The 144,179-nt window shown below is 38.8% G+C and overlaps 1 long non-coding RNA gene across 1 annotated transcript in view; it reads left to right on the forward strand.

Moving 5' to 3' along the window:
* The window catches only part of Gm34029, a 6,625-nt gene extending 1,486 nt beyond the window's left edge, over positions 1–5,139 (forward strand). Inside the window, exon 2 of the long non-coding RNA XR_389368.1 lies at positions 3,914–5,139. This is a non-coding gene — a long non-coding RNA (predicted gene, 34029). The remainder of the gene's footprint in view (positions 1–3,913) is intronic.
* Positions 5,140–144,179: the final 139,040 nt, after the last annotated feature.

The raw sequence follows: 144,179 nt of genomic DNA on the forward strand, positions 1-144,179 counted from the left end.
ATACGAAAAGCTTCCCCAAAAGACCTATGGTTTGAAGGCATGGTACTTGGTGTAATGGAGATGAGACTTTGGAAAGCTTTTGTATCATAAGAGTATGACCTAATCAATGAACTGATGTACAGATTGATTCATAACTAAATGGACTATTTGGAGGTAGGGAAACTTGACTGTAGAAAGTGGGTTGTTGGGGACCTGCCTTGATGGTGTGTCTTTTATAAACTTGTGTATGTGGAGGTTAGAGGCAAACATGAGGCATCTTCCTCAGTAGCTCTCCACCTTATTTTTTGAAGCAGTCTGTCCTAGAACCTGGAGCTCACAAACTTTGCTAAGCTGACTGGCCAGAATGCTCTGGGTGATCTGTCTGTCCTCTGTCTGTCTGTCTTCATCCTCTACAACACTGGAGTTATAGACGCATGATGATGCTTTGTTTTTGGGTTTTGGTTTTGCTTTTGTTATTTATATGGATATTGACATCCCAAAGTTCAAGTCCTCATGTTTGTAAGATGGCCACTTCACCCAGAGAGTTTTCTCCTCAACCCCTATCTTTCATTTGTCAATTCCTTCTAGTTCCTAAATTATTTTGTCTTACGTATCCTAAAATTAACTATTATATGTATAGCATAAAATTTGGAGGAATACACAGTCAAGACATAAAACATTTGTAATGTTCCATCTAAATTCCCTTTCACAGTCAAATTCTCTCACCCTCAACCCTAATAATCACTGATTATATTTTCTAAAAATTGGTGATAGAATGTCCGAAGGATGCTAAATAAACAGGATCATAGAGATTGCATCAAATTCGCACATACACCTTTCACTTAGCATAGAAGTTTTAAGAATCATCCATGTAACCGTAAAGGGGATGAATGCCATCATCATATGGCTGCATTATGGTTTTTCATTTCATGAAATATGGCTAAATATTTTCCCATTTTCTTTTTTTTCCTTTTTCTTTTTTTAGGTCTTTTAAAATTATTATTAGATATTTTCTTTATATACATTTCAAATGCAATCCCGAAAGCTCCCTATACCCTCCTCACCCTGCTCCCCTGCCCACCCCTCCCACTTCTTGGCCCTGGCAGTCCCCTGTACTTAGGCATATAAAGTTTGCAATACCAAGGGGCCTCTCTTCCCACTGATGGCCGACTAGGCCATCATCCGCTACATATTTTCCCATTTTCAATCCGTGTTAGTTTTCTTATGGTGAAACTTAGAATTCTTTTTCATGGTCTCAGCACAGACCCTGTGTGGAATGGTTCGCAGCTTTTACCTCAACATAGGCCCTTGTTTGAAAACAAAGATTATAATTTTGTTGAGTTTGTGTTTATCATCTCTGTCTCACATTTGCAGTTTATTAAGTGGGCATTCCCCTCATCTACAAATATATATATTTTTAACAGTTGAAGCCTTTGAAGAAAGGCATTTTTGACTCTCAGTTTTTATTTTATATGGAGTACCTTTTGACATTAACAAACACTCCACTCACTGAGAAAACATAGAAGATAATAAAACTAATATATAAATTTAGAATACATTTTCTGACTATCTCAGATGTTCAGCATATTAATGCAGCAGGCAAACAAAAGCAGCTCTTGCTTTCACTTTAGACTTGCATTCAACTGCACAATTCTTCAAAGCCATTTGATCTATTTTCTGAACACTCAAAGGTCTTCCAAGAACTTTCATTTTACAGATGTGATATAAAGTCAAAAATTGTTTATTGCAAGTCTCCATAAATAAAATCTGGAAAACAAACATCAGTTTTGCAGATATTATTATGCATTATTTTATAATGTAACCATTTTGAGTAATTGAATATCTATATTTGGATAGGAGCAAAGCATCCAGGGAAATAGACACAATGTACATGGTTAGTGTTTTGAGATCCAATCAGGAGCACAGACCTTCTCCATCACTGGCCTTGGCACCACCTCAGGCTTTGCAAAGTCAGTCCGCATCTGATCTGAAGACAGGATCCTCAAAACTTCCAATTCCTTAAGTGGCTTAAAGGAAAACTTTGAGTAAGAGGCTTTTCTCACCTCTTATAAAAATGCATGGTGACTCTCTCTAGAAGAAAAGTGAATGATTTCTGAGGCTTCTGGACTAATAGAAGGAGTTATGAGGATGATTTTCTCATAAGTACAGCACATGGGAAAGCAGGAAAAAAGTATCCAGCCATTTTTTTTTTTTTTTTTTTTTTGTAAATTACAGTCCTCATGTCCACTTCTTAGGGTAAAATGCCATGCTCATTTGAATAAGAAACTCCTCCTACTTTTGGTGGTTTTTTTGCATTTATTCTCTCTCTCTCTCTTTCTCTCTCTCTCTCTCTCTCTCTCTCTCTCTCTCTCTCTCTCTCTCTCTCTGTGTGTGTGTGTGTGTGTGTACACCTTGGTGAAAGTGTAGAGGCCAGAGATAGTAGACAATTTTTCCTTCCACTGTGTGAGTTTCAGGGATCAAATTCATGAGGCCAGCTTGTACACAGAAGTCAGGATGGGCAGGTCTTTGAAGGTGAACTGGTTCCTGCTTCCTGCTTCCTGCTATCTGCTTCTTGGTCTGCTGTGATGGGTACAACGTCTGCTTATGCTTCGGCAGACATAAATGGAGCCCGTCTCTCACTATGCATTGAAATCCTCTGAACCCCCAAGCCAGCCAACACGAATCTTCTTTCCTTTCCAGTTCTGTTGGTCACTTTTATCACAGCCATGCAGAAGTAACTAGCACAGAAGTGAAACTTTTAACACTCAGCACACTACTTCCTGACGGGATGCAATGAGATGGATACATAAATATGACATCAACTGATGTCCAGAACAAAAGTATAGGATCATATCATGATATTATTACTCTGCTTACCAAACATTAAAAGACACGTAAACAATGGAAAGAATATTTACTAGGGTTTGGGGATGTAAAGATCCATAATCCTTTAGAAACAAAGTGAGGCTACTTGTAAGTACGTCTACCAACAATCAAAAAAATTGTCTCCAATGTCTTCTAAGGAAGTATTATGAGAATGGTACTTTCATTCACAATATTATATTTTTTAAGTGCTTTTGTTTTAAGGTAGTGTTCAGTGATCCCTGATTGACAAATAGGGGAACTAAGTGCTGTAGATGGGAAAGTTTTTCCGGCAGGTCAGTTACAGAGCCAGGATTCCATCTAGGTCAGCTGAAGTCAAAATCCACGACATTACCTCTGCTGTGCATTTTGTTTTAAATCTTGTGTTTAACAATCTGCTGCCCACCTTCAATGTTTGGATCTCACCTTGAATGAACAACCTGAAGCATACTTTTCCTTTCTTACACTTGGCATGTTGTCCCTCCTCTCCAGGTTGGAATCTGATGAAATCTCCCAGCTTCACTTTAATTGGCATTGGCAACATGTGGTCTCTGATAAAAAGCATATTTTTTCCCGAGATTGCAGTCATCAGTTGGGCTCATTTTTCTTGGCCCCTCCATCGAACTGAACTTCTCTGGAAAAAGAAACAGCAGCTTGTGGGTTATGAAGTGCCAGAGAGCTGAACTTGAGGGGAGGGGATTTAAAAATACACTTTAAAAGCCTTGCGAGTGCATGTGTATGCATGCGTACACTGGCATGCATCGCCCAATCCACCTATGATGCATAGGCAGAACTAGTCAGTGTATGCAAAACTCTTAAAGGCCATGATTTTGATCCATAGCCTATTTATTCCAAACATAGCTAAACGGGGAGGCCAAATATAGAAAGTGATGCTCCAGGGGCCCTACGGCCTATATAGAATTTAAACTCAAATGATTTGCAAAATCACTCCTAAGACAGCTTGCTCATACTGTCAGCGCGCCAACACCAGAAGCTTGCCGTGTATTTTTGTCTTGGCAGATGCACATTCTGTTATAAAGGTCTGTTCATCTGATGCCTTCCTTGCTTTCAGGTAATGCTCAGCATCTTCTTGCAGAGGAAGGAGCGTCGCGTCGTGAGCCCACCCGAGGGTCTCCAAGCCACTGCTAGGAGCAGTGTGCACTCCGACCCTGATCGTGGGCCGGTGTCCTGGCTTATCTCCCTTAAGAATTCATCTGTCCTCCAGAAACTACAAGTCATGGGTGTTCTCATTCCTTCCATTTCTATAATTTGCAGGACCTTCCAGGCCGAGAGAAAATAAAGCCAATTCTAGATAATGCTGGAATGATTATATTGCTTCAAAAATCACCATAGGTTTAAGAAAGTTTTGTATTTTGTTTTATTTTTTATTATTTTTTTAGATTAAAATGATCATGGTTTTCTAAACTGATTAGCATAGTTTTTAAGCCACTCTGAAGTGTTTGTTAGGCTTCGCATGCTGGTCTCCATATGCCTCTTTTCAATTACATGTGCTGCCGCAAGGATGGCTGAACGAATGCTTCTTTAAAAACAGAAAGCAAACTGTTAGGCTTTGTACAGTGTAACTAGTTAGCGTGCGACGTCTCAAACTGCCCTGATTTCATCACCAAACTGCTAGCTGTTCTGTTTGCAGAAATAGCCACTAAAAAGTGCCTGAAAATGAGATGCTCCACGCGAGTTAAAGGACACGGAAGGGAACCGAGAAAGACTTAAAATAACGCGAGATCGGGCCATGTTTGGAGCTGCTGCCAAGGGCTCTCACTTTTGAAGGGAGCAAACATAATACCCCGTGACTCTAATGTTTAGCGAATATTATTTATGTTTGGCTGATTCAGAAAATTTCAAGTTATTTGAAAATATACCTAATTGCTCATTACAGCGATTTGTAAAGCAAGTACTGCCGTTTCACATCTTAGAACCCTCCAGCAGAAAGACACAGTGTTTTATTTTCGTGAGGGCAAGGAGAGAGGTGGTGTTTAAAACAAGGCAGTGTGGTTCCAGGACTGCGTTCTGTATTGCGGTTGCTTGGAGAAAGGGGTCAAGATGATATTAGGAGGCTCTTGGTTCATCTGTGCTTAACTTGCTGAACATGAGGTTGTATTGCCAGCCTGTAAATTCTCTCCAACCCCACCTATGTGAATGCCTATCGTGGAGCCAATTCTAAGGAAATGATTACGGAATGAATGAATGGATGAAATCTTATTTTCTTGGAAGTACCAGAAGTAAACTAACTAGCATCCAAGACATCAGTTGGACAAAATAAAAACAGTGTGTGAAGCAGCTAGTAGATGTCTCTTTTCTCCTCCTCCTCTTCCTCCTCCTCCTCCTCCTCCTCCTCCTCCTCCTCCTCCTCCTCCTCCTCCCCTTCTTCCCCATTCCCTCCTCCTCCTACCACAAGGTGTTTCATCCTCCACGGCTGAGATGCTAACCTGACTCATGCTGAGCTTTGGGTTAAGATCCACTTACTCACCAGCCGCTTGGTTTTATTTGGTTTCTCAGTCTGTGATTCAGTTTTCTGTATATTAAATAAATTGTTAGAAATTATTACTTAGAAAGCAGTTTCTCTTGAGTCAGATGCCATAGTATTTTCAAAGAATTGAAATTATACCCTAACTTTTAAAAAGTAATATCTGGAATATTTCTCATTTGTATCCTTTTTTAAAAAATAATTCTTCATGAGCATGGAAAATGCTTCTGTCAGTGTTCTTAAAAGTACATGACATTGCTGTGAATGAAAATTCCTTGAAAGAAGAAACAATTGGTTTGCCAAGACTGACTGACTGCTAGAGAGTCAGGGATGTAGGGAGGTTAGGATGTTGCAGGTCCAGAGGCTAACTACAGTTTATCTTGGCCTAGCATTAGCAACTGGAATAGCAATTCCCTGCCCATCTCCGTTTCTGAACTAACATCCTGTGACTAGTTTATAAAAACCTTTTGGAACCTATTAACTTAGTAGAGCCCTAGCTTTTACCAGCCTCAGAGGTAAAAATGTCAGCAAATAGCATTTGAGGCCTATGCAAAAACTTTCCCACCTCTCTGTAACCATGTCTCAGATATATCCACCAGTGTGCTTAAACTGGTCATTATTTATGACTTTCTTTGTTCTGTTACAGTATAAAACTTTATGAAACTGCTTCTACATTGAAACATGGAATTTTGGATAACCTAAACCTGTTTTCCTGGACCATGGTCCTTTAAAGAAAAATACATATGATATACAAAGGAAAGGGATGTTTTTCAAGTAACAGCAGAGGAGCTACCTAGAGAATAATGTTAATAGGTGTTGGCTTCAGTCACTTTAGGACATACATTCTGGAGGGGCATTAGGAACAAATACACAGATACTAACTTTCTGCAACAAAATGGAATGCTTTAAAATCATTGCCTAGCAAATTGATCTTCCCTTTTTAAAGTGGTTGTGTTTCAGGAGGTGTGAATGTTTAAGTAATGATAAAACATTTTCAATAAGGTGAGGAAGAATGTTGGTTACTTGGTGAATGTAAACAGAACTGAATGAGGAAGCTCTGGATAAATACATTTCCAATAACGATTTATTTACATGAATTTCTATTCAGGAAGCAAAGTTTAAATCCCGAATCATATAAACTATTCCCTATATTCAGAAAATATAGGAAGCAACTTGAAGCTCATTTTATTCATTTCTTGAAAAAGGATTTTTGAAATACAGGTATACCTGGCCACAGGAAATCCAGACACATGCAAAATCAGATTTACACATAGGATAAATTATTTTAAGGGTTCTCTGAACACCAATGGCTTCATCCATCAACTTGAAGCTGCTTCTGCAAATGTGCACACACTTCCTGAAAAGATTTATAATCCAGCCAATACGGTACATTTTGAATGTGTTACAGAAAGGACAGATTTACAGGAGACAATCTGCCTTCATGACGATTGCATATTGTGGCATTTCTAGTCCATATGGATCAGTAAGAGTTGGATAGCAGGCATTTGACCTTCAAAATCATGCAAATGTGAAACCAGACTTCTCCTCTTACAGCTGCAAGCGTCAGTAGGACTTCTTCAGCTTCTTCTGGGGGAACTGATTAAAACACAGTTTGACTACAGAGGCGTCCTGAGGTTTGACTACTCCTGTGCTTCTCCTCAGAGAGAAAGGTCTCCCTCTTTGCTCCCTTCCCACACATCCCCTCTGGCTAACCTTCGCTCATTAGCACCCAAATCTCAGCTACTGATCATTTAAGAGAGAACTTGCTAACTCCTAGCCACAGGCTAGCTCTGAACAAGACATCAACCCTTTTTGTTCCCGTCACAGTTAATCTCCAGGAATAAGTTCTGATAGCCTTTGAAAAGGTCTGAACGTAGTTTTCTGTCACAGGCCCTTGGAAGCTATGCTTTCTCACTTCCAAACCTTGATAGTGCCAGAGAGAATCAGACTGTTTATCTAGCAATGATAATTTTCTGGGTTTATAGTGTAACAATTCGCCAAGATTATTGGAACAGAATCACAAGAAGTTATATTTGTTAATCGGCCAACTTTTTTTTTTCCATTTAAAAATTCATTGCAAAATGGTATCGCTTTTCTAGAATGCTGACGAACAGGGCTTGAATAAATGCATTTTTCCAAAGCAAAGAGAAGTTTTGCTTTTTTTTAAAAAAAAAATACTAAGATTGAGAGAGATGATTTCAAGTTCCCTTCTTCAGAATTTGGAGATTTGAGAACCCTACAGAGAGAGGCAGGCTGAAGGAAGTCACAGCCTAATGACCACATCTTGCCAAGCTGAGGACAATAAGAAAACCTAACGAGTAAAAAAAGAAGTCTGGGCAGACTTTGTTTCCATAGAGATCATGAGTACTGGGGATTTTCCTTTCGTCATGGCACCTACAGCATCCTTGGACACTCTTATTCTATGAAGGGATGCCTTACAAGAACAGGCATTGACCTTTTGGCTACGTATTGTAAAGAATTTGTTTGTTTGTTATTTTTCATAGTCTTTCTTCAAGGTTATATTTCTAGCAATCTGTTTTTAACTTATTGTTAACTCTCTTGATGATAAAGAATGTGTTTCTTATGTCACACAGTTTTTGTAAAATAATTGCTTTATCGGTTTCTTTTTTTTTTCTTCAGACGTGGAAAATTTCTTGCCTGTCTAGCTTTAATAAAATAAAAAATGTTTGACAAGTGTAAAGTTTAGTGTGTTCTAATTGCTCATGATTAAAATAAAGTTTCTGGTTTCTTTTATGGATATGGAAGTACTTGAAATTCTTAGACTCTATAAGTCTGAATTTGTTAATAATATGTTAGGAGCCACTGTGACCTGCCCATACACTTCTTGTTATTCAGTCTTCATATTCAGTCTTCATGATAAAGTGCTTGCCCCTGCTTTCATTGTTATTAAACGAGGCTTATTGAAGTTTGACAACTCTGTCTATGCACTATGTTAGGATCATAGGATCAGGGGTGAGGAGGACATAGCACCTGTTCCAACACCACCAGGAGTAACTGGGACCAGCAGGATCCAGGGATGCAGGAACCCTGCTTGACCAGTGGCTTGGGTTCCTTCATGTCTGCCCTGATTTATCCTGGGAGCAAACTCAACAGCCAGTCCCACAGTCCCCAGAGGAGTTGCCACACCCAGGCACTGTAGTACATCCAGGATCCCAGGATCCCAGGAGCTTGGTCACACCAGGATCTCAGGTCTCAGAGGCAGCTTTACTCCCAGGAGCTCAGACACACCCAGAATCTCAGGATCACAGGATCCTGGAATCATAGGATCACAGAGACAGCTGGACTCTGAGGATTTCTGATTCAGCCAGCATTATAGGCAGAACAGGCTCCAATCAGATTTATCGAGGGAAGGTAGCACTGGAGATAATCAGATGTGGGAGGCAAGCATAAGAACATAAGCAACAGAAACCAAGGTTACTTGGCATCATCAGAACTCAATTCTCCCACCATAGCAAGTCCTAGATACACCATCACATGGGAAAAGCAAGACTCAGATCTAAAGTCACTTCTCATGATGATGATGGAGGACTCTAAGAAGGACATAAATAAATCCCTTAAAGAAATACAGAAGAACACAGGTAAACAGATAGACACCCTTAAAGAGGAAACACAAAAAATCCCTTAAAGAATTACAGGAAAACACAATCAAAGAGGTGAAGGAAATGAACAAAACTATCCAAAATCTAAAAATGGAAATAGAAACAATAAAGAAATCACAAAGAGTGACAACCCTGGAGTTAGAAAACCTAGGAAAGAGATCAGGAGTCATAGAGGAATAGATGGCAGGAAATAGTCAAACTCAGGGTTTAAATCAACCAAAAAGAAACTAAAAGAACTATACAAAAAAAAAAAAATCAACAAAACCAGGAGCTGGTTCTTTGAGAAAATCAACAAGATAGATAAACCCTTAGCCAGACTAACCAGAGGGCACAGAGACAGTATACAAATTAATAAAATCAGAAATGAAAAGGGAGACATAACAGTGGGAACCATGGAAATTAAAAAAAAAATCAGATCCTACTACAAACATTTATACTCAAATAAATTGGAATGAAATGATAATTGGATGATTGGATGAAATGGACAATTTTCCACATACATACAAGGTGACAAAGTTAAAACAGGATCAGATAAATCATCTAAATAGTCCCATAACCCCTAAAGAAATAAAAATAGTCATTAATAGTCTCCCAACCAAAAAAAAAAAAAAAAAAAAAAAAAGCCCAGGACCAGATGAGTTTAGTGGAGAATTATATCTGACTTTTAAAGAAGACCTAATACCAATACTCTTCAAACTAATCCACAAAATAGAAATGGAAAGTGCACTATCCAATTCATTCTATGAAGCCACAATTATGCTTATACCTAAACCACACAAAGACCAAACAAAGACAGAGAACTTCAGACCAATCTCCCTTATGAACATTGATGCAAAAGTACTCAATAAAATTCTTGCCAACTGAATCCAAGAACACATCACAATGATCATCCATCATGATCAAGTAGACTTCATTCCAGGGATGCAGGGATGGTTCAATATTCTGAATTCATTGTTTTAATAGCTGAGATCAGTTTGGTGGTTCCTCAGAAAATTGGACATAGTATTACCTGAGAACCCAGCTATCCCACTCCTGGGCACATACCCAGAAGATGCTCAACCATGTAATAAGAACATATGCTCCACTATGTTCATAGCAGCCTTATTTATAATAGCCAGGAGCTAGAAAGAACCCAGATGTCCTTCAACAGAAGAACAGATACAGAAAATGTGATACATTTACACAGTGGACTACTACTCAGCTATTAAAAAGATGAATTCATGAAATTCTTAGGGAAATGAATAGAACTAGAAAATATCATCCTGAGTGACGACACACATGGTATGCACTTACTGATAAGTGGCTATTAGCTCAAAATCTCTAAATAACTGGGATACAATTCACAGACCACATGAAGCTCTATAAGAAGTGTGGGTGCTTTGGTACTTCTTAGAAGGAGAACAAAACACTCACAGGAGCAAATATGGAGATCAAGTTTTGAGGAGTGACTGAAGGAAAGGCCACCCAGAGACTGTCCCACCTGGGGATTCATCCCATATATAGTTAACAAACCCAGACACTGTTGTGGGTGCCAAGAAGTGCATACTGAAAAGAACATGATATGACTGTCTCCTGAGAGGCCCTGCCAGAGCTTTACAAATACAGAGGCAGATGTTTGCAGCCAACCATTGGACTTAGCGTGGCGTCCCCAATTGAGGAGTTAGAGAAGGAACTGAAGGAGTTGAAGGGGTTTGCAACCTCATAGGAAGAACAATAATATCAACCAACCAGAATCCCCCCCCCCCCGCAGAACTCCCAGGGACTAAGCCATCAACAAAGGAGTACATATGGCTCCAGCTGCATATGTAGCAGAGGATGGCCTTGTTGGGCATTAATGGGAGAAGAGGTCCTTGGTCCTATGAATGCTTGATAGATAACCCAGTGTAGGGTAATTGAGGTCAGGAGGTGGGAGTGGGTGGGTGGGTGAAGGAACACCCTTATAGAAACAGGAGGAGGGAGGATGTGATAGGGTGTTTCCAGGAGGGAGGAAAATTGGAAAAGGGTCTAACATTTGAAATGTAAATAAATAAAATATCCAATAAAAAAATGAAAAACAACAAAAAAGGAAAACTAATCTTTTATAAGAACCAGAAGACTCACTGACACACATCTAAGGAGACATGTAAAACTATATTCTTCATTACTCCCAATTCCAAAATATTTTCTTGCTACCTTTTATATTGTGAAATCCTCATATTGTTCTAAATTGTAGTAATGAATGCTGGTCTAATTAGAAAGCTTGAATTCTGGGAATGAGTACAAGTAGTTTCAACTTTTTTGGCTCAATGGATCATGGCTTGAGAGCACGTATCACTTTACAAATGTACCATCCTAAGTAGAGAAGATCTACTGATAAATATTCCTATCGAGTTTTCTAACATTTCTTCTATGAGCTCCAGTGGATAGGCAATAGCCTAGAACCAAAAAGTCGTTGAAGTATCCCCCACCTGCCCCTCATGCTCAGTGACATTGAGTGTCACCTGAAGCAGAGGTGACAGTCTTAAAAAATAATCCTCTGTCTGAGACAGCAATGCAATCTGTACTAAAGCAGAGAGCAGAAATGTCGGGGCTATGAAAAGCTCAACCAATGAAGATTGTACTTGATGTGTCCAGTATATGGAAACTTCTGAGCATTTTCTCTACTGTCAGCTATTTGTATATATTTCTGTTTATGCTGATGTATGGCCATTTATATTTCTGTCATCTATTGTCACTAAGCACATCAGAACCCCTTAAACAAAGCTTCAACATCTAGGAAATGGTTTTATGAATAGGACCTCAGTAGCACAGGAAATAAGACTAATAATCCAAAAATGTAACCTAATGAAATGAGACATCTTCTTCACAGCAGAGAAACTGTCAGTTAGTGAAAACACAGCTTAAATAATGGGAAAAATATTAGCTGTCATGTCCAACGAAGAATTAGTGTCTAGAACATATAAAGAACCCAAGAAACTAAACACCAAGCAAGAAAGCAACACAATTAAAATCCAGGCGAACAAACTACAAATGGCTAGAAAACACTTTAGAAATATTTTTTCTCCTTAGCCACTTGTGAAATGTAGATTAGAACCACTTGAAGTTTCTTTCTCACCATAGTTAGAATGGTTGTCATCAAGAATACCAATTATGATGAAGGCTGGTGTGAAAGTGGGAAAAGGAGAACCCTCGGACCATCACAAGAAGTTTCTTAGGAAGACTTTCCCTTGGTTGACAAGGGTGCTCCCATCAATAAGCCCAACCTTGTTCTTAAGAAAGCTGAATATAGCAAGATTTTCTTTGTAAATACTACCATCCTTACCCAGGATTCTCATACTCCATTCCAATCACGACAAGATAGCCTAAACCCTTCTCTACTCCATGTCCCTGACCCATGGTCTCCATGACACTCTCCCACTGATCTCTATCATGCTTACAAATGCTTTCCAGAAAGCCTTTACCAAATGCTTGGAACAACTGAGTTGTTCTTCAGACCTGGGAATATACTGTGAGTTTTTATATGAAGCTGTCAGGAAATTCTACTGAGTGATCTTTTCAGAACTTATCACTGTAGCATCTCTGATTTGCTCTATCTAGGAGAGAACCCTGGGGGATGAGTGGGCTTGACTACTAAGTGGGAAAATTGAAAGATGGAGCTAACAGACGAACACTTGGAAAGTTTGTCTTCATTTGACAGAGATGAGCTCCTGGACTGAAAGGTTTGCTCTTTGGATGTATTGCTTACCTGAGAGCTGGACCAAGGACAATGTGGCAACAGTTAGTTGTGGCTAGGACAACAGAGACTTGCCTTGGAATAATACGATGAAACAGGTGCCATCTCATATTCATGTTCTAAGTTTTAGCATATCAACATCTTGGGGAAAAGAGACTGTACTTCAAATTACCTTATGGTTCCTTGAGAAGGCTTTAGAAACAAGCAACTAATTAGTAAGGTTCAATCAATAAGCTCTTACTGAGTCCTTCCTGCATACAACATTTTGTATGGTGCTTTTGTTACTTGTGTGTGATGTGGGAATGGAAATGCTTGGCTAATATTTCTTACAAGGTTCCTTGGAGGATTAAATGAGAAAAATATTCCAAAAATATTTAGGATTCAAGTACTATTATTTATTTTAGCCAAATAGCAATGATAACTATTTTTAAAAATGGAGGAAAATCTTCAATGATTTTCTTCTTTAAATTGAAAATATGAGGAAAATAGAAAATCAACAAAGGATTGCACCAAACTACCGAGAGTAATCTTTGATTTTAGAACAGCCTCACGTCTTCCTTTGTTCTGTCCTTCCTTCTTCCCTTCCCTTCCCTTCCCTTCCCTTCCCTTCCCTTCCCTTCCCTTCCCTTCCCTTCCCTTCCCTTCCCTTCCCTTCCCTCCCCTCCCCTCCCCTCCCCTCCCCTCCCCTCCCCTCCCCTCCCCTCCCCTCCCTTCCCTTTCCTTCCCTTTCCCCCTTCCCTCCCTTCTACCTTCCCTCCCTTCCTTCCTTCTTTTCTTCTTTCCTTCCTTTTTTATGTAAACAGAGAAACCCATAAATGGTGATGACTGAAGAAATGAGCATATTTCCAAGGAGATAGTGAGATGGTTTTGTCTTTTTCCTTGCCTGTACACTGCCTCTATGGTCTTGTCTTCACTCTGTCTTGCCTTTAGTCGACCGCATTCTCTAGGTTGTCATAACCAGATGTCTCATGAAAACAAGAAGTCTCTGGTTTACTGGCTCCTATCCATCACAGGTTTGCAGAGTTCTGTTGAGTAGCCTCCTCCAGCTGTGGTTTCTGAAAAGGCAAGGTTACAAATGTTATAATTCCTGTAACTTCCATTTTCATCGCTGTGTGACAGACATTCATGGAGGTTGCTAACTCTACCCCTGGACTGACCACACTGACAATAACAGGCTGGACACTGCCTCACAACAGGCCTGTCACAGTCCTCCTCTTCTCTATCTCTTATTCTATTCTTTTATTTCTATCAATAGGAAGGCCAGTAATCCATACTAATCATATTTACATTATCCTCATTTCCTTTCCTCTCTCAGGTCTCTTACTACAGAGTTCTACACCTCCATCCTACATACATACATGTTTCCTCTGTAGGATGCCTCTTTCCTGATAACTCCTCTTTGGACTTTTGTCAGAGCTATCTGATTGCTTCTCTTAATAACTCATCTTTACTATTCCAATAGATCAAACTGCCTAGTCCAGTGTCCCTTCACTGAGATATCATCTTCTGATGTAGTTATGATACCTCACGTCCACCCTAGCTCTGCTAAAATTTGCTACAGTGCAAATTTTTATCCATGTATGGGATGAAGTGTCAACCCCTGGGTGGATCTCTCAAAGTCTGACTCCATCTAGAACATCCCTGCCTTCTGGTTTTCTTGTAGGCACTCAATGCTCAGATAATGCAGAAGTACTTATTTTTTCCAAGACTTGCATTCAACTTTGTGTAGTTGTTCATAGTATCCCATTAACCTGGACTGACTGACTTTATTTTCTCTTGTGTCAAAATTGTGCAGATACTTCAAAGCACAGGTACAAATACTCTCTAGATTTCCTTTATAGTTTTATAAATAGTTGTCAGGGAATCACTTGTTTCTTGAAGTTTTCAATTAATTGCTCATTCTTCAGTTGAAGTTCTATGTTATTTATATATCTTATAGAATTGTTGTATGCCACTCTTGACTCTTCAAGAGACATTAAGTCTAAGGAAGTGGGTGTCATGTGTTGTTAATTCATATCATCTGTTCCTTCCCTAGTTCCTGTCACATATGTAGTAGTTGACCATTAAATTTCTGTTGAGTCAATATAATGTAGAAAAACATTTTGAAATGTTAATGCTTAAAATAACCAATGCATGAGGAGAGTGATTATGACTTCTTTGTATTATATCCAAAGAAATTAATTAGTGAAGCAAGTAAGCTAGTGGAAGTTCTAAAGGATAAAATTCTGTTGTTCATTTCTATTCTAAGTCAAAATATATGTATGAGAAAGTATATTAACTCTCTATATATGCACATTTTCAGACTAAATGTTAATCAAGTAAAAGGTAAACTTAACTCTGTGCCATGGTTAGATGGCTAAACAATAATAACATTAAATGGTAATGATTATTCTTTTTGTTATGTTTTATTTATTAATTTATTGCATATGGGGGCATTATACATGGATGCATGTTGAGGTCAGGTGGAAATTATTTTTAAATTGTATATGCATAAGTGTTTAGGTTGTAAGCATGAACCATGTATATGTTATGCCCCAGCCTGTGGAGATCAAAACAAAACATTCCCTGGAAGAAGAGGTTGTTAGCCATTACTCAGGAGCTGTGAACTCAATCCAGGTCCTTTACAAGAACAGCCAGTTGCTCCTAACTGCTTAGTCATCTCCTAACCTCGTTGATTATTGTATAAAATGTTTATTATTATTATTATTATTAGTTTGACTATGTGTATATGTGAGGATGGGAGATTACAATAGTACAGATTTCTCCATAGGCCAGAGCTGTCAGATCTCCATGGAGCTATAGATGTAGTTATATGTGCCTTAAGCCACCTTGTGGGTACCTGGAATAAAACTCCAGTTGGCTGGAAGAGCATACGTACATCTAACCACTGAGCATTTATCTCTCCAGTCCACCTGATTAGTCTTAACACCTAGCAAAGTGTTTGTATAAGCAATTCTCTTAGATTAGTTCCTCATGTATTAAGAGAAATTTTAAATTATCTTTTTATTTAAAAAAAAGTCTTATGTGTCTTGATTGTTTTTTTTTTTTTTTTTTTTTTTTTTGTCTCCTTCAGAGCAAGGTCTGAACAAAGCTCTAACATGTAATGTGGGAGGAAGTTTGAAGTTTTCAGTATATTTACTAAGGGAATTTAATATAAAGAATATCTCAGCTATACTTCTGTCTTCAGCTGATCTCAGAATTCCTAGCATTTTCCAAAGTAGCAAGGGCCATTTATTTAGAACATATCTTACATAGTATGCTTAAAATGCTGTTCAGTCCAAATTTAAATATAGAAAGTGCACTTTTAAGTCATACATTATATTCATGAGAATATTAGATATGAAAATGGGGTCTAGAGTCCTTTAAAAAGAAAGAAAACAGGTAGCCAAATGAATTATGAAACATTTGATCTCTACTCATTGGAGCTGACTTTATCCAAACTAAGAATTCCCAAGTTGGAAAGCATTAGAAATCACAAAATTCATGAATGGTAATGATTGTCTGGGGCGTGACTCTGAATCTAGTACTATGTGTTGCTGACTTAAAATTACATATTCCTTGAAAAAGTATTGTTAACAGAAACTTCTCTTTTTCCAAAGCAATTCAAATAAAATGAAGTGGCTGTAGTTAGTATAAGATGGGTAGAGAACATCTTTGCTTATTTGCAAGGTTGTTCAGAATCCTAATGCTTTTATGAAAGCCTGTGTTTTGGGGGCAGTTGTGAGTGGGACATGTTCTCTGTCCCTCTGGCTGCAGCTTCCTAAGTGTCCTAATAACTCGAGTACACTGGCGGGACAAACAAGACAGCCATGGCCGTGTCTGGAGATTCTGCATCTGCCTTCCTTAATCAACTTGCTTTCCTGAATGTGAATCGCAATAATGAGTCAATTAACGTCCTCAAATGCCAATGAGATGCAAAAGAGATTGGTTGCCGCTGCGGTGGGGTGGTGGCGGTGGTGGCGGCGGCAGCAGTGGCAGTGTGTTTCAGGAGCTGTTCCAATGTCTGGATTTTTAACGAGAGTCACACACTGAGCTCACAACTGATTATTTATCTCATGTGAACGTGACTGCCTGGCACTTTCCCCTCCATCCTTCCCCATAGCTTCCCCAGGAAAGCAGGGAAGACAAATATAAGAGATTATATATATATATAAGCAGAAGACTCGTTGGTTTGGAGCCCTCACCTCAAAGACTTCACTTCTCACATGCTCAGGAAGTTAGAAAGATGTAGCATTAGTAGCTTTTCCGTACCAAAGTTCTGGAATTATAGCCCTTTCTTAGTAGATGCTAACTAGTAAAAACCATGTATTTCCAAACGGTTTGCTTTGGCTGACAAGCCTGGAAGGTATATTTAAATAGTGAGTTGTCATTTGCTATTTTCTGTCAGAGCTTTGAATACATTCCTGTAAGTACAACACGAATTCTGTGCTATTATCATGATTCCCAGTTTGGATACAATAGAACTAAGCTCACAGACATGTTCCATAACCAGTGAATTCGGGTCCATCAGCAAACACCTTCCTCCTTCGCCTCCACACAGCCTCTAGCTGTTCCCTAGCTGTGGGGCTTACATTTCCCGACCCTTGCAATACAGATTCAAATTTTAGTTTTTATTACTGATTTTTTTTTCTTTAAAATTCTTCAGGTTCAATGGTTAGTAAATGTTCCAAAGCAATTTACTCTTCAGACTTTTCAGTTCAGCATTTGAAAAGGACGGACAGCTGGCTGACCACTTGGCAAACGCAAGACCCCCAAAGTAAAATGATAACTCTGGCCGCATGGCCACTTTTCCCTGACAGATTGGAACCCCTCACTGGCCATATTTTAGTGTAAAAACTGAACTGCTGAAATTCAGTCATATGCTTTCTTCCCAGGGAGTCGAGAAGTGTCTTTCTGAGGAACACGTAGCCATCCATAATAAAATCTGCCATGCCAGAGTGACCAATTTAAAGCTTGTGCTTTCGAAAATTTTCTTTCTTAATTGTCACACTAAGCAGAGGGGACTGGAAGACATAATTTAGTAAATTGTCAAGTTATTTCCAGATTCAATGGGTTAAAAAAAAAAACCTATGGAAAGATGGCTGATGACGCCTCAGATTGGTGTTACTGTTTGTCTCGTGTGGGCTGGCCAGTACAGACTTTGGTTGCTGTTTAGTGAATATATTTACATTATGAAAACAGTCTTATATTTTGGACTGAAAATGCTTTTATCCATGCTTTATTCTGCAAATGTGATGATTTTTCTATGTAGCTGCCCTTCCAGGATGATTCTTTATCATTTAGATAAATCCTGTAAAGAGAGAGAGAGAATATATTTGAATTACATCTAAAAGATTATGTGTCATTATCCATCTTGCTTTTGTGTGTTTGATGATGCAAAAAGGTAAGGCTAGCTGACCTTTCCTTCCTCAACTGTTTTTCCATCCAATAAGCAATGTAACACTCTGACTATGCAGAGAGATGGTTAATGAGGCTAAAGACATTTTATTTTATAATGTTGGAATCATTATGTCAACTTCCTCAAAAAACAAAACACCTAGTGAGGCTTTAGTTTCGGTGACAAAGGACATCATTTTGTAAACAGAAGATGGCTTGCTATATTCACTTTGACTGTGGAAATTTCTCCAGGAGAAATCCAACACAAGCTAAAGTGTTTGGTTCTTAGGAAAAACAATGTTACCACTCCTCCAGAATGCAGTGTGGAGCAAAGCCAAAGAGCTGTGATTGGGTGCACTCCAGAAAGCTTACACACCCAGGAGAGTAAAAAAAAAAAAAAAAAAAACAACGAGAGGAAACCTCCACCATTGGAAGCTGCAGAGAAATCAATTTCTCTACCTGCTTCTTTTGCTTTCAAGATCCTAGTTTGGATTACAGAACAGAACCAACGTGCTCTGAGCAAAGCACGCTTGCATTTCAGTGATGCGGCCCGGAGGTGGTACCTAAATAAGTCTTCACACGCATTACCGAGTAATCTACGCACTCAAATAATTAAAAGCAAAGATCCCAGTTTACTCATAGAAAGTTCCACCACAGTTCCCGTCAGAGCCGTTACAGATGTTCCTCTGCTTCCAATCTAAACGAGCTTCAATAAAAAGTATTTTACAGCCCTCCTTGGTCCATTTAGATTCCTAATGAATGTCAAAAAATTTTTTTCCTCTTTCCTTCAGCTTCATTTAAACAACCTGCAAGCAAAGTTCCTTACCTTCACCAGAAACAACCTAATACTTTAATCTTAGAAATACTTTGTATAAAACTCTGTCTTATGTCCATCCAGCCCCGAAAATTGGCCCTGTAGAACAGGATCACAAGTGACCTTCTTATTTTCTGCACCCACTTAAAGGAAAAAAATATCAGTCCTTGGAGAAACTGAGAGGCAGGATCGTATCAAATAGCAAACTGGATTTAAAACATTTTGTGATTGTTTTTGTTTTTACCCAGTCCACACAGTAGGCTACTCTTCTTATCAAATTCTCAATTTCTGATGGCTAAATTTTTAGGAGTTTCTGAGCACAAAACGGAGTGATCACTGAACTCAGGTGTTTATGCCGTCTCATGGAAACAATAGCCAGCTTTTAAACACGAAGAGAGTCAAAGCAGTTTACCATAGCCATCTCCTCCATGGGTTCAAGAAGTTTAACTTAGGACCTTTTGATAATGTATTCGGTAGGATCTTATAGTCTGCAAACTGACTTTTGCCCCAATTCTGTCATCTGGCGTGTTTTCTGCTGGTACCTTTCATTCTTTCATAAGGCAGGTAGTCCAAGAGCAGTAGACAGGTACAGATACTCACAGCCAACCATCATAGTGAACCCAGGGACCCCAATGGAAGAGGTAGGGGAAGGATTGAAGGAGCTGAAAGGGATTGCAACCCCATAGCAAAAATAATACCAACTGACTTAACCACCCAGAGCTCCTAGGGACTAAACCATCAACCAAAGACTATACAAGGACGGACCCATGGCTCCGAATACGTATGTAGCAGAGGATGGCCTTTCGTAACATCAGTGGGAAGGAAGGCCCTTGGTCTTGTGGAGGCTTGATGCCCCATTGTAGGAGAATGCTAGGATAGTGAGGCAAGAGTGGGTGAGTGGGTGGAGGAGCACCCTCAGAGAGACAAAGTGGAGGGAGAATGGGATTCGGGGTTTGTGTAGGGGTAACCAGGAAGGGGGACATCATTTGAAATGTGAACGGATATAATGATTAATTTTAAAAAAAGAAAAAATGATAATTTATTTACAAATAAAAAAATGTTAATATAACAATAGAACACATGTCACTCCCAAATGTTTATGAGCATGGGTTGGCTTTCACTTCAATCCCAGATGTTTTCTACGAATCTCATGTTCAAGACTAGCTATGTTGGTTTATGGTGAGCTACCCTAGCTCCCATCATCCCCCTGTCCTATAGGAGCTACCCTAGCTCCCATCATCCCCTGTGCTATAGGAGCTACCCTAGCTCCCATCATCCCCCTGTGCTATAGGAGCTACCCTAGCTCCCATCATCCCCCTGTCCTATAGGAGCTACCCTAGCTCCCATCATCCCCGTGTGCTATAGGAGCTACCCTAGCTCCCATCATCCCCCTGTCCTATAGGAGCTACCCTAACTCCCATCATCCCCCTGTCCTATAGGAGCTACCCTAGCTCCCATCATCCCTGCATGGTAGTTTTATGTTAGTTTTAATCCTGCCAGATGTCCCTCAGGGATTATCTTACATCCTCATTTAAATTCCTTAATCAATCATTGAAGGGAACTTTAAAAGTCGCCTACATTCTATAGATGGCTATTGTAAAGACACAAAAGTATGACTTTTCTTACAGAAGCCCAAAACTATGTTCTGAGGTGCACCTTAGTCTTTCAGAATATTTTCTATTAACTGCCATGCTTAAATCTATGTCAGATCGCCTTTAAAAAGCTCCATCTCTGTTTCCTACTGACTCATGATGAAGTTCCACTCAGTGGCAAAGTGAAGGATCTGTTTTCACCTAAGTTAAGATTCCTAAAACAGTAAGGGAGCTGCCCAGGTACCTGGGGGCAAGGATGTGGAGCTGTGCCTCCACCCATAGGCTGGACATCTACTGAGATAAAAGGTAGGAAGTTAAAATACAGATGTAGTCTTAGATATCTACATGTATCTAAGATAGACTTGGGATACATCATAAAGATACCCAAATGTCAACCTACATGAACTCTGAAAATTTCCCCAACTAAACCTTTATTTCTCAAAGGCAGTATAAGTTTTTCTACCACATATAATTAAAATACTAAGTTTTCCTTTTCAAAATGTCAAGTCTTTTGGAAAAATATGTATGTATGTATGTATGTATGTATGTATGTATGCATGTATGTATGTATGGGCTCAGCATCTCATGTAGCCTAAGCTAGTCTCAAGTCAGATAGGTAACAGAGGATCAACCTGAGCTCATGCCTTTATCTCCTGAGTGGAGAGTACAGGTGTTCATGAGTATATCTAGTTTATGCTTACTTCTTTCTCTTTTATTTATTTTGATATAACCATTTCATTTTGAAAAGTTTCTCTTTATCTTCAGTCTCTTCCCATCTATCATGTCTAACCTATTGACAGCTCCACCCTGTATATTTATTTCTCACACATCACTTTTCTGTCAGGATGTCCAGTTTGAGCCACTTTAATATCTCCTATGTCTCTATGTGTTTTTTAATATTTCTTCTTTCTTTGAATGGGTTTACATGACTCTCTGGCTTTCTGAAAACTCACAATCTGTCTACCAGAGCTGACCGAGGGTGGGGATTTCAGTACAAATCACCACATCCTGCTTTTACTTCATTTTTAAAAAAAGATATAATAGCCAGAAGCTGGAAAGAACCCAGATGCCCCTCAACAGAGGAATGGATACAGAAAATGTGGTACATTTAAACAATGGAATACTACTCAGCTATTTAAAAAAATGAATTTATGAAATTCCTAGGCAAATGGATGGACCTGGAGGGTATCATCCTGAGTGAAGTAACGCAATCACAAAGGAACTTGCACAATATGTACTCACTGATAAGTGGATATTAGCCCAGAAACCTAGGATACCCAAGATATAAGATACAACTTGCCAAACGCATGAAATTCAAGAAGAACGAAGACCAAAGTGTGGACACTTTACCCTTTCTTAGAAATGGGAACAAAACACCCATGGAAGGAGTTACAGAGACAAAATTTGGAGCTGTGATGAAAGGATGGACCATCTAGTGATTGCCATATGCAGGGATCCATCCCATAATCAGCTTCCAAATGCTGACACCATTGCATACACTAGCAAGATTTTGCTGAAAGGACCCAGATATAGCTCTCTCTTGTGAGACTATGCCGGGGCCTAGCAAACACAGAAGTGGATGATCACAGTCAGCTATTGGATGGGTCACATGGCCCCCAATGGAGGAGCTAGAGAAATTACCCAAGGAGCTAAAGGGAACTGCAACCCTATAGGTGGAACGACAATATGAACTAACCAGTACCTGGGAGCTCTTGTCTTTAGCTGCATATGTATCAAAAGATGTCGGCCATCACTGCAAGGAGAGGCCCATTGGACTTGCAAACTTTATATGCCCCAGTACAGGGGAACGCCAGGGCCAAAAAGGGGGAGTGGGTGGGTAGGGGATTAGGGGGATGGGTATGGGGGACCTTTGGGATAGCATTGAAAATGTAAACAAGGAAAATATCTAATAAAACAAAAAAAGAAAAAAAAGATTAAAACAAACTTCATTGTAAAGAATTTACAAAAAAAAGAAAATAAAAAGAACCCGGGGAGGAGGGGGAGGAAAAGGAGAGGCAGGAGGAAGAGAAGAAGAGGAGGAGGAAGAAGGAGAGTAAGAAGGAGGAAGAGGAGGAGGATGAAGAGGAGAAGGAGAAGGAAAAACCACACAGTTAGCCAGACTCAGTCTGTTCAGTTTGTTTGCTTGTTCTATAAGACAGGTTTGCTGTGTAGCCTTAGCTATATTTGAACTCATTCTGCACACCAGGCTGGCCTCATGCAGATCTTCCTGTTTCTGCCTCCCCAGTGCCAAGGGACAGCTTAGAGTAGCTGTTCTTAAACCGTGGACCTTTATATTGGGGATGACACTGTCACTATGGAATATAGCCCTGGTCCATCAAAAAAAATCTATGAAAAAGTTAAAACTAGAAAAAGAATAGTTTTATGCCCCTTTTCATGACTCATTTTCACATATTTTAATTAATTCTTTGAGAACGTCATATAGGCATACAATACATTTTGATCATATTTTTCTTCCCAACTCCTTCCAGATCTATACCCTCCTTCTTTCTTCCTTCCTTCTTCCTTTCTTTTTTCTTTCCTTTTATATTTTCTTTCTTTTTATTTTTATTTTAGAACTCAGAGTTTTGTGTGCTGGTGGGTATGAGGTCATCCACTGGAGCATTTGTTCACCTATCTGGGCCGGCCACCTTAAAAAAATAAACTCTTTCTCTCCCTCTCCAGGAAGCTATTAATTGTTGGTAGTTCTTCAGCTGGAGGAGGGAACTTAGGAGCCTGTCTTAGTTAGGGTTTTACTGCTGTGAACATACACCGTGACAAAGGCAAGTCTTACAAGTACAGCATTTAATTGGGACTGGCTTACAGGTTCAGAGGTTTGGTCCATCATCAACAAGGTAAGAGCATGGCAGCATCCAGGCAAACATGGTACAGGCAAAGTTGAGAGTTCTACTTCTTCATCTGAAGGCTGCTAGTGGAAGACTGACTTCCAGGCAGCTAGGGTGAGGGTCTTAAGCCCATGCTCACAGTGACACACCTACTCCAACAAGGCCATACCTAATAGTGCCACTCCCTGGGCCAAGCATATATAAACCGTCACAGAATCCTTCCCATTTCTGAGCTGTAGTGTTGACTACAATGCTTTTGTCTCAGCCTATGAAGACACCCCTCGGCTCCCCTGAGATCATGAGGTCAGGGTTTTTCACGTTCAGAAGAGACTGCTTTGGTCCTGTCCATGTGAATATCTGGTACTTTTTGCCTCTTTAAGGTGAGAGTCCCTTGAGCCTCAGAGGTGTCGTATGTGACTAGATCAGACTTTTTTTTTTTAATTTTAATCTTATTACTCTTATTGTGGTATATATATATATATATATATATATATATATATATATATATATATACTCTGTGTGTGTGTGTGTGTGTGTGTGTGTGTGTGTATGTGTGTGTGCAAGTAGGCTCCCACATCAAGGTCAGAGGCAAATTTGGGATGTCGGTCCTTTCCTTTCATAGTTATTTTCAAGGATGGGAATCTCTCTGTAGTCTGTCCTGTCCAATTCTGGTCCCACTCACCCAAGTCAGCCTCCTTGTTTCATGTATTCATCTTTATAATACACTTAATTCTATTAGCACTGCTTCCATTGCTGTGGGTTATTTACTGAACCATGGGCAACTTTCCAGTGGCTCCCCCTCTCTGCCAGTCAGTGTCACTGGACTGTTCTCCATTCTTTGCATTAAAAAGATTCAGTAGACAAGCTGGGCAGGGTGGTGCACACCTTTAATCCCAGCACCCGGAAGGCAGAGGCAGGCGAATTTCTGAGTTCGAGGCCAGCCTGGTCTACAAAGTGAGTTCCAGGACAGACAGGGCTATACAGAGAAACCTTGTCTTGAAAAAAAAATGCTTCAGTGACTAATGGTGAAAACAGCTGATTTGTAGGATAAGCATAATATTTTAATATCTTTAGAGAATTATTTGAGTATTTTTCAAAATTTACTGATTTTATAATAATCATAATAATGATAATATGGTATTAACATATGTTCTTTTACTGACAATATTACCTAATACCTGTGAGTATTTATTTTGTACAAGGTTAAATAGAATGCCAACATTATCTTCTACAAACCACACACTGACAGCATGATATCAGTGTTTTTTCTTGTTCTTCATGTCAAAGCTGATAAAACCTGAAGTTTATAGGGTTAAATGATTTGTGCAAAGTCACCTAGGTCTTCACTAACACATAAATCTGAACTTGGAAATATTAAGTAATTTTTAATTAGTATGCAATACTATGTACTTAATAGGTATTTTCGACAATATGTTTACAAAAGCCACAGCTGTACAACAATTATATAATGTAATGTTTATTAAGAATAAACATATATGTTCACAGAAAAGCAGTGCCATTCAGTTTCATTAAATAATTATCAATCATTATAATCAGTCCTTGTTAGGTGCAGGGTTATATACAATTAAGAATGTATTTCTTACTTCAAGGAATAGCTTTTTAATGTATATGTGCACTAGCATAGTCTTACTGCTTATAACAGTAAGTTGATCATTTAAAATAAGTTTAGAAATTATTTTAGGAAATACATTAATTATACAGCATTAATTAATGGTAACTCCAAGAAGTTAAATATATCATTAAAAGGATATTTTACACTTAAACTTTTTCTTATGTATTCTGTGCTGATTTCACTTGCTAATACAATGTATTTAGATCATATGTGTTCACCACTTCATGCATCCAACTCCTCCTGACTCCCCTGCACCTCCCTATATCATTATTCCTTCTTTCCTCCTCCCTTTCCCTTCTTCTCTTATAACTTACTGACTACCATTAGTATTTCCCATCTATCCAGGCACATATGGCCATCTACTGGAGCATGTGCAACCTACCCTAGGTCACACCACCGAAGACAACATAGTCTTCTTCCTTCTGGAGACATTAACAGGCAAAAGCTCCTTAGTTAGGACCTGCCTCCTGAATCCCTCCCTTAGCAGTGCTGGTATGTTGACTGGCTTTAACCAGTCTTGTTCAGGCAAGCACACAGCTGTGAAATCCTGAGTGTAACAGTCCACCACTTCCAGAAGATGTTATTTTGAAGCAACCCTCCTTGTGGGAAAGTCCTGGGCCTTGGGAGGGAAGAGGTGTCCTGGTTTATTACTGAGTACCCACTGTCACTTTGATCAGTTGTGCTAGTGCTACTGTATAAAGCAGGTTCTGTGATGAAGGGTGAGAGATTAACTAGTCTGGTCATAAGGACAAGTATTTGGAATGTTGTTTGATACTATCCCCCTTTCACACAATAATAGTATTAGGCTCTCCCTATGGCCTATGACCTTCCAAGCTATGGGTTCTTGGCCAGGTTTACAGTGCCAGACTTGAGTTCCCTCTTGTGGAGCTATACCACTCCTAGACATTTTACCAAAGGATTTTATATATTACTCCAGAAATGTTTGCTCACCCATAATCATTTTTACTCACAAAAGCTGGGACATGAAAAATGCTTACATGTGCATCAACTAATGAATGCATAATGAAGCTTTAGTGCATTTGCACAATGGAATGCTATTCAACTATAAAGCAAAAATCAAAATTACAGGTAAATGGGTAGGAATTGTTAATACTGGGCATGGTGTTCTATCCCAAGAAAGACAAGCATCAGTGTTCTCTTTCAGGTTTGTAAGTCCTAGCTGTATGATCAACAGAGGGAAGGCAGAAGCCAGGGACCGACACAGAGAGTTCACAAGGGATGGGGAGAAAGAGTTTAATGAGGGAGATTAGAGCATACCTGATATTAAGGGAGAAGCAGGAATTATGGAACGGGAAGGAGTAAGTGGGAAGTAGTTGGGTTAGGGTAGATTAGGGCCTATGACAATGGATAACTAATTGTAATGATGTCTTTAAAATCCATATGAAAACCTACTATTCTATAAGAGTTGCACATAAACTGATTCACACACCTGTGTGTATGTAGTTAAGGACGGGACACCTATGGGTGGGGACACAGTGCCTATCAATACAACATCTGAACACAGGTCCTCCTGGACTGGGGAAGCCATTCAATGGTTGAACACTGGATAAGTAAGTTTAGGTTCACAGAACAGCAAAATAAACAAAACATAATACAATGTAACAAAAATCCACTTCTGGAACAAGGCAGGCAACATTTAAACCTTGGGTGGCTTTTGTTTTTTCTACAAGAAACAAATAACGGAGGAGGAAACCCACTGTTGCTGCAAACAGACCACACTATCTCCCTGTTATTCCTGGCAACTGAGTCTGAGAGTGTCACCACTTTGGGGTTCTCAATATTGAACCTTTAGAACTTATGAAAACTAGAAACTTGGAAGTTTAGTTCCGGCATCCCACATTTCCCTCAACCATCATTCCTTAAAAACCTTCTTCTTAAGAAATCATTGCAACCCCCCCCCCCATGAATGTCAACTGTAGACATTTACAATTCATCATGGCTTTAGTATTTATTTATTTATTCATTCATTCATTCATTCATTCATTCATTCTTCTATTGTTATACTAGAAATAGTTGCAGAATTTCTATTACCCCATACCAACTGATCAGTAATTTCACTTCTGATGAAAGCTATTTGCCCTTCCTGGTTAAATAAGAAAAAAGGCAGTTTTAAGTCAGAGCATCTTGACCCAGGGAAATGCTAACAAGTGCACAATTGCAGCCTTGTCATTTATCCTACTTACTTCCAGGTTTCATTTACCATGAACACGGTCATAACAACACCTTGCTTTTCCCACATTGTAGAATATTTGTAAGGATAAATGGCAGGTCATGGGAATATCCTATAAGGAAGACAATGGATCCCTACTCTAGCATTTTCTGCTTCTCTTACCTTTCAGGTGCTCCTTTTTCTAACCGTTAGATGTCAGTGGGTATGTTCACACAGCCATTATGAGGATTCAATGGAAGAGCATATGCAAAAATCAGTCCTAAAGGGTTTAGCAAAATTTGGACTCAATAATAAAGTGTCATTATCATTCCTCACTGTAACCAGATCTCTAGTCAGTGATCACAAAGTAATACTAATGTTTCGCTTTGATCTCTTGGCATGAATGAACATGTTTTAGCCACATTAACATAGAAATAGAGAAATAAAACCTCATGAAGGTTTAGGATTCCGATGGTGATTTATGAGACTGATTCCATGAGCTCTGATGATCCTCTCCAGAAAAGATGGATGTGTGTGCAGGAAAGGTGTGCAGAGAAAGACATGGAGAAATGAGTTCATGGATAAGGTGGAGGGCTAAAAGGCAGCAGCAATGCGGACATAATGATAGTGTCCTTGTCATTATCACCACAGTAAACAGATTATGTATGTGTATGTGTGTATGTGTGTGTGTGTGTGTATGGTATATATGATATATGATATATATTCATATGTAGATTATATAATTTATATAAAACATGTACATACAGATTATATATTCAGATAATCACTATATAATCTGTATATATAATGTGTTTATATATGTTTATATTTATGTCTCTCTATATAAAATCTATAAACATATACAGGCAACAACACACATTGCACAATAGCTACATGTCAGGTACTTCATTAAATGTTTAATTTTATAGTTTTGTTTATTTTTTATTAGCAATCCTAAGAAATTCCCTTTTTTTTAAACTAATAAGAGAACCAAAGTTTGGAACAATTAATGGGTAACATTAATGAAGCTAGGAAGTGATGGGGGTAAGATTGACTTTAGACATAGCTATTCTTGTTTATATACATAGTGTTAAAATCCAGGCAACAGTTTATCAGTGCAGTAGGGTTCTCAATGAGAAGAAAAGAAGCTGACATGAATGAAGAGAGGAGGGTTTTAGCAGTCACATTGCCAGATAAAATATAGAATGCCTGCTGAAATTTGAATTCCAGTTGAATAAAGAATGATATTTTAGAATAAATAAGTATCAACTATCATATATATATGAATTTCAAATATGACTGTGATTCCTATTTTCTAGACTGTGGAACCTTGATTAAGAAGGAAACATGCTGGATCCTTCGGTAGTACTATGTCCAATTTTCTGAGCAACCGCCAGACTGATTTCCAGAGTGGTTGTACAAGTTTGCAATCCCACCAACAATGGAGGAGTGTTCCTCTTTCTCCACATCCTCGCCAGCATCTGCTGTCACCTGAATTTTTGATCTTAGCCATTCTGACTGGTGTGAGATGGAATCTCAGGGTTGTTTTGATTTGCATTTCTCTGATGATTAAGAATGTTGAACATTTTTTCAGGTGTTTCTCAGCCATTCAGTATTCCTCAGGTGAGAATTCTTTGTTTATCTCTGAGCCCCATTTTTTAATGGGGTTATTTGATTTCCTGGAGTCCACCCTCTTGAGTTCTTTGTATATATTGGATATTAGTCCCCTATCTGATTTAGGATAGGTAAAGATCCTTTCCCAATCTGTTGGTGGTCTTTTTGTCTTATTGACGGTGTCTTTTGCCTTGCAGAAGCTTTGCAGTTTCATGAGGTCCCATTTGTCAATTCTCGATCTTACAGCACAAGCCATTGCTGTTCTATTCAGGAATTTTTCCCCTGTGCCCATATCTTCTATCTTCGAGGCTTTCCCCCACTTCCTCGTCTATAAGTTTCAGTGTCTCTGGTTTTATGTGGAGTTCCTTGATCCACTTAGATTTGGCCTTAGTACAAGGAGATAGGAATGGATTGATTCACATTCTTCTACATGATAACAACCAGTTGTGCATACCTCTCCTGGGCATATATCCAGAAGATGTCCCAACCAGTAAGAAGGACACATGCTCCACTATGTTCATAGCAACCTTATTTATAATAGCCAGAAGCTGGAAAGAACCCAGATGTCCCTCAAAAGAGGAATGGATACAAAAAATGTGGTACATTTACACAATGGAGTACTACTCAGCTATTAAAAAGAATGAATTTATGAAATTCCTAGCCAAATGGATGGACCTGCAGGGCATCATCCAGAGTGAGGTAAGACAATCACAAAAGAACTCAAATGATATGTACTCACTGATAAGTGGATATTAGCCCAGAAACTTAGTATACCCAAGATATAAGATACAATTTGTGAAACACACGAAACTGAAGAAGAACGAAGACCAAAGTGTGGAAACTTTGCCCCTTCTTAGAATTGGAAACAATCACCCATGGAAGGAGTTACAGAGACAAAGTTTGGAGCTGAAACAAAAGGATTGGCTATCTAGAGACTGCCATATCCAGGGTTCTATCCCATAATTAGCCTCCAAATGATGACACCATTGCATACACTAGCATTTGCTGAAAGGACCCTGATATAGCTGTCTCTTGTGAGACTAGGCTGGGGCCTAGCAAACACAGAAGTGGATGCTCACAGTCAGTTATTGGATGGATCACAGGGCCCCCAATGGAGGAGCTAGAGAAAGTATCCAAGGAGCTAAAGAGATCTGCAACCCTATAGGTGGAACAACAATATGAACTAACCAGTACCCCGGAGCTCTTGACTCTAGCTGCATATGTATCAAAAGATGGCCTAGTCGGCCATCACTGGAAAGAGAAGCCCATTGGAAACACAAACTTTATATGCCCCAGTACAGGGGAACGCCAGGGCCAAAAAATGGGAATCATGGGTAGGGAAGTGGGGGGAAGGGTATGGGGGACTTTTGGGATAGCATTGGAAATGTAATTGAGAAAAATACGTAATAAAAAAAAAGAAGGAAACATGCAAAGAGAAGACAGGGGTGGGGGTGACTAAATAGGCATATAAAGAACATTTTCTGGCAATGTAAGGAGGGACAAAAATCCAGGAGTATGTCTAACACATGCTGCTTAATGTCTTCATTGCACGGAAAAGGAATGAGTACAGAACATTCTGGTTTGTTCTTTTAAATAAATGTCTTCCCAGTTTTGTGATCGTGGAATCTCTGATTGTCTATGAGCGCCTAACAGAAGCAGAACCACCTCTCTAGGCTCAAGCTTACACACATTTCTTTCCCTGTTAGTGCAGCCAGTGGAGACCACACTAAAAATTCATGCTGCCTTCTATTCCAGAGAAGACAGCATGGCCCGCTGGATGGCCAGCAGAAAAGCCCAAAGGATGTAGTAGACACAGTATTGTACTGGTCGTTGCTTAGAATAGCCAAGACTTACAGCACTTGCCAATTTCCGTGGGATAAATACCACCACAGAGGGCTGACTTCAAGCTAGAAACATGGTATCACTGAAGACAGAGCTGGGAAGAAATACATAATAGCTCAGCAACCCATGGTACATATGGAATACACATAAAAATCCCTCATGAACATAGATAATGGCTGAATGTCATGATTACAGTGTAATGAGTTTTGTGTATTTTCTATTTTTGTCTTAGTATCACTTATTTAATTATAAAGGCATATAATTTAATTTTTAATAATTAAAAAACTTGTGAAATATCTGTCAGAGTTTATCATGGAATTACTTTGTTGTGATTATAAAAATTAAAGAGGGATAACGTGGAGGTAAATGAGCAAGCAAGTATATATATTGTGTGTGTATATACATATACATATACATGTACATATACATATACATGTACATGTACATGTACATGTACATGTATATGTATATGTATATACACAATGAACAGCTCTATGCACATGGGTCATGCTTCTTATTCTATATGTAACCCAGAGAATTCACACTTTGTCTTACTTTTTCAGTTAGTCTCCAATTCACAGATGAAGCGCTTCTCTCTGCACCTCCTAATGCCGTGTACTGAAGTAATATCCATTTAGAAAGCTATTCTCACTCCCTCACTCTTTTACAAACTGCTCCAACAATCTCACTATATACAAGTAAGTGGTTTATTTTGACACAATATACTTCATCAGCACTACTAAATTATGGTAAGCATCCCATAGATTTATGTACTATTTTCTTCTGAGAATATCAGGAGTTCACTTGAATGGTGAAGTTTGTTTTTTAATTCCTTTTTATCTTCACCATCTGCCAGTGTTGGGTGCTTGGAGAGTAACTGGTTCTTAATTTATGTTCATGTGCCCTTATTAGAAGAATAATATAATGGATTTTACATTCATTAAACAGTCCTTTTTCTCGTCTTGTTCTAGCTTTAATTTATCTTTGATGTAATAAGAATTATTTTTAAAGAGTATCATTGCTACTGCTTCAGCAGGATCTCTTGGTATTTAGAAGCAAGAACAGAGTAGCAAAAATTAGCACATTTCTATTTTTGAAGTTTCTTTAAGTGCCCCTTTGTTTCTATAGTATGGTGTAATGTGCTGATAGGATGCAGACACTGTACGTTTCTCTATATCACATTCCCACAGAAGGATGCAACTGCCAGGACCCCATCTATAAGGTCATCATTCATAGAATAAGCACAAATGTGATCAATCAAGTCTTTCCAATGGAGCAATAGCCAGTGTGACCTCAACAGACTTTGGCTTTTGGAGCCAGATCGCTTTAGTGACAGACATAACCCTGGTGGGTCGGCAGCATCCTTCACTGCTCACTCTGCCATCTGCCACTGTGGAAACTTCATCATTAAAGCAGAGTTGTTGCTGGACACATTTGCAAATGGTTTTGAGAGCATTATTATTGCACAGAATGCTACCATCTGTAAGTAGGCAAATTTGAATCACAATGTATGTCTACCTAACTCTCTTTTTCTATGTATATCTTAATAGAAAATGTGCATGCATTAATATAAAAACCGGGAACTATCCCTTCTGTATTATGGAATTACAGCTTTGCAAAAGTCCTCCAGTGTATAATCTCCTTCTTTTAAATACAGCTACATTTAGGCCATCATATAAATGTTTTATTTTATTTCACATTTAACTTCACAAAGTATTTTAGATATTTGATATTATTTATATCTTTATATTTCATCATCAAAAACATATATCCTTTTAAAAAACATCAGTGATAAAGTACTACCTGCTCTTTGGCAACTTTTAATACCATGTAATAATTTATACAGATTACAAAAATGGTGTAATGGCAACATTAAATCAGAATTTCCAAAAGCCAAACCCTAAATGTTTTAAATTCTAGTTCCATTATCAGCACATTATTAAAATTGTCTCTGTATATTCAAAGGTATCCAAAGCACAGAGTGATTAACTGCTCCAAATTACACAGCTTGGTACACAGTAGATCCTTTGCCAGTCTTGAACCAGAATCTGAACTGTCATCTGGCTTGAGTCTGTGTATCTCTGGTGTCTGAGATGTTAATAGACCATAGTGATCAGGAGAACTGAGAAAAGAAAGTGTTCCATAAGCATTCAGATTAGGAAGAACGAATTATGATAATAAAAGGTTTTCAGGATGTAAACATGGTACTCAAATTTGAAGTCCGAATAAACTTCCTTCTCTCTACAGAATTTTAAATGTCAAATGGGTTCTCACAGCACTGCTTCTCTTACTGTATTAACATAACCTGATATTTCTGAAGTTATCCATGAAATCTGTGTTGGAGAGAAGATTTATGACTTTTGCTCCCTTGTCTAATTCACGCTCTGCTCTAACCAGCAGGGGCTATGCCTCAGGAAGAGGGGCTTAGAGATTCAGGAGAAAGGCAGTGGATTATGAAGCAGGTGAGGAAGCCAGGATCTGTCTTTAAGCCACAGGAAACTGCAGCACTTACCATGACATACATGTGACTGTTTCAGCTCACAAACAAGATTCTCCCTCCCTCCCCCCTCCTCTCTCTCTGGAAGAAGACATTTAAGAAACATAGAGTGCGGAGAGAAACTCAGACCGATGATTCTTCTGTAAAGGAATAGAAAATTGGAGTCAGATTCTAAAAAGTGGCTCCTTTAATACTTGATCCAGGTTTTCCTCTTTCAATCCTTGAGTGTTCAGGTGTGTTCATGTGGGCACGCTCGAGCCACACCCTCATATGGAGGTCAGAGTGCAACCTCAGAGGTGAGTCACCACCGTCTACTTTGCTTTGAGACAGGGACTTTGGGTTCATCTCTGTGTATTCCAGGCTAGATGTGCTATGGACTTTGGGGGCTTCTACTCTCTTACCTTCAAGCTTCCCATAGGAAGACTGGGATAACAGTGACACATTGGAGATTTGAACTTAAGATCGCATGCTTATGTGATGAACACTTTACCCATTGAGTCAATTCCCTACCCCTATATTTCTCTTTGACTTTAGGGAAACATTTTAGTAAATGAGATCTTTGGAGGTACTCTGCAATAAATTTAGATGTGAATGTTGATGACCTATGGTTTAGCTCTAGATTATCTGGGTCTTTAAAGCCTCCTGCTCATTAGTGACATGCCAAATAAGTAATGGCAGCATTTGACAAAGGGAAATTTTAAAATGAATAACTATTCCACCTTTTCCATCATCTTTCTGAAACTGTGTAGTTTTACTTTAATGTTAAGGTATACCAGATAATAGTGTACTTTCAGAAGAAATTTCTGTAACTTGGACTTGCTAAATGTGCCAAACATGAAGGTGTGATAGTTGCCGAGAGACCATTTTATGCAAATTAAAATCAGTCTATTTAGGCACTGGTCATGACTTTTCCTATCAAACCCTCAGCTACACTAGAACTAGAGGAAAGTTCAGGATGTTTTAGCAGGTGCAAATGGCTAAAATTATTGCTTTTCACAAAATAAGCAGTTGGGGCAGGAGCTTGGTGAATCATACTAACACACAGCATTTATGGGGCAATGCTGGTAGCATTATGAGGGGTGCTTTGTAAGGTACTATCTGGCAGCTGATGGTTTAATGACCCATGCAGCTGATGTAAAAAGAGTAGATGTGATGATGTGAACTTGAGAGGTGTTACAGAAGTGGATTCACCATGTTTCATCAAGAAATCAACTGGATGAAGGAGGGTTGGGAAAGAGGAAACTTAAAGAGAAATTCAAAATGTCCCAGCTAAATAGTTTAGTAAAATGCTTATGCAATGGGTTTTAAATGAAAGAAAAGTTAAAATGATAATAAAGTTAAAAGGAAAAACTCAGCTACTGAGATCATTAAAAAGGGGGGAGTTGAATCTAGATGTTCAACAAGGACAGGAATCGATCTAAAGATGCCCCATGAGAACTTCCAAACCACTCAGGCTATTGGTTCCTTTCCACAAACTGATGAAAATGTACTATTCCTGAAGGTCTATATAATTTATTGAACATGGAGAAGTCATGTTGTACCCACCTAAAAATGTCATCCCTATGGATTAGTTTCAGGGTGCTCTGCATGCTACCAATGGAGAAACCCCGAGTCAGCTACAAATCATTTGATGACAATAATAACCTCCTGCTCTAAGATCCACTGAGCAAGAAGCACTGCTGCAATTCTGGCACAAAACTCATGGGAGTCACCAACCACTCTCTGATTGGACTTAAGCTGCACTCCAAGAGATGGGACCCATCTCTGACACAGCTTTGGTGACCAAGAACCTGAGACTAGATAGGCCAGATATCAAGGAGAAAAATCAAATACTACCGTTCTGCTAGTGGAATGTAGCAACATGATGATGCCTAAGAACATCCTGCTGTACGCCTAGAACACTGTCTTGCTCAGTCATCAACAGAGAAGCTGCAGCAGATGGAAATTTTAGGCCTCTCAATGCCTAAAGCCACACATTATGTAGAGTGAGCGACCTTGGAACACTCAGTGTGAAATAGGATGTCTCCATCAATTCCCCCTACCCCACTGATCGGTGAATCCTATGGAAGAGGAGGTGAAAATATGATAAGAGCCAGAGGGGATGGAAGGCACCAAGGAAACAGCTCCTTCTCAGTACAGTAGGGCTAATGAACATATGAATTCACAGATACTGTGCTACAAGATCTGCCCCCATCTCTAACCCACAAGCTATCGCCAAGTAGCCAATTGAATCTACTTACAAATGAAAGATTTGTTCTGTCCCATGGAGTCTCACTAGAAGAGCAAACTACTCTTTGGACAGAGCCCATGCCCAGCAGTTGATGAACACAAAACAAATCCAATGGTATTTTTGAAGGATTTTTTTTCTCATAATGCTTTGTCTGGATCTCTCTCTCTCTCTCTCTCTCTCTCTCTCTCTCTCTCTCTCTCTCTCTCTCTCTCTCTCTCTCTCTCTTTTGCTTACATATTATGGTTTCCAATTTTGTATTTTAATGAAATTTTTGTATGTGTCTCTGCATCTATATATGCGGTTTTGGTGGTGGTATTGGTAGTGTGTGTGTGTGTGTGTGTGTGTGTGTGTGTGTTTTCTTTTTGCTTCTTTGTTTTTTCTTTAGTTCTTTGTTTTTCTGTTCATTTGTTTGTGTTGTTTAATTCAGGGCTTTGTTTTAGTTGGTTTTATTTTTTTCCTTTCTTTCTTTCTTTCTTTCTTTCTTTCTTTCTTTCTTTTTTTCTTTCTTTCTTTCCATTTTTTAGATGCCTGCTTGTTTTGGAATGAAAAATAATAAGAAAGGATGTGTATTTGTGAGGATGGAAAGGTGGATAGGATATTAGAGGAGTTAGAGAAGGGAAAAAACAATAATCAGAATAATTCATAAATATATAAAATCTATTTTCAATTTAAAAAGGGAAAATAAGTTAAAAATTAAGAATATAGACTGTGTCTTGTGCTTTTTAAACCAAGAATTAAAATTTTTTAATTTAAATGTAAATATATTACCATTTTTATCCACTCACCTCCTTTCTACTCCTTACAAATCCCCATTCTCAAATGCACAACGTCCTCTTCCTTAATGACTTTTGTTATATATCGGTATTAATAGAAAACATAAATGCAGTCTGCTAAGTCTATTTGTGTTGCTTGTATATACATGTTTCTTATGCTGACCACCTGGTAGAATTTAACCAATAAGGGGGGTCATCCATGGATAAGGCTAATTCTCTCTCTCTCTCTCTCTCTCTCTCTCTCTCTCTCTCTCTCTCTCTCAGCAGTTAATTACCTATAGCAGTTCATTTAGGGATGGTACCCCTGAGATTTCCCCACCCATGTTGGGGTGTCAACTTCCCTTGGAACTGTTCATGTCTTCTCTATGAGCCATGTTATTGAGATTTCATGACTGCCCTGACATAGAGAAAGAAGGCACAATCTCAGAGCAGCTTTTCTCATTCTCTGGTTCTTACAAAAGTTCTTCCCTCTCTTTCTTGATGTTCATGAGTCCTGTATGCAGGAGTTGTGTGGTAGAATTACCAGTTCGGGTTGGGCACCCCATGATCAGTCAGTTGTTCTGTGACTTTTGACTAGATGGAGATTTGTGTAATGACCTCCTTTTGATGCAAACACAACTTTCTTTGATGAAGAGCATGAGAATGCCAGGCAAGAGTGGGTGGGTGGGAGGGGGAGCATCCTCATAGAAGCAGGGGACGGGGGATGGGAAAGGGAGGTTCTGGAGGGGAAAGTGGGAAAGAGGATAACATTTGAAATGTAAATGCATAAAATATCCAAGAAAAAAAAAAGAAAAAAGGAAATAAAAAAGATCTACTCTTATTTGTAGGTGTGAGAATAAGTATTTAGAATGTAGTTAGGAACTATGTGCCTGAGAAAAGTGACCATAGTGGTTGATCCTTTAAGAATTATAGCTCACTAGCCACTAACGTAATTGGATTTACAGTAGTAGGCTTGATTTCCCTACAATTTTAGTGGACCTTGAGTCCAATTAGGCAGAAGTTGGTTAGCACCAAGATGTAAGTTCTACTATCACACATTTAGGGCTATCGTGCCATGCTGACAATCGTTCTGCTTCAGGGGCATCACAGATAGGTGTAGCTAGTGATTGTCTCATTCCCTGGCAGCTTGCATTTCATTCCTTGACAGCCTCCATCTCACCTTCTAGTCCTATGAAAGGTAGTTCTAGGGAAAAGGCTTTCAGATCAATGTGTTTCTAGAAAATATCTATTAATTTATAATTTATGTGAATCTATGTGAATCTTTATGATTTTATGTGCACCACAAGCATGCAAATACCCAAAGGGCCAAACGACACTAGATCTTCTAGAATTGGAGCCACCACAGATCTGAACCACCTGATGCTTGGGCTGGGAACCAAATTCAGATCTTTTTCAAAAAGTTGTAAGTGCTTGTAAACACTGAACCATCTCTTAAGCCCAAGACTTTGTTTTTTTGTCAGATTTTTGAAAAAAGCATATTGTTCTCCCTGAGTATACAGTAATAGACTGGTGGGGTTGAGAGACAATGGGTTCTCAGAACTGTGAGCTCAGATAAGAAAAGGCTTTAATTAAGACATTCATAATAAATGCTACTGATAGCATTCAAGACATGTAAATGCTAAACAGCATAACTTTCCCTTCTCATATTTCCTTTCACCATAATATCGTCCTTACCCATTAAATACCGTTGCAGAAACAGGAGCATAGAAAACTTTCCCATGACGCAGCAGTCATATATTGTTGACCAAATGAAGCAGCCTTTCTTTCTTACTTTCACTGTGTTAAATCTCTAACCCTCAACCCTCATAGACCATACTTTTATCACTCAAACTATTGTGTCTTCATCTAGATCTACATAAGACTACTCTATAACTTTATCACATCCTCAACACCATCAAACTATTTTAGGTTGAACACAGCAGTCTATGTCACTAGACTCTACAAACTCAAAGGCTTGACTTGTTCTGTTACATGAACATGCAAAGTTCATTGAGCTGTTCAACAGGAACTCTTAAAAATGCGATTATTCTTGTTGACGATGGTGTTACCTTGTTTAAAGTCATGGGTCTTGCCATCTCAGAGCTGAGTACTACAGATAATACAACTAGCCAAAGAGACTAGTATCAATGAATTTAACTGTCTTGATGAGTGCCCTGATGATGTTGGCTAATGGGTATTCAGTACTTTTAAGTGCTACATATAGGTCTATTGTTGCATGTGTTCATCTATTTTTTTTTATTTTGAGGGTAAATAAAAGCTTCCCTAAAAGCTAGCTCTCTCTCTCTCTTTCTCTGTGTGTGTGTGTGTGTGTGTGTGTGTGTGTGTATTATGGCAAGGAAAGCATTTCTCACAGTAAATAAAGGTGAATCAATATATTTTCATGGTGGATGCATGATTTTGTACTCTATAGTCAGACTTTGCACATCATGGTGGATATTTCTGGAAACAATCACAAGATCTAAAACTATTTATAAACCCTATTGCTTTTGTGGTAGGCAGGGACCAGTTCAAGAACACCAGTGCTCAGTGCCATGAAGGCTAATTGGTAATACACTGTTTCCAGGAACCCCAGGCGCTTTGCATGACAGCATAATGTGGTCTCTACAAACCTTTAAGCCATCTCTACTCTAACCAGCAGCACATGTACACAAAGAAGCAACATTTCACAATTCCTAAACTCCATCAGTTCACATTCTTCCCTTGGCTTTAATATTAAAAGAAAAAAATTTAAAATGGAATGCAGGTGCTAGAGAGATGGCTCAGTGGTTAAGAGTACTGACTACTCTTCCAGAGGTCCTGAGTTCAAGTCCAAGCAACCACATGATAGCTCACAACCATCTATAATGAGATCTGATGCCCTCTTCTGGTGTGCCTGAAGACAACCACAGTGTATTCATTCATGTGTGTGTGTGTGTGTGTGTGTGTGTGTGTGTGTGTGTGTGTATGTGTGTGTGTGTGTGTGTGTGAATATATAAAATCTGAAAAATTAGGATACAATAACATGTCTCCATACTTATTTTCCACCTAGTTATAACCTACACATTTTTTCTTTCATTTTCTTCTGAACATATTAATTCTGGCTTGAAGATGTGCCATGGGTGTTTCTCTCAGGACATATTCCTGTTGTAATCATGGTGGATATTATTTGGGGTGGTTTACACTGGTAAGCCTGTGGGAAGCACACAGGATGCCATCGTGTTAACTTGTCCTTGCCTGTGTCACCTGGAGCTCACTCCACAGCATCTCTTCCTTAGTATGTCATATCATTCTGTCCTTGGGGTGGGGGTGGGGCTACAGAAGACTGTGCATGTCAACTAAACTGCACAGAATTTAGATTGTGGAACATTATAAAGATGTGATTTGTGAGATGGACCTTTAAACATAAACTCCAAATAACCCTAGCCAACCTATCAGGTGATGCAAGCTTTCCGGTGTATTGATATGTATACAGACTGGCTCTTAGCAGTTAAAATTAGATACCCGCTTAGTCCTCACCACAAGTACTTTTATAAAAGAAAGGACTAATTTTCTTTCTATTCTGTTATCTAGCACTGTAGCAAACATGTAGTAAATATGAGTAAATATTAGTTCAGTTCTCCAGTTACTGAGTAGTAGAGCCCATACAGAAACACTGACTTTCTGACACTCAGTTCTATGTTATTTTAGTTTTACACCAAAATTAAAGGAAGATAAGATTCTTCATTCTGTAAAGTTTGTTCTGGGGGAAATTTTGCTCTTAGAATGTTTGCAATTCTGTGATGTTTTAGTGTGGATTTTTATTCTGCCTGACATGACACCATGATGTGGCAGTTGGTACAAATTTACATGAATATTAATAGCTGGGTAGGGAGAGAGGGCATTCGTTGAGCATTTAGGAAGTAGCACAGTGAGTTAGTATGACTGCCCTGCTGGGTGGTAGATAGATGGCATGGCTCAGACACTGTGTTTATGCATTTTAAATTGCTTTCTTTACAACTCCAGTCTAGAGGAAATATCGACTCTCAGCCAAACTGGAGCAGGGCTTTCAACCCAATGAAGCCAAACTGAGGAAGCTCAAATAGGAAACATAGCCCTTCACTTGGCTCCAGCTAACTAAAAAGAAATGAATTCCACTATAAGACCCATTAACATTCTACATTGTAAGACAATCTTATAAGAACAGCATTGACATGAGTAAATGGTATTTCCAAATATGATTTAGTTGCTTAAGTTGGAGATTAGTTCCTGGTCCTAATTTTAGTAGCAGCATCAATTACTGGTGGAAAATATGTGACTTATAGATGTGGCATACCATCCCCTAGACACTGGTGCAGTTTCTTTTAATCGGGTGACATCCAAGTCTCCAAATAAATAAAAGTGCAAGTTCGGTTTTTAAAATACAGAAGATTTTTAGGTCATTATTGCACACCGGTAGAGTCTGTTGGGTGCAATAGTTCATACTCTTCCTTCTGCAAAACTCTCTTGGGTCAGTGATAAAATATACATGGTACCATTATTCCTGCCTGCCAATTTTGATCAGAAGTGTGACATTATCCTTTAACTTAACATTTATGAAGCAATTTGCAATAGGCACGGGGGTGAACACGATGATGTTCAAATGATAAATTGTAAACTGATGGGAATACCAACAAATTGAGGAAATACCTTGTGTTGTTGGACCCTGGTTGTACTTTCAACCATTCTACTGCCCTGCCCATGAGAAATATGCAAATGCATTTCTGCTACAGTCTTTGACTCCCAGGGCTAGTAAAGCCCACAGTTTTATACTGGGAAGCTGGTGGGTGTGTTTGTATTTGATGGATGCAAATAATGTTGGCTTGAATATTTTGATTATTCTACAAGGTATTTTTCTCTAATCAAGAGAGTGCCACAGAACTAAATTTTATTCCAGAAATTAATACAGTTTATTTTTGTCTATTACCCTGTCTCAATCACCAAGCAAATTAAAATGACTCTTGAAAATAATGTCTGAACAAAACCGTTTCAACACTAAAACAAAAATGAAGTAAAAATCATGAACCTTGTAAAAAACATTTTAACGTTCTTTTAAAAACATTTTACCTTTTGATTTTTTTTTTTCTTGATTATTTCACTGTGTAGACTAGGCTGTCCTGGAACTTACTCTATAGACCAAGCTCACCTCAAACTCAAAGATCCACCTACTTCTGCCTCCAAGTGCTGGAATTAAAGATGTACACCACCATTGGCTGGCTGGCTTTTTGATTTTATTTTTTACTGAAACTAGATTCTTCACCCATATAGTACATCCTGATGAGCTTTCTCTCCCACTTCTCTCAGTTCTTTCCTACCTTCCCTCTCTTCCAAATCCACATCTCTTCCATTTCCTCTTCAGAAAAGGATAGGTTCCCCAAGAAAGACAGCCACGGGACAAAACAAGATACAATAAGACAAAGCAAACACCTTCATATAGAGGCCTGACAGAGCAACCTAATAGGAAGAAAAGAGTCTCAAGAACAGGCAAAAGAGTCAGAGATATACCCACTCCTACTTTTAGGAGTTCCTCAGAAACACCAAGCTAACAGCCATAATATATATGCAGAGGACCTGGTGCAGGCCCATGTAGGTTCCATGCTTGCCCCTCTGTGTGCCAGTGTGAGCCCTGCTTAGTTGATTTGGTGGTCCATATTGTCCTGGTGTCTTACATCTCCTCTGTCCCCTACAATCTTTCCTCTTGCTCTTTTGTGAGGTTTCCTGGTCTCCATGGGGAGGAATCTACTGGAGCCCTCTAATCTAGAGTCTTTCTTTTCAAAATGTCTGGCTTAGGAGGGTTCTCTGTACCTGAGACCATCTGCTATTGGAGGAAGACTCTTTGACAATGACTGGTCAATAAACCAGTCTATGAGTATAGCAAAATATCATAAGGAATCATTTCATTAATTTTTAGACCAATCATGTTTGCTTTTCCATTAGGTCTCTGGACTATCTAGTATTTGATTGCTGGCCATCCAGCAGTGTAGAGCATAACTTGTTTGTGGCATAAGCCACAAGTTTAACCAAACATTGGTTAACCATTCCCACAAGTTCTGCACAATTATTCCTCCAGTACAACTTTCAGGCAGAACTAATTGTAGGCCAAGGTCTCTATGGTTGGTATGGTAGTCAGTCTCTCTTTCAGTAGTCTACAGAATACTTTCTCATGCCAAAGAGACTACAACATAAAGGTAAAGACTCCTAGTCTATATCAGCTCTAATGCTATATATTCAAAGAGCTGTATAGATGCTGTTCTCAGCAATGGGCCTCAGTGCTCAAATTTTAGAGAGACCTCTGTCTTACTATCAGACTGTACTGTTTAGGAATCTCCAAAGAAGCCACTCAGCAAACAAACCAACAAAACATAACCCATTCCCACCAGTAGAAACCTTGCCTGGATACTTAAGATCACCAATTTAGACTCTGTATACTTCATTACTAGAAGTTCTCACTAGGGTCATCCTCAGAGATTCCAGGAAGTTTTTACTATACTAGGTATCTACATCATCCCTGCAATGTTCCCCATTTCCAGCTGTCTCTCCCCACACTCTCTCCCTTTACATACCCAACCTGATTATTCCACTCCTGTTCCCACCTGCCTCCAGTTCACCACAACGCTAGGAATAGATAATCAAATTGAGGACTGAATCAATAAAATAGAAACAAAGAGAACAATACAAAGAAGCAATGAAACAAAGAGTATCAACAAGATAGAAAAACTCTTATCCAAACTAACCAAAAGATGGAGAGAGAATATCTAAATTCATTGAATTAGAAATGAAAAATGGGGTATAACAACAGACTGAGGAAATCCAGAGAATCATGCAACATACTTATAAAAACCTGTACTCCACCAAAGTGGAAAATCTAAAAGAAATGGATAATTTTCCCAGTAGTTATCATTTAGTAAAGTTAAGTCAAGATCAGATAATTTAAAAAACCCTATAACCCTAAGGAAGTAGAATCAGTCATAAAAAGTCTCCCAACAACAACAAAACAAAACAAAATAAAACAAAGAAGCCCAAGGCCAGATATTTTAGTGCAGCAGTTAACACTAATACTCCTCAAATTATTGCACAAAAGAGAAACAGAAGAAAAACTACCCAGTCCATTTTATGAGGCTAGGGTTACCCTGATTCCAAAACTGCATAAAGACAAGAGAGAGAGAGAGAGAGAGAGAGAGGGAGAGAGAGAGAGAGAGAGAGAGAGAGAGAGAGAGAGAGAGAGAGAGAGAGAGAGAGAGAGAGAGAGAATCCAAGAAAACATGGGAAAAAATCATCCACCAGATCAAGTATGGTTCATCTCAGAGATGCATGGATAGTTCATCTAGTCTCTAGATGGTCCATCCTTTCGTCTCAGCTCCAAACTTTGTCTCTGTAACTCCTTTCATGGGTGTTTTGTTTCCAGTTCTAAGAAGGGGCAAAGTGTCCACACTTTGGTCGTCGTTCTTCTTGAGTTTCATGTGTTTCACAAATTGTATCTTATATCTTGGTAAGGATGGACTATCTAGAGACTGCCATATCCGGGGATCCATCCCATAATCAGCTTCCAAACGCATTGCACACACTAGCAAGATTTTGCTGAAAGGACCCAGATATAGCTGTCCCTTGTGAAACTATGCTGGGGCCTAGCAAACACAGAAGTGAATGCTCACAGTCAGCTATTGGATGGATCACAGGGCCCCCAATGAAGAAGCTAGAGAAAGTACCCAAGGAGCTGGGGGAATCTGCAACCCTATTGGTGGAACAACAATATGAACTACCCAGTACCCCCCAGAACTCCTGTCTCTAGCTGCATATGTATCAGAAGATAGCCTAGTCGGCCATCAGTGGAAAAAGAGGCCCATTGGTCATGCAAACTTTATCTGCCTCAGTACAGGGGAACTCCAGGGCCAAGAAGTGGGAGTGGGTGGGTGGGGGAGTGGGTGGGTGGGGGAGCGTGTGGGTGACTTTTGGGATAGCATTGGAAATGTAAATGAAATAAATACCTAATAAAAAATAAAACAAACACAAACAAAATTAGTAAATGAAATCCACCATATGAATAAACTGAAAGAACCCCCTCCCGTATCTCATTATATCACAAAAACAAAACCAACAAAAAAGAACCTTTGACAAAATCTAACATGACTTCACGATAAATGTCCTAGGGGATATTAGTGATAAAGGGGGCAAAATTAAATATAATAAAGGCAACTTACAGCAAGCCTATAGTGAACATCAAATTAAGTGGAGAGGAACTGAGAACAATTCCATTCAAATTAGGGACAAGATGAGGATGTCCACTTTCTCCCTATCTATTCAGTATAGTACTTGAAACTCTGGTTAGAAGAATAAGGCATCTAAAGGAGATCAAAGGGATACAAATTGAAAAGGAAGAAGTCAAATTATTGTTATTTGTAGATGATATGATAATATACATAAGTGACCTTTTAAAGTCTACAGGGTACTCTTACAACTGGTAAAGATTTTCAGCAAACAAGATTAAAATTTAAAAAATATCAATAGTTCTCCTATATACAAATGACTTTGGACTGATAAAGAAATCAGGAAAACACCCTTTATGTTATCAATAAACAATATAAAATATCTTGGTGAATAACTCTAACCAAGCAAGTGAAAGACCTATATAATAAAAACTTTGAGTCTTTGAAGAAAGAAATTGACAAGGATATCAGAAGTTGAAAAAATCTCTAATACTCATGGATTGGTAAGATTAACATAACAATGGACATCCTACCAAAAGCAACCTATGGATTTAATGCAATCCTCAACTTAATATGGAAAAACAAGCAAGCAAGCAAGCAAACAAACAAAAGCAGGACAGCCAACACAATCCCAATCAATAAAAGAACTTCTGGCGGTATCACCATCCCTGATTTCAAGCAGTGCTACAGAGCAATAGCAATAAAACAATCACAAGGTACTAGTGTAAAAACAGACAGGTCGATCAATGGAATTGAATCAAAGATCCAGATATAAATTTAGACATCTAGGGCCACCTTAGTTTTGATTAAGAAGCCAGAAATGCACACTGGAAAAAAAAGAAATTATTTTCAACAAATGATGTTTGTCAAACTGGATGTCTGCATGTAGAAGAATGCAAATAGATCCACATTTATCACCCACACACAAAACTTAAGTTCAAGCAGATCAAAGATCTCAACATAGAACCAGACATATTAAAACTGATATATGGGAAACTGGGGGAACAGCTTTCCAGCACAGCCATAATGGAAATGCGATTCAAAACTAATCTGATATTCTATCTTACAAATGGCAGAATGGCTAAGGTCAATAACACAAGTGAGAGCTCATAGAGGCAAGGATGTGGAGCAAGGAGAACACTCTCCATTGCTGGTGGGAGTGCAAACTTGTACAACCACTATGAAAATCAATATGCCCATTCCTTAGAAAATTGGGAATCAGTCTACCTCAAGACCAACTATACCACTCTTGGGTTTATATCCAAAGGATACTGAATCCTACCACAAGGACACTTGCTCAACTAAGTTTATAGCAGCTTTGTTTATAATAGCCAGAAATGTAAAACAACTTAGATTTCCCTCAACTGAAGAATGGATAAAGAAAATGTGGTACATTTACACAATAGAATATTACTTAGATGCAAAACATGCAGGAAAATGGATGGAACTAGAAAAAGAAATTATCAAGAATGAGGTAACTTAGACCCAGAAATACAAATATGATATGTATTCAATTATAAGTGGATATTAGCTGTTAAGTGAATGATAATCAAGCTACAGTCTACAGACCTAGAGAGCTTAGGTAAAGAGGGTGGTATTCTAGGGGAGCACATGGATCACTCTGGGAAGGAGAAATAGAATAAAGTTCATGATACTATGTAAAGTTGTAATTCATCATTCCAAGTAGTAACCAGTTCTGACCCCACTTAGCTTCTCATAAGAGGTCAGGTACTTTCAGGGTGGCATGGCCTTAGACAACTTGTGTTTTTTAAAGAAAAGACAACCAAATATATGATTTGGCATAAGAAATAAAGGAGAAAGTTAGATATTGGAAACAACAAGGTATTTTTTTCTATTTGTGAAGGAAACAAATTGAACCTCTGGCATATGGTATGCCACACATCAAGGACATGTGATATGATATCTATCTATCAAACCTATGGGACACAAGATCATTTTTCCTAGATAATTTAGGATATGTTTGAGTATGTAAACAAAGCAACTATTTCAAAATATTTTATGCGAAACTTAGGATGCTTGACACAAATGAGATTTGAACTAAAGGCATTAGTTTCTAATCAGAACAAAAGGCTTGATTCTCTCTAATCTGTTTTATATCCATGTTATACTTTTATTTGGGTAAACTAGACAGATACACAGTTGGTGTGAAAGGAGGTAAGGTCATAGGATGTTTCAGAAGCATGTCCATGCTAAAACGAAGTATATCACTGGGTATGGCTTTAGAAGTCTATAGCCTTGCCTACTTCCAATATCCTCTCTGCTCCATGTTTGTTAGTGAAGACATCATCCTCCAGCATCCTGTTCCAGTGCCCAATTCTGTGCCTCTCTTGCTGCTATGGACAGCTCCTCTGGAACTAAAAGCCAAAGTAATTTTTTTGTAAGTCTTTTTTTTTTTTTTTTTGTCATGGTATCTATCACAGCAACAGAAACATAATTAATAAACACACTGAATTTCCTGTCTCTGTGGAAACACAGCGCAGCCTTTGTTATTGCTTCTGTCAAATGATGAATTTCCTGGCGTTTAAAGTTATGTTTATGCCCACATTTTGCCTATGGTACCATTCTGTGAGGCACAGGCATTTTCAGATATAGATAATCTCTCTCAAGCAGATAACTGGAGTGGAAGAATAAATATACTTTGCTACGATGCTGCAAAGTTAGTCTGGCATCTACTTCTTTTTAGAGTGCTTTTGGCCAGTCTGGGGATAAGGTCTGAGCCAGGACACAAACACACACATCAACACTGGCACTGCAACCTTGTTGGCTTGTGCCATGCTAGAATATATGAGGTGTCTTCCTAGAATGAGGACCGCAGTAGTAATTTAAACAAAATTAATCACACTGGCCATATTGGTTGAGTTCAACTCTGGGGCATCTTAATTTGGTCAGTGATGCATTTACCAGAAATTAAAGTATATACAAGAATATTTATTATTCCCTCACTGACAGGCAAAATTGGTAAAGTGTAGCATAATTTAATTGTTGAATTATTCAGAAGTTTCATCAGCCCATCAATATTTAAAATATGTCTTGTGTAGGATGCCAGTCTATTTAAAAATATATTTGTGATATGGAGCAGCTCATATTTGCTGATATATAAAACTTATCAAGCATCTTTTTTTATCAAATGTATTTTAAAATCACTTCATCTGAAAATAAAATTTGTTTAACTACAAATGTCAATAATTCTATAAACTCCATTCCTCTCCTTGGCATTCTTCATAACTTGTAGGATAGAGTTTTGCCAATATTTACATAAGGAAAAAAGGACAATGGAGATGCTAAATTAAAATGGATGTATCCTGTATTGGCTGATTGTTGCTGTCATAGCACTGTGTGAGAACCTAGGTCAACATTACATCATCTTTTCCTTCCTATTTAATAGCATTGTTCTTTTCTGAACCTATTCAGAGTTGCAAAATCTCTCTTCCTGCTTCAGTCTCCTTCTGTGTTTGCATCTGAGTAGGTATTTCTGGCTTGTGCAGTTACTTTGAGGGTTGACATTACTAAAGGTTTTGCTGCTGTCATTTCCCCACATAGTTTTCTCTTTCTTGGGTCTGGGTCATCCAATTCTCAGCCCAAATCACATATTTTAACTATTTTTATGGCAACCCCCCCCAATTACTTAATATAGCCACAATAATACCACTCATCAAATCACTCCAAAACCCAATAGGCTAAAACAGTAATCATTTATTTGTCTTGTGTGTTTGTAGGTCAGCTGGTCTTTACTGAGTTGGAGGTTCAGCTGGTCCTGCCTCCATGCTGTGTGCTGGAGCTGTCCTCTCCAGCCTCTGTTGTAGATTGGGACTGGTCTTTTCCATGTGCTATATAATTCTGGAGTGCAAGCTGAAGTGGTGATTGCACCCAGGGGAAGCTCTTCTCCTGGTCATGGCAGCATTGTGTGAAATATATCCAGCTACACAACTCTATCTTAGGCCTCTGTTTGTGACTCATCTGTAGCAGCCTTTTAGGACCAGGAAGGTCCAAAAATTTCTGTGGAAGGCCAAGAAAAAGTAAAATATATACAATTACTAAATGGGACTAAACAATTTTAATCAATAATTCAATCTACTCATAGCCCCTCTGCTAAAGTTCACTGTAAGAAACACTGGCAGCCTATTGCTAGTAGGCAAAACAATAATTACTGTACTAAAGACTGTAAAAAGTAATTCTTATCAATTCTATTTTCATAATTGTTAATTTTTTTTATTAAGCAGCACCAGCATCAGTAAATGTTAAGCTGCTTTTGCAATCTATAATCTTCAAGAACATACAATTACAGATGTATCATTGACCCCCCTCTGGCTCCTTCAATCTTTCCTTCCCCTCTTCCATAGGATTCCCCAAACTCCACTTAATGTTTATGTGTCTCTGCATCAGTTTCTATCAGTTGCCAGGTGAAGCCTCACTCATGGTATTTATGCAGGTACCCATCTGCAATATAGCAGAGTACCATTAATGGTGTCAGGGGTGTGCTCCCTCTCATAGAATGGGTCTCTAGCTGAGCTAGGCATTTGTTGGCCCTTCCCTCATATTCTGATCCATCTTTTATCCCTGTACATCATGTAGGCAGGACAAATTGTGGGTCTAGGGTTTTGTGGCTGAGTTAGTGTCCCAATCTCTCCATTGGAAATCTTTCCTAGTTATAGGAGATGTCCAATTAAATGATGCAAAGAGATCCAAACACCCTACACAAAACTCAAGTCCAAGTAGATCAAAGACCTCAACCTAAAACCAAGTACACTGAACCTGAAAAAAGAAAAAGTAGGGAATAGACTTGAATGCATTGGCACAGGAGACAACTTCCCAGACAGAATACCAAAGGCTCAAGCACTAAGATCAACAATTAATAAATTGGACTTCCTAACACTGGAAAGCTTCTGCAAGGGAAAGGGGACCATCAAAAGGACAAAAGAGCAACCTACAGATTGAGAAAGGGTTGTCACCAACCTGATATCTGACAAAGGGGTGATATCCAAAATATATAAAGAACTTAAGAAACTACACATGAAAAAAATTAAGTAACCTAATGAAAAATGGGGTACAGATCTAAACAAAGAATTCTTCACAGGGGACTCTCTAATGGCCAATGAGCACTTAAAGAAATGTTCAACATCCTTAGTTACCAAGGAAATGCAATCAAAACAACTCTGAGATTCCACATTATACTTATATACAATAGCTAGAATAAAAACTCAAGGGACAGCTCATTCTGGTAAGGGCTTGGAGTAAGGGAGCACCCCTCCATTGCTAGTGCAAGTGCAAACTTGTACAGACACTTTGGAAATCAATTTGACCATTTATTAGAAAATTGGGAGTAGATATATCTCACAACCTGGACATATACCCAAAAGAAGCTCCACTGAACCATGACATGTGCTTAACTATGTTCATAGAAACTTTATTCATAATAAGCAGAAACTGGAAACAACCAAATGTTTCTCAACTAAACAATGGATAAAGAAAATATGCAACATTTACACAATGAACTATTACTCAGCCATTACAAATAATGGCATCATGAAATTTGCAGACAAATGGATGGAACTAGAAAATATCATGTAAGTGAGGCAACCCAGACCCAGAAAGACAAATATGGTATGTACTCACTTATAATTTGATATTAGCCATAAAGTGCAGAATAAACATGCTACAAAATCCAAAGGAGCTAAGTAACAAGGAGACCCCAAGGGGAGTCACTTGAATCTTATTGAGAAGGGGAAAGAGATTAGACATTAGGAATGGATGAAGGGGGGTTGAATGAAGGAGAAAGTAAGGATGGGAACAGGACTGATGAGGTGGGGAAGAGAGAGTATTAGGTGAGATAACTAGACTGGGGGCAGACATATCTGGGACAAGTTAGAATCTTAGGAAACTCTTAGGAATCTGAGGGTGACCATAGAATTAACAATGGGAGATATGAAGCCTGAATTTTAACTCTTTATCCTATCCTATTACATCCTGAAAATATTTCTTGGGTCCTCAGTGTTGAAGTGGCAGTAGGATTTGGGGTATGACCAAAGTCCTACTGTCTAAAAGTGAGACCCATAAGGTCTTTGAGCCAAACCTAGGCTGCAGTGAGATCAGAGCAGATAGGGTAATCAAGGGGAGAGATGACAGGAATCCTTTAGCAGATCTTAACTATGTGGAGTCAGATATGGTAATTAACCTTGTAGGAGCTGATAGAGCATGCGGCTTTGGAATGTGGTCAGGGAGGAACAAGAACATCTTCCACCAAGTAATCTCAGAATATCTGACTATTACACCCTCTGTATGAGACAGTGATCAATGGAAACACTTCAGACCTCATTATTAACATAAAAGAAGGTTCTATAATGGCTGATCCTGAGCAACAGAGAATATTGCACTGATCTTGAGCAACAAAGAATGTGACTACAGTTCATCCTTGGGTCTATGAGGTAGCCTCTAACTATCCAGAATTTTTGTAGTTACAGTAGTGCCCTTGTTAAATATGGTGGGCCATAATATTTTATGTTAATAAGGTAACATACATACACATACTCTCTGTATTAATAAAATGACTCAGGATAGTGTCAACCATATGATAAGAGGGTTTAAAGCTTAAAACCATGTGATATCAAACTGACTTTCTGGAAGAAAAAGGAAGCTGAAAGATGAGGTCAATCATATGAGTTAATCACAGTTGCCCCTGTAATGAATCCGCAGTAAAGCCACACACTGACACTTCAATAAACTCCTCCTGAGTAATACTTTTGTGCTTGTAATGAAGGCGATGGATGGTGACTCATGGTAAGTAATAGGGGGAAGGGAAACTCACATTTAGAATCCTCTCAAGTCCTTCATATTTTGTGTCTATTCTTTTAGCTACTGCTGCTAATTTGTAGGTGTTTGGTTGCAGAGACGGTTCAAGGAGTAAAGTACTTGATGTACAAGCACAGGGACCTGGGTTCATATCTACAGTACCCATGTAAAAAACTGGTCATGGAATCAAGTATCTGCAACCCTAGAACTTGGCTTGAGAACAGGAGGAGTCCAGGGACTTGATGGTCAGCATATGTACACAGAACGAGTTCCAGGGTTCAGTGTGAAATCGCTTCTCAAAAAAATGAGGTAAAGATATGACTGAGGAAGTTATTCAGACATCAACCTTTAGCTTCTATACATGCATGAATGGATAAGTATACACATACACATAGGTGAGTGCACATATACACACATGAACAATTAGACACATAGTGCACTTTTTAATTATTTTTTGACTTGTTTTAGACAGTTATCAAAACTGAAAAAGTGGTGAAAATCACCACACTGATAGAGTGAGCTTGTCAGGGAGTCTCTGTAATTGTATTTGGGGTTTGAAGTGAGGGTATCTGTGTGAAGCCTGACTTAACTCCAGGCAAATGACATTAAAGCACATTTTGACTGATTGGTGCAGAGCCTGTACCACTGTGCCTTTCCTGGAGAGACAAAGGGCCAATGGAGCCAACATTGATGGGATCTGTGTTTACAGAGCCAAGGGAAGCCATCTTGTTTCTCTGAGGTAGCATATATTTTATTCTGCTTTCTAAACAGATTTGTCTGTGGCCATGAATGCTGTCCAGTCTTCCTGATAGGCAGTGGTCATAGGATGATAATCAGATAATTAATGATCACTAATGACATAACTGTTGTTTAGTCTTTCTCATGTTTAAGAACAAACCATTTACCATTTACCCCTCATGTTGGGTGTTTTCATTCCATTTCTTTGTATTTTCGTCCTCTCCTCTCACATAATTCAGAGCTCACCATTGCACCGTGAAGGCTGAAACCTGGGCACCATGCAGCCTTGCCTAATGTGTCAAGTAAGCTTTTTAGTGTTTCCTGGCAATGGAAGCTGGTTAAAATTTATAAAGTAAAAGAAAAGAGAACATGTCCTTGTACTTTACTTTTTAAGATTCTACTTAAGGCAGGAATAGTTGGAAAATTACAGATGTCAGGTTTCTGTTCGGATTTCCACTGGAGAGATGGTGGCAGCTAGATGCACTTCTCTTGTTTATCACGATGCTCTTGAGTTTTGGCTTCCATAAGAGTATTTATGGGCTTCAGGATTTTTGTAACTGTATTAATAATTGTGAAAAATAATAATGAAGAAACTTTAGGAAAGATTTATTTTGGCTCATGGTTTCAGAAGGTTTCATCCATCCTGGTAAGAAGGGCATTTTGAAGTGGCTCCAAAGTGTTGCCCTGAGTGAAAGGTAACATTTTGAGAGATCAGGAAATAGAGACTTTGAGCTCAGATCATAAGTAGTAGACATAACTTTTAAGACTTGGACCTATACCTCACTTCTGCCACCAAAGTTTCCATAATGTTCCATAACAGGATAGCATCCATGAACTGATGGTCAACTGCTCAAATTTATGAGGAACATTTTACATGCAAACCATAGCAGCTCTGTGGATTGTGGTATGAGGTTTTGATTTTTACAACTGGTGTGTGTATGTGTGTGTCTGTGTGTCTGTGTGTGTGTTGGACATGTGCCAAAGGCTAGAAGAAAACTTGTAGGAGTCAGTTCTCTACTTCCATCATGTGGTCCAGGGGATAAAACTCAGGGAATCTGGCTTGGTAGTAGATGCATTTAAGCCATCATACTGGCCATCTGGCTGATTCCTGTTCCTGATGTTATTAAAAGCCCCAGGTTTATGAGATCTAGATAGTTTTCCTTTATTCTTGGGTTGACTATAGCTCTGTCCATTATCTAATATCTGGGTTAATCCACCACCATATTTTTACACACAAAAAAGCAATGCTCACACACCTCACCCTTCTCCCGGTTCTGCACAAATCTAAATAAAGAAAAATTTCACTGGAATAAATAATATATAAATAGAACTTCAAAGAGAAATTCAATCAGTATTCTCGCAACCTTTGTAATAGTTGGTCATGTTTGTTAAGTAACTGGTTCAAGAAATGTCTAAGACTGACGAAATGGACCTCTGTGTGTCTTTCCAGAGAGGGCACGTGCGGCAGTGACTGGGAGACCCGTTCTGAATGTTGGGAGCACCATCTAACAGACTGACAGCCACAATGGAAAGGAGCCACGAGACGATAACATTCCCATGTCTCAAGCCTGTCTGAGTGTGGCTGTGACATCCCCATCTATCAATGGCCGTGATTGCTCCTCTTGCCTGCCTGCAGCACATGACAAAATCTTCAGTGTTTCAGTGTGGATGCAACAACAACTCTTCAAGGATTTTTCACAGCTTCAGGAAGAGAGCGGAACTGATTAGCTGTCTAGCTTCTTATACTGAGGAGCTCCCATGGTTTCTGTCTCTCCAGCATACAGGCAGCTATTGTTGGGCTACTCTGCCATTCCCCCATAGCCAGTTGCATGCAGTTCCTTTTATAGTATACATGAACACAGTGAAAATCAGACCCTAATCTTGTCCTTAACATTTAATGATCCAGCATTAGAATTTTGTGTGTGTGTGTGTGTGTGTGTGTTTTGAGACAGGGTTTCTCTGTGTAGCCCTGGCTGTCCTGAAACTCACTCTGTAGACCAGATTGGCCTCAAACTCAGAAATCCTCCTGCCTCTGCCTCCAGCATTAGAATTTTTTATTTGAATTCGAAAGAAATGAAATTTCCCCACATTGGGAGTTCCAAGGTTACTCCAGGAAAGTAATGCATAGTTTCTAATATTAGCACTGAAAAAGAGAAAACCAGATTTGTCATTTCTTTATCCTGAGTTTACACAGGATGTTTATCCTGACATTACACAAGTCAAATAATTTAGACTTACAAAGCACTCAGTAGCTGCTGAAGTCAGCTGGTCATTGTTGTTTCTTTCTTGTTCAGTATCATTGCTATGTGACATCACAGGCAGGACAGTGACCAGGTAAGGGCAGAAGAAGATTGCCAACATGGGCTAGAAATCATGTTGTTCATCTGAGACAAGATGGGGAGACAAGAGGGAAATCTTAACAGAAAAAGTAAAGAAAACATGAATTGTCATGGGCTGTGGACATCAGCAAGACCTAGAGGAGAAGTCCACTAGTTTCCAATGTCCCAAATGTTAATAGGTTTGGGGCATTGATATGATATGATGCCAAGGTCATGGGTCATATAGAAGAAATGAATTTTTCTATTCTTTTGATTGTAGATAATTTATCTATATTCTTTCTGACATGTTAATTTGAGGGTATTTTATATAAGCAGAAGACTAGAAAGTTAATTGGGGAAAAAAAAAGCATGCTTGACACTTTGATTACACTGTGAAGGAGCCAGAGTGATTGAAGGAGTCAGCAATGCACAGTTACTAACCGATGGTGAGTGTGGTAGGTGTGGGTGCCAGGCCTATTTTGCATCTGTGATCCAAGGAACCCGTTGTGCTTTTGTTAATGATTGTACTGGTGTGATAGTTGTATTACTCTTAAATAGAGAGCAATATACACATTATCCTACCAGGTCATCTCTAAGCTTGAACTTTAGAGTACAAGTCAGAGGAGGCATGGCATGTTTTAGATTTAGGACTCTGCCTAACAAATATCTTAAAAAAGACTTAAAAGTCTTAAGGAGGCAGATCAATTACCTGCAAATATAAACTCCTTTAATCCCAGCACTTGGGAGGCAGAGGCAGGTGGATTTCTGAGTTCGAGGCCAGCCTGGTCTACAGAGTACAGAGTGAGTTCCAGGACAGCCAGGGCTACACAGAAAAACCCTGTCTCAAAAACCAAAAAAACAAAACGAAAAACAAAAGCAAATATTACTATAAAGAAAACAGAAACATCAATTTGTGTTAGTTATTAGCATAGAATGAAAACGCCACTCTTAACTCTCACATGAATCTCTATGATGATGGAAAGGTTGTTATTACAGTGGTTTTATAAAGAGAGAACTGACAAACTTTAAGAGGAAAAAAAAAGAATAAATTCTAGAATGTTGCAATTTTTAAATTTCGGTTTCTTTTTAGTCTTACCCATTCCCCCCTTTTATTTGACCTCTTCTGGATCTAAAAGACAAAAGGAAATGCATTTTCTTTCTTCTTTTCCAGTGAGAAGACTTTTATGGATCCAGACTGGATTTAGAACAAAAGGAATTTTCAATCTAGCTCTGAATTTTTCGGATTAAAAAGCTCGAAATGTTCTGAGGTTTCCGGTTCCAACCATTTCCCTTAATGTTAGCGATGACAACTGAGCCATCCAAGGCTCAGTTCCTGTCTTCTGGCTTCTGATGAGAAGAGAAACCAGCACTAACCACAACTTAAGGGAAATGGCAGTTGCGTCGCTCCTCTTGATGAAATTTTCAGCAGTATAGGCAAGCTCCCTTGATGCTAATATAGATATGGTGGGCCCAGCAGACAGGTGGAGTTGGCAAATAAATGTTCATTTTCTCCTTTTATGACTCAATGTTATCGTGAGGGAAGTGGAGAATATTTCCACAACACAGCTGTGAAGGATTCTCCAGCTCATCTATCAAGAGAGCACAGTCTCTCACTCCCCTGCAGTTTGGTACCCAGGGGAGAGCTGAGGAGGAAGTGGAGGATTCCACTCAACATTCTTGGCTCTGGAAACAAGTAGTTTCTGAGTTTGCTAGTTCTGGAGATCAGTTGTAAGAGTCTGTGGAATCATTTGCATAATATCCCACTGTGTAGAATCCCGCGGCTGTAAAAGTAGGGATGGATTTAGCGGGTGTTTACTCAATTTGGGGTCCACTCTAAGTCATTTTCCAGCTTGTCCACCATATACTTACATCTGGTGAAAGAGAGTTTGGCATTTTCCAGAGAGACTTTTTTTCTAACTTTTGAAAACTCCAACTTTTATAGGAGTCTTGATTGTGTTTATCCTCAACTTTTCAAATATAGTGTTTACTTTGTTAAATTTCTACTATGGGGGATCATCTGAGGGAAACCAAATCCTTCATACACAAATTCTCCTTCAGTGTTTAAAGTCATCATCCAGTTCGTTAAGCTAACATTCTAAACCTTTGAATAGTCCCTCCTGGAACAGGGTCTCATGTGTATTTACTTACGGATGAAGTCACTCACTTCAATATTTAGCACACAGTACTCAGTGCAAATCATTAAGGAGTAGAGTAGATCTGTAACCATGAATGAATTGATGACTGCCCTTGTAAAGGGCCAAGTGTCTTGATGTGTTGTTTAGGTACCATTCTCATTCAGGGAACAATACTGCGCCCCTATATATAGCAATACTTTATACTTTTACTTACCTCCAGGCAAAAGAGGATTTGGGGGAAAAATATTTAAGATAAAAAAAAAATCAATTTGTCACTTTTCCTATTCAATCAGTGGCAATCTTCTTCTTTCCCACTTAACCAGATGCATATTTTAAAGTATTGTTTCATTTCCTTCATCTCCGGTATCTCCAATGAAACGCCTAGTTTCTCTTCTTTCCTGTCATCATCAACTTGTCCCTAGTACCTTCTTAGTAATTAGATGTGGCTCTAGTGGCAATTGATTCAACCTTGTACCCAGCTCGAGTCTTCTGTAAGTCTCTTAAGGCAGTTAAGTTAGTAGGAGGCAACAAGGAATAGGAGATTATAATGAGTTGAAATATCGCAATACAAAGCGAGCTTTGGTCTGTTTTTTGAGGATTGGTTCATTCTTGCAAGAGAGAGAGATTTAATGTTACTGTATCTAAGTTTCTAAGGCAAGCACATCTATGTCTTGAAGAAAGTTCTTTGATTGTATTTAGAGGTTTTTAAGTTGTTCCTCCTTAATGTAACTTCTGATCATGGGACCTCTACTTCAGAGCTACATATTCTCAAGTGCTCAATTATTCTTGTATTAATCTGAAAGACTTTAAGATGATGTTAATTACATCACATGAATGAGTATGTGACAGCTTTGCAAATGATCGTAACGCTGTGTAAAATGAAATAGAAACTATATATTTTTCCTATTAAATTTATATGTTTAAGATAATGACACAGAAATAAAATGGAAAATAATTCATGGACAATTGCTGGCAAGATGTCCCAGCAGGTGAGGTCGCTCACCTTGCAAACCAGCGCTCCATCCCCAGAACCCAGAAAGTTTTCTTCAGATCTCCACACACATGCCACAACACACACATACCCTACCCTGACACATATACATATTCATACATACAAATTAATAACTAAAAATTATGCTATAAAGATAATACATTCATATGCAAAGGTAATAGATAATTTTAATTTTCTATTTTTCTGTTCCATATTTTTCCTTATAGTCCTGCCAGGATCTGCCCCACAAAACAAAAAACACCAGAGACCAAGTTCTGGAAACATGAACATCTTTCATGGGGGACAATTCAGAAATAGGCCATAACAATCTTATGCACTTTCTTGATTTTTAATGACATATGTCTGGGTTGCTTGTTCTTCAGAAGCATTTTTTATAGAAAGATTAAACTCTGTATAGTTTTAAGTGAAGAGGAATAAAAATTGAAGATGAAAATCTCATATCCTTAAGGAAATGTATGAAATAAGAGGCAGAAGCATTAACAGATAAAAAATTATCAAATTTTCTCATGTTGGATAGTTAAAGATTGGAATTACTTTTGAGCATTACTAAAGGCAATACTATCTTTGTACATTATCGTCAGAGCAATAACTAATAAACTAGCCCAGTGAAGGAGCTAGACATAGCAGGACACCTAAATGCCAGATTATAGACTCAGGGTACCCTCTGTCTCAAATTCTGACCACCAGCTGTTTACGATTCTAGTAATCAGAAGAAAAGGAATCTTTCTCCAAATACCCTGTCATCCAACAAAGGAAAATACACACACACACACACACACACACACACACACGCACGCACGCACGCACGCACGCACGCACGCACGCACGCACGCACACACACACACACACACACACACACACACACTAACCATTTGGTGCTTTTATACTACTGTGTCTCTGCTATCAGAACAGTAAACGGGCCTGTCATCATGGTCCACAGGGCTTTGGACACCTGTGGTTCCACTCAGCTTTCCTCTTTCTTTTCTTCCCTCCCTGCATAACGTCAGGAAGTGACTATGGTTGGCCATAATGAATGTTAGACGTCATTATATTATTTCCCTCTGTGGTAAAGCAGTTATCAGACAAATCAAGGGAGACTGGGGAGTTTTTCTCTGAAGCCAATATATAAAGCCAAACAAGTTATGTTTCCATTGTCATAAACTCACTACCACATGATCCTGCACAGGCTGGCTAACTTCAGGAATGAATCCCAGTCTTGTTACTCTTTGTTCTTGATGATCTGCTAGCTGGCTGCCCTTCTTGGGATCATTAGCAGATACAGTAAACAAACGCAGCCTCTCGTTAGACATAGCAAACCTGTGCAGAGCCAGTCACAGCTACTTCCTCTCTCAGGTCTTTAGTACTCAGTACTTCGGCTATTTTAATACTCCACTCCTACTGGGGCCAGGACTTTCATAAGATATAGAGCCATGTCCCAGGGCTAGCTGATATTATTTAAAGTTGTTTATCACCTAAACCTATTAACCATCCTCACCCATCCCTTTCCATGGAAGCCGCAGCAGATGGTCTGGTCCTCATCTCCCCCTCTTCTTTGTTCCTAACCTCATTGTATGCCGTGTACATTGTTCTCAGTACCTCTGAGTACATCAGGCTATTCTATTAATGGCCTAATCTATTGACTTCATCAGACATGAATTAAATAAAATTGACTTAATAAATGACTCCCACAAGCCATGATTCATATCTGCGAAATGTTACATTGGTTATCATGATTCTGTTTATAATGAATAGCAACCGTGCTGACTCAACTATAACATCATGTGAGATCCTGCAACCTGGTTAGATAGAAGTTCACAAATGTTCCATCCTTATTAAGAGAAGACTATTTAGTTTATTATTCAGACAATGTGCTTAAAAATATTTTCAGTTATTTGGGGTTGAAATCATATAGTCTTGCTTGCTAGGTTAAGGCTTTACCTCTGGGGTATATCCTCAGCTCTATACATTGGGGTTTTTTTTTTTTTGTTTGTTTGTTTTTTAAACACAAGTAATCAAAAACATCAAGATTTTGGGTCTTAAAAAACTGCACAGAGGAAGAATTTCAGAGTTTCAGAAACCCAAGAATCCACCATGACTGAGTAGCAATTGAGAACTCCCATCCTGAATAAGAACATCTAACTTTTAATACACAACTTACAAGTAGAAGCATTCGGATGGAGAGGTACAACAGTAAAATATAAACGTTCAAGTGCAATGCTCTGAAAAGTTTTAAATGTCTAAAATGAATTCAGGCTGAATGAAAAAAAAAAGGTTCACAACTATCTCATAAAGCCTTGTTTATTTTTGCTACAGATGCTTGTTCTCTCAATATTCTTTCCTTGCCAATATCTGGCCTTTGCTGGGGCGGTTTCCAATCATTGCTGCTGTTAGCCAGCTGATCTTCAGAGTCGTCAACACACGGACCCTGGGGAGCACGCGATTCCCCATTGTCAGCCTCTTTGCACAATGTGGCCTCAGCAATTCGAGCAGTTCCAAACATCCCTGCATTCTCTGGCTCAAGATTGGCATCATGGGAAGGCTGCCAGGATTCCAGGAGGGGAGCCAGGGGATCAGAGTGCCAAAGTCAGCAGGTGGCAATGGCCAGTAGCAACTCAGAGAGGCAAATTAGTCTTTCCAGCACTTAGGACAGCCAACAGAGGTGGAAGCCAGTGCAGTTCTTGTTATCCGATGTATAGGTATTGTTATAAATGACATCAGAGCCTTGTACACTGCTCACTGGGCTTGTTAGCCAGGTGGCAATTTCTGAAGCATCATTACTGCTCCAAGCAAAGCGTATGCTCTATAATTCAACTTAGATCTGAGGTCAATAAATTATATTTCTTGGAATTATGTCTTAGGCACACAAAGACTAGTTCTGGTATTGATTCAGTACCATCTTGTTAGTTGGTAAGTATACTTACCAGTAAATAAATCACACTAAGACCATTGATCACAAGTAAACCAGGAAGTGCTGCCTCGAAGATTAAACAATAAGAAACATAATATCTAGATGTGATATTTCAGAATTAAAACCATAAAAATTTGGTGATAGAATACACATAGAATAAAGATGAAAATAAGAAAGTTCTGCATATTATTTTCACATACAACCCAACATGCTAGTTGTTGGAGTACACAGAAGTCTGAGAGGAGCTAGCATTCTTATAGATCTCAAATAGCAACCATTGAAGACTCTGGGGTATAATCTTCCTTTAGCTTCTATTAGGAAAGGGTTAGCTGTGTTTCAGAGAAGTGAAAATTATTTACTATCTTGATCCTTTCTAAAGCAGAGCTATTAGGAAAGCTGGTATAATAAGAGGGTCTTCCAAGTTGGAACAATATTCTATAAGTTGAAATATATTTCTGAAATGTTCTGGGGTGATGCAGGCTTAATGGTAGAACACTGGCCAAGTGTATACAATGTCCTAAATTCACCAATACTCCTTAAAATAATAAATGATGGAAAGATAGATGATAGATAGATAGATAGATAGATAGATAGATAGATAGATAGATAGATGATAGATTCTCCAAGTCTAAAATAAGCCAAATCATTAAGTCCATGGATACTTTCATTTGCTTACAGCAAGAGAATATTTTCTTGAGCTTATATATAGGATCTGCTCTGGATGTAATGATTTTGCTGAGAAAGCAAAGCTAATCTAAAGAACTGCAAGCTAACATCAAGCAGACTCTGTACTGAATGTCGACTCCCTGCAATAAGAAGAAAAGATTAGTGAAACCTTGAGTAGTCAATGAACATCATCTGTCTTAATTAGGTTTGCAATTGCTGTGATAAACACTGTGATCACATGTAACTTTGGTGAAAATATTTTTTACACCTCGAAGATTACAGTTGAGCACTGAGAGAAATCAGGTCATGAAAATACAGCCGGGACTGGTACAAGAGGCCATGAAAGGGTGCTTCTTACTGGCTTGCTCCTTCTTACTGGCTTGCTCCTCATGGCTTGACCAAACTGCTTACATAGAGCATTCAGGATCACATGCCCAGGGATGGTCTGATTCACAATGGGCTATACCCTTTCACATCTATCACAAACCAAGAAAGCGTCCTACAGGCTTGTCCACAGGACAATCTTATGAGGCAATTTCTCAACTCTGGTTTCCTTTTCTTGGACAACTCTAGCTCGTGTCACTTTAACAACAACAACAAAAAAATTAGCTAACACACTGACAGAGGAAAGATGGGTGGGAAAATTTTAGCATGGGTGAATCCTGGAGGGGCCTCATCCTACAGAAACTTAACATAAGACTGGGAGTGCCTTATATTACAGCCTAATGGCATTCACTGAACCAAGCTTGAGGTGTAGAGACCCAGTCACAAGCCAGGGGCTATATTAGAACACTGGTAGTGTGCCTGTGTGACAAGTTGCAATATTAGAGAAGGGGACCTTCCCAACAGCATACACTTGCTGCTGGTGTCACTTAGTTCTTTGAGCTTGCTGTATGAGCTTTGAAACCATCCTGTGTGTCTAAGGCAAGTTTATCCAATGCAGACTATATTGCTTCAGCTAAAAAAAAAATCCTTAAACCATCTATCTTTATGAAGATAATGTTTATTTTTATGGAACTTACATAACCATCTAGAAATGTAATATAAAGCATTCTTAATCATTTCAACCCCCAGGAGATATCTTAAGTACTCTCCTTTTTTCCTTTGTACATCTCAGTATATAGTTTTATACATGCTTGGAATCACTGCACATTAGAACCTTTTTGACTCTGTGGTAAAGAGAGTATGCAGACAATGACAAGTGGTGGTTTTCAGTTCCAACAAAACCCAAACTATGTTGCTTATATACCTTGAACTAATTAAATGATACAAAATTATGAAACCTTATATATTTCTTCATCTCATCATCCTGAATTTGCATGACCATGTACACACACGGACACAAACATAAAGAAACATGCACACACACACACATATACACACATACATGCATGCATGCACATACATGTACACACATGCATATGCATACATGCACACACATGTACACATGTAGAAACATGCACACACATACATGCATGAACATGCACACACATGTATACATGCATGTATGTATACATGCACATGCACACACACATGCCCATATGCATGTATATACACACACGTGCACACAGACTATCACCACCATCACTACCACCATGTAGATGCACATCAGTTTATCTTTTCCATGTCTGCACATATGTTTTATAATTATGCCAACATATACAGGACCAGCTTTTCTTTTTTATGCTATTATCAACTTCAGCTTGTTTCATTTTTATGCCACATACTGTAGGAAGGTGGCTTCCAGACATTCCCTTTCATGAGAAGTCGAGAGCCTTTCAGCACGACAGGCATTTCACACATTGCATTGCTGTTTCTAAGCAGTATCTAGTACAACGTGTTTGGAACTGTGACTTCCTGGCTTTGGATTTATGTCATGTTAGGTTCCAGGGAGAAAAAAAAAGACAGAACATTCTGAGCTGGCTTCCCCTCTGGTACCATTCTCAGCACAGTTAGTTTCATTCCCTTCTGAGGCAAACACTAATGTACAACTCCCAGCTCTCACTCAGCCTTTCCTGTATGGGAGGTAAAGTTCTCCATATTTGAAACTATGGCTACTGTGATAAGTAGGCAGCAAATGGTGTGTGTATGAAGAGAGAGAGTCATGCTTAGCCTGCCTTTTTTTTCCTGGGCATGGTACTACATTTGCAAAAACAGCTGAGATTAGAAGTGAACTTCGCTGTGATTCCCAGCTCTGTGAACAGTGAGTTTTTGAGGAATCTTGGGAGACTCGTTTGCTAATCAGTGCTGAAATTTGGTCTCCTTCTGTGTCCCCTCTACCCACAACTCTTCAGATGGTCATAAGGTGAGTTTATAACATAATTCGGGTGACAAAATACTTTCCTTCTGCCTGTAATGTTCTTTGATTCTGTCAGCTGTAGGTCTATTTTTAACTCTTTCCTCCATCTGAGATTTTCAGAATGTGCCCAGTGGTGGTTTCTTTGCACTGTTTTTCTGTTGATCCTCAGACGCCTTCTCCTCGGAGAAGTGTTCCCTCAGCTTTCTGATTCACTCAGCACATCCCCTCCCCCACTGCCATAGGTTTTTATAGCCTACTTTGTTATCATTGTAGCAGGTACCAAATCTAAAAGACTTTGAATAACTCATTTGGCCAAGCTCTTTGCTTACTGTCTTTTGGTCAGTTGCTCTCTATTGAAATGCAAATGTTATATGATCATGGTACTAGTTCATATATACTTGGCACAGAGTAGGTACCAAGGAAAATGGATAAATGACACACTTGCTGCTTTCCTGTATCATTTTCAAGATATGGCTTCTCTTTTTCATCCTGCACACATTCATTGTCTTCCTTGACCTCCACTCCCCAGGTTGGGGTGAAGAATATGGAGAGTAATGATGGGTAGAACATAATTGTAGCTAGAAGGCCTTGCATTCTAAAAATAAATAAAATATATTCCATAAACCACTGACCTTGAAAAAGTTCTGCACCTGCTGGAGGTCAGTGCAGCTTGTTACAGACGGATTACCCAGGTGACCCTAGTCTTCATGGGAAAATGATAGAGCCATGGAGTGGAAACCATCCGGAAAGAGAATAAGCCAGAGACATACCTGCTCTTGTGCTATTTGAACTTGTGAACACCACCCTGTAGAGAAAATATTTTGTGTATTGTATGGATGCATCACCTGTCAGGAAAGAGGACATGGGATATCCAGGAGGAGACAGAATTCTGGGATACAGCCAGGCGGGGTAGATTTGCCAGGAAGATGTGACAAGTTGGACACATAGTATCTGAGCACAGGTAACCAGACAAATGGCAGAATATCAGAGAAGAGGTAATTATAAGTCTGAGGTATTTGTAAAAATATTTTGAGTCTGAGTCTTATTCCTGGGAGCATGGGGCTGTAGCCAGAACCAGACCAAACTTCAACACCACCCACGTGTTCTCTCTATCGCACCACAGCCAGAGAGTGCATGATTTTTAGTATGAATGGATTTTTTTCCTATGATCTACAACATTTGACCTCTTTGCTTTGCATTTTGGAATTTCAGTTTGTCCTGGTGAACAGATGAAAACAGAATTCCACCAGGGTGTGGGATGGGCGATGGTAGACTTGGAGGCACTCTGAGCTCACTGGATCAGGTAAACAGAAGTAGGTGAGTGTGAGCCAATGAGCTTTTGACTCTTCCTACACACCCAAGTGTGAACACAGGAAATCACAAAGTGAGAGCAGAGGAAACATCGCCGAGCCTAGCCCACTATTAAAATCAAAGTTGAATAAAATAGAGTAAAATAGAAACCAGTATCCATGAAGTACTCTGCATATGTACAGATTTCTCGACACGGCATAACCTGACCTTAGATACATCTTTTTTCTTGGGTAGGTATTTTGTATTAGAATCTTTACATGGGGTGTAAGGTCATGTCTATGGGGCAGCCCTTCTCTGAGGAGCCATCATCCAGCCCATCTGCTAAGGAACTGTGAGGAATAAAGTCTGCCCTCCTGGCCTCGCCAACCCGAGGCATTAATAGAACATAAGAGCTTACGCAATGGCACTGGATCTGTGGCAGCTGTTTGTTCAATGTTTCATGCTTTTAGTCACATCTGCTCCAAATGAGTGTTAATATTGCAGTGGCATCCACTAAGGATGGGCTCTGTCAGCTTTGCTGAGCATCAGTCTGACCCCTGCAACAATAGAAAAGGCACTGTGTCCCCCAATATGGTCTTTTAATACATTCAAGCCCTCTTAACCTGGGGGTTACTCTAACCACCCCTCTTTATCTTTGTCTGTCTCCTCTTTCATGGCCCCCTCCCATAAGAACCCAAGTCAGTGAATCTCAAGGAGAAAAACTGCATTTATTTCTAGCACTCTGTCCACCAATGTCAGATAACAGTTTATTCATCCCTCGGCCCCTGGATGACATTGAAGCATATCAACAGTGACAAAAGTATATTGAATAATTATCTCGAAATTAATACATTATCCCAAACTTAAATAAATGTCATCTGATCAATATATCTTGGAATGGAAAGGGAAGAGAATGTGAAGGGCATCGCCTCATTATTCATTAATTTTAGAGTAATGTAGGCTGATGAAATGGTTATCTCAGAGCACTGCTATAACACTCACTGGCATTTTAAATAACTCCCAATCTTTAACAGTATATATTCCCTTGTTAGAACAGCTTATAGGTGTTAACGCTTTGAATTCCGGGATCTTTAAAGTCCATTGACAATATTCAAGGACTGTTGCTATCATTTCTCTCTTTTAAAAATGTCTTTCCATTTTCTTTGGTAACTCCTTGCTGTGGCATGGTCTCATCTTAAGTCCTAATGAAGTAGCCCATTAATGCTGCAGTCCTGTGGATTCTAATTGTTCCATTAATAATATTCCCAAGGATGAAATAAATAACTCAATTATATTTCAGTTCTCCAGTGTGCAAATGAGACGTATAGGATAATACCTCCCAGAACTTATATAAACCTGCAGGAAGAATGTTTTAGCGGATAGGGGTTCCATATTATGAGAAAGCCAGTAGGTAACCATAATAGCTGAATTATGACCAGAACGCTTTGATTCATGTGAGTACACAGTTTAAAGTGCAATTTCCTTACTTCATTGCTTTCTTTCTGTCTTATTTTTAAGTTAGTAGTTAGCATATTTTCATGTGCCTTTTGTGATAGATACATTACTGAGGCCACATTTGAAGAAGTCACCCCTTTCTATGCATAAAATTACTTTGTGAATTTTAAATACTTCTTTTCCTTTTTATTAAAAAAAGAATCATTTTATATAAATATCCTGATAATGTTTCCCTCCTTTTACTCCTCCCAGTTCCTTCCCACCTCCCCTCCTATTCAGGTCTACCTTATTTCTGTCTCTTATTAGAAAACACTCAGGCTTCTAAGAGATAATAATAATAATAAAGTACAAAATAATAATGTAAAACGAGAGCAAACACATCGTAATAGAACAAAACAAACGGAAGTAAACGACTCCAAGAAAAGACACAGAAGCAGATACAGACACTGAGACTCGCTTGTTCATACATGCAAGGGTCCCATAGAAACACAAAACTAGAAGCCATAATACATACACAAAACACACAAAGTACACAGATGCCATTGAGTCCCCTTTCTGTTGACCATCTACAACAGCACATGAGACCTTCCCATAAGAGCAATTTGTTTCCCTAGTGAGAGTCCCTTGGAGTAAGCTAAATTTTCACTTGCAAGTGTCTATCAGTTGGAGATAATGTCTGGGTTAGAGAGATGGGGCATGTGTCCACTTCTTCTGGTGTAGACAAATGAAGGCTCTGGGCATGCTGCCTCAGTCTTGGTGAATTCATATGTATACCAACCTTGTTGTGTTTAGAAAGCTTTGTTTCTTTTATGTCCTCTATCCCCACTGACCCTGACACTCTTTCTGCCTCCTCTTTCCAGTGTTCCCTGATCGCTGAGGTGAGGGATTTTATGGTGACATCCCATTTAGGGCTTAGTATTCCTAAATTGCTCACTGTCTGCATATCGACTGGTTGTGGGTTTGTTTTTGTTCCCATCTGTTGCAGGAAGAATGTTCTCTGATGATGGCTGAGCAAGGCACTGATCTGTGAGTACTACAGAATGCCATGAAAAGTCATTTTATTTCTGTCTTAGGCAGAAAAGTAGAAAAAAAAAAACCCACAAAATCTCTAAGAACTATACTAATGTGAACCACTGCTTAAAGTCAAAAGACCAAGCTTTCTTATTAGTACTCCCTGAGTGGCTTAATTGTAGGGGTTCCTTGATTAAATAAGAATTTTATAATCCCAAAACCTACTAAAATAAAATTCACTGGGAGAGATTGCTGGGGTCATTTTCTACAAACTGGTGAAGTGTTGAAAGGTGGGAAAACTCATTGGAAATAAACAAGCTGTGCAAAGCACTGGAGACCACATGGCAGACATGGGGCAGGCCGGCATATCTCTCCTTCTCAGCTCTAGTCCCTCTACTATTTGTGCAAGTCTAAAGAGAAACGCTTTGTGAATTCAGCAGTTTTGTGTTTTCTGCCTCATGAAGTCTTTGACTTATGCCACTTCTCCAGTAGACGCAGCAAGGAGCTTTGTGGTTTGCCAGCAATCAGCACAGCTCCGTGACATGCCTTCTTGTTTTTACAGGCTTGGGTACTTCACACAGAGATGGGCCACCTGTGCTGGGACTCAGGGCAGTCTGTGACCTCAATACCAAGAAAGTAACACAGTTTAAAACCTTAGCCAGCCTATGATCTTATGGAAGGAAATTTGGGGCATTCTTAATAGCAGCTAGTAGCAGGATTCTAAAAGGGTTGTCTGTCCAGAAGGCCATGCATCCATTAGCTAGAGAGTTAAGTGACAACAAGTGACTATTCCTGACAGATTTAACTTGTTGATAATTTGAGTATACTGAGAGAGAGAGAGAGAGAGAGAGAGAGAGAGAGAGAGAGAGAGAGAGAGAGAGAAACTCTTGCATGTCCAGTGACTTTCCATTTCTCTATAGTGCACCCTTACCATAGGGATATAAAGTAGAGAAGTCATCCTTCATTATAACCCTTACATTTATCTAGCTCTGGCACCAAAACCATAAATGAATGAGCCTTCACATTCATACTCATGAAGTTATTCAACATTCTAATGCATATCGAAATTACATGTTTTGTATACACTTAATTCCTACCAACTGGCTCTTTGCAAATATTTAATGAAAGTAAATGAATTGACTCACACATGACTAAGAATCGCTGTTCACAGTCCTTCTAATGTGTGATCACTTAAAAGTGTTTTCTCGGCTGCAAAGTGACATTTTCTTGATGCGGGGTAAGAACTCTACATATCTGTGTCTGAGAATAAAGCTTTGGTATGTGATTAGGGATTGTGCTGGTTTAATAAAGTAGTCGTTATAGGTTCTTTTACAAAGTTTGTGACCGCACTAGTCTTGGGTAGTTGGTTGTTTCCAGTACCAGATAAAAGTTCACTCTTGCTGTACAGGTTTTAAGTCCATTTAGAGAGTGGCTACTTACCACCTGGGTATTTGCACCACTATTGAACCCTGTCTTAGTCAGGGTTTCTATTCCTGCACAAACATCATGACGAAGAAGCAGTTGGGGAGGAAAGGGTTTATTCAGCTTACACTTTTCACATTGCTGTTTATCACCAAGGAAGTCAGGACTGAAACTCAAGCAAGTCAGGAAGCAGGAGCTGATGTAGACTCAACATTATCTTCCAAGCTCCTACACAACATCACACAGAGCTCTTAACACCAAATGGATCTTCCAGCCAAAGTTCCAAAGTCCTTCCACAGTCCTCCCCAAAACATGGTCAGGTTTTCACAGGAATACCCCACTCCTGGTACCAACTTCTGTATTACTCAAGGTTCTCTAGAGTCACAGAACTAATGGGTAGTCTCTATATAGTAAAGGAATTTATTGGTGACTTACAGTCTGCAGTCCAACCCCCAACAATGGTCAGTAGCAGCTGTGAATGGAAGTCCAAGGATCTAGCAGTTGCTCAGTCCCACACAGCAAGCAGGCGAAGGGGAGAGAACCTTTCTTCTTCCAATGTCCTTGTATGGTCTCCAGCAGAAGGTGTAGCCAGATGACGTTGAACTTGGAGATCTCCGTGTCTTAATCTTCTGGAATCCATAGCCACTATGCCTCAAGATCTGCATACCAAACTCCAGGTCAGAAACTTCTATCTCCCAGCCTCCAGATTAGGGTCACTGGTGAGCCTTCCAATTCTGGATTGTAGTTCATTTCAGATATAGTCAAGTTGACAACCAGGAATAGCCACTACAGACTCCTAGGTTTCCCATGCCCTGGTGATCGTTGGGATTCGTAAACATCATGGCTGTGCTGGAAGCTTGCATGGTACCTTCTATGGAAAGATATGAAAGTTAGTCCTCCTGGGGAAAACTTTCAAATCAATTCCACACTAGAGACCCCTGAGTCTGAAGTAGAGTAGAATAGCAATAATGTATAATTTATTGAAATTCTTGGAGAACCCTGAGCAACAACTCAAAAGAGATATTCTCATGCATGGTACTTGAGTTTTAGGTAGACATTATTGGTTCTTGGTGGAAACATTGTCAACCCAGATGAAGATATTTCATTAAAGTCTATTTATATACAAACTTATATGTATTGTAAGTACCTTAGGAAGATAGTTAACTATATAATTTCTTATGACTTTTAAAGAGATCCTTGGTGATATTTCACCATCTTTACTTCTTCTATATTTATCTCCCTTCCTCTCCATATCAGAGCCCCTCCAATTTTTCTCATTTTCCTGCAGAATCCTGCTATTTCCCAGTCTGTTGCTTCCCCAACCCCTCACCCCATCTCTGGACTCCTTTCATGTTTCTAGTTTCTCTAGGCTATACACTCACATCTGAAGACTTGGAGCTGGAAGCCTCAGATGAGAGAGAAGCTATGATGCTTCTCTTTCTGGGCCTGGGTTACCTTATTCAATGTAATCTTCCCTAGTTCCATCCATTTATCTAAAAATTTAATTTTTTTCTTACAGAAATGGAAATAGGAGACTGTTAAGTTTATAGTTCATAGATTTGTAGCTTGCCATTTAAATTTATAGTTATACATTTACAAATTTATAGTAAATTGGAGACCATTGGAGAAATATTCAAACAATCAAAATGCAAAGTCGAAGAGCAGTCTCAGCAGGATAAATCTACAACATGATTCTCTAACCCAAGGCTGATTTAGGAATCATTGCAGAAGTGGGAGTGTGAAGATTGTAAAAGCCAAAAGAACATGGAATTTGCTATGAGATTGTGTCTCTAGGAATACCAGAAGATACATCCATAAAATATCACCAACATTTCTTCCTAGACATAAGCTGAACAAGGACCACACATTTGACATACTTGTTTGGTTAGGGTGTGAGCAGAGCCCAGGAATCCTACCCTACACAAAGACCTACAGGCAACTAAGAAATGCTGAGAGCAGAGAAACAGTCTTCCTGGGGAAGGGGGGTGGGTGGGATCACACCAATTGGTTATCCAACACCAAATAGCCCTGAAAGCATGCATACATGTAACAGTATACAGGCTTAGCAGGTTGTGCTGTGTGCTCATGGTGTGTGTGTGTGTGTGTGTGTGTGTGTGTGTGTGTGTGTGTGTGTGTGTGTGTATGTAACAATTATTGAAAATAGATCACGAATTTGAAAGAGAAAAAAGTGTATTTGAAGGAGGAAAGGGAGTAGAGAAAGAATATATTAAAATTTCAAAAGATTTTTTTTTTAAGCAAGAGACTAATAACTGCATTGCTTCCTTTTTCCTTTTGACTGTGGATGGGCAGATATAGGCAGAGGCTGACAATACAAGCTAACATGCACTCACAGAATGCTCAGCTCTTACATTAAGAAATTAGGATCAGTTCTGCATTATAATAAAAGGAATGAAGAGTGCTGGACACCAGTTTTACTTTCTGTAATGCCACCGGGAAGTATATGGTCTCGCTCTGATCCACAGCAGTTCTCAGTCCTATGATTTGATGAAGTGATTACCCTCTGAGACAACCTAGCTCTGACACAGGAAGGTTCTAAGCAAAACCTTGCAGGCTTTAGAAATCTTTAACAATGAATAGTCAAATCTGTGGCAGAAAAGACCTCCTTTGTCAGTGTTTCTTACAGTGGAAACAAATTACTTTTGAAATGTACCTCAAATAAAAAGAACTAGATCCTTAAATGACACCCAATTAGGCCTGAAGACTGAGAATTACTTACATTTTGTCCTTTGAACAGATTTGAGAATAATGAATGAGCCACCACTATTTAAACTCTGCTACTGATTTGAACCATTTTTTTTCAGTTTCTGGGGAAGAATCAATTGATTAGAAATTTGGGGGATAAATTGTGGCTTAATTAATGAACTAGTGTTGATAAGTGCATAGCAACAACTTATGCTTGTCAGTTGTGAGTGCTTTTAATCAATATTCACCAAATATTATTATGTACTTTAAAATATCATACATTTTAGAAAGAACACATTGGTTTGTTTCCATTCATTTAATGAAATCTAAATTATTTCCATCATTTCACTGTTAAAAGATGCTATGATCATTATGTATTATTACTTGTATGTTTATTTTTATTATACTTATTTGTGTATGTGTCTGTGTGTACATTCACAATACTGATAAAGGATGAGTGTTCAGGGCATACTCCTGATGACTTATTCCTATGCCCATATGTCAGAACACCTCTGAGATCTTATAGAAGATGGGGATTAACACAGAACCATTCAACTGGCCAGTTGCAGAGAATAAGAGACAATGAACTGCAATTCTAAATAGGACATGCATTTCATACCACACTCTTGAAGGCTCAGAGATCTTCCTGAAAGAGAAGACAGGAAGGCTATGAAAGCTAGAGGTGGTGAATAAAATCAAGCAAACAAGGGGGTTCAGTCAGGGTTTCTAGTTCTGCACAAACATCATGACCAAGAACCAAGTTGGGGAGGAAAGGGTTTATCTAGCTTACATTTCTAGAGTGCTGTTCATTACTAAAGGAAGTCATGACTGGAACACAAGCAGGTCAGGAAGCATTAGCTAATGCCACAGAGGGGTGTTAATTACTGGGTTGCTTCCCCTTAGCTTGCTCTCTTATAGAACCCAGGACTACCAGGCCAGGGATGGCACCACCCACAATGGGCCCTCCCACTTGATCACCAACTGAGAAAATGCCTTACAGCTGGATCTCATGGAGGTACTTCCCCAACTGAAGTACCTTTCTAGGTGACAACTCCAGCTTGTGTCAAGTTGACACACAAAACCAGTCAGTACAAAAGGTTTTCCATACAAGGCAATGAGATTGCACATGTGAACTCCCAGCAGCTGTGGCAGCAAGAACAAGAACTGCACAAGCTGCAGCCAGACAAACATCCAAGTATAAAGCGTTGAGGTAGAAACAAAAATCCCACCACTGCCAAGGAGCTATTGACATTAGATAGCTGCTTGGAGAGGGAGTCGGTTTTCTTTAATGACATGATCCCTAATAGGCGGGTCACATGCCAGGACAGTCCTTAACCTCAAGACTGACCTGGAAAGACAAATTGGAATTGATAGTTAAAGAAAGTAGAAAAAAATCTCCAAGGTAGGTGGGAAATGACTGGATGGTGGAGAAGGTGGTTCTGGGAGAAGTGCTAGGATTCAGGGCTCTTGTTGATTCTTTATTTTGTCCTCTTCACTTCTTTACTTTGTTCTCAGGCATTATGTTCTGAAATCCCATTTTATGAGGTTTCTTTAGATAGTCTATTACTTCACTGAGATGGATAATTTTCAAGCCTGTTTTTAGATCGTTCTTCTAATGTGTATTATTCCTCACCAAGGAACATTTTAAGGGTATGGTTCTTGTGATGGCTTGAATGAGAAGAGCTCACATGGGCTCATATATGTGAATCCTAGGTACTGAGTTGGTGGAACTCTTTGGACAGGATTAGGAAGTGTGGCCTTGCTAGAGCAAGTGTGTCACTGAGGGCCATCTTTGAGGTTTCGAAAGACGTGTGCTTTTTCCAGTATTTCTTTATGTCTTGTGATTCTAAAGTGGTGAGCTCTCAGCTCACCACTATGCCTACCTGTCTGCTGCCATGTGTCCAGTGATGGCCATGGACTTTAACCCTCTGAAACCATAAGCCCCAAGTAAAAGTCTTTTCTAAGTTGTCTCAGTCATGGTGTCTTATCACAGCAATAGAAAGTTCATAAGACAGTTGCTTTTAAATATTTGTCTGATGGTTCTAACATCGTCAGCATTATCATCTACTCTGTTACTCAGTTTGAAAGCCGTGTGCTTCATAGCATCAGTTATTACCTCTGGAATTTCTTATTTATTTCACCTTTCTCTCCACCCCCCTCCCCGAGACAGAGTTTCTCTGTGTGCTGCTGGCTGTCATGGAACTTACTCTGTAGACCAGGCTGGCCTTGAACTCAGAGATCCACCTGTCTCTGGCTCTTAGTGCTGACATTAAAGGCATGTCCACTACAAATCCCAGATTCACTGCACTTTTTTAAACCTGGCTTTATGTTCTTTCACTCTGGCAGTTTATGGTGTTAGGTCCATTTTATCATGCTGTCACAATTGCTGGGTGTGGTTTTGCGTTCTGCCATGCCACTGGCATGGGAACTCTGTGGGGCAGGTGGAATGCTGAGAGACACTAGACTGCATTTGCTCAGTGCCGGCTTTGGGTGATGGCTTGAGGAAGACACTGATACACTCTCTGGGTGTGGGAAAAGACAGCCAAAGACATAAGAGGTCAAAGCTGGTGTTCCCTGACTCCCAGGAATTCAGTCACCACTCGAAACCGCACAGATCAGTCAGGAATGGAGTGGAGTGGGAGGTTATCCGTGGGCCTGTGATGAGGAGCCCAGGGCTTGGGACTCCCAAACTCCTGGACATCCAGGTGCTGTGGAGAGAGGAGTAGGGAACAGAAGAGGCTCATGGGCTGAATGAGCCTGGGGCCCTGGGGTAGGTCAAACTCCGGCTTAGCTCATCTGGGATTGTCTTTAGCTTAGCTGCAATTGTCTGGGACCATGGAGGGGCCTTCTTTGGGAGACTTAGGCAGCATGACTCTGTAGCCAAAGGTTTTCTCCATGCTCCCCATGGCAGTCCTTGACAAAAGAGAAAGTTCATGCTTATCCATATTGTTTATTGACTGTTCATTGTGGAAAATGAGTGCATACCATCTCCTCAGGGTGGACCAGAGATTACCTTTTGCAGGAAGAAATGTCTGGAGGAAGAAGCTTATTGGACAAACTCTCAGAGCCCATCTAAATACCTCATTAGCATGGAGCACTCTGTTCTGATCTATATGACCATAGGTCACATTCTTTTATAGGAAGTGTGGTCATGTGACAGGAGCCTGGAAGTAAGCAGGCCTACTGTCCTCTCTGAGTTCCATGGTTTCCAACCAACTAAATCTTACTAAATTTCCTGGGGTCCAGTGTCCCCCAGTTGGGAGTTCACATGTGCAATCAACCTACTTTGTATGGAAAACGGTCTGCTTTATGTTATTCACCACCTTTGGCTCTTACAACCTTTCTGTGTTCTCTTTCACCAAGATACCTCCTGGCTCAACCTCTACTGACACTGAGTGGAGCAGTTCCTCCTCACTTCTTTACTGGGTGGGACTTCCTGGCCCCAAATGTATCTCCTGTGTCTTAGCAGAACACGAGTCCCCTTATTTTGGGAGATACCAATAGTCATGCTTCCTATCAGCCCTCCTCTATAAATGTAACTTTTACTCACTCGTTGTAATTATAGTCTGGAGGCTCACTGCCTTGTCTGCTAAACTAGGCCTAGTCCTGGAAGCTTTTATTCTCTGTACAATCTAATCTAAGCCTAGAATGTTTTTAGCCTCTGACTTACTGCTAATAAGCTCATCCCTTCCAGATCTTTCTGAATTGTTGTTGGCCAGTTCAACTCAGTTGTTCTAGCTCGAACTCCTCTCCATACTGACTGACTTAATCTGGCTTCTCTCTTGGCCACTGACTGAATTGCTCTGCTTGGCCTCAAACTAATTCTGTTGATCTGTTCTAATCTTCTGGCTCCTTCTCATTCTCTAGTTTGTTCTGTCTTAACCTGTGTCTAACTTGTTCTCTCTTCAACCTGTCTCTTTCAAACTGTCCCACTAAAACTGTCTCTATCTTCTGTCTGTATGGCTCCCTGTTATGTAACTTCCCTTTCCTCTCTCTTGCCATGAAAGTTGGGCATGTCCTATCCACCAACTCTTTCTCTGATTCATCACTTTGTCTGCCACTCAAACATGGGTGCCTCCTTCTACAAACTAACTTTACTTTCAATGCTTGGGATGAAAGGTATGTACTAAGGGTGTGTCTGTATTCCAGCCAGAGGGATTAAAGGAGTGTTCTAATGAATGAACCACACAACTGGAAACAGGTCTTTTCACAATTTCAGGATTCATGGTATGATCAATTATTTTGCAACACTCTTCTGCCACCACCCAAATAGTAAAGTGGAGGAGAACTTCAACATGGTTGAGTCTGGGCCCCCATGTCATCTCCAGATGGAGAGTGGTGGGCCCATCATATCCTTAAGAGCATGAAATTATGTTCACTAACTAGGCCTTTAATGATATGTCTTGGAAAGGGGGTACTGCATTCTTTTCCTTCATTTGTGCATTTTGGTTTGCACAAAGTAATTATTTCTGAATATTTTATACCCAATAAGTTCAGCTGTTTATTTTTGAGTCTTTGGGCAAAAATGAGAATTAAAAAATAAATGTCTGAGCCCATAGGCATTTAAGTTTGGTTGGCTTCCTCAGTTTAAAGCCCAAAATGTTAGAAACAAAAAAGAACTCATTCTTGCATTCTCTATTCAGATCCAATTTCTTCTATATTGCTCTCCTCTTTACGTGTCAGCTTCTGTAACTGTCTGTTTTGTACATGTTACTTGGCATTTTTTAGTGTTATCTGCAAGAATATAGAACATTGTGTGCAGTTTATCTTTCTGCATGTGAAAAAAAAATCCCTCTATGTGTGTTTCACGTTGTATTTTCAAGCAAGAGTAGAACCATAAATAAAGTCCATGTGACAAAACCTAGAAGTCTTAATTATTAACAATATCATGTGTCCTATTCTTGAGAAAATTTTTTTCTAAGGATAGGTTTTAGTGACTCAAAGTCATAATAATTTTTTTTTTATTAAATTAGCTTCAGTTTGCAATTCATGAGAGTTAGAAGGGTAATTTTAGCATCAGAAAATGTGAATTTGGGTCCTGGATTTTATGCTGGCTAGCTGTGACATTAGTCAAATGATTTAACCTCTCCAAGTCAATTTTTTCAATGAAAAATGAGGGAAATAATGAACCTCAGCCCAAAGGTCTTCTATAATAATTAACTGAGAAAACATGTAGCAATAGAGGGAGCATATTAAATGCTTCATATGAGCCAGGCATTAGGCTATGTATTTGTTTTCACCTGCATTGAAAACAACCTGGAATTATATTTTTAAATTTTAGTAACCTTCTGCTTTATGCTGTTTAGATCCCATCCAATATATCAAACTATCTGTATTGGTGCGGGAGGGGAGGGCCTGTCACTAGAAAGATCAGAAACCAAATGCTCATATGGCTCTATGTTCTTTGTGTATTGTGGAGGAGAAATGAGGAGGAGAGGGGAGGAAAGGGGAGGGAAGAGGAGGTGAGAAGAGAGGAGAGGAGAATGGGGACAGTGCCAGGCAGAGCCACCAGGTCTGATCTGCGGTCCTATTGTTCATGCTCACTTAAACAAAACCTTGGTCCAGTTATTTGACTTTGGTGGATGTCTTTATCTTTTGCAAAATGAGAATATGAAGCTAAGTTATTAAGGGACTTTATTTAGTGCTGTAGCTTCTGAAGCAATGTCTGTTCTTTAAAAACTGCTAATAAAAAGTTAGATTGAATAAATTGAATAGCATTTATATTATAGCTCATAATGTACTCCTTCTATATTATCACATTTAATTGTACAATATATGCTGTAATCTTTTGTGGTCCAAAAATTTCCTTCCATAGTAAGATTTAATTATTAAACATATAATTCTTCTGACATTAATTGTATATTTATTTACTTATTGTTCCTATAGAAATCATATTTGTCTAACAGACTTGGTACAGTTCCTAACAGAGTCAAACTAAAGGTGAAACATTTTCACAGCAGGCTAAGCTACTAGAAGTTTTGAGTGAAAGAATTGTGGGATTTAAGTTAATCTTTTTAATTATAAAGATTTCTCTGCATAAAATAATTGAGAACAGACTATGAAGGTAAAAGGAGAGAAAAGAAGCAAAACAAAATGACATGGGGCAGTGATGCTCCGGGCTTCATCCATGATGATAGTAACTAAGACAGTGTTTCTGGGTATAATTTTAAAGTCAGACAAAATGATTTTAGAATAAATGGACACAGGGTGCTGAAGAAGTCAAGGGCAATGGTAAAGCAAGTAGAATAGAATTAGGTGATCCACAGGCCTCCTCTGCCTCGTGTGTGTGTGTGTGTGTGTGTGTGTGTGTGTGTGTGTGTGTGTGCATGTGTGAGTGATGTATCATGCAGATTATACAGCCACACATGGGCAGAGTGATTGGTGAGAGTGGGGATAAGTATTCAAAGTCAGGAGCCCAGAAAATGTAAAAACAAACCATCACAGATGTATATAACTCACCAGCAATAGGTGAGGAAGCTGAGGAGACAGCCAGCAAGAAACTGGTTCATTAGAACAAGACTTTCTGCAAGATGTAAAGTGAAGCAGAGTGAGTGTATGAAGATAGAACTAGGAATGTAAAGTATAATAATGATGATAAATGCAGTTTCAGTGATGTTAGGTGAGACCTACTAACCTGGCTGGAGAAGGACCAAGACAGAATTCTAGACTGGGATAGCAAAGCTTTGACTCAAGTGATTGCCTTGATTAGGTGGTTGCCCCAAAAAAGTTTTAATCGAAGTCATAGATATTCAAACATTAAAAATATTTTCCACATTTTAAATTTAGTGCATGTCTTTAATTCTAGCACCTCAGAGGTAGAGGTAGGAGGGTTTCTGTGAGTTTGGGGCTAGCCTGTTCTACATAGTGAGTTTTAGAATAGCCAGAGCTATAGAGGGAGCTGGTTTCAAAGAAAAAAAATGTACCTTTCTACTGTAATTATATCTTTCTCATCACAGCCTTTTAAACTTGTTCTTTTACCTTTCCTCATGTTATAACATTGTAGTCTTTTCATAGCTACATTTCTTTTTTTTTTTACATTTCTTTTTTTTTTAATTAGGTATTTAGCTCATTTACATTTCCAATGCTATACCAAAAGTCTTTTGATACATATGCAGCTAGAGTCAAGAGCTCCGGGATACTGGTTAGTTCATTATGTTGTTCCGCCTATAGGGTTGCAGATCCCTTTAGCTCCTTGGGTACTTTCTCTAGCTCCTCCATTGGGAGCCCTGTGATCCATCCATTAGCTGATTTTGAGCATCCACTTCTGTGTTTGCTAGGCCCCGACATAGTCTCACAAGAGACAGCTACATCTGGGTCCTTTCGATAAAATCTTGCTAGTGTATGCAATGGTGTCAGCGTTTGGATGCTGATTATGGGGTGGATCCCTGGATATGGCAGTCTCTACATGGACCATCCTTTCATCTCAGCTCCAAACGTTGTCTCTGTAACTCCTTCCATGGGTGTTTTGTTCCCACTTCTAAGGAGGGGCATAGTGTCCACACTTCAGTCTTCATTTTTCTTGAGTTTCATGTGTTTAGGAAATTGTATCTTATATCTTGGGTATCCTAGGTTTTGGGCTAATATCCACTTATCAGTGAGTACATATTGTGTGAGTTCCTTTGTGAATGTGTTACCTCACTCAGGATGATGCCCTCCAGGTCCATCCATTTGGCTAGGAATTTCATAAATTCATTCTTTTTAATAGCTGAGTAGTACTCCATTGTGTAGATGTACCACATTTTCTGTATCCATTCCTCTGTTGAGGGGCATCTGGGTTCTTTCCAGCTTCTGGCTATTATAAATAAGGCTGCTCATAGCTACATTTCAATATTTATTTCTTCTTTTCTTAGTTTCAATTTATATAATTTCAGCTTTTGTTTTTAATAATTTTAGAACTTTCATTTCTTTTTCTAATTTACAATTCAAAATTTTTCTTTCCCTCGGTCATTTATATTTAATAATGAGGCTATAAATTTTTATTAGTATAGATTTTTATTACATTTTTTATATTAGTATTTTTCTGGGGACACCATACAATAACAAGGACTGCCCGCAGTAGGCCGGGATGGAGACATCTCAGTAGCCCATGGCAGCTCTTTGTTAAAAAACAGTTGTTCCCATTTCTCCTAACCTTAGCCCTGGACAACAGCTGGATAGATTTCATTTGCCCGTGACTGCTTTTCAGTTGGGCTTGGTGTGCATAATTATTCTATTATATCTGACTTTTTTTTCTTTCTCCTTCTGCTCTGGTGAATTCTGTGAAACTAGATGTTCCTTGATGTAAGGATTCATAAACAATTAAAAAATTGAGGCATGGGGCACAGCACAGCACAGCACAGCACAGCACAGCACAGCACAGCACAGCACAGCACAGCACACACAGCACAGCACAGCACAGCACACACAGCACAGCACAGCACAGCACAGCACAGCACAGCACACACAGCACAGCACACACAGCACAGCACACACAGTACAGCATAGCACAGCACAGCACAGCACAGCACACACAGCACACACAGCACAGCACACACAGCACAGCACAGCACAGCACAGCACAGCACAGCACAGCACACACAGCACAGCACAGCACAGCACACACAGCACACACAGCACAGCACAGCACAGCACAGCACACACAGCACAGCACACACAGCACAGCACACACAGTACAGCATAGCACAGCACAGCACAGCACAGCACAGCACAGCACACACAGCACAGCACACACAGCACAGCACACACAGTACAGCATAGCACAGCACAGCACAGCACAGCACAGCACAGCACAGCACAGCACAGCACAGCACAGCACAGCACAGCACAGTCCTAAAGGCCCAGGTGCATGCTGTGTGCTCTCATCTTGGAAACAATGCAATGACTGTACAATGGCAGTTCCAAATTAATGCTTGACTTGCAAAGAAAGTTTGAAAAAATTATTAGAAAATGAAATAGAGCCAACATTGGGACCCCAAGAAAGGAAAAAGAAATCTATTGAAGTTATGAAATAGATTTTGCACAACATTTGAGAGTGATTCCTGGGTAAGTAAGTATAGAACATTTAAAATCTCATTAGTAAAATTAAGTCAAAACACTGGGAGTCTTAGGAGAGTCATTGTGTGCAATGTGCAGAGGCAGAAAGCTAGCTGAACTATTGAGTTATGGGTTAACTTGATTCTTTCTGGCCACTGCCTGGCAGCTTAACCTGTGTCGTTTATCATTAGAGCTTCAAGAAAATGCAAGTAGCTGACCTTGAAGCTCTGGGATCTGAAGTATAATAAGTTAAAGTTTAAATAATGATAAGTTTGCAATTATTATTATTTTGGTTATAGGCCTGGGAATAGGGAAGCTTGAAATATTGGGGAACAATTGTAGTTCTTGATTCTTTGTGGGACATGGTTATTCTTTTCAGTTTGATTTGGCAATGATTATACAATGTCTTTTTTTTTTTTTACCTGCTTTGGAGTATCAATAAGAGACTGGGGCAAGATAAAGGTAAGAGAATATAGCGAGCTAGTAGTGAGCATGTGAAGAGGAAGTGAGGGAGCAAATTTGGAGAGCATGAGAAGAGCATGTGAGGAGTGAGTGAGGAGAGAATGTGAGGAGTGAGTGAGGGGAGAATGTGAGGATGAGTGAGGAGAGAATGTGAAGAGTGAGTGAGGAGATAATGTAAGGAGTGAGTGAGGAGAGCATGTGAGGAGTGAGTGAGGAGAGAATGTGAGGAGTGAATGAGGGGAGAATGTGAGGAGTGAGTGAGGAGAGAATGTGAGGAGTGAGTGAGGGGAGAATGTGAGGAGTGAGTGAGGAGAGAATGTGAGGAGTGAGTGAGGGGAGAAGGTGAAGAGTGAGTGAGGGGAGAATGTGGGGAGTGAGTAAGGGGAGAATGTGAGGAGTGAGTGAAGAGAAAATGAGAGGCATGTATGGACAGTGTGTGTGTGAGTGAAAGGAGAGTGCATGTGGTGTGTTTGTGTATGAGATGTCTGTGAAGAGTGTGTGTGAGAGTAAAAGGTGAATGCACAGAGGTGTGTATGAGTGTGAGAGTTCAAGAAAAGAAAAGCACACAGGAGAAAAGCAGCGTGCACAGGAGAATGCAGAGTGTGTGCAGCCTCAAGCTGCGAGCGAGTGAGAGAGAGAGAAAAAGAGAGCAGAGAATGAGAGAGAAGAGAGAGAAACTTTAAGCCTTGAAAAATTGCCTGTCAGATTGTACCCAAAAAGTAGTCTGTCTATATTTATTATGTGCCTTCCAGATATCCCTGCTTCCAGCTGAGAACTCCAATCCTGTATTTCTCTTTATCAGTATTAGAATGTTCCTTTTTAAATTTTAATTATTTAATGTGGGGAATTGCAGGCTGGTCTCCAGTCAAACTGAGGTCTGAACCCCGATGGTCATAATTCACCTACATGACACGGTAGGCGTTCCCTCATGCTCCTGGAATTCTGGTCCCTGCCTAAGGTACCACCTCCCACAGCCCCCAGAACAGAAGCATGGTCAGTAGTCACATAAGCAGCGGCCCAAGCTTCTTTCAGGCTAAACTCCTCCCCAGTTACCTAGCAACAGTGAAGACCATAAAAAGGGGTGCTCATCCCCCACCATGCTCTCTTACTTTTACTCTCACTCTTTTGTTCCTTTACCTCTCACTTGTCTCACTTCTTTCTCCTCTCTCCTCTTGTCTTCCTCTCTCCCCTCTCTCTCTCCTCTCTCTCCCCCTCTCTCTCTCCCCTCTCTCCCCTCCCCCCTTCTCTCTTTCCCCCTGCATTTCTATAATAAAGCTCTTAAACCATAGAGAGTCTCTCTGCTCCTTCAAGGCCTGCTGCGCACTCTGGTCAGTGTTGGGAACTTCTTCCCCTATTCCCTCTCCCCTACAACCCTGGGGTTCTAGCAAGGTAGCTCCGGGGGTCTTGGATCTCCACCCAGGGGCTGTGTGGAAAGCACCTGGCAGTCTCCCTGTGTCTGCCTGCCCAGAGTACAGGAACTCTGGCCGGAAGTGGCATATTTTTCCTCCCCACTTTCCCCCAGGGCCCCCAGGAACCCCCCCCCCTTTATTTTGTTCCCAACAATTTAAATTATTTTATTGATTTACATTCAAGTCATTGTCCTCCCTTTGATCCCCTCTCCCACAGTTCCTCATCCCTTTCCTACTCCTTGCCTCTGAGAGGGTATTCCCTCCCTACCAGGCCTCCCCCTTCCCTAGGACCTCAAGTCTCTCCAGAATTAAGCCCATCTTCTCCCACTAAGGCCAGACCAGGCAGAAGTTTGCTACATACATGCAAAAGGCTGAGGACCAGCCTATGTACATTTCTGGTTGGTGGTTCAGTCTCTGGGAGCTCCCTGGTGTCTGAGTTAGGTAAGACTACTAGTCTTCCTATGGGGTTGCTTTCCCTTGCAGCTTCTTCAATCCTTCCCCTAATTCAACATTATGAGTCCCAACTTGAGTCCAATGGTTGTGTGTAAGTATCTTCTTCTGTCTCAGTCAGGTGTTGGTAGGGCATCTTTGAGGACAGCCATGTCAGGGTCCCAGCTGTAAGAATATCACAACATAGTGTCAGACCTTGGTGTCTGTCCATGAAATGGATCTCAAGTTGAGCCAGTCATTGGACCTCCTCTCCTTCAGTCTCATCTCCATTTTTGTCCCTGCAGTTCTTTTAGACAGAAACAATTCTGGGTCAGAAATTTTGACAATGGGTATTAACCCTGTCCCTCCACTTGAGGCCCTGTCTATCTACTGGAGGTAGACTCTTCCAGTTCCCTTTCCCCAGTGTTGGGCATTTTAGCTAAAGTCACCCCAATGAGACCTGAAAGTCTCTCACCTCCCTAGTCTCTGGTACTTTCTAGAGGGTCTCCCTACCTCCTACTCTCCAAGACTGCTTGTTTCCATTCATTCTCTTGGCTCTCTGGGCTTCTCTCCTGTCTCCGCCCCACATTTGATCCTATTCCCTCTTTCCCTTCCCCTACCCCTCCCACTCAGATCTCCCCCTCCTTCTGCCTCCCATGATTATTTCCTTTCCTCCTCTAAGTGGGATTGAAGCCTTCTCAATTGGGCATTTCTGCTTGTTACACTTCTTACAGTCTGTAAGTTGTATCATAGGTACTCTGTACTTTTTGGTTAATATACACCTATCAGTGAGTACATATCATGCATATCTATTTGGGTCTGAGTTACCTCATTCAGGATATTTTATAGTTTTATCCATTTGCCTGCAAATTTCAAAATGTCCTCATTTTTAATAGGTGCATCGTATTCCATTGTGTAGATGAACCACATTTTCTGTATATATTCTTTAGTTGAGGGGCATCTGGGTTGTTTCTAGCTTCTGGCTATTACAAATAAGGCTGCTATGAACATGGTGGAGCATGTGTCCATGTGGTATGGTGGGTCATCTTTTGGGTATATGCCAAAGTGTAGTATACCTGGGTCTTCAGATAGAACTATTTCCAATTTTCTGAGGAATCACCAGATTGGTTTCCAGAGTGGTCTTACCAGTTTGTAGTTCCATCCTTAACAAAGTGTTCCTCTTTCTCCACTCTTTGAAAGCATGTGTTGTCACTTGAGTTTTTGATCTTAGCCATTCTGTTTGGTGTGAGGTGGAATCTCAAGGACGTTTTAATTTGTATTTCTCTGATGACTAAGGACTTTGAACATTTCTTTAACTGCGTCTCAGTCATTTGAAATTCTTCTTTTGTGAATTCTCTGTTTAGATCTGTTCCCGATTTTTTGCTTGGGTTATTTGAACTTTTGGGGCTTAACTTCTTTAGTTTTTTATATATTTTGGATATTATCCCTCTCTCAGATGTAGGGTTAGTGAAGATTTTTTTCCCCAATCTGTAGGTTGTGATTTGTCCTATTGATTGTGTCCTTTGCCTTACTGAAGCTTTGCAGTTTCATAAGGTCCCATTTATCAATTCTTGATATTAGAGGCTGAACCATTGGTATTCTGTTCAGGAAATTTCTCCCTGTGCCAATGAGTCTGCGGTTCTTTCTTTCTTTCTCTTTTATTAGATTCGTTGTATCTGGTTTTATGTTGATGTCCTTGATCCACTTGGACTTGAGCTTTGTACAAGGTGATAAATATGGGTCTATTTTCATTCTCCCACATACAGACAACTAGTTAAACCAGCTCCATTTATTGAAGATGCTTTCTTTTTTCCACTGTGTTTTTGGCTTCTTTGTTAAAGATCAAGTGTCCATAGGTATATGGGTTTATTTCTAGGTCTCCAATTCTATTCTATTGATTGACCTGAAAGTCTCTGTATCGATACCATACAGTTTTTATTACTGTTGCTTTGTAGTACAGCTTGAGGTCAAGGATGGTTCCTCCCCCAGAAGAACATTTATTGTTGAGAATTGCTCTGGCTATCCTGGGTTTTTTGTTCTTCCATATGAAGTTGAGAATTTCTCTTTCAATATCTGTGAAGAATTGTGTTGGGATTTTGATGGGGATTGCATTGAATCTGTAGATTGCTTTTGTTAAGATGGCCACTTTCACTATGTCAATCCTACTGATCCATGATCATTGGAGATCTTTCCATTATCTGAAGTCTTCTTGATTTCTTTTTTACAGGAATTTCAATTTCTTATCATACAGATCTTTCACTTGCTTCCTAAGAGTTACATTCAGTTTATTTATATAGTATTAACATACTATATAACAATCCTGTTGATGGATTTTTGTATATTGAACCTGCATTCCTGGGATGATATCTACTTGATTGTGGTGAATGATGGTTTTGGTGTGTTCTTGAATTTGATTTGCAAGAATTTTATTGAGTAGTTTTGAATTGGTATTCATAAGCAAGATTAATCTGAGGTTTTCTGTCTTTGTTGGTTCTTTGTGTGGTTTAGGTATCAGAGTTGCAGTGGCTTCATAGAATGAATTAGGTAATGTTCCTTCTCTTTGTATTTCGTGGAATAGTTTGAGGAGCTTTGAAGGTCTGATAGAAATCTGCATCAAAACCATCTGGCCCTGGGATTTTTTTGTTTTTGTTTTTTGTTTAGGAGGTTGGTTGTTTTGTTTTGTTTTGTTTTAAAGATATTTTCTTCATTTACATTTCAAATGACATCCTGAAAGTCCCCTATACCCTCCCCCTGTCCTGCTCCCCAACCCACCCACTCCCACTTCCTGGCCCTTGCATTCCCCTGTACTGGGGTATATAATCTTCACAAGACCAAGGACCTTCCGTCCTATTGATGGCCTACTAGGCCGTCCTCTGCTACATATGCAACTAGAGACACAAGCTCTGGGGGTTACTGGTTAGTTCATATTGTTGTTCCTCCTATAGGGTTGCAGACCCCTTTAGCTCCTTGGGTACTTTCTCTAGCTCCTTCATTGGGGGCCCAGTGTTCCATCCAATAGATGACTGTGAGCATCCACTCCGGTATTTGCCAGGCACTGGCATAGCCTCACAAGAGACAGCTATATCAGGGTCCTATCAGCAAAGTCTTGCTGGCATCTGCAATAGTATCTGGGTTTGGTGGTTGTTTATGGGGTGGATCACAGGTGGGGCAGTCTCTGGATAGTCCTTCTTTCCTGCAAAACTCATGAAACTCAAGAAGAAGGAAGACCAAAGTGTGGATACTTCATTCCTTCTTAGAATGGTGAAAAAAATACCCATGGAAGGAGTTACAGAGACAAAAAATTTCAGAGCTGAGATGGTTAGGAGGTCTTGAAAACTATTTATTTTTGTAGGGGTTATTCGAGTATTTTGATAGTTTACCTGATCTTCATGTAACTTTGGTAGGTGGTATATGTCTACAAATTGACCCATTTCATCTAGATTTTCCAGGTTTTTAGAGTGTAGACTTTTGTAGTAGGTTGTGATGATTTTTTCAATTTCCTCAAGTTCTGTTGTTATGTCTCCCTTTTCATTTCTGATCTTGTTAATTTGGATACTGTTTCTGTGCCCTTTAGTAAGTTTGGTTAAGGTTTCATCTATCTTTTTGATTTTTCTCAAAGCAGTTCTTCTCTGACCAAGTAATTATTAAGCAGAGAGATTTTCAGTTTCCATGAGGATGTGGGCTTTCTGTTGTTTTTGTTGTTATTGAAGTCTAGCCTTAGTTCATGGTGATATGATAAAAAATGTACAGGATTATTACAACCTTCTTGATTCTGTTAAGGCTTGTTTTATCTGTGTGTGTGTGTGTGTGTGTGTGTGTGTGTGTGTGTGTGTGTGTGTGTGTGTGTGTGTGTGAATTTTGGAAAAGGTTCCATAAGGTGCTAAGAAGGAGGTATATACTCTTGTTTTAGGGTGAAATCTTCTGTGGAAATCTGTCAAATCCATTTGGCTCCTAATTCTTGTTAGTTTCTCTGTGTCTCTGTTTAGGTTTCAATGACCTATCTATCCGTTGTTGAGAGTCAGGTGTTGAAGTCTCCCACTATTACTGTATGAGGTTTAATATGTGTTTTGAGCTCTAGCAAAGTTTCTTTTACTAATTTAGGTGTCCTTGCATTTGAGGTGTAAATGTTCAGGATTGAGACTTTCTCTTGGTGGATTTTATTTTTTTTATGAATATGAAGTGTCCTTCCCTATCTCGTTTGATCACTTTTGGTTGAAAGTCTATTTTATTGGCTATTAGATTGGCAACTCCAGCTTGTTTCTTGGTATCATTTGCTTGAAAAGCTTTTTTTCCCAGCCTTTTACTCTGAGGTAGTGTCTGTTTTTGTGACTGAGGTGTGTTTCTTGTATGCAGAAAAATACTGGATCATGTTTATATATCCAGTCTGTTAGCCTGTGCTTTTTATGGGGAATTAAGGCCATTGATGTTGAGAGATATTAAAGACAGATTATTATTATAATTATCATTATTATTATTATTACTATTATTATTTCCTGTTATTTTTGTTACTGGAGGTGATATCATGTATGTATGATTCTCTTCTTTTGGGTTTGTTGTGGACTATTATGTTTCTTGTGATTTCTTGGGTGATGTTACCCTCCTTGTGTTGAAAATTTCATTCCAGTATCCTCTTTAGGGCTGGATTAATAGAAAGATAATGTTTAAATTTGGCTTTGTTATGGAATGCCTTGGTTTCTCCGTCTATGATGATTGAGGGTTTTTCTTGTTATTGTATCCTGTGCTGGCATTTGTGTTCTCTTATGATCTGGATGGTATCTGTCCAAGATCTTCTGGATTTTAGAGTCTCTGTTCAGAAGTTTGGAGTAATTTTGACAGGTTTGCCTTTTCGTGTTCCTTGGTCTTTTCCCCTTATAGGTTTTTTTTAAATTTTACTATGTAAATATTTATTTTTAAGCTAATTAGAGTGATGTCTCATAATTTTCTTCACTTCCTACCTAATGATTGCAAATTTTTTTACCTTTTTTTATTAGATATTTTCTTTATTTACATTTCAAATGTTATCCCCTTTCCTGGTTTTCCCTCTGAAAACCCCCTACCCCTATCTCCTCTACCCTCCCCCTGCTCATCAATCCACCCACTTCTGCTTCCTGTGGCATAGAGCCTTCACAGGACCAAGAGCCTCTTCTCTCATTGATGACTAACTAGGTCATCCTTTGCTACATTTGCAGAGGATGTTCTGTGCATTTAGTATTTTGGTTATTATGTGACAAGAGGATTTTGTTTTCTGGTCCAATTTATTCAATGTTCTGTAGGCTTCTTGTACATTTATTGCCATCTTTTTATTTTGATTAGGGAAGTTTTCTTCTATGATTTGGTTGAAGATGATTTCTGGCCCTTTAGGCTGGGATTCTTCACCCTCTTCTCTTCCTACTATTTTTAGGGTTTTATCTTTTCATTGTGTCCTGAATTTCCTGGATATTTTCGGTTAGGAGCTTTCATATTTTTCATTTTCTTTGACTGATGTGTCAATATTTTCTATGGTCTTCTATGTCTGAGATTCTCTCTTCTATCTCTTGCATTCTGTTATTGATGCTTGATCTGTAGCTCATGATCTCTTTTCTGAGTTGTCCATCTCCATGTTTGCCTTCCTTTGTGTTGTGTTTATTGTCTCTATTTCCATTTTTAATTCTTGGACCTTTTTGTTCAATTCCTTCACCTGCTCAATTGTATTTTTCTGTATTTCTTTAAGAGATTTATTTATTTTTTAAGGGTTTCTGCCTGTTTGCCTGTGTTTTCCTGTATTTCTTAAAGGGAGTTCTTTATATCCTCCTTAAAGGCCTCTATCATCTTCATGAAATGGGATGTTTAAGTCATTATCTTGCTTTTCCTGCATGTTAGGGTAACCAGGGTTTGCTGTGGTGGGAGAACTATATTCTGATGGTGCAAAATTACATTGGGTTCTGTCACTTATGATCTTTGCTCGCCTATGGCTATCTGGTTCTCTCTGGTCTTAACTGTCCTGGGTGTCTCTGACTCGAAATTGCCTCTAGGAGACAGTTAGAGCTCTGTGACCTGAGCTAGAGCTTCTTTCCTTGGAGGCAGGCAGTATTGTCTCTGGTTAGTCTGGGATTCCTGTGTCTCTGGTTACTGCAGACCTCCTGTGAACCTGGTTTCTGCAGACCTTCTGTGCCTTTGGTTACTTCAGGCCTCCTGGGAGACTCACAGGTTGTAGCCTTTGGGAAGTTATTGGATCACTGGTCTGGCTAGAGTAGGGGAGTAGGCCAGATAGAAGGCAGAGCTCAGGAAGGGGGCCAGAAGGGATAGGTCCTGCATCAGCTGGGCTCTGTGGGTGTCCCAGTTGGCATGAGTATTTGGGTGAAATTCTTACCTGTGTCCTTGGTCACTGAGGACCTCCTGGGAAGCACCTAGAATGTTATTTGACATTTTATTTTAATGTGTTTTTCATTTTTATGTAATAAGTGATTTTATTGCTTAATTTTTAATTTCTAATTTTACTCCTGCATGACAAATTTTGCTTTGAATAATTCTATTTAAAATTATAAAAAATTGTCGCATCTGCTCTCGACCAGTAAGAACAACATGACCACCAGTTCTTCTAACAGCAGTTTATTCAGCAAGCTTCAGTCTTCATCTCTCTCTTTCTTCCTCTCTCTCCCCCGAACCCTGGGCCTCTCACTCTTATATACTCTCAGCCCCCCTCCACTCACAGCAGGCCATGTCACCTCACCAGGCACACTGCTTCAGCCAATCAGGGCGGCAGGGGCACGTCTCCACCAAATATGGACTTGTTTACACCGCCAGCATCATGGTGCACCTGTGCAGTTCTCACGATGGTCGTGGCTTATTTTCAGGTGTATGAAGAAGTCAGGTACAAGTCATAAGACTTAGCAGCAGTCCCGGATGCCATCTTGGGACTGCTGCCACACACGCTCCTCACAAAAAATATAGAGAGATTTTAACTATAACTAACACAGATAGCAACAGAAATCTTCTCTCACGTTTTACCTACTGAGTTTCTAATTAAAGGACATCTGCACACATATACATGTATATATATCTTTCTCAGTTCCTATATTCTTCTGTTTCTCCAAATGATTTTTGAGTAACTAGATGTGACACTGGATGTATAGGCTCTTTCTTCTTCCCTCTGACTTTCTGAGCCTCATAGTAGGTTTGCTGTTTTTTTTGTTTTTTTTTTTTTCTGGCCCAAGAGAGGTTACTTCTTTATAGGGATGTGCTAAAATGTGCAACCAACATAGGAGGTTGCTGTTTCCATTATCCTATGTTATTGAAGCTGGTGGGCTCTCAACTGCGAGGCCCCTGAAATAGGCATATACCAGAGCACAGAGAGTAAAGTTACAGGAATTCATCCCTAATTCTTCCTTCTTCCAGGACAGACAAGTAAGTCCCAAGATTCAACCCCAGCTGTGTGTAAGCCCCAGCACCCCCAAAAATATAAAGAAAAAGGAATGAAAGCCAGACATAGGAGAGAAGCAAATGTCAGTTACATTGCCTCTTGTGTATTGAGTAGAATGTGCTCCCAAATGTTCTCGAGTTGAAGGTTCGGTTCCCAGTTGGAGGTTCCAATCATCAAGAGGCTTTGAGTACTCATCAGGAGTGCTTTGGCTTTCTGAGTGGATTAATCCATTGATTGGTCATAATCTTATTGCATTATTAAGAGTAATAAAAACTAAGAGGTGAGACCCCTGGAAGGCATAGGCCACTTGAAGTGTGCCTCTAAAAGACGTATTTGATTCCTGGACCTTTTTGCTCTCTCTGTTTCTGGTTGCCATGAGGTGAGGAACCTCTTCCACCAGGCTCTTTTGACGCCATCATATCTTGCCTCATCACTGGCCCATAGAATGGAGCAGCCTAACCATGGGCTGGCATCTCTGCAACAAGGAGCAAAGATAAATCCTTGCATCTTGTAAGTGTTTCAAGTATTTGTTCCACTGGTGAAAATTGATGAGTATACTATTTTTAAAAATAATTCCTTCCCACTGGTATTGGCTCAGGTTCTATTTTAATAATGAAACAGGCAAATGAATGAATGAATCAGTTAGGAACTATACCAGAAGAAGTATACTTATAAGTAACATTTTTAAATAAGAAATAGAAAACTTAAGAGTTTTAAAATTTTGCATAATATATTTTATAAAATGGGGAGAAATAATGAGCCTTTCATTTTCAGCCCATAAACTGATGGGTTATTTTATACCATTTACAGTAAATTATGAGCAGTTGTGAGATTTGAAATATGAACTAATCATATTTTCATTTGCAAAAAATAAAAAAAAAATTGAAATTTCCAAGATTTTTTAACGTTGACAAGGGGATGACAGGAAGATTTACTTAACAGATTATTTAAGGAAGAAAATCTTTGAGTTACCTTCCAAGGAACACCCAAGATGTTAGCAAGTGAGAAAGTAGCTTAAATTATGGAGGATAAATCTTGAAAATTTAATGTTTAGAAATACTCTATTTACCTTCAAAAAATAAGCAATGTGATTGCCCATCTATTATAAAAATAACTTATAACTCATGTACACACTCTCATATAATTTAGATCATTGCCAAAGATTTATAATATCTAGAACAGAAAGAATACTATGTAAAGTGTTGCGTTATTTAAATATTAATAATATTATTTAACTATTAGTACAGATAAAATATTTTTCATGTATGTTTTTCTGTGGTGGGTTCAGTGGATGCAGAAATGAAAGGGAAGGTCAACTGTTAGATTTCCAAATCTACATGCTAAACACGAGGAGCAATCTTAGTGGGGTTTAAAGGAATTTTAAGCATTATTTGACAGAGTTTGATTTGTTTGCAAGGAAATCTGATTGACATGAGGGAAGACAAAAACTTATTAGTCAAATTTTAAGAAAAATAGTTTTGCTTAAATGAGAGATAGGATTTTAAATGAATACCATGATTGAGTAATCTTAGTCAAAACTCTTCTTTCATTTGTCACAATTTACTGATAAAAAGTTTGAATATAGAAATTATTATAACCGAGCATGTAAATGAAAGAGTTTTAAATACTCTGGCATTTAAATTTCTGTATCATAAGATTTTTCAATTTTGGAAAACATATGGTTTTTTTTTTTTTGCATTGATAGTGCTCTTCTCAATGTTTTGTATTGGAATTACTCCAAAACTATATTTATAAGACAAGAAGTCATTTTAAATGATAGCAAGAGGAGATGAAGAGATGGCCCCACAATTAAGAGTGTTTGTTATCCTTCCAGAACACACATGTTCATGTCCCAATACTCACATCATGCAGGTCATAACCATGTATATCTCTAGCACAAGGGGATCTGATGGGCACTGACACACATATGCATATAAACAAACACACTCGTAAATAAAAAGTATAAAATATATTCAAATAAATATATTTTTAAGTGCTATCTTATTTCATTTGTTTTTAATTTTAGTTGGGTTATTTTTGAAGTATATAATATATAGGTTTAGTAGCTCATAAATGTGTGTGTGTGTGTGTGTGTGTGTGTGTGTCTGTGTGTGTGTATATATGTATGATAGGTCCTCAAAATATTGATAACATGTACCAGAAAAATTCATTGATATTACCACAAAGAACAGAAGAATCATATCATGAGGAGAAATTGAGTATGGTCAAAATACTTTTGCTTCTCATACTTGGAACATGAAATATAAAATACAAAATGGAGGAAAATGATGGGCAAGACTCTTGGTCTTCTTAATAACTTAGCAACTGAAGATATTTTCACACTAATTAGGATATAATTGCCATAACTCATTTCTTACTGAAATAAAAATAGATTACTTAAATAATATAGGAAGCATTCGTTTGTCTTTAAAAATTCCTGTCTTTTCATATAATATAGATGTACTTCAGACTTGTTATTTTAAGACAGAAGCTTCCAAAACTTTGCTTAGTTCCAAAGTCATAGCATTGCCTAAACTCTCTTCTGCTTTTACTTCTACCTATTCATCATGGTAATATGGGAGTGAAATGTTCATTTGCAGTAGACATTTTAAACAGAAATATTCTAATACTAGAGCAGTTATAAAATAGATCTCAAAATCTCAAGTATGTGTTATCACTTGAAACATTTTTCTAGCGTGGTGGGCATATGCGAGTCTCAGCAATGTTTACTTAGCCAAGATATTCTATTGCAATTATCTGAGATTGAAAGGAACGAGAATTGGCAATTATAGCTATCTGGTCATTTGGAACGCCCATCCTTAACTGTCAGCTAATGGAAGAGGTTAGAAACTTTCCTTTCTCAGACCTTCTTATAATTAATATAGTCATTAATATTATACCTCACAGACAGAAATCAATAAATCACAGACAAGAAAGGTGCAGCTTTAGATACATATGAAATGTGGTTCTTCCTGACAGCTCAAAAATAGCCATGTTGATGTTCTAAGAAGATGTCATCTCTACAGACACACAGAAGAACTTGTTCAATGTATCTACAGCCCCGTAATCAAAACTCACATATTTTAAGTCAGCAGACTCATTTGTACTTTGTTTTGCATTTCTGTAGCATGTTCATGGGCATGTGTGTATATACATCCATACAATCAGAGGCCAGAGGACAACTTTCAGGAGTTGAATCTTTCCTTCTACCATGTGATCCAACACCTGTACTGGCTGAGACATCTCTCAGCCCCCAATTCAGCCTTTTTAAAGCAATAGCTGCAGCCTCCACAAAAGAGGATGTGAGTTATGAGGGATCCTCATTTACAGAGCTAAGCATCCCCCATGTACCATCTCATCCTCGCCAGTTGCCTGAGTGCAGAACATCTGTGTTTATTTTGCATGAGGAAGTCGTTCCTGTGCTTTGCCAAAACAAGCTCTGATGTGGGACTCCGGGCTTGTAGATTTTCCGTAGGGTGGTGATAAACCCAAGTAGCAGGACATTGGTTTTTTTGTATATAATGCATATTACATGAAGTCATTCATTTTTAATAACAAGTGTGCTATATTTTTAATCTTTATAGCTTTAATGTGTGTAAGAGGTTTTAGTAATTGGTTCTGAGATGTTGGTAACTTCCCAGAAATGCTCAACACAACTGTAGTGGTTCCTTGCCCACAGTTTGCATAGGTTGTAAATTATGAAACTTGATTACATAATTTGGACTGCCAAGTGTATCTCTTATTTTCTGAAAATGCCAATCTGTAGCATCATGGGTACAAAATATTTCTATTCACACTTTTAATATTCACCTAAATAGCCTACATGAAAAACCCAGAGGGAAGATGATGAGTTCTTTTGGGGGAATAAAATTGTTCTTCCACAGAATTTCTTAAGTTTCTCCTCTTATTGGACAATGTAGAATTTTACCTATGGAAGCTAAGACGATTCTCTTCTGAGGACATCCAGTTCATGTTTTGATATTGCTGCACAGTGTGGCAGAGTTTTCAGCATTACTGTTGTAAATCCTGTAAAGTTTATTTTTCAAAAAATGATTTTGCAAGAACATCAAGTCCACTAACACGTTTCAGTTGGAAAGGCAAATATTCAGTTTTAGGAACTTTTACTTCAACAGCATCAATTTGTTCTTTCTGAAATTATTCTTGTGCAATTTCTAGCCTATCAATCAACTTGACATTCAACTATCAGTCTAAACAAGGCCAAGCAGGCAAGACGCATTTTTCTGAGACTTTTTAAGACAGGGATACATGCATGCTAAGTTTGGTGACATGCTTGAAATCTCCTCTGTGTAAGAAAATGAGGTAGGGAAATTTTAAGTTGAGGTCATCCTTGCTCACTCTGTGAGATCCTGTCTCAAAAGTAACATTTCAGTATCTGGGAATTCTGAATAACCCATTGACAGAGTGCTTGCCTAACACATGCCTTGGGTTTCACTCCAAGAAAAGAAGGCAGGAACTCCATCCCTAGGCAGACAGTAGCAAATGTCTACTATTAGATCCAATAACAAAGCGCCGTTACAACAAAGAAAAACTTGGGCAAACCGAAGAGTTTATTAGAGTTTACTGGAGATTATGGGTGAGGGGTTGCTTACAGCACCATGGGTGACCCCAAACAGCCTCACCAACAGGAAGCTTCACTCTTGTGTGGATGACAGCTTCAACACAGGGGAACACACAGAGTCCCTATCTCTTACCCCTGTTAACTTTCCACTCTCCTTATGTCCTAGCACTTCAAGACTTCTAGCCCATGAAGCAACTTAAAATTGCGGAAGGAAATCACACAGTGAGGAGGTAAAATAGGATTTGATAAAATGTCAGATAAAGGTCCAATGGCCCTCTTGACTCTCTCTTTCTACAAAGGAATGTCAATAGTCAACAAGCTCTATCTTAGATACTGATTGCAAAAGTCACAGCTATTCTCCTGAAAATGATGCTTATATGCTCAGAGCATAGTGTCCTCTATAGCACACACACATGCAACACATGTACACACAGAACACATGTATGCATACCACACATATACATTCACATTTACACACACCACCTGCCCACATATACCACATGTACATATACACAGTACATGCACACACACATGACTTATACACACAACACATGCATACACATACACAAACACATACATAAACAAACATGCACAAAATAAATATATATATACACATGTACACAATACATATGCACACACAACACATGTACACATACAAAACACCATAAAAACACAATACAAGTACTTATACACAACACATGCACACACACAAAACACATTCGCAAACAGCACCTATACACACACAACATATACACATGCACACACCCAACACATGCAGACACATAATACAAGAACATGAACATGAAAATCAGTATATTATTCAAGTGCGTAATTCTTCAAACATCCGAGCTTATATGTATTGCATATAACTGGCATGCTTTCTACATGAGCATAATTCTGCATGTGTGCCAGTTGGCCGAGTATAAAATAAAAGATATCCTCTGCTTCCTCCTTTATCCCTATTAAACAAATCTCAATGATATGGGCAGGTATTCCCTAACCACATTTCTTAGAAAAACAACAAAATACTAGTAGTATTTTATAAAGAAATAAAGTTTGTTAAAATTTTGGAAAAGATAAATTGAATTAAGTTGTCATGATTAAATTTTGCAGGAAAAAAACAGAATATTAGACACTATTACATATTCCAAAATTCAGAAATATAGACTAAGTTGTTAATATGATACATAATAAACATATTTTGCTTTTATTGTATTTGTGTTTTATTTTATATCAGGATATGTATATGATATGTATAAGCTTAGACTTTATAAGGGGCATGTTTGGAATGTAGCATCTTCTTCCCAGTGCCTTTGCAGGTATTTTGCCCAGATGACACTCTCGAATTTTGAGGAGATATTTTGAGGGCCATTTCTGTAACCATTTCATCTTCTTCCTTCACACAAAGGAACAAATTAGTAAGATAACTTCATAGTCCACTGCTGAAGAGGAGTAGTCCTAATCTAGAAGTGGGTCTCTAGTGCCAAGAAAGTGTTAGTGAACCCTAAAAGATCAGACAGGAGCTGGTCAGATACAGATCACACCCGGGCCTTTATTTGAGCGAGCTCAGGCTCAGCCCACTGCTACCATGCAGGATGGTAGAAAGGAGCCAGGAACATCTATCAGGGTAAGGTTTTATAGAAAGCAGGAAGCTGGGGGGTGGAGCAGGGGGGTTGAGTGTTTCTTCTAGCCTGGCAAGTATCTAATTGGAGAGCTACCATGGCCTTTAGCATAATTGGCTGGTGGTGGGAGTCAAACCATAAACTTAACTACTGCTTCTCTCTGCATGCGTGGGTGGTTGATAGGCAGGGGGCAGGCTTGTTGGGGATTAACCTGGAAACGGTGGATTTATTGGGGGAGATTAACCTGGAGACCTGGTCTTGTTAGGGTTAGCCTAGAAATTGGAGTTAGTCTCTGGTTTTGGTTTTGTTGGGGGATAACTTGGAAACTGACGCTGGGTACCTGTTAGTTTACCTGAGCTCAAGTTCTCTAAAATAGAGTCTGAATTTGAAAGATTTGGTCTCTCAGGTCTGGGATCCTCCGTTTAGAACCTCACTGTTATCCTCATGTTAAAAACTGCATCTCAAGGGTATTTTTTGACAGGGCAGAGAGCAACCTCTTCTCTCACATATAAAATGTTGGAAAGGTGTTGGCAATGATTTGGGAATGAAAAAAAAAACTGTAAAGAGACATCCAGATAAGCATGCAGGAATTCATCCCCAGGACACATTTTAAGAAATAAAACTTCCTGAAAACTGACTGTGGCAGCAGGAAGTACAAGGGGACATCATTAAGTTTTCAATTTTGAGTGAGTTGCAATGCCTTGCTATTTCCCCTGGCCCTGCAGACTCACAGACCACTGAAGGAGCACAAATCCAAATGTCCAAAACAGAAACAGGAGGGTGAATGGAGGAGGGACTCTTCACTCCGATGCAGCCTACTTGTGAAGCATGAGAATCCAACAGGGCAGAGCTATAACGCGTGAGGCACGCGTGCCTGCAAACATAAATGAAATAATCAGACTGGGGTGCCCAAAGGGAGCACTAACTTCCCAAGGAGACCGCAACAAAATCGAAAGAATTAAATGAAATTTTACTCAAACTATAAGAAAAATGAAGCAACTTTGTTTCTCACTTAGAAGTTCCAGTAACTTTGCTGAGGGCTCCATTCCTGTCACATTCGCCAAAGCAGAACAAGTTCTTAACTCATCTTGGGTGTGTAAAGTAGACATTTGTGAGGGACGGTGTGAAAACTACCAAAAAAATCATTAATGGTTCTTAAACGAGAGTCACTAAATCAACTGGGTATTAAATTACAAAGATACATCTGCTACAATGTTTGGGAAAACAGGTGCAGCAAATTAACAAATTTGAGAGACAGAAGAAAGAAGGCCAAGGACCAGACATATACAACTGTAGCTGAGCTCAGGGTAGGTATTCAACAGACACTGCCAGATTCATAAGAGTGATAGTGTAAGTAAGAAAATGCTTAACATTTTTATTTAAAGTTTTAAAAGTAACCATTAGGAAGAAAACAGAATTATACCTTCTCCTGATTCCTAGAAACAAGAGAAAACAGAATTATACCTTCTCCTGATTCCTAGAAACAATCTAGCATAGTTAGTAAAGTTGCAAAAAGTTTATGTATGTAACATAAGTTTTAGAGGGTAGCAGGAATAATATGAAAGTCACGCTTTAATAATTAATCTAAATTCAATAAATTTTAATTTAATTAATAAATTATATTAATCTGAATTTAATACTTTTTATGAATAACAGGGCAAGGATTCCTGGATTTGGAAGGAAATAATACTAATTCTAAGACTATCTGAAAAAGAAGATTACTTATAACGCATAGCCATAAAATAATATAGTAAAACAAGGAAACCAAAACAAAATATGTATTGTACAATCTGACAAAAATGACGGTGTTAGAGGGGTGATCTGTTTTCAGTAGTTCATAATTTGATTTGTAATGAAAAATCTCAGGAACATACCCCTGCCACATTCCATATTAGCCAAGTTAACTAAAAGTGAAACTAAGAAGAAATAATTTCAGACATGATGGATCCCCAGGTGAGGCCGTTCCCCAGATGGCCCTTCCTTCAGTCTCTGTTCCGTTTTTTGTCCCTGTTCTTCCTTTGGACAGGAACATTTCTGGATTAAAAACTTTGAACCGGGGGCCATACCTATCTACGGGAGGTAGTCTCTACAGGTTCTATCTCCAACTTCTCTGTGCATTTTGGCATTGAAGTCATTCCCGGTGGGTCCTGGGAGCCTCACATTTCCCTGGTATCTGGAACCCTCCAGTGGCTATCCCCAGTTCCTCATCTCCTGATACATATTTTTGTTTGATTTCCTGACCCTCTGTACCTCTCTCACATCTCCTCCACTTCATCATGTCTGCAGACATCAAACCCAACACTGTTGCCGAGGTCAAAAGGTGCTTGCTAACAGGAACCTGGTGTGACTTTCCTTGGGAGGTCCGGCTAGCCACTGTCCAATGCCGATGTGGATGCTTGGAGCCAACCATCACACTGAGTTCAGGAAATCTGTTGGAGGAGCTGACAGAGGAGTGGATGAAGATTGCAACCCCATTGGAAGAACAACATAGGCTGGCCTGAACACACAGTTCTCCCAGAGACTATACCATCAACCAAGGAGTATACCTGGAGGGATCCATGGCTCCAGACACATATGTAGCAGAAAATGGCTTTGCCGGACAGTAATGGAAGGGGAGGCCCTTGGTTCTGGGGAGGTTTGATGCCCCAGCATAAGGGGATGCTGGAACAGTTGAGGGAAGGGGAGAAGCACCCTCATAGAGGCAAAGGGGATGGGGGAGGGGTAACAGGGATGTGAGATATCATTTGAGATGTAAACAAATGGAATGATTAATTTTAAAAAATGAAATAATTTCAATCTTTCTGCCCTTTCATGCCATAATGAAATAAAATCACCCTACTTGTGTATTCAAGGCTTGTATTCAAGGTTGGAATTTCTTCCTTCTGCAGATTCTGCCATTAACACTCTCTGTTTTAAAGGACACCACAAAAAGGCCTACAGAGTCAACTAACCTGGGCCCATGGGGGGCTCACAGAGACTGAGCCACCAACCAAAGAGCATGCATGGACTGGACCTAAGCCCCCTACACATTTGTAGCAGATGTACAGTGTGGTCTTCATGTGGGTCCCCTAACAAGTGGACTGGGAGTTGTCTGTGACCTTCTTTCCTAACATTGGATCCCCTTCCCCTACATGGACTACCCGGTTGGGCCTCAGTGAGAGAGGATGCTCTTAGTCCTGCTGCAGGTTGATGTCCCAGGTCAGGGTGGTACCCAACGGGAGCTTATCCATCTCTGAGATGAGGTGGGGGCAATGGGGGGAGGGCAAACTTGTAAGGGTGGGTCTGGGATGAGAAGGGGGGGGTCTGTGATAAAAATAAATAAAGTAGTGAAAAAGTTCTCAGCTTTAGCTTTGTGTTATTTGCTAAGATTTTAGCTCCAAGAGTTCTCATTCTTTCACTCCCACTATCTGTTTGATGAATGTTTTGTTATTACCATAAAGTATGTTTCTAATCTCATTTAACTGTCTGTATTACTTTGTATCTCATTAAGTTCTCTTACAATAATTGTTTTGAATTCCTTGTCAGGTGGTTCATCCAGTTTCATTTCCTTGGGGTCTGTTAGAGGCAGATGCCACTGTGGGTGTTTCTCAAGTTCCTACATTAGTTTCAGTGTTTCTGCAATCTCTCAACTTACAGTTTGTTTGAACACACACAGCAAAAGGATTTTGATAGCAAAAGATCATAGAGCATGGCTGTACATGCATATTAGATTTGATTCCGGGCCACATACCCGCTAATGTGGCCTTGAAAGGGACAAGAGTCCTTACAAACTCAGGTTCAGAACACCAGACATCCAAAAGGTGAAAGAATGTGATTTATTTATCATCTCTCATTTCAGAATATTGAGACATTTCTTACAGTATGTGCTCACAGAATCAACTCCCGTGCTACCTTACATGCATGCTATTTGATTTCCAAGGGTTAACTGATTTTTCACGTTATTCATGTCTGCTATTCATTTCTATTTTGTTGATGTTAAGATATTTATCTTTGGAAATGCACAGAGACTTACTTTATGGCTTCAAGCATGGCCTAATTTCTAAGGATTTTTGATGCAGTTGAAAATATCTTCTTTTTAATTCTTTGTTCTTTGCTTTTATAAAACTAATGAGAAGCCAGCACCGGGCCACCTAGGGTGCGGAGTTGGCAGATACCCCTAAGGTCCCTAGAGGACTCTCCATGAGATCTTAGGACCACTGGTGAGTGGAACACAACTTCTGTTCCATTCCAATTGTGCAGGACCTGAGACAGCATTGGGGAAACAGAAAACCCTGCCTGACCAGGGTAACAAGTCCCTTTCAGTTGGCACCAGTACCTGGTCACCTTGTGGGTGGAGTTGGCAGATACCCTCACAGTCCCTAGAGGACTCTCCACTCGATCTTAGGACCACTGACCAGACAGCTCCACGCTCCTCAAAGGAGACACCACTTCCAGGCATTGTAACACACCCAGGATCTTTGACAACAGGATCCCAGGATTAAAGTAGTTTGGTCACACCAGTGTTTCAGTGTCTTAGAGGAATTTGACTGCCAAGAACTCTGACACACCCAGAATCTCAGGTTCACAGGAGCACACAAGCAAAGGATCACAGAGAAAGCTGGACTCTGAGGAGTCCTGAATCAACTGGGATTATAGGAAGGACAGGCTCCAATCAGATATATTGAGGACAGCAAATACTTGAGATAATCAGATGGGAGGAGGCAAGCATAAGAACAGAAGCAACAGAAACCAAGGTTACTTGGCATCATCAGAACCAAACTCTCCCATCATAACAAGTCCTGGATACACTATCACACCAGAAAAGTAAGACATGGATGTAAAGTCACTTCTTATGATGATGATGGAGGACCTTAAGAAGGAAATACAGGAAAACACAGGTAAACAGCTAGAAGCATTTAAAGAGGAAACAAAAAAATGCCTTAGAGAGTTACAGGAAAACAATACCAAACAGGAGATGGAATTGAAAAAAACCATCCAGGATCTAAAAAGGGAATTAGGAAAAATAAAGAAAACTGAAAGGGAGACAACTCTGGAGACAGAAACCCTAGGAAAGAAATCAGGAACCATCAATACAAGCATCAGCAAAAGGATACAAGAGATGGAAGAGAGAATCTCAGGTGCAGAAGATTCCATAGGGAACATGGACACAACAATAAAAGAAAATGCAAAATGCAAAAAGACCCTAACTCAACACATCCAGGAAATCCAGGACAAAATGAGAAGACCAAACCTACGGATAATGGGAGAGATGAGAATGAAGATTTTCAACTTAAAGGGCCAGCAAATGTCTTCAACAAAATTATAGAAGAAAACTTCCCAAACCTAAAGAAAGAGATGCCCATGAACATACAAGACACCTACAGAACTCCAAATAGACGAGTCCATGACAAAATCAAACTCACACATTATCTTTCCATGAATCCAGCCCTTCAAAGGATAATAACAGAAAAAAAAAAAAACAATACAAGGACAGAAACTACGCCCTAGAAAAAGCAAGAAAGTAAGCCTTCAACACACCAAAAAGAAGACAGCCACAAGAACCAAATGCCAAATCTAACAACAAAACTAATAGGCAGCAACAATTATTTTTCCTTAATATCTCTTAATATCGAAGGACTCAATTCCCCAATAAAGACATAGACTAACAGACTGGCTACACAAACAGGATCCAACATTTTGCTGCTTACAGGAAACCCATCTCAGGGAAAATGATAGACACTACCTCAGAATGAAAGGCTGGAAAACAATTTTCCAAGCAAACGGTCTGAAGAAACAAGCTGAAGTAGCCATTCTAATATCGAATAAAATAGACTTCCAACCCAAAGTTATCAAAAAAGACAAGGAGGGGCACTTCATACTGATCAAAGGTAAAATCTTCCAAAAGGAACTCTCAATTTTGAATATCTATACTCCAAAAGCAAGGGCAGCCACATTCATTAAAGAAACTTTAGTAAAAATCAAAGCACACATTGCACCTCACAAAATAATAGTGGGAGACTTCAACACACCACTTTCATCTATGGACAGATTGTGGAAACAGAAACTAAACACAGACACAATGAAACTAACAGAAGTTATGAAACAAATGGATTTAACAGATATCTACAGAACATTTTATCCTAAAACAAAAGCATATACCTTCTTCTTAGCACCTCATGGTACCTTCTCCAAAATTGATCATATAATTGGTCACAAAACAGGTCTCCACAGATACAAAAATATTGAAATTGTCCCATGCATCCTATCATATCACCATGGACTAAGGCTGATCTTCAATAACAACATAAATAATAGAAAGCCAACATTCACGTGGAAACTGAACAACACTCTCCTCAATGACACCTTGGTCAAGGAAGGAATAAAGAAAGAAATTAAAGACTTTTTAGACTTTAGTGAAAATGAAGCCACAACATAACCAAACTTATGGGAAATAATGAAAGCATTTCTAAGAAGAAAACTCATAGCTCTGAGTGCCTCAAAAAGAAACTGGAGAGAGCACACACTAGCAGCTTGACAACACACCTAAAAGCTCTAGAACAAAAGGAAGCAAATTCACCCAAGAGGAGTAAATGGAAGGAAATAATCAAACTCAGGGGTGAAATCAATCAAGTGGAAACAAGAAGAACTATTCAAAGAATTAACCAAAGGAGGAGCTGGTTCTTTGAGAAAATCAACATGATAGATAAACCCTTACCCATACTCAGTAGAGGGCACAGGGACAGTATCCTAATTAACAAAATCAGAAATGAAAAGGGAGACATCACAACAGATCCTGAAGAAATCCAAAACACCATCAGATCCTTCTACAAAAGGCTATGCTCAACAAAACTGGAAATTCTGGATGTAATGGACAAATTTCTAGACAGGTACCAAAATTAAACCAGGATCAGGTTAATGACCTAAACAGTCCTATATCCCCTAAAGAAATAGAAGCAATCATTAATAGTCTTCCAACCAAAAAGAGTCCAGGTTTAGTGCAGAGTTCTATCAGACCTTCAAAGAACATCTAATTCCAGTTCTTCTCAAACTATTCCACAAAATAGAAACAGAAGGTACTCTACCTAATTCATTCTATGAAGCCATAATTATTCTCATACCTAAACCGAAGAAAGACCCAACAAAGATAGAGAACTTCAGACCGAATTCCCTTATGAATATTGATGCAAAAATACTCAAAATTCTCGCTAACCGAATCCAAGAGCACATCAAAACAATCATCCATCTTGACCAAGTAGGTTTTATTCCAGGGATGCAGGGATGGTTTAATATATGGAAATCCATCCACATAATCTACTATATAAACAAACTCAAAGACAAAGCCCACATGATCATCTCCTTAGATGTGGAGAAAACATTTGACAAAATCTAACACCCATTCATGATAAAAGTCTTGGAAAGATCAGGGATTCAAGGCCCATACCTAAACATGATAAAAGCAATCTACAGCAAACCAGTAGCCAACATCAAAGTAAATGGTGAGAAGCTGGAAGCAATCCCACTAAAATCAGGGACTAGACAAGGCTATCCACTTTCTCCCTACCTCTTCAACATAGTACTTGAAGTCCTAGCCAGAGCAATTCAACAACAAAAGGATATCAAGGGGACACAAATTGGAAAGGAAGAAGTCAAAATATCACTTTTTGCAGATGATATGATAGTGACCCTAAACATTCCACCAGAGAACTCCTAATCCTGATAAACAGCTTCAGTGTAGTAGCTGGATATAAAATTAACTCAAACAAGTCAATGGCCTTTCTCTAAACAAAGAATAAACAGGCTGTCAAAGAAATTAGGGAAACAACATCCTTCAGAATAGTCACAAATAATATAAAATACCTTGGTGTGACTTTAACTAAGGAAGTGAAAGATCTGTATGATAAGAACTTCAAGTCTCTGAAGAAAGAAATCAAAGAAGATCTCAGAAGATGGAAAGATCTGCCATGCTCATCGATTGGTGGGATCAATATAGTAAAAATGGCTATCTTGCCAAAAGCAATCTACAGATTCAATGCAATCCCCATCAAAATTCCAACTCAATTCTTCACTGAGTTAGAAAGGGTAATTTGCAAATTTATCTGGAGTAACAAAAAACCTAGATTAGCAAAAACTCTTCTCAATGATAAAGGAATCTCTGGTGGAATCACCATTCCTGACCTAAAGCTTTACTACAGAGCAATTGTGATAAAAACTGCATGGTACTGGTATAGTGACAGACAAGAAGACCAATGGAATAGAATTGAAGACCCAGAAATGAACCCATACACCTATGGTCACTTGATCTTTGACAAGGGAGCTAAAACCATCCAGTGGAAAAAAAGACAACATTTTCAACAAATGGTGCTCTCACAACTGGCAGTTATCATGAAGAAGAATGAGAATTAATCCATTCTTATCTCCTTGTACTAAGGTCAAATCTAAGTGGATCAAGGAACTCCACATAAAACCAGAGACACTGAAACTTATAGAGGAAAAAGTGGGGGAAAGCCTCGAAGATATGGGCACAGGGGGAAAATTCCTGAACAGAACAGCAATGGCTTGTGCTGTAAGATCGAGAATCGATAAATGGGACCTCATAAAATTTAAAAGCTTCTGTAAGGCAAAAGACACCATCAATAAGACAAAAAGGCCACCAACAGGTTGTGAAAGGATCTTTACCTATCCTAAATCAGATAGGGGACTAATATCCAATATATAGAAAGAACTCAAGAAGGTGGACTCCAGAAAATCAAATAACTCCATTAAAAATGGGGCTCAGAGCTAAACAAAGAATTCTCACCTGAGGAATACCGAATGGCTGAGAAGCACCTGAAAAAATGTTCAGCATCCTTAATCATGGGAGAAATGCAAATCAAAACAACCCTGAGATTCCACCTCACACCAGTCAGAATGGCTAAGATCAAAAATTCAGGTGACAGCAGATGCTGGCGAGGATGTGGAGAAAGAGGAACACTCCTCCATTGTTGGTGGGATTGCAAGCTTGTACAACCACTCTGGAAATCAGTCTGGTGGTTCCTCAGAAAATTGGACATAGTACTACCAGAGGATCCTGCAATACCTCTCCTGGGCATATATCCAGAAGATGTTCCAACTGGTAAGAAGGTCCACTATGTTCATAGCAGCCTTATTTATAATAGCCAGAAGCTGGAAAAACCCAGCTGTTCCTCAACAGAGGAATGGATACAGATAATGTGGTACATTCACATAATGGAGTACTACTCAGCTATTGAAAAGAGTGAATTTATGAAATTCCTAGGCAAATGGATGAACCTGGAGGGTATCATCCTGAGTGAGGTAACCCAATCACAAAAGAACTCACATGATATGTACTCACTGATAAGTGGATATTAGTCCAGAATTTTAGAATACCTAAGTTACAAGTTTCAAAACACTTGAAACTCAAGAAGAATGAAGTCCAAAGTGTGGTCACTTTGCCCCTTCTTAGAATTGGGTACAAAACACCCATGGAAGGAGTAACAGAGACAAAATTTGGAGCTGAGACAATAGGGTGGACCATAGAGACTGCTGCAACTGGGGATCCATCCCATAATCAGCCTCCAAATGCAGACACCATTGTATACACCATCAAGATTTTGCTGAAAGGACCCTGATATAGCTGTCTCATGTGAGACATGCCAGTGTCTGGCAAACACAGAAGTGGATGCTCCCAGTCAGCTATTTGATGGAACACAGGGCCCCCAATTTAGGAGCTAGAGGAAGTACCCAAGGAGCTAAAGGTGTCTGCAGCCCTATAGGTGGAACAACAATATGAACTAACCAGTACCCCCAGAGCTTGTGTCTCTAGCTGCATATGTAGCAGAAAATGGCCTAGTTGGCCATCATTGGGAAGAGAGGCCCCTTGGTCTTGCAAACTTTATATGCTTCAGCACAGTGGAACACCACGGCCATGAAGTGGGAGTAGGTGGGTAGGGGACAGGGGCCACGGGTATGGGGGACTTTTGGGATAGCATTTGAAACGGAAATGAAGAAAATATCTATTAAAATATTAAAGAAAACCCTAATGAGATAGCTTTGTTTGATAACATCAGCCAGATATTGTATATCTTGTTTATTATTTTGTTTATCTTACTAAAAGAAGTGTCAAAACCTTTCTGTTTATAGTACCAGATTTGACTATCTCTGTTTTTCTTTTAGATTCTACTTTATCTAGTATTTGACTTCTGTTGTAGCATGAACACATACCACCTGTTAGCTATTATTGATCTACATTTTATTTTCTTATCATGAAATATGTTCATAATAAAAATAAAATTAAGTCAATATTAGAACATCTGTTGTGATTAAATTTTAGACAATTGAGGCTAGGGATGAATTTCACTTGATAAAGGGCTTGCCTAGGATACCTCAAGCCAAAGGTGTGTTCAAGCCTCACAGTTCAGAAACAAAAAATGACTACATGCGTGTATATATATATATATATAGTGTGTATATATGTGTGATATATATATCACAACACCACAGCCCAATGTGGTGAGAAATGCCTTAGATATTCCAAGTCATCCCTAGGTACAAGGCATATTTGAGGCCAGGTTAGAATACATGAAACTCTGTGTCAATAAGAAAATGAAAATAAATAAGTAAATGAATAAACAAAAACTTTTAGCTATACTCACCAAGAAAATGAAATAAATTAATCAAGAACCAAGCAAAGAAAATCTCAAATTAGAAAGAGCCATTCTAATTAATACCATGGTGGAAAGGCTAAGAGTTTAGGACTATTGAAAACAACTGTATGTTAAAGAAAAAAAAAGTGGAAAATCTAGACTATTGAAGACTTAGAAAAACTCAACATAGAAAGTAACAAGCCCGCGAACATTCTCCCAACAGAGAAAAGCTGGAGGCAGGTGTTTGCCATGTTAAATTTTACAGAAAATTTAAAGCAAAACTAATATCAATTACTCCTAAACTTTGTAAAGGACTGAAAGGGAGTAAAACCTTCCAAGTTTTCTCTTACAGGCCAACATGACACCAGAACAAGACAAGACACAGTCAAAAGAGGAACAGTGTAACCTAAAATCTCTGATAAATATCAAGGCAAGACATCTCAACAAATTCTATCACTAACAATTCCGTTTCCTATAAAATATTATACATAATAAGCAAAGGGAATTTCCCCCAGAGATTTAAGAATGACTTGACGTGCACATTAATTAATAGATTAGCAAAGTACATGCACTGGGGAGCAGCCTTCAATAAGTGGTGTTAGGAAAGTTCTATACTCATATGCTAAAATAAACCAGACTTAAATGTAAATCTCCTAACTTTGGATTTTCATGAAGAAAATGCAAAGGAAATATTATAGGTCGTCACTCTTCAAACGTCACATAACTAGAAGCAGACAAATGGCATGGCATCAGACAACTTTCTAAGCATCAAAGGAAACAACAGAGTGAGGACACATCTTATAAAAGTGAGAAAATTAAAGAAAAGATTGCCAATTACTCATCTGATATGTAAATAGTATCCTAGACAAATAACTGAAATGACTCAACATCAATAAAATCCAAACAATTCAATACTTCTAAAAAAATGAAAAAAAAGTCAAAATATATGAGAACATGTTAAACATCAATAATAAAGGAAACAAAACAAGACAGCAGGGTATCATCTCATTTATTCTAAAAAGATTTAATGACTGATCAGAAAGACAAAATATTCTAATGAAAACACGGAGAAAGAGGAACCTGTATGCAATCACTGTCGATGAGAATGTAAATTTTTGAAACCATTTTAGAAAATGTCTGTATTTAACAGAAACAACCACAGGAAACTCATACCGTACCACTACTTGGCTTATATCCCAAACAAATGAAACCAATATATCAAGGAGACACTTTGCAGGCTTCATGACAGCATTGTTCACAGGAGCTGAAGCATAGAGTCAGATATTGTTTCCACTGACAGATTAATGGGTTAAAATAACAAAAATTGTGGTGTATATATACAGTAGGACAATTTTCAGGAAAAAAAAAAACATGTGAAGCTTCGTTGTTTGCAACAACATAGATAGAAACAGATGGCTCTATGGTTTGAGAAATAAGTCAAATTCAAAATGATCAGCACCATGTACTTCCTCTTGTATAAAGAAGCTTTTAAAGGTTAAGGTCAAAATAGACAGTACAGTATATTTACCAAAACCTAGGAAGGGTGCCGGGGAGGGTGGGGCTAGAACAGATGATTGGCAGGACTCCTACAGCACAAAACAATAATTATAAGTGGCATTCATAGTCAAGGATTTCAAAATAGCAAGTCTTGAGGATTTTGAGTCTTCCCTATACTAAGAAATGATATCGAAGGTGATGGACATATCAATTATCATGTTCATGTCAGGAGGTAGCACATATATGCACTGGACTCTCACCCTGTGCCTCATAAACATGAGTCCTTAAAACTACAACAATGTGGGAAATGTACACCATGAAATCAACTAGAAAATGTTCTACCTTCCAAAGTTAAGGAGCAGGGAAATGACGCCAAATGCTACTGGGAATTAGAAAAGAATGATAATAGTAGAAAAAGCAGGAGAGTTGAAATCAGGTTAACAATGTTGCCTGAGCCTAACAGTAGATTATTGAAAACGATCAGTAAAAAGAGATTATTTTTTGTATTTGAAACATTTTATTTACACCTCCAATTGCACCCATATCCCTGCAAATGAAAATTTGTTTTCTACTGCTAAAAGATTTAATGTAATTATACATTGCATTTTATTTTTTTATTTTCTTAAAGAAACTATTTAAGTTATTTTATTGCTGTCTGTATGCATTCTAACAAAACCAATGAAGGCAAAAGGGAAAACTCAAATTAGCAACACAAATAACAGCAGTGGTATCAATATGACATCTACATATATTGCTATCATAGATAAGGAAATTGCCAGAAAATACAGTTTGGCCTGCCTCTATAAAGGAAATCTCAGAAAAAAAAATAGATTACATATTTTTTTTTAATTAAAGGTTAAATGGCTTTTATTACACGTTCTATTGTGCTTCCTGAAAAATATTTTATTTTCACTCACAGATTAGAGGGGAGAGCTCTAAGGGTAATGGGGCTTAATTTCATAAACATGATCTTTAAAAGACCAGCATCGAAGTGGTCACTGCAGACATATACCTTGAGCAAATAGAACTTGTCTTAACCTTAACATTGTAGAAACAATTCTAATCCTAATAAAAACAGGGTATGCAATAAAGTGTGAAGATAGAACAACCCAGCAATTTAATTTATATTGACAGAATAAAAAACACTGTATGCTACATAATTTTTAAACAAATTAGTAAAATATGATAAAAATCATTATTTTTCATAATTTTGTTACAATGTTAAAAAAATTACAAGCATGTCATGTTACTAGCACAATTTAAAAATTTTAAAGCTAATACCATATGCAAGGTGAAGAGACTTGAATAAATTATTCCTATAAAGGAAACTCAAGTCACCCACTCTCAACAACGTTCTTATTCTAGACAATGTGAAAAAGAAATAAAGATGCAAAGCATAAATACTGGGAAATGAGAAGTTTTATGCATACACAACATTATCACCAACATTAAATTTTCTAAGGAGTCTTTAAAATGAAATATACCAGAATATAACAGAATGATAGTTTCCTCAGCCAATATTTAAAAAAAAAAAATCAGTGTGTTCATAAATATTTTTCCAAAGCAGAAGGAGTGAAACAAAGAGAGTATCCAATAGTTACATACATAGAAATACTTGAGGATGTATTTATCATTTATACAATGATTATACAAAAAAAAACTATAGGGTGTTACTTGGAGGAATTAAAGACAAGAGTTACAGCTATACATTTAAAATATATGCAGTATTGTGAAATCTGAGATGCCTATTTTCTCCATGCTGATCCATAAATTTCTATGTAATCCAGATCAAAATTCCATCATGCTTCAATTGATCTAAAAAATATATGCCAATGCAAAGAGACTTGTCTAACAAAATAATCTTAGACAAGAATAAAATTAAAATTTCAGTTTCTAACTTCAAAAGTTAGAATTTGAAACACGACACTAAACAGGGACAGTGACTCATACCTATAATCCCAGCACAGGGCCTTCTGAGGACAGAAGGTTGCTGTGAGTTTGAGGCCAGAGTGGACCGCATCTGAAGGTCCAAACCAGCCTGGGCTGTAGAATAAGACAGTGCCTCAAAAACCAAAATAGAGCAAATCAAAACAAGCAGAAATATGTCAAGCTGCCCGTACAACAAAAGAAATTTACAGAACAAAGCAGAGGCTAGTTATAGCCCCTATGTGCACAAAGTGCACTCCTTACACAAGCACCAACACAATTCAACGCTGAAAAGGCAGCCTTTCAAAATTAGTACTGGGACGTAAATACATGTATAGAACAAAAGAAATTTTGATCTTGGCCCTACATCAAACTAAAGGAACAATTCATAATAGATCTTGCATGTAAATTTCAACAAAGGACTAAACAACCAGAAATACATGTAAAGAGAATCCTGCCTTTTGTTTTAAGCAAATATTTCTTGGGTTTTACCAAAAAAGAAAGAAGGAGAGAGAGAAAGAAAATGAAAGAGAAAGAAAAATACAATAAATTCGACTTCAACAAAATGAGTGTTCATCTTTTAGAAATATACCATCAAGAATATGAAAATAAACAGACTATAAAAATATTGACTAAGACATATCTGCAAAAAGAATTTGTATTAGAGTCCATAAATGTCTTTAAAATAATAAGAAAACTGACTACTTGATTAAAACATGAACAGAGGGCAAGGAAATACTTCAAAAAGGAAGTTATAGAAAGTATCAATAAACTAATAAAAAGAATTTCAATATAATTAGCCAGTGAAAAGCAAATTAAGGTCAAAATATACCACTACATCAGCACCAAAATATCTAATTAAAAGTACCAATTACCAATGTTTGTGGGGATGCTAAGAAACTCAAGCTTAGATTTTTCTGATAGGAGTTTTCAATATACAAACCTCATAGGTTAAAACTTTGCTAGATTCTAACAAGTACACACTTGGTATTTGACTTCTTAATTCATTTCTGGTTTTTTTATATTTATTTTTTATTATGTATTTTCCTCAATTACATTTCCAATGCTATCCCAAAAGTCCCCCATACCCTCCCCCCACCCCCAATCCCCTAGCCACCCATTCCCATTTTTTGGCCCCTGTGTTCCCCTGTACTGGGGCATATAAAGTTTGCGTGTCCAATGGGCCTCTCTTTCCAGTGATGGACGACTAAGCCATCTTTTGATACATATGCGGCTAGAGTCAAGAGCTCCAGGGTACTGTTTAGTTCATAATGTTGTTGCACCTACAGGGTTGCAGATCTCTTTAGCTCCTTGGTTACTTTCTCTAGCTCCTCAATTGGGGGCCCTGTGATCCATCCAATAGCTGACTTTGAGCATCCTCTTATGTGTTTGCTAGGCCCCGGCATAGTCTCACAAGAGACAGCTATATCAGGGTCCTTTCAGCAAACGCTTGCTAGTGTATGCGATGGTGTCATCGTTTGGAGGCTAATTATGGGATGGATCCCTGGATATGGCAGTCTCTAGATGGTCCATCCTTTCGTCACAGCTCCAAACTTTGTCTCTGTAATTCCTTCCATGGGTGATTGTTTCCAATTCTAAGATGGGACACAGTGTCCTCACTTTGGTCTTCGTTCTTCTTCAGTTTCATGTGTTTTACAAATTGCCTCTTATATCTCGGCTATACTAAGTTTCTGGGCTAATATCCACTTATCAGTGAGTACCTATCATTTGAGTTCTTTTGTGATTGGGTTACCTCACTCAGGATGATGCCCTCCAGGTACAACCATTTGCCTAGGAATTTCATAAATTCATTCTTTTTAATAGCTGAGTAGTACACCATTGTGTAAATGTACCACATTTTTTGTATCCATTCCTCTGTTGAGGGGCATCTGGGTTTTTCCAGCTTCTGGCTATTATAAATAAGGCTGCTATGAACATAGTGGAGCATGTGTCCTTCTTACTGGTTGGGATGTCTTCTGCATATATGCCCAGGAGAGGTATTTAGGGATCCTCCGGTAGAATTATGTCCAATTTTCTGAGGAACCGCCAGACTGATTTCCAGAGTGGTTGTACAAGCTTGCAATCCCACCAACAATGGAGGAGTGTTCCTCTTTCTCCACATCCTCACCAGCATCTGCTGTCACCTGAATTTTTGATCTTAGCCATTCTGACTGGTGTGAGAATTTCACTGCATTTCTCTGATGATTAAGGATGCTGAGCATTTTTTCAGGTGCTTCTCAGCCATTCAGTATTCCTCAGGTGAGAATTCTTTGTTTAGCTCTGAGCCCCATTTTTAATGGGGTTATTTGATTTTCTGGAGTCCACCTTCTTGAGTTCTTTCTATATATTGGATATTAGTCCCCTATCTGATTTAGGATAGGTAAAGATCCTTTCCCAATCTGTTGGTGGCCTTTTTGTCTTATTGACGGTGTCTTTTGCCTTGCAGAAGCTTTACAGGTTCATGAGGTCCCATTTGTCAATTCTCATTTTACAGCACAAGCCATTGCTGTTCTATTCAAGAATTAGTCCCCTGTGCCCATATCTTCGAGGCTTTTCCCCACTTCTTCCTTTATAAGTTTCAGTGTCTCTGGTTTTATGTGGAGTTCCTTGATCCACTTAGATTTGACCTTAGTACAAGAAGATAGGAATCGATCAATTTGCATTCTTCTACATGATAACCACCAGTTGTGAGAGCACCATTTGTTGAAAATGCTGTCTTTCTTCCACTGGATGGTTTTAGCTCCCTTGTCAAAGATCAAGTGACCATAGGTGTGTGGGTTCATTTCTGGGTCTTCAATTCTATTCCACTGGTCTACTTGTCTGTCACTATACCAGTACCATGCAGTTTTTATCACAATTGCTCTGTAGTAATGCTTTAGGTCAGGCATGGTGATTCCACCAGAGGTTCTTTTATCCTTGAGAAGAGTTTTCTCTATCCTAGGTTTTTTGTCATTCCAGATGAATTTGCAGATTGCTCTTTCTAATTCGTTGAAGAATTGAGTTGGAATTTTGATGGGGATTGCATTGAATCTGTAGATTGCTTTTGGCAAGATAGCCATTTTTACAATGTTGATCCTACCAATCCATGAGCATGGGAGATCTTTCCAACTTCTGAGATCTTCTTTAATTTCTTTCTTCAGAGACTTGAAGTTCTTATCATACAGATCTTTCACTTCCTTAGTTAGAGTCATGCCAAGATATTTTATATTATTTGTGACTATTGAGAAGGGTGTTGTTTCCCTAATCTCTTTCTCAGCCTGTTTATTCTTTGTGTAGAGAAAGGCCATTGACTTGTTTGAGTTAATTTTATATCCAGCTAATTCACCGAAGCTGTTTATCGGGTTTAGGAGTTCTCTAGTGGAATTTTTAGGGTCACTTATACTATCATATCATCTGCAAAAAGTGATATTTTGACTTCATCTTTTCCAATTTGTATCCCCTTGATCTCCTTTTGTTGTCGAATTGCTCTGGCTAGGACTTCAAGTACTATGTTGAAGAGGTAGGGAGAAAGTGGGCAGCCTTGTCTAGTCCCTGATTTTAGTGGGATTGCTTCCAGCTTCTCACTATTTATTTTGATGCTGGCTACTGGTTTGGTGTAGATTTCTTTTATCATGTTTAGGTATGGGCCTTGAATCCCTGATCTTTCCAAGACTTTTTATCATGAATGGGTGTTGGATCTTGTCAAATGCTTTCTCCACATCTAACGAGATGATCATGTGTTTTTTGTCTTGGAGTTTGTTTATATAATGGATTACGTTGATGGATTTCCGTATATTAACCATCCCTGCATCCCTGGAATAAAACCTACTTGGTCAGGATGGATGATTGCTTTAATGTGTTCTTGGATTCGGTTAGCAAGAATTTTATTGAGTATTTTTGCATCAATATTCATAAGGGAAATTGGTCTGAAGTTCTCTATCTTTGTTGGATCTTTCTGTGGTTTAGGTATCAGAGTAATTGTGGCTTCGTAGAATGAGTTGGGTAGAGTACCTTCTACTTCTATTTTGAGGAATAATTTGTGCAGAACTGGAATTAGATCTTCTTTGAAGGTCTGATAGAACTCTGCACTAAACCCATCTGGTCCTGGGCTTTTTTTGGCTGGGAGACTATTAATGAGTGCTTCTATTTCTTTAGGGGATATGGCACTGTTTAGATCGTTAACTTGATCCTCATTTAACTTTGGTACATGGTATCTGTCTAGAAATTTGTCCATTTCGTCCAGATTTTCCATGTTTGTTGAGTATATGTAGAAGGATCTGATGGTGTTTTGGATTTCTTCAGGATCTGTTGTTATGTCTCCCTTTTCATTTCTGATTTTGTTAATTAAGATGCTGTCCCTGTGCCCTCTAGTGAGTCTAGCTAAGGGTTTATCTATCTTGTTGATTTTCTCAAAGAACCAATTCCTCCTTAGGTTAAATCTTTGAATAGTTCTTCTTGTTTCCACTTGGTTGATTTCACCCCTGAGTTTGATTATTTCCTGCAGTCTACTCCTCTTGGGTGAAGTTGCTTCCTTTTTTCTAAAGCATTTAGATGTGTTGTTAAGCTGCTAGTGTGTGCTCTTTCCAGTTTCTTTTTGGAGGCACTCAGAGCTATGAGATTCCCTCTTAGAAATGCTTTCATTATTTCCCATAAGTTTGGGTATTTTGTGACTTCATTTTCATTAAACTCTAAAAAGTCTTTAATTTCTTTCTTTATTCCTTCTTTGACCAAGGTAACATTGAGAAGAGTGTTGTTCAGTTTCCACGTGAATGTTGGCTTTCTATTATTTATGTTGTTATTGAAGATCAGCCTTAGTCCATCGTGATCTGATAGGATGCATGGGACAATTTCAATATTTATGTATCTGTTGAGGCCTGTTTTGTGACCAATTATATCGTCAATGTTGGAGAAGGTCCCGTGAGGTGCTGAGAAGAAGCTATATCCTTTTGTTTTAGGATAAAATGTTCTGTAGATATCTGTTAAGTCCATTTGATTCATAACTTCTGTTAGTTTCACTGTGTCCCTGTTTAGTTTCTGTTTCCATGATCTGTCCATTGATGAAAGTGGTGTGTTGAAGTCTCCCACTATTATTGTGTGAGGTGCAATGTGTGCTTTGAGCTTTACAATCATTTCTTTAATGAATGTAGATGCCCTTGCATTTGGAGCATAGATATTCAGAATTGAGAGTTCATCTTGGAGTATTTTACCTTTGATGAGCATGAAGTGTCCCTCCTTGTCTTTTTTGATAACTTTGGGTTGGAAGTCTATTTTATTAGATATTAGAATGGCTACTCCAGCCTGTTTCTTCAGACCATTTGCTTGGAAAATTGTTTTCCAGCCTTTCACTCTGAAGTAGTGTCTGTCTTTTTCCCTGAGATGGGTTTCCTGTAAGCAGCAGAATGTTGGGTCCTGTTTGTGTAGCCAGTTTGTTAGTCTATGTATTTTTATTGGGGAATTGAGTCCATTGATATTAAGAGACATGAAGGAAAAGTAATTGTAGCTTCCTTTTATTTTTGTTGTTAGAGTTGGCATTCTGTTCTTGTGGCTGTCTTCTTTTTGGTTTGTCTAGGGATTACTTTCTTGCTTGTTCTAGGGCATGATATCTGTCCTTGTATTGGTTTTTTTCTGTTATTATCTTTTAAAGGGCTGGATTCATGGAAAGATAATGTGTGAATTTGGTTTAGTCGTGGAATACTTTGGTTTCTCCATCTATGGTAATTGAGAGTTTGGCCGTATATAGTAGCCTGGGCTGGCAATTGTGTTCTCTTAGTGTCTGTATAACATCTGTCCAGGCTCTTCTGACTTTCATAGTCTCTGGTGAAAAGTCTGGTGTAATTCTGATAGGCCTGCCTTTATATGTTACTTGACCTTTTTCCCTTACTGCTTCTAATATTCTCTCTTTATTTAGAGCATTTGTTGTTCTGATTATTATGTGTCGGGAGGAATTTCTTTTCTGGTCCAGTCTATTTGGAGTTCTGTAGGCTTCTTGTATGTTCATGGGCATGTCATTTTTTAGGTTTGGGAAGTTTTCTTCTATAATTTTGTTGAAGATATTTGCTGGCCCTTTAAGTTGAAAATCTTCATTCTCATCTCTCCTATTATCCATAGGTTTTGTCTTCTCATTGTGTCCTGGATTTCCTGGATGTTTTGAGTTAGGATCTTTTTGCATTTTGTATTTTCTTTGATTGTTGTGCCGATGTTCTCTATGGAATCTTCTGCACCTGAGACTCTCTCTTTCATCTCTTGTATTCTGTTGCTGATGCTCGCATCTATGGTTCCAGATTTCTTTCCTAGGGTTTCTATCTCCAGTGTTGCCTCACTTTGGGTTTTCTTTATTGTGTCCACTTCCTTTTTTATGTCTTGGATGGTTTTATTCAATTCCATCACCTGTTTGGTTGTGTTTTCCTGCAATTCTTTAAGGAATTTGTGTGTTTCCTCTTTAAGATTTTCTACCTGTTTAGCTGTGTTCTCCTGTATTTCTTTAAGTGAGTTATTAAAGTCCTTCTTGATGTCCTCTACCATCATCATGAGATATGCTTTTAAATCTGGGTCTTGCTTTTCGGATGTGTTGGGGTGCCCAGGGCTAGGTGGGGTGGGAGTGCTGCGTTCTGATGATGGTGAGTGGTCTTGATTTCTGTTAGTAGGATTCTTACGTTTGCCTTTTGCCATCTTGTAATCTCTGAAGCTAGTTGTTATAGTTGTCTCTGGTTAGAGCTTGTTCCTTGGGTGACTCTGTTAGCCTCTATCAGCAGTCCTGGGAGACTAGCTCTCTCCTTAGAGTCAGTGGTCAGAGTATTCTCTGCCGGCAAGCTCTCTTCTTGCACGGAAGGTGCCCAGATATCTGGTGTTTGAACCTGCCTCCTGGCAGAGGTTGTGTTCCACTCCCCAGAGATGACCACAATTATTATACAATTGTTTTATCAAAATATATCTCTACCATCTTATCATGCAAATAACATCGAAAAGTTATCTTTGGAACCCCAGAGAGCTAAAGATACAGCTGGGCTCAATGAGAAAGAACCTCTCAGGTTGCAAGAGAGGGGGCTTTGTTGGAGAAACTTTATCATTGATGGTAGGTTTTGAGGTCTCAGATGATCAAGCCAGGCAAGTGGCTCTCAGTTTCTCTTCCTGTTGCCTGTGAATCCAGATATAGAATACTCAGTTACCTCTTCAGTACCATGTGTGCTTGCCTGTCACTGTGCTTCACACCATGATGATATTGGACTTAACCTATAAAGATTCAGAGGTTCAGTCCATTATCATCAAGGTGGGAGCATGGCAGAATCCAGGCAGGCATGGCACAGGTAGAGCTGAGAGTTCTATGTCTTCATCCAAAGGCTGCTAATGGAAATCTCTCATTTCTGGTTTTATTGTCATGTAAGAGAATCGAAAAAATTTATCATCACACAATTAAAGTTTCTTGATTCATTCAACTTTTGATTTGTATTTAATTTTTTCCTCCATATTTCAGTCATTGCAAAAAATTCCATGAAGAATTTGGGGCACCAATGAGGAGAGAATTTCACTTTCTTTGGAACTATTCAGCAGAAGAACTGTGTCATGGGGTATTTTGATTTTTATATTTTCAAAGAATTTCCTTAGTGTTATTCATTACTGAAACTCTAAAAACATTTCCATTTTGTTACTACAAAAGCAACCCGTTTCCTCTAAACTCTCCCTAGCACTTGTTATTTTGTGTGCCTCTATGTGTCAGTGTGTGTGTGTGTGTGTGTGTGTGTGTGTGTGAGAGAGAGAGAGAGAGAGAGAGAGAGAGAGAGAGAGAGAGAGACAGAAAGAGAGAGACAGACAGACAGACAGACAGACAGGACAGACAGAGAGAGAGACAGAGAGACAAAGAGTGAGTGAATAGGTATCCACAAAGACATCAGGGAATTTCTTATTGTGGTGTTGTATTGTGTCTTATGTTATTAGTGATGCTAATATTGATCTCTTTATAAACTATACACTCATTAGAAATAAATAATGTCTCCTCGGATCTTTTGCCCATTTGAAGAATAGATTCTTATCACTGAGTTATATAAAACATATATTCTATTAATATTTTTATCAGATATTACTTGTATTTTCTTCCTAATAAGTGTTCTATCTTTTGTTTTTGCTGTTTTCTTCACTGTGAATACACATATTAATGTAGTCTCCATTTTTACATTCTCCTGTACTGTGGTATCAATATACCCAAGGTCATTGTCAGAGAATTTTCTTCTAGAATCTTTACAGTTTCAGACCTTATGTTTAAGCCATTGGCCCACTTTGAATTAATTTTGGAGTGTAATATAAAATCAGGCTCTAACTTTTTTCTTCTCTTTGTTACAAATATCCAACTTTTAAATGACATTTAAATTCTTATACTAACATAAGAGCCCAAACCAAAAATTTTAATGTAAATTGAAAAGTGATTCATGCACAAAACAGCCTTTGCCTGTGTGATAGATAACTGCATGAATAGGTATTATACTTTAAAACCAACGAACAGCTCCACCCTCTTCACAGTTGCTTCTCACAGTCTATACTAGTTAGTTTTTGTTGGCTTAGCACAAACCAAGATCTGCTTAAGGAGGGGAACTTTCAGTTGATGGATTACCTCTATCATATTGTCTTGTGAACAAGCCAGAGAGGCATTTTTTTTAAATTGTTAATTGTTGTAAGGAGGCTCATCCCAGAGTGGGCAGTGCCATACCCACTGTATGCTAAGACTGTGAGAAAGGCGATGGAGCAAAGCAAGGATAGTAAGTAAGTCAATAGACAGAGTTCTTCAGTGGTCTCTCTTTCAGTTCCTGCCTCAAGGTTACTGCATGAGCTCCTGTTCTGACTTCCCTCAACCAATGATGAACTGTCATATGGAAGTGTAAGCTTAATAAACCTTTCCTGACCAAAGTTGTTCCTGGCAACTATTGTTCTATTCCTAGCAAAATAAAAGCAAAAGCAAATTAGGTCTTTTCAGAGCAAAGGAATCCCTGTTTTTCAGTTTAACTTTACTGCTCACTAGTTTGGAGGAATAAAATATGACATTGAACTTCTGTCTTTCCAAGAACAGAAGGCCTGATTTCACTGGACATGGAGCAGTTGTTGGTTTTGCTCAAAACCATTTCTTCAAATATCTGCAGAGACATCTGCAGATTCTGTCTAGTGTCACCTCTCCAATGCCACCTCCCATGAGCATCCATTTACTGTACCATGATTGTCATTCGCTTCCTTTGGCCCTTCTAATCCATTTTATCTTGCCCCACAGTTGAACATTCTTAACAGTCTATTTAATTTTACTATCTGTTACATTTATAGATTACCATCTCTTCTTCCCCTCCACCCATCTGGGATGTAAGTTCTACTAAGGCATATCTTTATGCTCATTGATAAATCCTCAATTCCCAGAAATAGAAGTCTGGCATCTAGCAATTAATATACTCAACACATTTGTTGAATGAATAAAATTATATCAAGAGACTTAAAATAATATCCCAGTGCCAACATTTGCTTGTTTAAAACTTACACAGAAATGCATTACTTAATGTGATTTTTAAAAATGCTATGCCCTTATAAGTGTACATCTAATTGTTGGAATAGCCTTTCCATTAGGTAGCCATTGCTTTACAGTTGATCCTTTGGGTTTCTTGGGAAGGTTTGAAAACTGGCTATTTTAGAGCTCTAACTGGATAATGAACTCCTGAATGGATAAACAGGACTTCTGCAAAGCCCCATGACTATGGTTTCATCTGACAAACTACAATGATTGCCACAAAGGGGGGCAAACACAAATTAAAAACTCAGAACAACTTATAAATATTAGCTAAGGGCATAATTATCTATCTTTATGAACAGAAATGCTTAACAAACATCCATGATTTGTGCTAAGAGAGGGTGAGTGATTTCACTGTTCGATTGTAAAATAGAAATTAGATACAGTGTTTACAGTCAACATTATTATAACTATGTCCTTATTAACTAGGATGTAGTACTGTGATAGAGTGCAGAGAACTTTGAGCTTTGGTAAACCAGGTAAGAATACCAGCTTGGCCACTTAGTAAGCGAATGATCCTAAAAAACTTAAAGGATCTCAGCTATTGACTTTCATTCATCTAACTCCTTGTCATTAAAGCAAAGGTAATAGTAAACTTAGAACATTATATCAAGAACTAAAGGAGAAAAGTCCAAACGCCTCGATTAGGACCAATGTCTGGTAAATTTAAATATATGCCCAATGACTTCAAGCATACAATAGTCTGAAGCTAGTAAGATATTTAATTGATACTCATAAAGACCTTCCAGAATCACAAGGAGTCAAATCAGACAAATACCAGGAATATATTGATCAATTCAAAAATATTTATGAATGCCCAGTATTTCCAGGCACTTTTGTGAAACTGGGACTATGATAATGTCCCAAGCAAATGTCACCAATATACACACTAATCTTCAATTCTAATGGGAACAATGGTACATGTGTACAAACGTGTTTAATTTCTACCAACAATGAAATGAAACACTGACAATAACGGAGAAGGTAGGGAGAAACTGCTGAAATGTGGTGGCAAAAAGTGACTTTTTGAAAGACATTTGAGGTGAAACTTAAACAGTGTGAGAGAACGAACTGTGCAGTGTTCAGGACAGAAGAGCATTGCACTCAAAGGAAGAGTCATAGCAAGGTCCTGAAGTACAGTGAACGGGCCAGGAACAGCGAGTAGCTGGAGGCTAATTAGTGCTCCTTTTTTGTAAGAACAAAATTACTTCATAATATGTGTATGCAAAATTTGCAACTTGTAGCACATAACATTCCCCGTGATTTATAAGCCTTTCTGGGCTATGTCTATGGTAAATCCAAGAAGAGTTAAAGTACATAGTAGGTCTTTTACTTCATTTGGTGCATTGCCTACTATGGTGCACTCATTATCATCGCTCTCTGGCACTTATGTGTAATAAATTTGGGCTGAAATTTAGTGAAATCAATATAGTCTAGAATAGAATTTTCCTGTTTTCATGGCCAAGAAAGGGTGCTACAGACCAGGGCACAGGGCTCTGTTTGAGAACACAGTATAAAGAGACAACTAGAAGAGGTTCTAAATGAATTTCTTTTCATGTTTCATGTTCTTATGACAAGCCTTCACGTCAATTTTGAATCTTTTACAGCAGTAAAAAGCATTAGAAGGTAAACAAAGTTCAGTCTACTGGGTGATGATTAGAGCTGAACGAGACTTTCACTAAATGACAGACTTCTCCGGTTGCTATACATTTTATGGATGGTTTTATGGAGTATTTAAGTATTCCATCATTTTTTTTACCCAGTTGAGAACTGAACAAAATGATTTTCAAAAAAAAGAAGGTAATCAAGATTAAGGAGAGAATGTGAACATTAGCATAACTTAATATTGTTATTTGATATAATAGTGTTATAAGCTCGTTTAAGACAGTGCAATCAAAATGAAAACAAGCACTAAAATGACAGAAATACTGGCAGCTACAAATGCTGCAAGAAACAATTTTATAGAGACTGACAGATCTATAGGGGCAGACCTAGGAGTCCTGAGTAGAGTGACTATCATTCATTCAACAAGCATTTATTGAGTAAGCTAGACAGGAGATGAAAAGCTCATATCTGTATAGCCCTCTACATAACATTCCACATATATCACTCCATTTAATAGTGTTATGGTCCTGTGAGATCTATATTCGTACCTGAAATAAAAAGATCCAAATGGATTAGCATAAATGTCTTACACACAAGAAAACTAGCAAAGCTTTCAGTAAAAGTAACTATCACCCATTAAAAGCATTAAGTAAACAGGCTAGAATTAGAATTCGGGTGCTTTTTAAACACATTTGATGATCTTTGCAGCAATCCATGCTGCTATCACCTTCCTATCCATCTGTACAAATTTAACATTAAGGTATTTTTCTTCCCGTGGTCTTACTTTGCTGGACTAAAGGCACCACCATAGGAGAGGGGAAGGGTGTCTAATAAAATGTTTAATTCCAATTGGGAGTGGATGCACATATGGAGAAAGTGGAGAATAAGGTTGAAGAGAAGTGTGGAAAGGATGAATTAGAAAGGAAGTCCCATGGTTAGAGGGTGGGTGCTTGAGAACTGGAGAGAGGAGGAGAAAGGCAGAAACAGACAAAAGGCACAATACTCTACAGGTAATTTTCCTTTGATGCCTGAATTTTGCAAGTAACTTTCGTGATGATTAATGAGCTTGTAAAGGTATAACCTGGGCACAACAAATGTTTCTACTTACATATCTAACATTTGCTTCCCCCAGATCTTACAACATGACCTTCAGTGCACATCCATTTACATGTTGAATCTACTAATTCTCTAATTTTATTAGATTGTGTTATTCTAAGAGTAATGTGTTCTAAGGTATTAATATAAAGACAAAAACCACACAAACAAAACAAGTAAGCCCTAACCCTTTAAATTCATTGTATTATAAACAATTTATGATCTCTGGAGAAAATCTCTTGTTTATTTTTCTACTTTGTGGCTTTCCTTTTTAAGACTAGGGCATTTATCCTTATTAGCTATGGTCAGTAAAACCAGTGTATAAACTGCATCTCCCTTCTCTAGTCATGGACACCTGTCCTCATTGTCTATGACTAGTCCATGGAGTCCTTCGATGCCCTTTTCACTTCACTGACATAGAAATATCTTCATTTACTAAATCATTCTAATAGGTTTCTGGGGTTTGTTATGATTTTAGTGTGTGTGTGTGTGTGTGTGTGTGTGTGTGTGTGTGTGTCTGTCTGTCTGTCTGTCTGTCTGCCTGATTGTGTGTGTGTGACTATGTCTGTGTGTGACTATGTCTGTGTGAGAGACTATGTGACTGCTGAGTGAGTGTCAGATCTCCAGGTATTATAGGTGGTTGTGAATTACCCTACATGTGCATTGGAAAGCAAACAAAGATCCTCTTCAATATCTGTACATGTTAACTGCTAGCCCGTCTGTCTAATCCAGACTTCTTTTCTTTCTTCCCTTTCCATTCTAGCTTCTACAATGTTTGTAGAAGCAACTGTTTGATAAACACATTTAACCATGCGATTTTCTCAAATTTTATAGAACTCTCACTGCCTACATGGTCAACCCTAAACTCTTTTGCTTGGCTTTCAAGGAATCTCAACACACTATGTCTATATTCACATTTTCTTATTATCTTTAGCAAATCTCATTCCTAAATAAGATTTACTTTTTCTAATTCAAAAGTCAAAATGTTTTTGTCTGAGCCTTAACTGTGCCAAAACAGAATTTTTGGGTCCCATCACATCTTCTCATAATCTTTGTCACTATGTCCTACCAGCTTTGTTCCACAATACATTCCACAATATGACCACTTCTCACACTGCAACCATAACTTCCAAGGACTGTCTTTGGCTCGGATAATTGATCACTACAGATTCCTATCAGCTGCCCAAGAATTAATACTTGATTCTTTGTAGAGTATAGAACAAAGAAACTCAAGTATAATTTCTTCCATTTCATTGTGATTAGTATAGCAGCTTGCCGTCTTTCCTGTAGACTAGAGAATGCTATCTATGTTACTGAGTCCTGCTAGCCCCTTTGAGTCATAGCTTTCTTCTACTGTCTTTCTTATGTGCAGCTAGCTGCACTTCCTGTCCTGTGGCTCTGTCAATGGCGTTCCCATCATAGATATTTAATTGTTGCTTCTCATCTGATCTCAATAACTTTATGCAAGATGTCATGCTAAGCCTGGGCCTTTGGATCCCAATTCACAAGACACTGTTTAGAGAGAGAATCATCCACTGACCACTTCTAAAGCTGCCATCATAGAGTTCCCTCACTGCATAGTCTTCAAATAGAAAAATCTCACTCTTCCTCACATTGCTTCCTCCTGCTGTTCTTACAGAGCAACTACCAAGGCCTGAAATTGTGCTCCACACACTTACCACCTCCCATTGTATCCACTTCCTTTGAAAAGCAGGCTTAAAAAAAAACACTTTGTTTACTGCTACAGTGGCCCCAAGGAATCTGACATAATAGATACCCAAAGCATTTGTTGATCTTCTGCTGACACAGGAGCAGCCTTTGAGACTCAAGTCATAGTGTCATAGAGTATCATTCCTTCAATCCTTCCCTTTTACTCTAAGTAATAACTTTTAAAACCTGTGTAACTGAGACATAACTCTGCAGGTAATGCTACCAAGAAGACTGGACTGTGAATAATAACTTTGAAGTTGATTCTAGTACCACCACATTTGGGGAATGAATAAAGGCTTCTCTTTAGTCCTTTTGTGATTTGGGACTTGGACAATGACAAACCTTATTTCTCTTTCTTATTTTCTCCCCACTCTTCCTCTTTTATATAGAACCAGTTTTTTGTTTTGTTTTGTTTTGTTTTTGCCAGATGAACATATATGATGGAGAAAGGGAAAGATATCAGGACATTTCCACAACTTATTGTTTAAAAGAATCCACTTTTGGAGTTAAAAAATTACACTGTAGGTTGGAATGTAATATTCTGTACAAGAGTTCTGTCTCTTCTATAATATCCCAGTCAAACACCTGTCAAATCTGGCAAGACAAGGTTTACCTCTTAACTGTGCCTAGCCATCATAAAACATTATAAATTTTATATCACAACTATGTGAAATTACACGACTGTTAATACTGAAGACATTTTAGACAATACAATAAACCAATTAATCTCTCTTTAGTGAATCTATTTGAATGAAACTTTATCCTCAAGTTTCTTGTGATTTCTTTGTCAAGTCCTCTAAACTTGTTTTTTTATTGATATTTTAAAAACCAATTCATACAACATCAAACCTATAAAAGGTTCATCACAGACCAAATACCTCTCTAACCTTTTAAGCTTTCACAGTAAAAACTGTCTTTTTTATTTATACAAGTTTGGGGAAGATACAAATGTAATCATAACCCCAAGGCAAAATTTTATGACAGTTTTGAGAACTCTTCACTATAAAACTACTCAAACCTACAAGCATAAAAGTTGCCAATAAAATTTGTTTTAGATACTGGTCATAAAACACTCTTTATTTGCTCCTAACTCCAAATTTTGGACCCACAGCTGTCCAAATGCCAAAGATACATTTCAAATCGCCCAGCCACAGATTCACCATTTTTAAATATCTCTTAATTATAATGCACTCTTATGTACTAAATATTATTAATATTTATTATTTAGTAAGCATATGTTCATGTAGGTAAAAAATTAAAAGTGGGTTCATGTGAAATAAATTTCAAAGTGTTGTATAAACCACTATAAAAGGCACAGTTGTTAAAACACCTGTAATTTCTTGTAAAGAAATGTAAGCATGATTACATCTGAGAATTTTTGTATGTTTCCCCCTTGACTATGTCTGAAGTTGATTGATAGTTGATATAATAAAGGAGAAAGTCTCTAAGTAAGTATATAATTGATTCATTCTGGGAAGTCTTGTATGTATTCAACACTGAGTGCATTTGCAAGGGATTCCCTTCCTAGTCTTACCAGTGCCCTGAGCAGTTGCGACTGCTGGCACAGCTGTGTTCCAAGACAGCTGGAAAGCTCCAAGCTCTCTTGACTCCAAGAGCTTATCAACCTTATCCTTTCAGATCTGAGATCCTGAAGCCAGTTGATCCCACCCATTGCTCTATTCTCTAAGTGTTCCACATAGTACAGCTCATGGTCTTCCCATGGCTAGCTTATACTTCCCGTTGTTTGGGTGATGCTCAGTTCTAGATTGGAGTTTTCCCTTCTTTAGTCCCTTACATATGCACTGTTACTTTGCCTAACAGAAAGAGCATTGTGAGGAGACAAGTAAAACCTTGGCACCTTGTTGTTCAATATCTGACCTGCAGCAGAGTCATTTTCTAATGGCACTAGTCCAGCAACTTCACCTTTTCCAAGGTAAACTTTTCCTCATTTATAAGCTGGAATGATTTGACTTCCTATTGCATCCTTGTAGGACCTGTAATCGTCTCACTAAGCTCCCTTCAAATCCATTCAAGGATGCTCTTGATAACACTATAAGTAAAGTTTGTAGCATAATTCAGGTTCAGGGGGAAAAAAACCCTGAGATGAAAGCTCTGTACCAGTGATTCACTACATAAGAATTGAAAAGAGAAGCCTGTAGAAGAACAGCAAAGGCAGGGTCGAGAAAGAAGACAACAGTCTTATTTTAAGCAGAACCCATATATAGATTGGTAGATAGATAGATAGATAGATAGATGATAGATAGATAGATAGATAGATAGATAGATAGATAGATAGATAGATAGAGATAGAGATAGAGATAGAGATAGAGATAGAGATAGAGATAGAGATAGAGATATACCCATATTGACTGACCAACAAAGCCCCACCTTCTAATCATTCACAGATAGTTCCACCAATTGGGGGCCAATTCTTCAAACATATATAATTTATTAGAGTGGCTTACTGTCTGTGGTCTGAGTAGTCGGACAATGGCTGTCTTCCACAGAAAGATCAAGAATGCAGTGGTTGTTCAGTCCCTGAGGCTGGATACCTCAGCAATCCTAAACTGGTATTGGACTCCAACTGATATCTTAGCTGCCAGTATTCAGTCTACATTGGAATCTCAAAGAAGTAGGTCCTAAAACTAGAGAATGAATGTCTCAGGAACAAGATAGATGAACTGATCAAGAGAGTGAGGACAAGCAGGCAAAAAGCAAAAGTGTCCTTCTTCCATGGTTACTATTGTGGAAAGCAATGGGCAGTAGACGGGCAGCCAGGGCACTGGAGAAGTAGCTGAGAACTCACATCTTGAGACACAATCATGAAGCAGAGACATTTAACTGGTAATAGTGTGGGGTTTTAAAACTTTGAAGTTTACCCCCTTTGAGTTAACTCTTCCAACAAAGCCATACCCTCTAATTCTTTCTCAGATCAATCCACCCATTGTTGAGCAAATATTTAAACATATGAAGTTATAGGGACTATTCTCAATTAAACCACCTAGTGTCACAGAGTAAATGCAGGGAATAAATTATATCTATGAGTTTTTCCTATAATATAATATTACATATAATATTATACATATATGACACGATGATATGATATAACATAATATAATAATATAATGCTATTTAACAAGTAAAATACATAAATGAACGAGGTATGTAAATTTGCTTTACAGATATTAAAGATGCAGTTTTTTGTTGTGGGCATGATGACTAAACAGGGAAAAGCCACTCACTACTGACTTTGATGACAAGTGTTTGATGACTGGAACCCATATTATTAAGGAGAGAACCAACTCACACAAATTGTCCTCTAGCCTTCACCCATGTGTGGCGTGAAAACACACACACACACACACACACACACACAAACACACACACACACACACAGTAAATACGAAACAAATAAAGATCCAATGTTAAATCATAACTGCATAATCCTAGAATTTGGAGAGCTGTAGCAGAAAGATCATGAGTTTGAGGCCATCTTGAATTAAATAAAAGTAATTTGTTTCAGAAAATCAAAAATAAAAATATTTCTGTATAAAGTCAACAATGGACACATTGTACAGCTGTCATATATCTTTTTACCTACTGTTATACCATGGTTGCGAGTAACAATTTTAAATGTCATAATTTGTTAATTATTTCTGTCAGCAGTTGTCTCTCTAGTAGAGGTCTCATGGTCATCATGAAATATTTACTGTATAAATTTCCTAGGCTACAGAAATATGTGTTAAAAAATTGTTTGTGTTCCTGAGAAGCCTTCTAGTCATCAGAAAACTTTTGGTGAAATTCAAGAGACTTAAAAAGATGCACATGCGCAGTACAGGGGAATGCCAGGGCCAAGAAGTGGGAGTGAGTGGGAGGGGAGCAGGGTGGGGAGAGGGTATAAGGAACTTTTGGGATAACATTTGAAATGCATATAAAGAAAATATCTAATAAAAATAATAAAAAAGAAAACCTGCTCAGTTGGTAAAGAAAAAAAAATATGTACATGAATGTTCAACTACATGGAAGCTGACACCACTTATCCTAGTTGTCCATTGTCTGATGTTCACCTGGGCTAGCAATGGCTCATGTGGGATTATCAATCAGAGATCCATTATAAGAAACACCAAATTTGTGCTGAACATTATGTATTAAAAGTAGGCAATGAGGAGATAGAGAGGTGGCTCAGTGAATTGAAGCCCTGTCAGAAAGGTGTAGGGGTGTGAGTTCAAATCCTTAGAACTCGTATAAAAGTCACATGGATGATGTGAGCATCTGTGATTCCTGCATTTTTGTGAGAAATGGGAGCTAAAGACAGGAGAATATCATCAAGCTTATATATCAGGTAGTCTGCATGTGCCATTGAGATACAAGAGACTCTGTCTCAAAGAAGAAAGGAGGGGCTGAAATATCAGAGCTTGTCATATCATACCTAGCTTCCTACACACAAACACACACACACGCACACATGCACACACACAACACGCATACACACATGCACATCCACAAACACAGACACACACTGAAACCATGTGTAATTGTTGTTTTTAGATCCAATCCCGAAGTTGATATTTTCAAAGAGACTTTTTGTTGTTTTTACCTATTTTGTTATGAAAATGAAAGGAAACAGAAGTATTTGGAAAGTATACAGATTATTGTACTAAAGTGATTAAATGACACATGTCATTGTGAAAAGACACAGTAGGAAATATTATGACATGAACATATATCAATGGAGCATTAGTAGAGTTTCCTTTTTTTTTTTTTTTTTTTTGCTTTTTTTGAGACAGGGTTTCTCTGTATAGCCCTGGATATCCTGGAACTCAAAAGTGAAATTAGAGAAATATTGCTGTGAAGTTGAATATAAGTTCATGGCTCTCCCAAAGCAGGGCCATTAAGATGTTTTCCAATAGCACAAGGTCCCCAATGAAGGAGCCAGAGAAATACCCAGGGAGTTGAAGGTGTCTGAAGTCCCATAGAAGGAACATCAATATGAAATAACCAGTACCCTCAGAGCTCCTTAGAACTATACCACCAATCAAAGTAAACACATGGTGGAACCTGTGGCTCTAGCTATATTTGTAGCAGAGGGTGGCCTAGCCAGTTATCATGGGAGGAGAGGCCCTTGGTCCTGTGAAGGCTCTAAGGATTTGAAGGGGAAACTAGGAAAGGGGGTAACATTTGAAATGTAAATAAAGAAAATATCTAATAAAAAAGGGGAAAAAGAGAAATTTTAAAAATAAATAAAGAAAAAAAACCAATATACCAGTAGCTTCATATATATGTGTGTATATATATGTGTGTATATATATATATATGTGTGTATGTATATATATGTGTGTATATATATATATATGTGTGTATGTATATATATGTGTGTATATATATATATGTGTGTATGTATATATATGTGTGTATATATATATATGTGTGTATGTATATATATGTGTGTATATATATATATGTGTGTATGTATATATATGTGTGTATATATATATATGTGTGTATGTATATATATGTGTGTATATATATATATGTGTGTATGTATATGTGTGTGTATATATATATATGTGTGTATGTATATGTATATGTATATATATTTAAAGATGTTTTCCAATAGCCATTTTTATTCACCATCCCATTGCCATTTCTTCTGCCATGTGCAGAAGAAAGCTGGACTCTGCATCAAGACTCCCCTGACACCAAACAGTGGAACTGAAGTAAAGGTTAATGACATTTTAAACATTTCTCCCCTTCCTTGTATTATTTTATTGTCTAGCCATTTAACATTCATGGAAGTAGGTGAACATTAATTTTGGTTTTTATATACTTGTTTCAGACATACTTAAAGTGAAGTACTTTGATATTACACAAAGTCTAAAGTGATAAATCACAATGCTCCTCTGTTTAGTAGAACTGGGCATTCTCAGTCTTTTGCCTTAAGTTTTATTTCCAGGTCTACAATACTCCAATATGAACAAAGGGACAGTCAGTTCCTTTAGCCTGGATTCTATTGTGGTTGTTTGGGCAAAGGAAGAAATATCAGGGTATTATTAAATAGAAGCATTATTTTATTTCATATCAACTGACAAAACCATTATGAGTTAGTATTTACTCACAATTACTGTAAACACCGGGAAGAGGTGTTCTGAAGGGTGGGCTCAAAATGAATAATAATTACTTAAGTTTTCTTTAGGTTTAAAACAAAACTTAGTCTAGACTTTAGTAAACATTAGTAGGACAAATGAACTAGTTACTACAACTCAGAAATGTATCTTCCTTAAGTAATCCTTTAGGAGCTTGAGACTTCAAATAAGAGATTGTAGGTGTATTTAACATCCTCTCTACCCACTGCATACATATTCAAGTCTTTAAACCACCCCTTGCCTATCTATCTATACTAAATAAACTGGATGATAATGGCTTATGCATCTTGGAGATTTATTGTACTATGTAGGATATCCATAGTAAGTTTATCCATAGTAGGTCTAAGGATATCCATAGTAGGTCTAATAAACATGAAGACTACTGATGGAGAAATAATCTTGGGGTATCTTCTCAATTGACACCCATAATATCTCATCGAGTTATCTCCACTTTATTTTAAATAATGCTAGGGTAATCTGTCACTGCCATTTAAACTTTCATTGATTTATGAATTCATTTTCCTAACAGATAGTGATTAATACCTATCAGATGTCAGGTACTCCACTGAGCACTGGGAAGAATAGAACTATGCCACAGATGAATGTTAAAGTAGCACACTGAAAATCATACTATGATGTAGCAGAGGATGGACTAGTTGGTCATCAATGGAAGAAGAGTCCTGTGAAGGTTCTATGCCCCAGTATAAGGGAATGCCAGGACCAGGAATGGGAGTGGGTGGGTTGGGCAGCAGCAGAAGGGGGGAGGAGATAGAGGATTTTCGGAGGGGAAACTAGGAAAGGGGATAGCATTTGAAATGTTAATAAAGAAAATACCTAATAAAAAATAGGAAAAAAAGAAAATCATACTCTTGAGTGTTCTGATGCAGGCTATATACAACATACACTGCCAGGGAGATCTCCACAAGAGTTACAAAAGATTTCTTTAATCACATGACTCCTCAGAAGAGACCTGACATGAGCTGTCATGAGGTTCTCTGCAGGGGTCAAGGGAATGTAAAGGGTTGAGTCTTTTTTCTTGAGCAGATTAGCTTTAATATTGGCTGTCTTTTTCACCTTTTCAAATGCATTCACAGTGGCCCAAAATAAACTAAGTTATAAAAAGAAACCTCGAAGACATTGCAAAATTTGTCTTTTCTATGAACTTTACTCGATTTAAATGACTCATTCATATGATCGGAATCAAAGCAGATGGTGCATTGCAGAGGCTTAATGAGATAGATGCTCCTTCTGAAACTCAGCTCTGTGGCTGAGTCCTTTCTCTTAATACTTACTGAAGAATAAGCTTTGTAGCTTAGGTACCAGCATGTCCTATATATGTACCATCCGATATTAGAATGTAGGGTCTGGGATGTGGTGTGATCCATCCCATAAGGCTTCTGCTTGCACCGTATCTCATACAGAATTGTTGTGGAATTGCTTTTGTGCTTCTCCATTTGTTTTCTCTTGTAAAGGAAAAAAAAAGTCTGAGTATATTAACAAGCCAGCTGTTAACACTTCTTTGATATTTCCCTGTGGTCTACTCCATTAGAGGGGACTAAGTTCTTGATATCAGTTGGATTTGTTAATTATTGGTAAGCAGTGCTTTGTGAGCATAGGATAACGAATTTGTTTTGTGCATTTATTTTTTAATGTGGCAATTTGGGGGTCCTCTTGTCATTAATAGGTTTATTTAAAAATTCCAAGAAGCATCATCCAGATTTCCAAGTGTTCTGCCAAATTCAAGAAAAATAATACTTTAATTTAATTACACAGCTAAAGCAAATATAATTCCTTGGTTTTGCTTGACAGTTTACTTCCATTACTAATGGTCTTGAGTCACATTCTCTGGATCTATCACCATGAGGGAAAACGGAAGCAGCCATTGCGTTTGTGACATGAATTAATGATTTATTCAATTATTCATTTACTCACAGTCTACTTTATACCCGTTTTTTTGAGTTAGGCTTTGCGGAGATGAAAGCACTGGTAACAATGGGTAAAAATCTTACCCTTGAGACTCCCAAATAGCTAATCCTTTCAAATAAAGTTCAAGGGCATTTGGTGTGGCGTGAGATATTTGGTGAGACAAAGACAAGCGCTAGTAAATTATGCTCTGGACAGCCATCAATGCCTCACTCCCATCTCCTTGATGGTAACCCAACTCTGGGATAGAGCAATGTATGCCTTTACAGCCCCATCACAAGAGCCATCCACAGGGAAACCAAAAGACATAGCTCTGTATTTTTAGCCTTCAGGCAGAGAGAGAGTTAATAGGAATAATTTATTTCACAGTGAGTATTATTAAAGTGAAAAAATGCCCGATGCTGAGTGAGCTCACTCAGAGAACATCTCTGAAATGGGCCTGGTGGCACCTGCTCATGGAACCCTGACCTCCTATGAGAAGAGCTGTAAGAAGCATCCAACAACTCCAAACACTGAAAGCACAAAAACACCAAGAGGCCTCCAGAATTCACTAGACTAGAGTCTTCAATTTTCTGAGACAGGACTAGGGCTGATCCCATTTCTCACAGAGGCAGAAGAATAACATAAAAGTGCCTCACAATTTGTCCATCTGATGACCACTTTCAAGAGCCGACTATTCACCCCAAGAACATCCTAAATTTCCAACTGGAAAATTTACAGTTCAGTGGAGTTCCTCCACCTCTCTGCATATATGAGTCCATAGAGAACAACAATCCAAAATGATCCTCCCCTTGGATCCAATATGGAGGCAATGTGAAGTGCAAGTATGTCCCCTGAGTCTTAAATGGCCTTCAACAGACATGCCCTAATGACGCCAAGTTAAAAATTGGTAATAAATTAATGAGAATGTGCTTCTCGGTGGCAATCAGCCATCCGTTCCCTCTTTGAGCACCTTTTAATTATTGCTACTAATTACAGAGTTTGGTGGCCACTGGTTTTAGAAAGGAAGGAAACTTTCAAGTTTCCAAGGCAATAATGTGCAGCCTTTGTGTTCTCTCACCATGGAATGACCACCATTTGCTCCTTACAGTACATAAGTCTGCTTCAGATGCTGGGTAGTGACAGCACTTCATCAGGCTCAGAAAGTATCTCCTGGGTTTTGCTGTCATGCTCTCCAGAAAGAAACAGTGTTCTTCCGCTGTTCATCAGCTGCAGGTAGCAGCAATAAGAGCATTGCTTCCTACATGTCTCTGTCTTCGTAGGGTGCCCCAAAGCCATAAAAATGACAGGCTGACAGGCATTATTTTTCTCCCCATCCCACCCCTGTTGTTCATTCATCTTGTGCGTGGTTTAAACAAAGCATGGTTCATCCGTGTGCTGGTGAGCATCAGAGCTACTGAGTCTTCACACATTTTGTAACCTCTTAAACACATCGAAGAAGCTTTAAAATCTGCCTAAGATTTTGTCAAAGTGACATACATTGGCAGTGATTTCATTTCTCAGCGAATCATGGAGTGAATGCACGGGATGCCCTCCCCTCCCCTCTCCCTTGTTCTGGACTCATGGAATCTTCTGAAGGCCACAGTTCTTCTAGGGTTGCCACCAGTCATGTACCTTCCCTGTGAAAATTATACTTTTATATGTTAGCAAGTAAATGGAGAGCAACCCCAATGAACTAATCATCTCTCATCCCTTTGAAGTAGCAGTAGTAGTAGTAGTTGTTGTTGTTGTTGTTGCTGTTGTTGTTGTTGTAGGAATAACTGAGAAAGAGGGAACACCACCAACCCTTTGAAAAGCAAAAGATCATTGTCAAGAGCTGCTTTGTAGAGTTCTATGACCATCTTTGGCAAACTTGTACCAACTGATGACCTGTCCCTTTCTCCAGTCACCAGGTCCAAGTGATTGCTCCCTCTACAATGAAAGTAAAAGAGCAAATGGGTGTGTGGCCTGGGTTTAGAAGTAACTATGAGCTCTGTTACTTTTGCAATTACTACTCTCACTAACCTTTTCTTTTCATCTTATATAAAAGAAGGAAAGACCATTTATGATAGAGAGTTCATCATTAGGTAAAACATCACACACACACACACACACACACACACACCCTGCAAACAAACAAACCCAAACACAATGCATCCAGATTTTTATTGAGCTTTACACTTTCAAGCTTTTTCACTGCTAATATGTGAATCAACACTCAAAAAACAATAACCTTGCACTAGTTTCTTAAGAAAATTTTGAGAGGAGCCTTTTTGCATTTCTAATGCGCCACAGGATGTTGAATCCACCAATGTTTTTAGTCATTGCTTTCAGCAGAGAAAATATTGATTCCAGACAATGTGAAAACTTTCCCTAGCAGAATGAAAATTAGAATCTAATATAGGCAGCCAAGTCTTGATTCAGGAAACTGTTTCGGGAGAAACATGCAAGTAACCTGCTTCGGTAGTTCCTAGGTTTGTGAATACTTCCTAGTCATGTACAGCTTCAACAAGATTCTGTCACTTCTGTCCATGCACGCTCCTTGGCTTCAGAAGTACATTGAAGATCTAGCAATCCAAAATCCCTAAAGTCCTCTCCAACCAGGAACCTCCCTTGAATTAGCAACACTTTTATGGTATTTACTAAGAGGCTAAGGCAGTTGCAATTAGAAAACACAATCAAATAATCACTTAACATCAAAAGTAGCACTAAACTGAGTTAAGCCCAGCAAAGCCTCTCCTGTTGAAATAAACTTCAAGTCAGACCCACAAGCAGAGGGGCTAAAGCCACCATTCTTCTTTCATAGGACCAGGATGTTGCGTCTCCACCAGTTTCCCCTGGCTCTTGAGAGATGCTGCTGTTTCTTTGCATCTTCATATGTTCCAAAAATGTTTCTCTACCATTCTATTATAATTTAATTTTGCACAAATCATAAAGTCACAAATTTAACACCTTGTGGGTTAAATGCTGAATTTGAAGTAACCAATAGGAAGGCTGTTTGTGCAGCAGACCCTCTGGGTCCCTTTGTCTGTGTGGACAGGGTCTCTAGTCGCAGGTGGACAAGGTGTCGGTGGGTGACAGACAGACCAACAGGAGAGATTGTGTAGAATCTGAATGTATTGTCACAAAGTGAACACCAGTCTTATATAGTACAGAAAATAAAAGGGGTCGGAAGTCACAGCAGACAAAGTACATTGAAGTTACCTGATACAAAACAAAGGAATGACTTCAAAAGGATTTACAGGAACCAGGTAAATGTTTACAGTAAAGATAAAGCAGTCCTGCCTAGGGTCAGCTTAGTGACACATAAGGATTTCACACTCTAGTGCTATACCTTTGAACCTTATGAAGGCTAGCACCAGGGGGTTCTGCTCTTGGCAGGCCTCATAAATAATGCAATATCTCAACCCCCCTATTTCCTAGGTCTTGCTAAATTCTTATATGAGTGTAACTTTTAAGTATCTGGAGAATCTCCATTTGTCAGGAGAATTCACCAACTTGCTTCTAATATGGAATGCAGCCTGTACTGAAGATTTCTATCTCAGTGGGATTCCCTGGCTCTATTATGGTATTCCCTTGTTTGGGTGAGATTTGCTACTGTCCTTAGTAAATATTTTGCAGACCAGCTCTGAGCTACTGGCTTCATCTTTTGTAATGCTTAATTAGTTACTGAATAGGTAACTACCTTAGTGCATTCCTGCCGGATTCCAAGCTTGTCTGCTTCTGGGACCTTGGAACACTGGGGAAACTTAACTATATCAGAATTTAATCTTAAAAGGCACTTATAATAAAATAATACTAAAAGAGAGCACGTGGTTCCATACACCAGACTAATGCGGGGATAGGGTATGAGTATATGGGTTAATGAGAACGCCAAAACTCCTGGAGGTGTGTTTCCGTGAAACTCTTTTCCTTGTGAATGAGTGCTTTCAGGCCTCTCAGCCTGTCAAGCAGACTTTACTGGAGTGCGTGGCATTTCCCAGTGTGCGTGGCATGTTTGAGTTGTGTTCATATATTTTTTAATACATTTAATTTTATTTTATGTGTATGGGTGATTTCTTTATCCCACCCCCTCCCCAGCCTCCAATCCCCACGAGCTCCTTACAGATCCTTAGGACAAAAAACAGACAGAAAAACAAAGAATAAAGAAAAAACACAAGAACATGTACAAACAGACAGACACAAAGAAATCCCCTAAGAAAACAAAATCAGAAACTGTGATATTAAACCAAAGACCTGCATGCTTTTATCTTGGCTAGAATTTTCTGTGGTCTCATCATCACCTACGCAGAATGTCAAAGGACTCTCTTGTCTTAATTGTATGTTTGCCCTTAGTGAGATATACATCTCTCAGTAAGGAGAAAATGATCATCTCAGCTGTGCCACCCAGAGTTAAGGGGCAAACTCACGAGAAGATAGATCTTATGAGTGACTTTGGCTATTAAGTCAAACAACTGGGGTGCCTATTTAACATATCAAAGCAGATCTGACCACAAGATTCCCCAACATCCCTTAGTCCTTAGTTTCAGGGTACAGCTGGTACACCCTGCCCCCTACCCTAAACTTCTTCAGCCCACAGCTGCCCTTCCCTATCTAATCCAGCCATGTTGCTATGGGGGCCCTTTTGCCCTTTACCCTCTTGGCCATTCTCTTGCCTAGGCCCCTCTTGGTTGGCAGCTCCTTTATTTACTTTCCTTGCATCCCCTCATATAGCCCAGACCAGTCCGGCCATGTTCACTCAGGACATCTCAGATGTCACTGCCTCTGCCTCTGCTCTCCTCATATCTACAAGAAGCCTTCTCTTCCACCATACCTGACAGCTCTCATGTTCCTTCTTCCTTCCTTCCTTCCTTCCTTCCTTCCTTCCTTCCTTCCTTCCTTCCTTCCTTCCTCTCTCTTTCTCTCTCCCTTCCTTCCTTTCTTTTTTTCTTCCTTCCTTCCTTCCTTCCTTCCTTCCTTCCTTCCTTCCTTCCTTCCTTCCTTCCTTTCTTTTTTTCATTCAGTTTATGAAATATCTTTGTTTATTGACCCGTCCAGCAGGTCCAGTTATTCGAGGGTCTCAAGGGGACCTTCTCCTAAGAACCAAATGGGGGGTAGAGAGAGACGAGGACCAAGTGCAAGAAAGACACAGAAACATTCTGAGTGGCATCAAGGTCCCAACTCTATTCAGCAAGGCTCAAGGCTTAAATGCACAAGCAAAAGGGGAAGTACTTCTCAGCAGGAGGAATGGGGCAGCGGAAATGCACCTCAGCAGGAGGGATGGGGCAGTGGAAAGAGGAAGTACTTCTCAGCAGGAGGGATGGGGCAGCACATTGGTGACTACAAGGGGAAGCAGGAACTTGGTGGTTTCAGGGCACATCTTGAGGTCAGGACATTTGGCGCTGACTTAGGGCTGGAACAATCTGTGGCTGTTCTCAGAGTGGTGCATCGATGGCCTGCTTTTGACCCCCTTTTCTTCTTGGGGGGGGGAGGCCCAATTCAGAGATTAGGACAATTGTGTTGTCTTGATAGCTCCCAACAGGTTATCATTCATGCCTTTTTAGACACTCCTTGTCTTCAAAGGAGAATTTAAATAGCTTTAAATTGTGATCTATTGTTTGTTAATATTAGCAGTCTTTGCTTGTCTGTCACTTATAGGACAACTAGTTTAAGCTCTACTCTTAAGATCTAGAGACTAGTCACTGTCTAATGATCCCTAGGAAGACCCAGGGTAACTCAACCTATTAGTAAGCAGACCCTGAAGCAAGGGCCACTGATCATTTACATTGTGTCACTGAAATGCATTGTTGAGCATTATAAAGCTTGCTTGCTTCTTGGAAAGTTCAGTGATATGTGCTCACTGTGTTTCCAGTCTGTCACAGCTCTACCTCATCGGGGCTTCAGCACATGGATCTGGATTGTTTTCTACCTTTCAGTCACTATTAGGAAGCAGCAAGCTGCTGAGCAAAACCACATTTCAACAGCTGCCTGCACAGACTCATCTTTGTTTTGTTCTCCACCAGTTACTATCCTAGTAACGTGAGGAGTTGCTCTCTCGAAGACTATGCACCCAGTGTCTCTGGAATTTACATAGAAGACTTCGTTCCTATTGCTTTATGATAACTTATACCGACAGATTATTTTAATGAATATTTGTTTTTTTAAATTATGATTATGTCATTCCCCCTTTTCCTTTTCTCCTTTCAACCCTACCCATGCATCTCTTACTCTCAAGTTTATGGCCCCTTTATCTTTAATAGTTTTTGTTTTTGTTGCTGGTGGTAGTGGTGGTGGAGGAGGTGGTGGTGTGTATATTCCAAATTACATAAACACAACTTTCTCAGTCTATATAATATATAGGTTTGTATGTGAGCTCAAGGACTGTCCACTTGATATTGGATAAACCATGATCTTTCCCTGAGCAAGACCAGGTCTCCCACTCTCAGTATCCCCCAGCTGCTGGTAGTTCTTTGTCTAGAGTTGAGGCTCTAAGAGGTCTCTTCTTCCATGTTAGTACATCCATTGGTGTTGAACCAATGAAAATGCAGAGAACAAGATATGTTGGTGCCCAGTAACAACTGATATATCTACTGAACAATTCCTGTACCAAAGGCTCTGAGATGATCAGAGAAAAGGGGAGAGATAACTGAGAGCCAGACAATTAAGAAGTTTGCAAGTCTCCTAGAAGTGTTAGGGAGATCAACATGGCTGCCTCAGCAAGTCCTGGAAATGGGCAGTTTTTGTTTTGTTGGTTGGGCTTTTGTGCTTTTGTTTTTGCCATTGACTGTTCAGTTCTAAAATGATGTCACGATTTTCCTGTGTTTCACAGTACAATAGTAACATTTTTGAATATGTGTATATATGTGCATATACATGCATGCACATATATACATACATATATGCATATATTCTTTTTTATCTAGGTTTTACTTAATGCTGGTCACAGAATAACTCAGCTGCCAAAGTTCTCCCCTTTTTCTCCAAATATAGAAGTAAAACACAATGTTTGGAATCCATGATCCCATTCATTCCCCATTCTCCTTTCCAGAATTTATCAAGTGGCTACTGCCTTAGCACATGCTTGCAATTCTCTGGGCTTGAGCTGTCTTTCTGACCGCCTGTGAGTTACTTAAAATTCCACCCTCTCTACCCTTGGGCTCTCTCTCTCTCTCTCTCTCTCTCTCTCTCTCTCTCTCTCTCTCTCTCTCTCTCCCTCCCTCCCTCCCCCCTCCCTCCCTCCCTCCTTCCCTCTCTCTCTGCCTCTCTCTCTCTCCCTCCCTCTCCCACCCTCCTTCCCTCCTTCTCCCTCTCCCTCTCTTTCTCCTTCTTTTCTTTCTTTCTCCTTCCTTTCTTTTCTTTTCTGTTTAACTTTGTATTGTTTTGGGTTTGTTTTGTTTCTGTTTTGTTATTTTGCCCTAGGGAAGTTCTTTCCAGGAACCATGGTCTGGCTTGGAACTCTATTACCAGGCTGGACTTGAACTGTAATTTTTCCATCTGGAATTATATGTATGTGTCCTCAAACTTGAGTTTTTATACAGTGCTGAAAGTCTAGCTGAAGGTCATTTTCCTTCATTGTCTTGTTGATCTAAGAAGAAGAATGCCTTGCTGGGCACCCAGTGCTGCTCTTTGTATGCATCCTCCTGTACAGTCCCAGGGTCAGTTATTGTAAGTATTTAGTGGAAGATCTGATGAGTTGGTTAATGTCTATGTTGTGCAGAAGCAGAAAGAAACTTCACTTTATGTTGTCACCATCCCTTCAAAGCAACTTGTTAAACAGCTCCCCCCTCTCTGACTCTGGGTGCAAGCTTGGATGAAATCCTCCTTCCTCCTCATCTCTTGCATGTGTGAAAAAACTTAATGCTGTTTAACACTTTTTTAAAAAGTTGTCACCCAGTGTAAATTTTATTTTATTTTCTACTTGGGCCTGCCTCAGCCTCAGAGAGCAGGACAGATGGGATTTGGATAAAGGTCTTCTCTCCTCCTCAAGCTACTTTCAACTCTCTCTGCTACAAGTTCATCCATCCAGGTCAAGGGAGATGAAATTGGATGACTAGAGAAACGTTTTGTTTGTCTTTCTGATTTTAATCTGTTCTTGTTCCTTGAGTGTGACAAATGAGAAGACACAGGTTGTTTGCCACACAGGAGCCTTTTGTTACTAAATTGGAAACCATTTGTTGTCACCAGCTTGGGAGGCCCTAACAGGACTCCACAGATGGAATGTCTTCACATCTAACCCATCACACTTCTAGAGGCTACAGGACAAAGACAAATGTGTCAGGACAACACCATGAAATCCCCATTGCTGTGGTCTCATCCAAACCAAATGCTCCAGTCTTCAAATACCCATTTTTGCGTTAGGCCTACAATGTATGGTGGGGACAGAGTTGGCTCAATCCATTGCATCATACTTCCTTTGGACTGGGTGTGCCCCAGAATAGGCAATGTCCCTTCAGGTTGCTGACTGCTGAGTACCCTTCAGCCCATAGCGTTTCTCTCATACTCTTTTGAGAGCAACATGTCCCTCTGCCCAGGATTGACTTTTAAGTACTATCTATTTATGAAGGGATAGTTATCCCTTCATACTCCCCTTCCACAGTGGAAGCCTGGCTTCTTCACACTGTAATTCTCCTTGTTCTTGCAGTATTCTGTCATTTCCCTCAGGAATCTTCAGGTATAATTCAGTTAGAGCATGTGTCCATTCTCTCTCACCCCGGGTTAAGTGCTCCAAGTCATTTTGCATCTTGAGAGGTGCTTGGGAGATCCATGGCACATAGAATACACATGATACTGAGAACTAACTCCTGATGGTTTTTTCTTTCATCTTCGATTCTTGAAAATGATTTCTTGCTTTATTTATGTGAATATATGTGTTTGGCCATGTATTTTTGTGCATTTTTTCTTGTATGAGCATGTACCTATGGTGACCTAAAATAGGTACCAGATCCCCTGGACCTGGAATTACAGATATTAGTGAGTGAGCCTGACATGGAGTTTATAAGCTAAACTCCAGTCCTTTGAAAAGACAGCAAGGGTTCTTTGTAAGGTCTGAGGCATTTTTGTTTGTTTGTTTTGTTTTGTTTTATTTTGTTTTGTTTTGTTTTTCTGGTCTTCCTTGATTAATGTTTTTAATTCCTAATCTTCAGTAATATAAAGTGAGGGTAAATGTCTTTGAAAAACACACATGGCTTTGTCTAAAAACTATAAACAAGATATTGTTAGCTGGAATGTAATTAGTAGAGAAAAAATAACAGGCTGAAGGCAAACAGATAAACAAGACAGAGATCCCATAATGCCTTAGGATGGGGTAAAGAGCTAGGTTCTATTCTCAGTGCACTAAATGGTTATTGGCGGAATTTAAAGAACCACACTCTTACGTTTCAAGATAACAAACAGAACTCTTTCATCACCTGCTTCTCTCTTCAGGTCTCCTGTAAACTGAAATCAGTGAGAAGCAGGAAGGCATTTTCTGATTTGTAATTAAATAGACCATTATTTTAAAAACACTTTGAAACTTACTAAAAATGGTGCCAAGGTGGAATTGGATTCACATGTATCATGTAACCCGGATGGGACACCATCACATTAGTCTGCAGGGGGAGTGGGTGGCCTTTATAAACAAAGAGCAGCTTTCTTGTGCTTCAGCCCCGGGGCATATTGTTTGACTTCTGAGCTTCATGCTCTCATTTTGTTAAGCTAGGAACACTATAGTGAGTTTTATCTACCAAATTCATCTAAGGGTTAAATTATTTAGTAGACATAGGATGCTGGACGGTGTGTCTGTAACACGGTAGCAATAAAATAAACATTACATATTACATGTAGTTAATTATCTCTACCTGCATATAGCACATCCAGATTAACATTAATGACAGCTTTATAAATTTAAGGTAAGTGTTATGCTCATTATACACTAGGAAGATTTTATTATACATTAGATAGAGAGCAGATATGTGACAGCATTCTGGTAATATTTAGCAAAACCTTGACTTTAGGAAAGTCATTGGAACTACAAAGTCCCAGTGGTGCAATTCAGACTGAAGAAGCTGCAGAGTCAAGAGTTCTAAATGGTTTTCTTCTAATTTTTATTAATTTTAACCTTACTTCCTTATTTGATGTAATTTTCTTTCTCTTGAGCTTACACACAGATGAAATACTCTGCAAAATACCCATTTAGGTTCTTCACCTAAATAAGTTTTGTGCATAATTCTCATCATACTCAACTTTGAAGACACTTGAGATCAGAGAGAGATTTTAAGGATAGATACTGATATATATATATATATATATATATATATATATATATATATATATATATTCAGTAGATTACAGATACCAAAGTTCCAAAATAAGTGTTACCGTAAATCTTTCCAAATATCAGCTCAAAAGCTGGCTGCAAACTACTCAGGAAAATTCTTCCTTCAGTTGAGTATGCAGTAAAAAATTTATTTTGTCTATCATTCATTTGCTAGGTGTCTCTTAAGAAACTATGTCATGATTTCCACAAATTCGGTTTAAAATTTATCTGCTTTCAAAGCTATTTGAAAGCTGTTTTGAAGCTGCACGACTGTACAGTTGTTCTTTTTCTTTAATTCTTCATTTGAATATAACTTTTGATTTGGTAAAAGACATATACAAAGTTTCATTAAATATGTAAAGATCTTAATCAGATTAAAACATCGCACCAAAAAAACTTCTGTTACTCCCACCCATGATATTTTTTTCAACTATCTTAAAAATAAATTTGACCCAAGAAAGTAAGTTTTAAAGATTTGACGATGCCACTTCGTTATGATCTGATATGAGGGGGACAACCTTCGGGGGACCTTGCTTCTAACTAACCACAGACCGCAAAACTGTTCCTGTCCTTATTAGCAATGGGATCTTTTACCAAGAGATTTCAGAACAAAAGGTAAGAAAGACAGTTAATTATAGTCCAGATCTCACAGGCAGAGTTAATGAATTTTAATGCACATCAATTAATAACTAATTGGGTTTTTGTCTGACTATAGATGGAGGTACAGGGCGATGACAAGGATAGAGACCCTCTTTACAAGACAAGAGCTATTTTCCTGTGAATCTGGGTCCCTTATTCTTCCTGTCTTTAAGTCCAAACCAGAAATAAAACATTTGGATACTCTAAATCTTCTAAAGAGCTTTCTAAAATTAAAATTTTACATGGTATGTTAGCATTCAGGAGTATAGACATTGTCTCAGTAAACAAACAAAAAAACCCTGTAGCTTTGCATAGGACAGTGTTATTTTAGTTCTTTTTGCATAATGTGTAAGCAATAGAGTTCTGAAAATAAATAATTTGTAGAAATGATAGCAAAAGAAGCAACAAAACAAAACAGGTTCGATGCCTTGATTTGATTCCCTGGCCAGTGAAGGTGAATTAGACTGTAAATTATGAATTTTGTGAATCTTAGTAACTCTAAGAACCAAGAAGTCTCTCCTTAAGAATAACCCTTAGCCAGAACATCAGAGAACATTTGTCTCTCCCTCATCCCTTAGCACAATGCCAATGAGAAACTGGAGTGGGAATAATGGGCTGCAGCTGAGTTGTACTTTTCTCTTCTAGACAAAAAGAAAAGAAAAGAGAAGAAAACAAAAGAAAAAAACTAGCATGCAAATAGACAAGATGGCTCAGTGGGTGAAGTCTGCCACCCCCTAGACCTGATGATCTAAATTCAATCCTCAGACCTATGCAGTGCAAGAAGAGAACTGACTCTTGCAAGGTCATCTTCTGATCTCCAGAGTGACACAGAGGAGTAAATAAAAAACGTAGAACAAATAAAAAGCACGGATGTGCAAACAAATAAAAAGAACAGATTAGCAAGTATCTAAGCATAAAATGATTATCAGGTTTGTCATCTTATACTAAATGTCTGACTTCTAAGAAGGAGGAGGAGGAGGAGGAGGAGGAGGAGGAGGAGGAGGAGGAGGAGGAGAAGAAGAAGAAGAAGAAGAAGAAGAAGAAGAAGAAGAAGAAGAAGAAGAAGAAGAAGAAGAAGAAGAAGAAGAAGAAGAAGGAAGAAGTGGTGGCAGAAAGAGAAGGGGAAAAAAGAGAGAGGGAGGGGTCTTTGAAATATCTGGATGTGCTTTTCCAGAGAACCTGGTTTCAATTACCATCACCAACATGGTAGCCTCTGAGAGCACTACATGCTCATGGTACACACACACACACACACACACACACACACACAGAGAGAGAGAGAGAAAGAGAGAGAGAGGGAGAAAGAGAGAATAAAA

The sequence above is a fragment of the Mus musculus genome, chromosome 5, assembly GCF_000001635.26.
Source record: "Mus musculus strain C57BL/6J chromosome 5, GRCm38.p6 C57BL/6J".
NCBI lineage: Eukaryota > Metazoa > Chordata > Mammalia > Rodentia > Muridae > Mus > Mus musculus.